We start from the raw sequence: 107,787 nt of genomic DNA on the forward strand, positions 1-107,787 counted from the left end.
CCCATTGTAAATCAATGGGGTCCCAAAAACAATAGAAACCTGTTTTTGCGGTGCACCGTGACTTCCGGTTTTGCGGATCACCGTTTTTTTCCCAATACTTTTGCTGTAGTATTTGGAAACCCGAAAAACGTCGATCAGCAAGTTTTTTGCAGTCCGTTATTGCGGCAGACCGTGAGAATTGCGGCGATATGACCGCAAAAAAACTGGTATGTGTAAAGGAAGCCTAATAACCCACTGCGATTACAAACTAACCCACGTGTCCCTGATCACATGACTATGACATCACCAAAGGTCCTATACGCCCCATGATGAACACATCGAGCACTGATGCATGTGACTGATCACATGACCGTGACATCACTGAAGGTCCTGTAGACATAAATGATCCAGCCGGTACAGATGTCAATGGTCGGAGAATACGTGAGTTCTAGTCATTGCTACACCGTGGGTGCACAGTGTATGAGGGGCCGTGCACCGTGCAGGCAATGTGCATCTGTGTAAGGAAGAGGCATGGCTGTCTCCTGATATAGGGACATGCAGATGTATAGCTATGTCTCCATCTCTTTTGTTTCCTGTCACTACTGTGTGTGAGAGAGAAGAGGAAAAAAGATGTTTATATGAAAGAGAGATCTGTATATAAGAGAGAGATCTGTATATAAGAGAGATATCTGTATATAAGAGAGAGAGATCTGTATATAAGAGAGAGAGATCTGTATATAAGAGAGAGAGATCTGTATATAAGAGAGATCTGTATATAAGAGAGAGATCTGTATATAAGAGAGAGATCTGTATATAAGAGAGAGATCTGTATATAAGAGAGATCTGTATATAAGAGATAGAGAGATCTGTATATAAAAGAGAGATCTGTATATAAGAGATAGAGAGATCTGTATATAAAAGAGAGATCTGTATATAAGAGAGATCTGTATATAAGAGAGAGATCTGTATATAAGAGAGATCTGTATATAAGAGAGAGAGATCTGTATATAAGAGAGATCTGTATATAAGAGATAGAGAGATCTGTATATAAAAGAGAGATCTGTATATAAGAGATAGAGAGATCTGTATATAAAAGAGAGATCTGTATATAAGAGAGATCTGTATATAAGAGAGAGATCTGTATATAAGAGAGATCTGTATATAAGAGAGATCTGTATATAAGAGAGATCTGTATATAAGAGAGAGAGATCTGTATATAAGAGAGAGAGATCTGTATATAAGAGAGATCTGTATATAAGGGAGAGAGATCTGTATATAAGAGAGAGAGATCTGTATATAAGAGAGAGAGATCTGTATATAAGAGAGAGATCTGTATATAAGAGAGAGATCTGTATATAAGAGTGATCTGTATATAAGGGAGAGAGATCTGTATATAAGAGAGAGAGATCTGTATATAAGAGAGAGAGATCTGTATATAAGAGAGAGATCTGTATATAAGAGAGAGATCTGTATATAAGAGTGAGATCTGTATATAAGAGAGAGAGATCTGTATATAAGAGAGAGAGATCTGTATATAAGAGAGATCTGTATATAAGAGAGAGAGATCTGTATATAAGAGAGAGAGATATGTATATAAGAGAGATCTGTATATAAGGGAGAGAGATCTGTATATAAGAGAGAGAGATCTGTATATAAGAGAGAGAGATCTGTATATAAGAGAGAGATCTGTATATAAGAGTGAGATCTGTATATAAGAGAGAGATCTGTATATAAGAGAGAGAGATCTGTATATAAGAGAGATCTGTATATAAGAGAGATCTGTATATAAGAGAGAGATCTGTATATAAGAGAGATCTGTATATAAGAGAGAGAGATCTGTATATAAGAGAGAGAGATCTCTATATAAGAGTGAGATTTGTATATAAGAGAGAGAGATCTGTATATAAGAGAGTGAGATCTGTATATAAGAGTGAGATCTGTATATAAGAGAGAGATCTGTATATAAGAGAGAGATCTGTATATAAGAGAGAGAGATCTGTATATAAGAGAGAGAGATCTGTATATAAGAGAGAGATCTGTATATAAGAGAGAGAGATCTGTATATAAGAGAGAGAGATCTGTATATAAGAGAGAGAGATCTGTATATAAGAGAGAGAGATCTGTATATAAGAGAGATCTGTATATAAGAGAGAGAGATCTGTATATAAGAGAGAGAGATCTGTATATAAGAGAGAGAGATCTGTATATAAGAGAGATCTGTATATAAGAGATAGAGAGATCTGTATATAAAAGAGAGATCTGTATATAAGAGAGATCTGTATATAAGAGAGATCTGTATATAAGAGAGAGAGATCTGTATATAAGAGAGAGAGATCTGTATATAAGAGAGATCTGCATATAAGAGAGATCTGTATATAAGAGAGAGAGATCTGTATATAAGAGAGAGAGATATGTATATAAGAGAGATCTGTATATAAGGGAGAGAGAGAGATCTGTATATAAGAGAGAGAGATCTGTATATAAGAGAGAGATCTGTATATCAGAGAGAGATCTGTATATAAGAGAGATCTGTATATAAGAGTGAGATCTGTATATAAGAGAGAGATCTGTATATAAGAGAGAGATCTGTATATAAGAGTGAGATCTGTATATAAGAGAGAGATCTGTATATAAGAGAGATCTGTATATAAGAGTGAGATCTGTATATAAGAGAGAGATCTGTATATAAGAGAGAGATCTGTATATAAGAGAGAGATCTGTATATAAGAGAGATCTGTATATAAGAGAGAGAGATCTGTATATAAGAGTGAGATCTGTATATAAGAGTGAGATCTGTATATAAGAGTGAGATCTGTATATAAGAGAGAGATCTGTATATAAGAGAGATCTGTATATAAGAGTGAGATCTGTATATAAGAGAGAGATCTGTATATAAGAGAGAGATCTGTATATAAGAGAGAGATCTGTATATAAGAGAGATCTGTATATAAGATAGAGAGATCTGTATATAAGAGAGAGAGATCTGTATATAAGAGTGAGATCTGTATATAAGAGAGAGATCTGTATATAAGAGAGATCTGTATATAAGAGAGATCTGTATATAAGAGAGAGATCTGTATATAAGAGAGAGATCTGTATATAAGAGAGATCTGTATATAAGAGAGAGATGTATATAAAAGAGAGAGATCTGTATATAAGAGAGAGATCTGTATATAAGAGAGATCTGTATATAAGAGTGAGATCTGTATATAAGAGAGAGATCTGTATATAAGAGAGATCTGTATATAAGAGAGAGATCTGTATATAAGAGAGAGATCTGTATATAAGAGAGATCTGTATATAAGAGTGAGATCTGTATATAAGAGAGAGATCTGTATATAAGAGAGAGATCTGTATATAAGAGTGAGATCTGTATATAAGAGAGAGATCTGTATATAAGAGAGAGATCTGTATATAAGAGAGATCTGTATATAAGAGAGAGATCTGTATATAAGAGTGAGATCTGTATATAAGAGAGAGAGAGATCTGTATATAAGAGAGATCTGTATATAAGAGAGAGAGATCTGTATATAAGAGAGAGAGATCTGTATATAAGAGTGAGATCTGTATATAAGAGAGAGATCTGTATATAAGAGAGAGAGATCTGTATATAAGAGTGAGATCTGTATATAAGAGAGAGATCTGTATATAAGAGAGAGATCTGTATATAAGAGAGATCTGTATATAAGAGTGAGATCTGTATATAAGAGAGAGATCTGTATATAAGAGAGAGATCTGTATATAAGAGAGATCTGTATATAAGAGTGAGATCTGTATATAAGAGAGAGATCTGTATATAAGAGAGATCTGTATATAAGAGAGAGATCTGTATATAAGAGAGAGATCTGTATATAAGAGAGATCTGTATATAAGAGAGAGAGATCTGTATATAAGAGTGAGATCTGTATATAAGAGAGAGAGATCTGTATATAAGAGAGATCTGTATATAAGAGAGAGAGATCTGTATATAAGAGAGAGAGATCTGTATATAAGAGTGAGATCTGTATATAAGAGAGAGATCTGTATATAAGAGAGAGATCTGTATATAAGAGAGATCTGTATATAAGAGAGAGATCTGTATATAAGAGAGAGATCTGTATATAAGAGAGATCTGTATATAAGAGAGAGATCTGTATATAAGAGAGAGATCTGTATATAAGAGAGATCTGTATATAAGAGAGATCTGTATATAAGAGAGATGTATATAAGAGAGAGAGATCTGTATATAAGAGAGAGAGATCTGTATATAAGAGAGAGAGATCTGTATATAAGAGAGATCTGTATATAAGAGTGAGATCTGTATATAAGAGAGAGATCTGTATATAAGAGAAAGATCTGTATATAAGAGAGAGAGATCTGTATATAAGAGAGAGAGATCTGTATATAAGAGAGAGATCTGTATATAAGAGAGAGATCTGTATATAAGAGAGAGAGATCTGTATATAAGAGAGAGAGATCTGTATATAAGAGTGAGATCTGTATATAAGAGAGAGATCTGTATATAAGAGTGAGATCTGTATATAAGAGAGTGAGATCTGTATATAAGAGAGAGATCTGTATATAAGAGCGAGATCTGTATATAAGAGAGAGATCTGTATATAAGAGAGAGAGATCTGTATATAAGAGTGAGATCTGTATATAAGAGAGTGAGATCTGTATATAAGAGAGAGATCTGTATATAAGAGAGAGATCTGTATATAAGAGAGAGAGAGATCTGTATATAAGAGAGATATCTGTATATAAGAGAGAGAGATCTGTATATAAGAGAGAGATCTGTATATAAGAGAGAGAGAAATCTGTATATAAGAGAGATCTGTATATAAGAGAGAGAGAGATCTGTATATAAGAGAGAGAGAGATCTGTATATAAGAGAGATCTGTATATAAGAGAGAGAGATCTGTATATAAGAGAGAGATCTGTATATAAGAGAGAGATCTGTATATAAGAGAGATCTGTATATAGAAGAGATCTGTATAGAAGAGAGAGATCTGTATATAAGAGAGATCTGTATATAAGAGAGAGATCTGTATATAAGAGAGAGATCTGTATATAAGAGAGATCTGTATATAAGAGAGATCTGTATATAAGAGAGAGAGATCTGTATATAAGAGAGAGAGAGATCTGTATATAAGAGAGAGAGATCTGTATATAAGAGAGAGATATGTGTATAAGAGAGAGAGATCTGTATATAAGAGTGAGATCTGTATATAAGAGAGAGAGATCTGTATATAAGAGAGAGAGATCTGTATATAAGAGTGAGATCTGTATATAAGAGAGAGATCTGTATATAAGAGAGAGAGATCTGTATATAAGAGAGATCTGTATATAAGAGAGAGAGATCTGTATATAAGAGAGAGATCTGTATATGAGAGAGAGAGATCTGTATATAAGAGAGATCTGTATATAAGAGAGAGAGATCTGTATATAAGAGAGAGAGAGATCTGTATATAAGAGAGAGATCTGTATATAAGAGAGATCTGTATATAAGAGAGATCTGTATATAAGAGAGAGATCTGTATATAAGAGAGAGATCTGTATATAAGAGAGATCTGTATATAAGAGAGAGATCTGTATATAACAGAGAGATCTGTATATAAGAGAGATCTGTATATAAGAGAGAGATCTGTATATAAGAGAGATGTATATAAGAGAGAGATCTGTATATAAGAGAGAGATCTGTATATAAGAGAGAGATCTGTATATAAGAGAGAGAGATCTGTATATAAGAGAGAGAGATCTGTATATAAGAGAGAGATCTGTATATAAGAGAGAGATCTGTATATAAGAGAGAGAGATCTGTATATAAGAGAGAGAGATCTGTATATAAGAGTGAGATCTGTATATAAGAGAGAGATTTGTATATAAGAGTGAGATCTGTATATAAGAGAGTGAGATCTGTATATAAGAGAGAGATCTGTATATAAGAGCGAGATCTGTATATAAGAGAGAGATCTGTATATAAGAGAGAGAGATCTGTATATAAGAGTGAGATCTGTATATAAGAGAGTGAGATCTGTATATAAGAGAGAGATCTGTATATAAGAGAGAGATCTGTATATAAGAGAGAGAGATCTGTATATAAGAGAGATATCTGTATATAAGAGAGAGAGATCTGTATATAAGAGAGAGATCTGTATATAAGAGAGAGAAATCTGTATATAAGAGAGATCTGTATATAAGAGAGAGAGAGATCTGTATATAAGAGAGAGAGAGATCTGTATATAAGAGAGATCTGTATATAAGAGAGAGAGATCTGTATATAAGAGAGAGATCTGTATATAAGAGAGAGATCTGTATATAAGAGAGATCTGTATATAGGAGAGATCTGTATAGAAGAGAGAGATCTGTATATAAGAGAGATCTGTATATAAGAGAGAGATCTGTATATAAGAGAGAGATCTGTATATAAGAGAGATCTGTATATAAGAGAGATCTGTATATAAGAGAGAGAGATCTGTATATAAGAGAGAGAGAGATCTGTATATAAGAGAGAGAGATCTGTATATAAGAGAGAGATATGTGTATAAGAGAGAGAGATCTGTATATAAGAGAGATCTGTATATAAGAGAGAGAGATCTGTATATAAGAGAGAGAGATCTGTATATAAGAGTGAGATCTGTATATAAGAGAGAGATCTGTATATAAGAGAGAGATCTGTATATAAGAGAGATCTGTATATAAGAGAGAGAGATCTGTATATAAGAGAGAGATCTGTATATGAGAGAGAGAGATCTGTATATAAGAGAGATCTGTATATAGGAGAGAGATCTGTATATAGGAGAGAGATCTGTATATAAGAGAGAGATCTGTATATAAGAGAGATCTGTATATAAGAGAGAGATCTGTATATAAGAGAGAGATCTGTATATAAGAGAGATCTGTATATAAGAGAGAGAGATCTGTATATAAGAGTGAGATCTGTATATAAGAGAGAGAGATCTGTATATAAGAGAGATCTGTATATAAGAGAGAGAGATCTGTATATAAGAGAGAGAGATCTGTATATAAGAGTGAGATCTGTATATAAGAGAGAGATCTGTATATAAGAGAGAGATCTGTATATAAGAGAGATCTGTATATAAGAGAGAGATCTGTATATAAGAGAGAGATCTGTATATAAGAGAGATCTGTATATAAGAGAGAGATCTGTATATAAGAGAGAGATCTGTATATAAGAGAGATCTGTATATAAGAGAGATCTGTATATAAGAGAGATGTATATAAGAGAGAGAGATCTGTATATAAGAGAGAGATCTGTATATAAGAGAGATCTGTATATAAGAGTGAGATCTGTATATAAGAGAGAGATCTGTATATAAGAGAAAGATCTGTATATAAGAGAGAGAGATCTGTATATAAGAGAGAGAGATCTGTATATAAGAGAGAGATCTGTATATAAGAGAGAGATCTGTATATAAGAGAGAGAGATCTGTATATAAGAGAGAGAGATCTGTATATAAGAGTGAGATCTGTATATAAGAGAGAGATCTGTATATAAGAGTGAGATCTGTATATAAGAGAGTGAGATCTGTATATAAGAGAGAGATCTGTATATAAGAGCGAGATCTGTATATAAGAGAGAGATCTGTATATAAGAGAGAGAGATCTGTATATAAGAGTGAGATCTGTATATAAGAGAGTGAGATCTGTATATAAGAGAGAGATCTGTATATAAGAGAGAGATCTGTATATAAGAGAGAGAGAGATCTGTATATAAGAGAGATATCTGTATATAAGAGAGAGAGATCTGTATATAAGAGAGAGATCTGTATATAAGAGAGAGAGAAATCTGTATATAAGAGAGATCTGTATATAAGAGAGAGAGAGATCTGTATATAAGAGAGAGAGAGATCTGTATATAAGAGAGATCTGTATATAAGAGAGAGAGATCTGTATATAAGAGAGAGATCTGTATATAAGAGAGAGATCTGTATATAAGAGAGATCTGTATATAGAAGAGATCTGTATAGAAGAGAGAGATCTGTATATAAGAGAGATCTGTATATAAGAGAGAGATCTGTATATAAGAGAGAGATCTGTATATAAGAGAGATCTGTATATAAGAGAGATCTGTATATAACAGAGAGAGATCTGTATATAAGAGAGAGAGAGATCTGTATATAAGAGAGAGAGATCTGTATATAAGAGAGAGATATGTGTATAAGAGAGAGAGATCTGTATATAAGAGTGAGATCTGTATATAAGAGAGAGAGATCTGTATATAAGAGAGAGAGATCTGTATATAAGAGTGAGATCTGTATATAAGAGAGAGATCTGTATATAAGAGAGAGAGATCTGTATATAAGAGAGATCTGTATATAAGAGAGAGAGATCTGTATATAAGAGAGAGATCTGTATATGAGAGAGAGAGATCTGTATATAAGAGAGATCTGTATATAAGAGAGAGAGATCTGTATATAAGAGAGAGAGAGATCTGTATATAAGAGAGAGATCTGTATATAAGAGAGATCTGTATATAAGAGAGATCTGTATATAAGAGAGAGATCTGTATATAAGAGAGAGATCTGTATATAAGAGAGATCTGTATATAAGAGAGAGATCTGTATATAACAGAGAGATCTGTATATAAGAGAGATCTGTATATAAGAGAGAGATCTGTATATAAGAGAGATGTATATAAGAGAGAGATCTGTATATAAGAGAGAGATCTGTATATAAGAGAGAGAGATCTGTATATAAGAGAGAGAGATCTGTATATAAGAGAGAGATCTGTATATAAGAGAGAGATCTGTATATAAGAGAGAGAGATCTGTATATAAGAGAGAGAGATCTGTATATAAGAGTGAGATCTGTATATAAGAGAGAGATTTGTATATAAGAGTGAGATCTGTATATAAGAGAGTGAGATCTGTATATAAGAGAGAGATCTGTATATAAGAGCGAGATCTGTATATAAGAGAGAGATCTGTATATAAGAGAGAGAGATCTGTATATAAGAGTGAGATCTGTATATAAGAGAGTGAGATCTGTATATAAGAGAGAGATCTGTATATAAGAGAGAGATCTGTATATAAGAGAGAGAGATCTGTATATAAGAGAGATATCTGTATATAAGAGAGAGAGATCTGTATATAAGAGAGAGATCTGTATATAAGAGAGAGAGAAATCTGTATATAAGAGAGATCTGTATATAAGAGAGAGAGAGATCTGTATATAAGAGAGAGAGAGATCTGTATATAAGAGAGATCTGTATATAAGAGAGAGAGATCTGTATATAAGAGAGAGATCTGTATATAAGAGAGAGATCTGTATATAAGAGAGATCTGTATATAGGAGAGATCTGTATAGAAGAGAGAGATCTGTATATAAGAGAGATCTGTATATAAGAGAGAGATCTGTATATAAGAGAGAGATCTGTATATAAGAGAGATCTGTATATAAGAGAGATCTGTATATAAGAGAGAGAGATCTGTATATAAGAGAGAGAGAGATCTGTATATAAGAGAGAGAGATCTGTATATAAGAGAGAGATATGTGTATAAGAGAGAGAGATCTGTATATAAGAGAGATCTGTATATAAGAGAGAGAGATCTGTATATAAGAGAGAGAGATCTGTATATAAGAGTGAGATCTGTATATAAGAGAGAGATCTGTATATAAGAGAGAGATCTGTATATAAGAGAGATCTGTATATAAGAGAGAGAGATCTGTATATAAGAGAGAGATCTGTATATGAGAGAGAGAGATCTGTATATAAGAGAGATCTGTATATAGGAGAGAGATCTGTATATAAGAGAGAGATCTGTATATAAGAGAGAGATCTGTATATAAGAGAGATCTGTATATAAGAGAGAGATCTGTATATAAGAGAGAGATCTGTATATAAGAGAGATCTGTATATAAGAGAGATCTGTATATAAGAGAGAGATCTGTATATAAGAGAGAGAGATCTGTATATAAGAGAGAGAGATCTGTATATAAGAGAGAGAGAGATCTGTATATAAGAGAGATCTGTATATAAGAGAGAGAGATCTGTATATAAGAGAGAGATCTGTATATAAGAGAGAGATCTGTATATAAGAGAGATCTGTATATAGGAGAGAGATCTGTATATAAGAGAGAGATCTGTATATAAGAGAGAGATCTGTATATAAGAGAGATCTGTATATAAGAGAGAGATCTGTATATAAGAGAGAGATCTGTATATAAGAGAGATCTGTATATAAGAGAGATCTGTATATAAGAGAGAGAGATCTGTATATAAGAGAGAGAGATCTGTATATAAGAGTGAGATCTGTATATAAGAGAGAGATCTGTATATAAGAGAGAGATCTGTATATAAGAGAGATCTGTATATAAGAGTGAGATCTGTATATAAGAGAGAGATCTGTATATAAGAGAGAGATCTGTATATAAGAGAGAGATCTGTATATAAGAGAGAGATCTGTATATAAGAGAGAGAGATCTGTATATAAGAGTGAGATCTGTATATAAGAGAGAGAGAGAGATCTGTATATAAGAGAGATCTGTATATAAGAGAGATCTGTATATAAGAGAGAGATATCTGTATATAAGAGAGAGAGATCTGTATATTAGAGAGAGAGATCTGTATATAAGAGTGAGATCTGTATATAAGAGTGAGATCTGTATATAAGAGAGAGATCTGTATATAAGAGAGAGATCTGTATATAAGAGAGATCTGTATATAAGAGTGAGATCTGTATATAAGAGAGAGATCTGTATATAAGAGAGAGATCTGTATATAAGAGAGAGATCTGTATATAAGAGAGAGATCTGTATATAAGAGAGAGATCTGTATATAAGAGAGATCTGTATATAAGAGAGAGATCTGTATATAAGAGAGATCTGTATATAAGAGAGAGAGAGATCTGTATATAAGAGAGAGAGATCTGTATATAAGAGTGAGATCTGTATATAAGAGAGAGATCTGTATATAAGAGAGATCTGTATATAAGAGTGAGATCTGTATATAAGAGAGAGATCTGTATATAAGAGAGGAGAGATCTGTATATAAGAGAGAGATCTGTATATAAGAGAGATCTGTATATAAGAGAGAGAGATCTGTATATAAGAGAGAGAGATCTGTATATAAGAGTGAGATCTGTATATAAGAGAGATCTGTATATAAGAGAGATCTGTATATAAGAGAGAGATCTGTATATAAGAGAGAGATCTGTATATAAGAGAGAGAGATCTGTATATAAGAGTGAGATCTGTATATAAGAGAGTGAGATCTGTATATAAGAGAGAGATCTGTATATAAGAGAGAGATCTGTATATGAGAGAGAGATCTGTATATGAGAGAGAGATCTGTATATGAGAGAGAGAGATCTGTATATAAGAGAGATCTGTATATAAGAGAGATCTGTATATAAGAGAGAGATCTGTATATAAGAGAGAGAGAGATCTGTATATAAGAGTGAGATCTGTATATAAGAGAGAGATCTGTATATAAGAGAGAGATCTGTATATAAGAGAGAGATCTGTATATAAGAGAGAGAGATCTGTATATAAGAGAGAGATCTGTATATAAGAGAGAGATCTGTATATAAGAGAGATCTGTATATAAGAGAGAGATCTGTATATAAGAGAGAGATATGTATATAAGAGAGAGAGATCTGTATATAAGAGAGAGATCTGTATATAAGAGAGATCTGTATATAAGAGTGAGATCTGTATATAAGAGAGAGATCTGCATATAAGAGAGAGATCTGTATATAAGAGAGAGATCTGTATATAAGAGAGAGAGATCTGTATATAAGAGAGAGAGATCTGTATATAAGAGAGAGAGATCTGTATATAAGAGAGAGAGATCTGTATATAAGAGTGAGATCTGTATATAAGAGAGAGATCTGTATATAAGAGAGATCTGTATATAAGAGAGAGATCTGTATATAAGAGAGAGATCTGTATATAAGAGAGATCTGTATATAAGAGAGATCTGTATATAAGAGAGAGAGATCTGTATATAAGAGAGAGAGAGATCTGTATATAAGAGAGAGATATGTGTATAAGAGAGAGAGATCTGTATATAAGAGTGAGATCTGTATATAAGAGAGAGAGATCTGTATATAAGAGAGAGAGATCTGTATATAAGAGTGAGATCTGTATATAAGAGAGAGATCTGTATATAAGAGAGAGAGATCTGTATATAAGAGAGATCTGTATATAAGAGAGAGAGATCTGTATATAAGAGAGAGATCTGTATATGAGAGAGAGAGATCTGTATATAAGAGAGATCTGTATATAAGAGAGAGAGATCTGTATATAAGAGAGAGAGATCTGTATATAAGAGTGAGATCTGTATATAAGAGAGAGATCTGTATATAAGAGAGATCTGTATATAAGAGAGATCTGTATATAAGAGAGAGATCTGTATATAAGAGAGAGATCTGTATATAAGAGAGATCTGTATATAAGAGAGAGATCTGTATATAAGAGAGAGATCTGTATATAAGAGAGATCTGTATATAAGAGAGAGATCTGTATATAAGAGAGATGTATATAAGAGAGAGAGATCTGTATATAAGAGAGAGATCTGTATATAAGAGAGATCTGTATATAAGAGTGAGATCTGTATATAAGAGAGAGATCTGTATATAAGAGAGAGATCTGTATATAAGAGAGAGATCTGTATATAAGAGAGAGAGATCTGTATATAAGAGAGAGATCTGTATATAAGAGAGAGATCTGTATATAAGAGAGAGTGATCTGTATATAAGAGAGAGAGATCTGTATATAAGAGTGAGATCTGTATATAAGAGAGAGATCTGTATATAAGAGTGAGATCTGTATATAAGAGAGTGAGATCTGTATATAAGAGAGAGATCTGTATATAAGAGCGAGATCTGTATATAAGAGAGAGATCTGTATATAAGAGAGAGAGATCTGTATATAAGAGTGAGATCTGTATATAAGAGAGTGAGATCTGTATATAAGAGAGAGATCTGTATATAAGAGAGAGATCTGTATATAAGAGAGAGAGATCTGTATATAAGAGAGATATCTGTATATAAGAGAGAGAGATCTGTATATAAGAGAGAGATCTGTATATAAGAGAGAGAGAAATCTGTATATAAGAGAGATCTGTATATAAGAGAGAGAGAGATCTGTATATAAGAGAGAGAGAGATCTGTATATAAGAGAGATCTGTATATAAGAGAGAGAGATCTGTATATAAGAGAGAGATCTGTATATAAGAGAGAGATCTGTATATAAGAGAGATCTGTATATAGGAGAGATCTGTATAGAAGAGAGAGATCTGTATATAAGAGAGATCTGTATATAAGAGAGAGATCTGTATATAAGAGAGAGATCTGTATATAAGAGAGATCTGTATATAAGAGAGATCTGTATATAAGAGAGAGAGATCTGTATATAAGAGAGAGAGAGATCTGTATATAAGAGAGAGAGATCTGTATATAAGAGAGAGATATGTGTATAAGAGAGAGAGATTTGTATATAAGAGTGAGATCTGTATATAAGAGAGAGAGATCTGTATATAAGAGAGAGAGATCTGTATATAAGAGTGAGATCTGTATATAAGAGAGAGATCTGTATATAAGAGAGAGAGATCTGTATATAAGAGAGATCTGTATATAAGAGAGAGAGATCTGTATATAAGAGAGAGATCTGTATATGAGAGAGAGAGATCTGTATATAAGAGAGATCTGTATATAGGAGAGAGATCTGTATATAAGAGAGAGATCTGTATATAAGAGAGAGATCTGTATATAAGAGAGATCTGTATATAAGAGAGAGATCTGTATATAAGAGAGAGATCTGTATATAAGAGAGATCTGTATATAAGAGAGATCTGTATATAAGAGAGAGATCTGTATATAAGAGAGAGAGATCTGTATATAAGAGAGAGAGATCTGTATATAAGAGAGAGAGAGAGATCTGTATATAAGAGAGATCTGTATATAAGAGAGAGAGATCTGTATATAAGAGAGAGATCTGTATATAAGAGAGAGATCTGTATATAAGAGAGATCTGTATATAGGAGAGAGATCTGTATATAAGAGAGAGATCTGTATATAAGAGAGAGATCTGTATATAAGAGAGATCTGTATATAAGAGAGAGATCTGTATATAAGAGAGAGATCTGTATATAAGAGAGATCTGTATATAAGAGAGATCTGTATATAAGAGAGAGAGATCTGTATATAAGAGAGAGAGATCTGTATATAAGAGTGAGATCTGTATATAAGAGAGAGATCTGTATATAAGAGAGAGATCTGTATATAAGAGAGATCTGTATATAAGAGTGAGATCTGTATATAAGAGAGAGATCTGTATATAAGAGAGAGATCTGTATATAAGAGAGAGATCTGTATATAAGAGAGAGATCTGTATATAAGAGAGAGAGATCTGTATATAAGAGTGAGATCTGTATATAAGAGAGAGAGAGATCTGTATATAAGAGAGATCTGTATATAAGAGAGATCTGTATATAAGAGAGAGATATCTGTATATAAGAGAGAGATATCTGTATATAAGAGAGAGAGATCTGTATATTAGAGAGAGAGATCTGTATATAAGAGTGAGATCTGTTTATAAGAGTGAGATCTGTATATAAGAGAGAGATCTGTATATAAGAGAGAGATCTGTATATAAGAGAGAGATCTGTATATAAGAGTGAGATCTGTATATAAGAGAGAGATCTGTATATAAGAGAGAGATCTGTATATAAGAGAGAGATCTGTATATAAGAGAGAGATCTGTATATAAGAGAGATCTGTATATAAGAGAGAGAGAGATCTGTATATAAGAGAGAGAGATCTGTATATAAGAGTGAGATCTGTATATAAGAGAGAGATCTGTATATAAGAGAGATCTGTATATAAGAGTGAGATCTGTATATAAGAGAGAGATCTGTATATAAGAGAGGAGAGATCTGTATATAAGAGAGAGATCTGTATATAAGAGAGATCTGTATATAAGAGAGAGAGATCTGTATATAAGAGAGAGAGATCTGTATATAAGAGTGAGATCTGTATATAAGAGAGAGATCTGTATATAAGAGAGATCTGTATATAAGAGAGATCTGTATATAAGAGAGAGATCTGTATATAAGAGAGAGATCTGTATATAAGAGAGAGAGATCTGTATATAAGAGTGAGATCTGTATATAAGAGAGTGAGATCTGTATATAAGAGAGAGATCTGTATATAAGAGAGAGATCTGTATATAAGAGAGAGAGATCTGTATATAAGAGAGAGATCTGTATATAAGAGAGAGAGAAATCTGTATATAAGAGAGATCTGTATATAAGAGAGATCTGTATATAAGAGAGAGATCTGTATATAAGAGAGAGATCTGTATATAAGAGAGAGAGATCTGTATATAAGAGTGAGATCTGTATATAAGAGAGAGATCTGTATATAAGAGAGAGATCTGTATATAAGAGATAGATCTGTATATAAGAGAGAGAGATCTGTATATAAGAGAGAGATCTGTATATAAGAGAGAGATCTGTATATAAGAGAGATCTGTATATAAGAGAGAGAGATCTGTATATAAGAGAGAGATATGTATATAAGAGAGAGAGATCTGTATATAAGAGAGAGTTCTGTATATAAGAGAGATCTGTATATAAGAGTGAGATCTGTATATAAGAGAGAGATCTGCATATAAGAGAGAGATCTGTATATAAGAGAGAGATCTGTATATAAGAGAGAGAGATCTGTATATAAGAGAGAGAGATCTGTATATAAGAGAGAGAGATCTGTATATAAGAGTGAGATCTGTATATAAGAGAGAGATCTGTATATAAGAGAGATCTGTATATAAGAGAGAGATCTGTATATAAGAGAGAGATCTGTATATAAGAGAGAGAGATCTGTATATAAGAGTGAGATCTGTATATAAGAGAGTGAGATCTGTATATAAGAGAGAGATCTGTATATAAGAGAGAGATCTGTATATAAGAGAGAGAGATCTGTATATAAGAGAGAGAGATCTGTATATAAGAGATAGATCTGTATATAAGAGAGATCTGTATATAAGAGAGATCTGTATATAAGAGAGAGATCTGTATATAAGAGAGAGATCTGTATATAAGAGAGAGAGATCTGTATATAAGAGAGAGAGAGAGATCTGTATATAAGAGTGAGATCTGTATATAAGAGAGAGATCTGTATATAAGAGAGAGATCTGTATATAAGAGAGAGATCTGTATATAAGAGAGAGATCTGTATATAAGAGAGAGAGATCTGTATATAAGAGAGAGATCTGTATATAAGAGAGATCTGTATATAAGAGAGAGATCTGTATATAAGAGAGAGATCTGTATATAAGAGAGAGAGATCTGTATATAAGAGAGAGAGATCTGTATATAAGAGTGAGATCTGTATATAAGAGAGAGATCTGTATATAAGAGAGAGAGATCTGTATATAAGAGAGAGAGATCTGTATATAAGAGAGAGAGATCTGTATATAAGAGAGAGATCTGTATATAAAAGAGATCTGTATATAAGAGAGAGATCTGTATATAAGAGAGAGAGATCTGTATATAAGAAAGAGATCTGTATATAAGAGAGAGATCTGTATATAAGAGAGAGAGATCTGTATATAAGAGAGAGATCTGTATATAAGAGAGAGATCTGTATATAAGAGAGAGAGATCTGTATATAAGAGAGAGATCTGTATATAAGAGAGAGATCTGTATATATGAGAGAGAGAGAAATCTGTATAACAGAGAGATCTGTATATAAGAGAGATCTGTATATAAGAGAGATATCTGTATATAAGAGAGATAGATCTGTATATAAGAGAGAGAGATCTGTATATAAGACAGAGATCTGTATATAAGAGAGATCTGTATATAAGAGAGATATCTGTATATAAGAGAGATCTGTATATAAGAGAGAGAGATCTGTATATAAGAGAGATATCTCTATATAAGAGAGATCTGTATATAAGAGAGATCTGTATATAAGAGAGATCTGTATATAAGAGAGATCTGTATAAGAGAGAGAGAGATCTGTATATAAGAGAGATATCTCTATATAAGAGAGATCTGTATATAAGAGAGATCTGTATATAAGAGAGAGATCTGTATATAAGAGAGATATCTGTATATAAGAGAGAGATCTGTATATAAGAGAGAGAGATCTGTATATTAGAGAGAGATCTGTATATAAGAGAGAGAGAGATCTGTATATAAGAGTAAGATATGTATATAAGAGAGATATCTGTATATAAGAGAGAGATCTGTATATAAGAGAGATCTGTATATAAGGGAGATCTGTATATAAGGGAGAGATCTGTATATAAGAGAGAGAGATCTGTATATAAGAGAGAGAGATCTGTATATAAGAGAGATCTGTATATAAGGGAGATCTGTATATAAGGGAGATCTGTATATAAGAGAGAGATCTGTATATAAGAGAGAGATCTGTATATAAGGGAGATCTGTATATAAGAGAGAGATCTGTATATAAGAGAGATCTGTATATAAGAGACAGATCTGTATATAAGAGAGAGAGATCTGTATATAAGAGAGATATCTGTATATAAGAGAGATCTGTATATAAGAGAGATCTGTATATAAGAGAGATCAGTATAAGAGAGAGAGATCTGTATATAAGAGAGATATCTCTATATAAGAGAGATCTGTATATAAGAGAGAGATCTGTATATAAGAGAGAGATCTGTATATAAGAGAGAGAGATCTGTATATAAGAGAGATCTGTATATAAGGGAGATCTGTATATAAGGGAGATCTGTATATAAGAGAGAGATCTGTATATAAGAGAGAGAGATCTGTATATAAGAGAGAGATCTGTATATAAGAGAGAGATCTGTATATAAGAGAGAGAAATCTGTATATAAGAGAGAGAGATCTGTATATAAGAGAGAGATCTGTATATAAGAGAGAGATCTGTATATAGGAGAGAGATCTGTATATAAGGGAGATCTGTATATAAGAGAGATCTGTATATAAGAGAGATCTGTATATAAGAGAGAGAGATCTGTATATAAGAGAGAGAGATCTGTATATAAGAGAGAGAGATCTGTATATAAGAGTGAGATATGTATATAAGAGAGATATCTGTATATAAGAGAGATCTGTATATAAGAGAGAGATCTGTATATAAAAGAGAGATCTGTATATAAGAGAGAGAGATCTGTATATAAGAGTAAGATATGTATATAAGAGAGATATCTGTATATAAGAGAGAGATCTGTATATAAGAGAGAGAGATCTGTATATAAGAGAGAGATCTGTATATAAGAGAGAGAGATCTGTATATAAGAGTAAGATATGTATATAAGAGAGAGATCTGTATATTAGAGAGAGAGATCTGTATATAAGAGAGAGATCTGTATATAAGAGAGAGAGATCTGTATATAAGAGAGAGAGATCTGTATATAAGAGTAAGATATGTATATAAGAGAGATATCTGTATATAAGAGAGAGATCTGTATATAAGAGAGAGAGATCTGTATATTAGAGAGAGATCTGTATATAAGAGAGAGAGATCTGTATATAAGAGTAAGATATGTATATAAGAGAGATATCTGTATATAAGAGAGAGATCTGTATATAACAGAGATCTGTATATAAGTGAGATCTGTATATAAGGGAGAGATCTGTATATAAGGGAGATCTGTATATAAGAGAGAGATCTGTATATAAGAGAGAGATCTGTATATAAGAGAGAGATCTGTATATAAGAGATATCTGTATATAAGAGAGATATCTGTATATAAGAGAGAGATCTGTATATAAGAGAGAGATCTGTATATAAGAGAGAGAGAACTGTATATAAGAGAGATCTGTATATAAGAGAGAGATCTGTATATAAGAGAGAGATCTGTATATAAGAGAGATCTGTATATAAGAGAGAGAGATCTGTATATAAGAGAGAGATCTGTATATAAGAGAGAGAGATCTGTATATAAGAGAGAGATCTGTATATAAGAGAGAGATCTGTATATAAGAGAGAGATATCTGTATATAAGAGAGATCTGTATATAAGAGAGATCTGTATATAAGAGAGAGAGATCTGTATATAAGAGTAAGATATGCATATAAGAGAGATATCTGTATATAAGAGAGAGATCTGTATATAAGAGAGAGAGATCTGTATATAAGAGAGAGATCTGTATATAAGAGAGAGAGATCTGTATATAAGAGTAAGATATGTATATAAGAGAGATATCTGTATATAAGAGAGAGATCTGTATATAAGAGAGATCTGTATATAAGGGAGATCTGTATATAAGAGAGAGAGATCTGTATATAAGAGAGAGATCTGTATATAAGAGAGAGATCTGTATATAAGAGATATCTGTATATAAGAGAGATATCTGTATATAAGAGAGAGATCTGTATATAAGAGAGAGATCTGTATATAAGAGAGAGAGATCTGTATATAAGGGAGATCTGTATATAAGGGAGATCTGTATATAAGAGAGAGATCTGTATATAAGAGATATCTGTATATAAGAGAGATATCTGTATATAAGAGAGAGATCTGTATATAACAGAGAGATCTGTATATAAGAGAGAGAGAACTGTATATAAGAGAGAGAGATCTGTATATAAGAGAGAAATCTGTATATAAGAGAGAAATCTGTATATAAGAGAGATCTGTATATAAGAGAGAGATCTGTATATAAGAGAGATCTGTATATAAGAGAGAGATCTGTATATAAGAGAGAGATCTGTATATAAGAGAGAGATCTGTATATAAGAGAGAGATCTGTATATAAGAGAGAGATCTGTATATAAGAGAGAGATCTGTATATAAGAGAGAGATCTGTATATAAGAGAGATCTGTATATAAGAGAGATATCTGTATATAAGAGAGAGATCTGTATATAAGAGAGAGATCTGTATATAAGGGAGATCTGTATATAAGAGAGATATCTGTATATAAGAGAGAGAGATCTGTATATAAGGGAGATCTGTATATAAGGGAGATCTGTATATAAGAGAGAGAGATCTGTATATAAGAGAGATCTGTATATAAGGGAGATCTGTATATAAGGGAGATCTGTATATAAGAGAGATCTGTATATAAGAGAGAGAGATCTGTATATAAGAGAGATCTGTATATAAGAGAGAGAGAGAGATCTGTATATAAGAGAGATCTGTATATAAGGGAGATCTGTATATAAGGGAGATCTGTATATAAGGGAGATCTGTATATAAGGGAGATCTGTATATAAGGGAGAACTGTATATAAGGGAGATCTGTATATAAGAGAGATATCTGTATATAAGAGAGAGAGATCTGTATATAAGGGAGATCTGTATATAAGGGAGATCTGTATATAAGAGAGAGAGATCTGTATATAAGAGAGATCTGTATATAAGAGAGAGAGATCTGTATATAAGAGAGATCTGTATATAAGAGAGAGAGATCTGTATATAAGAGAGATCTGTATATAAGGGAGATCTGTATATAAGAGAGATCTGTATATAAGAGAGAGAGAGATCTGTATATAAGAGAGATCTGTATATAAGAGAGAGAGATCTGTATATAAGGGAGATCTGTATATAAGGGAGATCTGTATATAAGGGAGATCTGTATATAAGGGAGATCTGTATATAAGAGAGAGATCTGTATATAAGATAGAAATCTGTATATAAGAGAGAAATCTGTATATAAGAGAGAAATCTGTATATAAGAGAGAGATCTGTATATAAGAGAGAGATCTGTATATAAGAGAGATCTGTATATAAGAGAGATATCTGTATATAAGAGAGAGATCTGTATATAAGAGAGAGATCTGTATATAAGAGAGAGATCTGTATATAAGAGAGATCTGTATATAAGAGAGATATCTGTATATAAGAGAGAGATCTGTATATAAGGGAGATCTGTATATAAGAGAGATATCTGTATATAAGAGAGAGAGATCTGTATATAAGGGAGATCTGTATATAAGGGAGATCTGTATATAAGAGAGAGAGATCTGTATATAAGAGAGATCTGTATATAAGAGAGAGAGATCTGTATATAAGAGAGATCTGTATATAAGGGAGATCTGTATATAAGGGAGATCTGTATATAAGAGAGATCTGTATATAAGAGAGAGAGATCTGTATATAAGAGAGAGAGAGATCTGTATATAAGAGAGAGAGATCTGTATATAAGGGAGATCTGTATATAAGGGAGATCTGTATATAAGGGAGATCTGTATATAAGGGAGATATGTATATAAGGGAGATCTGTATATAAGAGAGATATCTGTATATAAGAGAGAGAGATCTGTATATAAGGGAGATCTGTATATAAGAGAGAGAGATCTGTATATAACAGAGATCTGTATATAAGGGAGATCTGTATATAAGAGAGATCTGTATATAAGAGAGAGAGAGAGATCTGTATATAAGAGAGATCTGTATATAAGAGAGAGAGATCTGTATATAAGGGAGATCTGTATATAAGGGAGATCTGTATATAAGGGAGATCTGTATATAATGGAGATCTGTATATAAGAGAGAGAGATCTGTATATAAGGGATATCTGTATATAAGGGAGATCTGTATATAAGAGAGAGAGATCTGTATATAAGGGAGATCTGTATATAAGGGAGATCTGTATATAAGAGAGAGATCTGTATATAAGAGAGAGATCTGTATATAAGAGATATCTGTATATAAGAGAGATATCTGTATATAAGAGAGAGATCTGTATATAAGAGAGATCTGTATATAAGAGAGAGAGAGAACTGTATATAAGAGAGATCTGTATATAAGAGAGAGATCTGTATATAAGAGAGAGATCTGTATATAAGAGAGATCTGTATATAAGAGAGAGAGATCTGTATATAAGAGAGAGATCTGTATATAAGAGAGAGAGATCTGTATATAAGAGAGAGATCTGTATATAAGAGAGAGATCTGTATATAAGAGAGAGATATCTGTATATAAGAGAGATCTGTATATAAGAGAGATCTGTATATAAGAGAGAGAGATCTGTATATAAGAGTAAGATATGCATATAAGAGAGATATCTGTATATAAGAGAGAGATCTGTATATAAGAGAGAGAGATCTGTATATAAGAGAGAGATCTGTATATAAGAGAGAGAGATCTGTATATAAGAGTAAGATATGTATATAAGAGAGATATCTGTATATAAGAGAGAGATCTGTATATAAGAGAGATCTGTATATAAGGGAGATCTGTATATAAGAGAGAGAGATCTGTATATAAGAGAGAGATCTGTATATAAGAGAGAGATATCTGTATATAAGAGATATCTGTATTTTAGAGAGATATCTGTATATAAGAGAGATATCTGTATATAAGAGAGAGATCTGTATATAAGAGAGAGATCTGTATATAAGAGAGAGAGATCTGTATATAAGGGAGATCTGTATATAAGGGAGATCTGTATATAAGAGAGAGATCTGTATATAAGAGATATCTGTATATAAGAGAGATATCTGTATATAAGAGAGAGATCTGTATATAAGAGAGAGATCTGTATATAAGAGAGAGAGAACTGTATATAAGAGAGAGAGATCTGTATATAAGAGAGAAATCTGTATATAAGAGAGAAATCTGTATATAAGAGAGATCTGTATATAAGAGAGAGATCTGTATATAAGAGAGATCTGTATATAAGAGAGAGATCTGTATATAAGAGAGAGATCTGTATATAAGAGAGAGATCTGTATATAAGAGAGAGATCTGTATATAAGAGAGAGATCTGTATATAAGAGAGATCTGTATATAAGAGAGATATCTGTATATAAGAGAGATATCTGTATATAAGAGAGAGATCTGTATATAAGAGAGAGATCTGTATATAAGGGAGATCTGTATATAAGAGAGATATCTGTATATAAGAGAGAGAGATCTGTATATAAGGGAGATCTGTATATAAGAGAGAGAGAGAGATCTGTATATAAGAGAGATCTGTATATAAGAGAGAGAGATCTGTATATAAGAGAGATCTGTATATAAGGGAGATCTGTATATAAGGGAGATCTGTATATAAGAGAGATCTGTATATAAGAGAGAGAGATCTGTATATAAGAGAGATCTGTATATAAGAGAGAGATCTGTATATAAGAGAGATCTGTATATAAGGGAGATCTGTATATAAGGGAGATCTGTATATAAGGGAGATCTGTATATAAGGGAGATCTGTATATAAGGGAGAACTGTATATAAGGGAGATCTGTATATAAGAGAGATATCTGTATATAAGAGAGAGAGATCTGTATATAAGGGAGATCTGTATATAAGGGAGATCTGTATATAAGAGAGAGAGATCTGTATATAAGAGAGATCTGTATATAAGAGAGAGAGATCTGTATATAAGAGAGATCTGTATATAAGAGAGAGAGATCTGTATATAAGAGAGATCTGTATATAAGGGAGATCTGTATATAAGAGAGATCTGTATATAAGAGAGAGAGAGATCTGTATATAAGAGAGATCTGTATATAAGAGAGAGAGAGAGATCTGTATATAAGGGAGATCTGTATATAAGGGAGATCTGTATATAAGGGAGATCTGTATATAAGGGAGATCTGTATATAAGAGAGAGATCTGTATATAAGATAGAAATCTGTATATAAGAGAGAAATCTGTATATAAGAGAGAAATCTGTATATAAGAGAGATCTGTATATAAGAGAGAGATCTGTATATAAGAGAGATCTGTATATAAGAGAGATATCTGTATATAAGAGAGAGATCTGTATATAAGAGAGAGATCTGTATATAAGAGAGAGATCTGTATATAAGAGAGAGATCTGTATATAAGAGAGATCTGTATATAAGAGAGATATCTGTATATAAGAGAGAGATCTGTATATAAGGGAGATCTGTATATAAGAGAGATCTGTATATAAGAGAGAGAGATCTGTATATAAGGGAGATCTGTATATAAGGGAGATCTGTATATAAGAGAGAGAGAGATCTGTATATAAGAGAGATCTGTATATAAGAGAGAGAGATCTGTATATAAGAGAGATCTGTATATAAGGGAGATCTGTATATAAGGGAGATCTGTATATAAGAGAGATCTGTATATAAGAGAGAGAGATCTGTATATAAGAGAGAGAGATCTGTATATAAGAGAGAGAGATCTGTATATAAGGGAGATCTGTATATAAGGGAGATCTGTATATAAGGGAGATCTGTATATAAGGGAGATCTGTATATAAGAGAGATATCTGTATATAAGAGAGAGAGAGATCTGTATATAAGGGAGATCTGTATATAAGGGATATCTGTATATTAGAGAGAGAGATCTGTATATAAGAGAGATCTGTATATAAGAGAGAGAGATCTGTATATAACAGAGATCTGTATATAAGGGAGATCTGTATATAAGAGAGATCTGTATATAAGAGAGAGAGAGAGATCTGTATATAAGAGAGATCTGTATATAAGAGAGAGAGATCTGTATATAAGGGAGATCTGTATATAAGGGAGATCTGTATATAATGGAGATCTGTATATAAGAGAGAGAGATCTGTATATAAGGGATATCTGTATATAAGGGAGATCTGTATATAAGAGAGAGAGATCTGTATATAAGGGAGATCTGTATATAAGGGAGATCTGTATATAAGAGAGAAATCTGTATATAAGAGAGAGAGATCTGTATATAAGGGAGAGAGATCTGTATATAAGGGAGATCTGTATATAAGAGAGAGAGAGATCTGTATATAAGAGAGAGATCTGTATATAAGAGAAAGAGATCTGTATATAAGAGAGAGATCTGTATATAAGGGAGATCTGTATATAAGAGAGAGAGAGATCTGTATATAAGGGAGATCTGAATATAAGAGAGAGAGATCTGTATATAAGGGAGATCTGTATATAAGAGAGATCTGTATATAAGAGAGAGATCTGTATATAAGAGAGAGAGATCTGTATATAAGAGAGAGATCTGTATATAAGAGAGAGATCTGTATATAAGAGAGAGAGATCTGTATATAAGAGAGAGATCTGTATATAAGAGAGAGATCTGTATATAAGAGAGAGATAGAGATCTGTATATAAGAGAGAGATCTGTATATAAGAGAGAGATCTGTATATAAGAGAGATATCTGTATATAAGAGAGAGATCTGTATATAAGAGAGAGATCTGTATACAAGAGAGAGATCTGTATATAAGAGAGATCTGTATATAAGAGAGATATCTGTATATAAGAGAGAGATCTGTATATAAGAGAGAGATCTGTATATAAGAGAGAGATCTGTATATAAGAGAGAGATCTGTATATAAGAGAGAAATCTGTATATAAGAGAGAGATCTGTATATTAGAGAGAGAGATCTGTATATAAGAGTGAGATCTGTATATAAGAGTGAGAGATCTGTATATAAGAGTAAGATATGCATATAAGAGAGATATCTGTATATAAGAGAGAGATCTGTATATAAGAGAGAGAGATCTGTATATAAGAGAGAGATCTGTATATAAGAGAGAGAGATCTGTATATAAGAGTAAGATATGTATATAAGAGAGATATCTGTATATAAGAGAGAGATCTGTATATAAGAGAGATCTGTATATAAGGGAGATCTGTATATAAGAGAGAGAGATCTGTATATAAGAGAGAGATCTGTATATAAGAGAGAGATCTGTATATAAGAGATATCTGTATATAAGAGAGATATCTGTATATAAGAGAGATATCTGTATATAAGAGAGAGATCTGTATATAAGAGAGAGATCTGTATATAAGAGAGAGAGATCTGTATATAAGGGAGATCTGTATATAAGGGAGATCTGTATATAAGAGAGAGATCTGTATATAAGAGATATCTGTATATAAGAGAGATATCTGTATATAAGAGAGAGATCTGTATATAAGAGAGAGATCTGTATATAAGAGAGAGAGAACTGTATATAAGAGAGAGAGATCTGTATATAAGAGTAAGATATGTATATAAGAGAGATATCTGTATATAAGAGAGAGATCTGTATATAAGAGAGATCTGTATATAAGAGAGAGATCTGTATATAAGAGAGAGATCTGTATATAAGAGAGAGATCTGTATATAAGAGAGAGAGATCTGTATATAAGAGAGAGATCTGTATATAAGAGAGAGATCTGTATATAAGAGAGAGATAGAGATCTGTATATAAGAGAGAGATCTGTATATAAGAGAGAGATCTGTATATAAGAGAGATATCTGTATATAAGAGAGAGATCTGTATATAAGAGAGAGATCTGTATACAAGAGAGAGATCTGTATATAAGAGAGATCTGTATATAAGAGAGATATCTGTATATAAGAGAGAGATCTGTATATAAGAGAGAGATCTGTATATAAGAGAGAGATCTGTATATAAGAGAGAGATCTGTATATAAGAGAGAAATCTGTATATAAGAGAGAGATCTGTATATTAGAGAGAGAGATCTGTATATAAGAGTGAGATCTGTATATAAGAGTGAGAGATCTGTATATAAGAGTAAGATATGCATATAAGAGAGATATCTGTATATAAGAGAGAGATCTGTATATAAGAGAGAGAGATCTGTATATAAGAGAGAGATCTGTATATAAGAGAGAGAGATCTGTATATAAGAGTAAGATATGTATATAAGAGAGATATCTGTATATAAGAGAGAGATCTGTATATAAGAGAGATCTGTATATAAGGGAGATCTGTATATAAGAGAGAGAGATCTGTATATAAGAGAGAGATCTGTATATAAGAGAGAGATCTGTATATAAGAGATATCTGTATATAAGAGAGATATCTGTATATAAGAGAGATATCTGTATATAAGAGAGAGATCTGTATATAAGAGAGATATCTGTATATAAGAGAGAGAGATCTGTATATAAGGGAGATCTGTATATAAGGGAGATCTGTATATAAGAGAGAGATCTGTATATAAGAGATATCTGTATATAAGAGAGATATCTGTATATAAGAGAGAGATCTGTATATAAGAGAGAGATCTGTATATAAGAGAGAGAGAACTGTATATAAGAGAGAGAGATCTGTATATAAGAGTAAGATATGTATATAAGAGAGATATCTGTATATAAGAGAGAGATCTGTATATAAGAGAGATCTGTATATAAGGGAGATCTGTATATAAGAGAGAGAGATCTGTATATAAGAGAGAGATCTGTATATAAGAGAGAGATCTGTATATAAGAGATATCTGTATATAAGAGAGATATCTGTATATAAGAGAGATATCTGTATATAAGAGAGAGATCTGTATATAAGAGAGAGATCTGTATATAAGAGAGAGAGATCTGTATATAAGGGAGATCTGTATATAAGGGAGATCTGTATATAAGAGAGAGATCTGTATATAAGAGATATCTGTATATAAGAGAGATATCTGTATATAAGAGAGAGATCTGTATATAAGAGAGAGATCTGTATATAAGAGAGAGAGAACTGTATATAAGAGAGAGAGATCTGTATATAAGAGAGAAATCTGTATATAAGAGAGAAATCTGTATATAAGAGAGATCTGTATATAAGAGAGAGATCTGTATATAAGAGAGATCTGTATATAAGAGAGAGATCTGTATATAAGAGAGAGATCTGTATATAAGAGAGAGATCTGTATATAAGAGAGAGATCTGTATATAAGAGAGAGATCGGTATATAAGAGAGATCTGTATATAAGAGAGATATCTGTATATAAGAGAGAGATCTGTATATAAGAGAGAGATCTGTATATAAGGGAGATCTGTATATAAGAGAGATATCTGTATATAAGAGAGAGAGATCTGTATATAAGGGAGATCTGTATATAAGGGAGATCTGTATATAAGAGAGAGAGATCTGTATATAAGAGAGATCTGTATATAAGGGAGATCTGTATATAAGGGAGATCTGTATATAAGAGAGATCTGTATATAAGAGAGAGAGATCTGTATATAAGAGAGATCTGTATATAAGAGAGAGAGAGATCTGTATATAAGAGAGATCTGTATATAAGGGAGATCTGTATATAAGGGAGATCTGTATATAAGGGAGATCTGTATATAAGGGAGATCTGTATATAAGGGAGAACTGTATATAAGGGAGATCTGTATATAAGAGAGATATCTGTATATAAGAGAGAGAGATCTGTATATAAGGGAGATCTGTATATAAAGGAGATCTGTATATAAGAGAGAGAGATCTGTATATAAGAGAGATCTGTATATAAGAGAGAGATCTGTATATAAGAGAGATCTGTATATAAGAGAGAGAGATCTGTATATAAGAGAGATCTGTATATAAGGGAGATCTGTATATAAGAGAGATCTGTATATAAGAGAGAGAGAGATCTGTATATAAGAGAGATCTGTATATAAGAGAGAGAGAGATCTGTATATAAGGGAGATCTGTATATAAGGGAGATCTGTATATAAGGGAGATCTGTATATAAGGGAGATCTGTATATAAGGGAGTTCTGTATATAAGAGAGAGATCTGTATATAAGATAGAAATCTGTATATAAGAGAGAAATCTGTATATAAGAGAGAAATCTGTATATAAGAGAGATCTGTATATAAGAGAGAGATCTGTATATAAGAGAGATCTGTATATAAGAGAGATATCTGTATATAAGAGAGAGATCTGTATATAAGAGAGAGATCTGTATATAAGAGAGAGATCTGTATATAAGAGAGATCTGTATATAAGAGAGATATCTGTATATAAGAGAGAGATCTGTATATAAGGGAGATCTGTATATAAGAGAGATATCTGTATATAAGAGAGAGAGATCTGTATATAAGGGAGATCTGTATATAAGGGAGATCTGTATATAAGAGAGAGAGAGATCTGTATATAAGAGAGATCTGTATATAAGAGAGAGAGATCTGTATATAAGAGAGATCTGTATATAAGGGAGATCTGTATATAAGGGAGATCTGTATATAAGAGAGATCTGTATATAAGAGAGAGAGATCTGTATATAAGAGAGAGAGATCTGTATATAAGAGAGAGAGATCTGTATATAAGGGAGATCTGTATATAAGGGAGATCTGTATATAAGGGAGATATGTATATAAGGGAGATCTGTATATAAGAGAGATATCTGTATATAAGAGAGAGAGATCTGTATATAAGGGAGATCTGTATATAAGGGAGATCTGTATATTAGAGAGAGAGATCTGTATATAAGAGAGATCTGTATATAAGAGAGAGAGATCTGTATATAACAGAGATCTGTATATAAGGGAGATCTGTATATAAGAGAGATCTGTATATAAGAGAGAGAGAGAGATCTGTATATAAGAGAGATCTGTATATAAGAGAGAGAGATCTGTATATAAGGGAGATCTGTATATAAGGGAGATCTGTATATAAGGGAGATCTGTATATAATGGAGATCTGTATATAAGAGAGAGAGATCTGTATATAAGGGATATCTGTATATAAGGGAGATCTGTATATAAGAGAGAGAGATCTGTATATAAGGGAGATCTGTATATAAGGGAGATCTGTATATAAGAGAGAGATCTGTATATAAGAGATATCTGTATATAAGAGAGATATCTGTATATAAGAGAGAGATCTGTATATAAGAGAGAGATCTGTATATAAGAGAGAGAGAACTGTATATAAGAGAGATCTGTATATAAGAGAGAGATCTGTATATAAGAGAGAGATCTGTATATAAGAGAGATCTGTATATAAGAGAGAGAGATCTGTATATAAGAGAGAGATCTGTATATAAGAGAGAGAGATCTGTATATAAGAGAGAGATCTGTATATAAGAGAGAGATCTGTATATAAGAGAGAGATATCTGTATATAAGAGAGATCTGTATATAAGAGAGATCTGTATATAAGAGAGAGAGATCTGTATATAAGAGTAAGATATGCATATAAGAGAGATATCTGTATATAAGAGAGAGATCTGTATATAAGAGAGAGAGATCTGTATATAAGAGAGAGATCTGTATATAAGAGAGAGAGATCTGTATATAAGAGTAAGATATGTATATAAGAGAGATATCTGTATATAAGAGAGAGATCTGTATATAAGAGAGATCTGTATATAAGGGAGATCTGTATATAAGAGAGAGAGATCTGTATATAAGAGAGAGATCTGTATATAAGAGAGAGATCTGTATATAAGAGATATCTGTATTTTAGAGAGATATCTGTATATAAGAGAGATATCTGTATATAAGAGAGAGATCTGTATATAAGAGAGAGATCTGTATATAAGAGAGAGAGATCTGTATATAAGGGAGATCTGTATATAAGGGAGATCTGTATATAAGAGAGAGATCTGTATATAAGAGATATCTGTATATAAGAGAGATATCTGTATATAAGAGAGAGATCTGTATATAAGAGAGAGATCTGTATATAAGAGAGAGAGAACTGTATATAAGAGAGAGAGATCTGTATATAAGAGAGAAATCTGTATATAAGAGAGAAATCTGTATATAAGAGAGATCTGTATATAAGAGAGAGATCTGTATATAAGAGAGATCTGTATATAAGAGAGAGATCTGTATATAAGAGAGAGATCTGTATATAAGAGAGAGATCTGTATATAAGAGAGAGATCTGTATATAAGAGAGAGATCTGTATATAAGAGAGATCTGTATATAAGAGAGATATCTGTATATAAGAGAGATATCTGTATATAAGAGAGAGATCTGTATATAAGAGAGAGATCTGTATATAAGGGAGATCTGTATATAAGAGAGATATCTGTATATAAGAGAGAGAGATCTGTATATAAGGGAGATCTGTATATAAGGGAGATCTGTATATAAGAGAGAGAGAGATCTGTATATAAGAGAGATCTGTATATAAGAGAGAGAGATCTGTATATAAGAGAGATCTGTATATAAGGGAGATCTGTATATAAGGGAGATCTGTATATAAGAGAGATCTGTATATAAGAGAGAGAGATCTGTATATAAGAGAGATCTGTATATAAGAGAGAGAGAGATCTGTATATAAGAGAGATCTGTATATAAGGGAGATCTGTATATAAGGGAGATCTGTATATAAGGGAGATCTGTATATAAGGGAGAACTGTATATAAGGGAGATCTGTATATAAGAGAGATATCTGTATATAAGAGAGAGAGATCTGTATATAAGGGAGATCTGTATATAAGGGAGATCTGTATATAAGAGAGAGAGATCTGTATATAAGAGAGATCTGTATATAAGAGAGAGAGATCTGTATATAAGAGAGATCTGTATATAAGATAGAGAGATCTGTATATAAGAGAGATCTGTATATAAGGGAGATCTGTATATAAGAGAGATCTGTATATAAGAGAGAGAGAAATCTGTATATAAGAGAGATCTGTATATAAGAGAGAGATCTGTATATAAGGGAGATCTGTATATAAGGGAGATCTGTATATAAGGGAGATCTGTATATAAGGGAGATCTGTATATAAGAGAGAGATCTGTATATAAGATAGAAATCTGTATATAAGAGAGAAATCTGTATATAAGAGAGAAATCTGTATATAAGAGAGATCTGTATATAAGAGAGAGATCTGTATATAAGAGAGATCTGTATATAAGAGAGATATCTGTATATAAGAGAGAGATCTGTATATAAGAGAGAGATCTGTATATAAGAGAGAGATCTGTATATAAGAGAGAGATCTGTATATAAGAGAGATCTGTATATAAGAGAGATATCTGTATATAAGAGAGAGATCTTTATATAAGGGAGATCTGTATATAAGAGAGATATCTGTATATAAGAGAGAGAGATCTGTATATAAGGGAGATCTGTATATAAGGGAGATCTGTATATAAGAGAGAGAGAGATCTGTATATAAGAGAGATCTGTATATAAGAGAGAGAGATCTGTATATAAGAGAGATCTGTATATAAGGGAGATCTGTATATAAGGGAGATCTGTATATAAGAGAGATCTGTATATAAGAGAGAGAGATCTGTATATAAGAGAGAGAGATCTGTATATAAGAGAGAGAGATCTGTATATAAGGGAGATCTGTATATAAGGGAGATCTGTATATAAGGGAGATCTGTATATAAGGGAGATCTGTATATAAGAGAGATATCTGTATATAAGAGAGAGAGATCTGTATATAAGGGAGATCTGTATATAAGGGAGATCTGTATATTAGAGAGAGAGATCTGTATATAAGAGAGATCTGTATATAAGAGAGAGAGATCTGTATATAACAGAGATCTGTATATAAGGGAGATCTGTATATAAGAGAGATCTGTATATAAGAGAGAGAGAGAGAGATCTGTATATAAGAGAGATCTGTATATAAGAGAGAGAGATCTGTATATAAGGGAGATCTGTATATAAGGGAGATCTGTATATAATGGAGATCTGTATATAAGAGAGAGAGATCTGTATATAAGGGATATCTGTATATAAGGGAGATCTGTATATAAGAGAGAGAGATCTGTATATAAGGGAGATCTGTATATAAGGGAGATCTGTATATAAGAGAGAGATCTGTATATAAGAGAGAGAGATCTGTATATAAGGGAGAGAGATCTGTATATAAGGGAGATCTGTATATAAGAGAGAGAGAGATCTGTATATAAGAGAGAGATCTGTATATAAGAGAAAGAGATCTGTATATAAGAGAGAGATCTGTATATAAGGGAGATCTGTATATAAGAGAGAGAGAGATCTGTATATAAGGGAGATCTGAATATAAGAGAGAGAGAGATCTGTATATAAGGGAGATCTGTATATAAGAGAGATCTGTATATAAGAGAGAGATCTGTATATAAGAGAGAGAGATCTGTATATAAGAGAGAGATCTGTATATAAGAGAGAGATCTGTATATAAGAGAGAGAGATCTGTATATAAGAGAGAGATCTGTATATAAGAGAGAGATCTGTATATAAGAGAGAGATAGAGATCTGTATATAAGAGAGAGATCTGTATATAAGAGAGAGATCTGTATATAAGAGAGATATCTGTATATAAGAGAGAGATCTGTATATAAGAGAGAGATCTGTATATAAGAGAGAGATCTGTATATAAGAGAGAGATCTGTATATAAGAGAGATCTGTATATAAGAGAGATATCTGTATATAAGAGAGAGATCTGTATATAAGATAGAGATCTGTATATAAGATAGAGATCTGTATATAAGAGAGAAATCTGTATATAAGAGAGATCTGTATATAAGAGAGAGATCTGTATATAAGAGAGATCTGTATATAAGAGAGATATCTGTATATAAGAGAGAGATCTGTATATAAGAGAGAGATCTGTATATAAGAGAGAGATCTGTATGTAAGAGAGAGATCTGTATATAAGAGAGATATCTGTATATAAGAGAGAGATCTGTATATAAGATAGAGATCTGTATATAAGAGAGAAATCTGTATATAAGAGAGATCTGTATATAAGAGAGAGATCTGTATATAAGAGAGATCTGTATATAAGAGAGATATCTGTATATAAGAGAGAGATCTGTATATAAGAGAGAGATCTGTATATAAGAGAGAGATCTGTATGTAAGAGAGAGATCTGTATATAAGAGAGAGATCTGTATATAAGAGAGATATCTGTATATAAGAGAGAGAGATCTGTATATAAGAGAGATATCTGTATATAAGAGAGAGATCTGTATATAAGAGAGATATCTGTATATAAGGGAGATCTGTATATAAGAGAGATATCTGTATATAAGAGAGAGAGATCTGTATATAAGGGAGATCTGTATATAAGGGAGATCTGTATATAAGAGAGAGAGAGATCTGTATATAAGAGAGATCTGTATATAAGAGAGATCTGTATATAAGGGAGATCTGTATATAAGGGAGATCTGTATATAAGGGAGATCTGTATATAAGGGATATCTGTATATAAGGGAGAGATCTGTATATAAGAGAGAGAGATCTGTATATAAGAGAGAGATCTGTATATAAGAGAGATATCTGTATATAAGAGAGAGAGATCTGTATATAAGAGAGATATCTGTATATAAGAGAGAGATCTGTATATAAGAGAGATATCTGTATATAAGGGAGATCTGTATATAAGAGAGAGAGAGATCTGTATATAAGAGAGATCTGTATATAAGAGAGAGAGAGATCTGTATATAAGGGAGATCTGTATATAAGGGAGATCTGTATATAAGAGAGAGAGAGATCTGTATATAAGAGAGATCTGTATATAAGAGAGAGAGAGATCTGTATATAAGAGAGATCTGTATATAAGGGAGATCTGTATATAAGGGAGATCTGTATATAAGAGAGATCTGTATATAAGAGAGATCTGTATATAAGAGTGAGATCTGTATATAAGAGAGATCTGTATATAAGAGAGAGATCTGTATATAAGAGAGAGATCTGTATATAAGAGAGAGAGAGATCTGTATATAAGAGAGATCTGTATATAAGGGAGATCTGTATATAAGGGAGATCTGTATATAAGAGAGATCTGTATATAAGAGAGATCTGTATATAAGAGTGAGATCTGTATATAAGAGTGAGATCTGTATATAAGAGAGAGATCTGTATATAAGAGAGATCTGTATATAAGAGAGATCTGTATATAAGAGTGAGATCTGTATATAAGAGTGAGATCTGTATATAAGAGAGAGATCTGTATATAAGAGAGATCTGTATATAAGAGAGAGATCTGTATATAAGAGAGATCTGTATATAAGGGAGATCTGTATATAAGGGAGATCTGTATATAAGAGAGATCTGTATATAAGAGAGATCTGTATATAAGAGTGAGATCTGTATATAAGAGAGATCTGTATATAAGAGAGAGATCTGTATATAAGAGAGAGATCTGTATATAAGAGAGAGAGAGATCTGTATATAAGAGAGATCTGTATATAAGGGAGATCTGTATATAAGGGAGATCTGTATATAAGAGAGATCTGTATATAAGAGAGATCTGTATATAAGAGTGAGATCTGTATATAAGAGTGAGATCTGTATATAAGAGAGAGATCTGTATATAAGAGAGATCTGTATATAAGAGAGAGATCTGTATATAAGAGAGAGATCTGTATATAAGAGAGAGATCTGTATATAAGAGAGACAGATCTGTATATAAGAGAGAGATCTGTATATAAGAGAGAGATACCTGAATAGATCAAACAACTCACTGAAATAATCAGCTTGACCAAAGCTTTAAAATATAATCTCGATTCAATATGAAAATAGTAATGATAGTAATCTGCTGAATAGCAATGGACGTGTTGACATGGACTGGTCGCTAAACAAACATAAACAAAAAGGGGCCAAAGAAGCCAGAAATAGACGACCAAGATAGTTCATAAATATTGTAATATGAAAATTCTTTATTTAGACAATCAATAGGACAGAAAAAAGCACAGGCCCTTAAAAAATGGCGCACACGAAGTGCATCCACTGTAAAAAGGTACAACAAAACACACAAGTGCACGGACACAGGGAACCACCCATCACCTTGCTCCCCTTAGTAAATTGGTGACTCCCCGGCAGGAGATACAGTCCTATAAATTATAGCCATATCTGCCTGATGTCGCAGATTACAAGTAGTAAATAATCAGCAAGTGCACTTGTGTGTTTTGTTGTACCTTTTTACAGTGGATGCACTTCGTGTGCGCCATTTTTAAGGGCCTGTGCTTTTTTCTGTCCTATTGTCTCAATAAAGAATTTTCATATTACAATATTTATGAACTATCTTAGTCGTCTTTTTCTGGCTTCTTTGGCCCCTTTTTGTTTAAGAGAGAGATACCTGTATATAAGAGATATCTATATATATAATTGTCTAAGGTCCACTTCCGTCTTTCTGTCTGTCCTTCTATCTGTCCTTCTGTCACGGATATTCATTGGTCGCGGCCTCTATCTGTCATGGAAATCCAAGTCGCTGATTGGTCGTGGCAAAACAGCCACGACCAATCAGCGACGGGCACAGTCCGGAAGAAAATGGCCGCTCCATACTCCCCGCAGTCAGTGCCCGGCGCCCGCATACTCCCCTCCAGTCACCGCTCACACAGGGTTAATGCCGGCGGTAACGGACCGCGTTATACCGCGGGTTACGCACTCCGTAACCGCTGCTATTAACCCTGTGTATCCCCAACTTTTTACTATTGATGCTGCCTATGCGGCATCAATAGTTAAAAAATGTAATGTTAAAAATAATAAAAAAACAAAAAACCTGCTATTCTCACCCTCCGTAATCCGCCAAGCCGCACACGCCTGCCGCCATCTTCCGTTCCCAGCGATGCATTGCGAAATTACCCAGAAGACTTAGCGGACTCGCGAGACCGCTGAGTCATCTGGGTAATTTCGCAATGCATCCTGGAAACAGAAGATGGCGGCAGCCGCGCGCGTATCGCCGGAGCTTCGGTGGATCCCAGGGGTGAGCATATAACTATTTTTTATTTTAATTATTTTTTTAACAGGGATATGGTGCCCACACTGCTGTATACTACGTGGGCTGTTTTAGATACCACGTGGCTGCTATATACTACATAGTCAGTGTTATATACTATGTGGGCTGTGTGATATACTCCGTTGGCTGTGCTATATACTGCGTGGGCAGTGTTATATACTACGTGGCTGCTATATACTGCGTGGGCTGTGCTATATATTACATGGCCAGTGTTATATACTGCGTAGGCAGTGTTATATACTACGTGGCTGCTATATACTGCGTGGGCAGTGTTATATACTACGTGGCTGCTATATACTGCGTGGGCTGTGCTATATATTACGTGGCCAATGTTATATACTGCGTGGCCTGTGTTATATACTACGTCGCCTGTGTTATATACTGCATGGCTGCTATATACTCCGTGGGCTGTGTTATATACTGCGTGGCCACTGTTATATATTGCGTGGCCTGTATTAACGCATCGGGTATTCTACAATATGTATGCATATAGCAGCCACATAGTATATAGCACAGGCCATGTAGTATTTGTCTGCTATATACTACATGGCTCCTATATACTACGTGGCCTGTGCTATATACTATGTGGCTGTCATATACATACATAAATACATATTCTAGAATACCCGATGCGTTAGAATCGGGCCACCATCTAGTCTGTATATAAGAGAGAGAGATCTGTATATAAGGGAGAAATATATGTACGGTACAGACCAAAAGTTTGGACACACCTTCTCATTTAAAGATTTTTCTGTATTTTCATGACTATGAAAATTGTACATTCACACTGAAGGCTGTTATGTTTGCTAATGACAGGTGTTATGAAGGCAATCCAGAAACACAGTGAGCTTAGCGATCAGAGCGCACACAGTGATCTGACAAATACCCAAAAATACAAAAACGAGCTCTGAGACGTGGAAACTCTGTAGACTGCACACCTGATCCTATCCTAAACACAACTAAAAGCGGCTGTGGATTGCGCCTAACAACTACCTAGGCAACTCGGCACAGCCTAAGAAACTAGCTAGCCTGAAGATAGAAAAATAGGCCTGACTTGCCCCAGAGAAATTCCCCAAAGGAAAAGGCAGCCCCCCACATATAATGACTGTGAGTAAGATGAAAAGACAAAACGTAGGGATGAAATAGATTCAGCAAAGTGGGGCCCGATATTCTAGGACAGAGCGAGGACAGTAAAGCGAACTTTGCAGTCTACAAAAAACCCTAAAGCAAAACCACGCAAAGGGGGCAAAAAAAACCCACCGTGCCGAACTAACGGCACGGCGGTACACCCTTTGCGTCTCAGAGCTTCCAGCAAAACAAAAGACAAGCTGGACAGAAAAAAAGCAACAAAAAAGCAAAAAGCACTTAGCTATACAGAGCAGCAGGTCACAGGAACAATCAGGAGAAGCTCAGATCCAACACTGAAACATTGACAAGGAGCAAGGATAGCAGCATCAGGCGGAGTTAAGTAATGAAGCAGTTAACGAGCTCACCAGAACACCTGAGGGAGGAAGCTCAGAAGCTGCAGTACCACTTGTGACCACAGGAGTGAATTCAGCCACAGAATTCACAACAGTACCCCCCCCTTGAGGAGGGGTCACCGAACCCTCACCAGAGCCCCCAGGCCGACCAGGATGAGCCGCATGAAAGGCACGAACAAGATCGGAAGCATGAACATCAGAGGCAAAAACCCAGGAATTATCTTCCTGAGCATAACCCTTCCATTTAACCAGATACTGGAGTTTCCGTCTAGAAACACGAGAATCCAAAATCTTCTCCACAATATACTCCAATTCCCCCTCCACCAAAACCGGGGCAGGAGGCTCAACAGATGGAACCATAGGTGCCACGTATCTCCGCAACAACGACCTATGGAATACATTATGTATGGAAAAGGAGTCTGGGAGGGTCAAACGAAAAGACACAGGATTGAGAACCTCAGAAATCCTATACGGACCAATAAAACGAGGTTTAAATTTAGGAGAGGAAACCTTCATAGGAATATGACGAGAAGATAACCAAACCAGATCCCCAACACGAAGTCGGGGACCCACACGGCGTCTGCGATTAGCGAAAAGTTGAGCTTTCTCCTGGGACAAGATCAAATTGTCCACTACCTGAGTCCAGATCTGCTGCAACCTATCCACCACAGAATCCACACCAGGACAGTCCGAAGACTCAACCTGTCCTGAAGAGAAACAAGGATGGAACCCAGAATTGCAAAAAAATGGAGAAACCAAGGTAGCCGAGCTAGCCCGATTATTAAGGGCGAACTCAGCCAACGGCAAAAAGGACACCCAATCATCCTGGTCTGCAGAAACAAAACATCTCAGATATGTTTCCAAGGTCTGATTGGTTCGTTCGGTCTGGCCATTAGTCTGAGGATGGAAAGCCGAGGAAAAGGATAGGTCAATGCCCATCCTACCACAAAAGGCTCGCCAAAACCTTGAAACAAACTGGGAACCTCTGTCAGAAACAATATTCTCAGGAATGCCATGCAACTGAACCACATGCTGAAAGAACAAAGGTACCAAATCAGAGGAGGAAGGCAATTTAGCCAAGGGCACCAGATGGACCATTTTAGAAAAGCGATCACAGACCACCCAAATGACTGACATCTTTTGAGAAACGGGAAGGTCAGAAATGAAATCCATCGAAATATGTGTCCAAGGCCTCTTTGGGACCGGCAAGGGCAAAAGCAACCCACTGGCACGAGAACAGCAGGGCTTAGCCCTAGCACAAATCCCACAGGACTGCACAAAAGTACGTACATCCCGTGACAGAGATGGCCACCAGAAGGATCTAGCCACTAACTCTCTGGTACCAAAGATTCCAGGATGACCAGCCAACACCGAACAATGAAGTTCAGAGATAAGTTTATTAGTCCACCTATCAGGGACGAACAGTTTCTCTGCTGGACAACGATCAGGTTTATTCGCCTGAAATTTTTGCAGCACCCGCCGCAAATCAGGGGAGATGGCAGACACAATGACTCCTTCCTTGAGGATACCCGCTGGCTCAGATAAACCCGGAGAGTCGGGCACAAAACTCCTAGACAGAGCATCCGCCTTCACATTTTTAGAGCCCGGAAGGTACGAAATCACAAAGTCGAAGCGGGCAAAAAATAACGACCAACGGGCCTGTCTAGGATACAAGCGCTTGGCAGACTCGAGATAAGTCAAGTTCTTATGATCAGTCAATACCACCACGCGATGCTTAGCTCCTTCAAGCCAATGACGCCACTCCTCGAATGCCCACTTCATGGCCAGCAACTCTCGATTGCCCACATCATAATTACGCTCAGCGGGCGAAAACTTCCTGGAAAAGAAAGCACATGGTTTCATCACTGAGCAATCAGAACCTCTCTGTGACAAAACCGCCCCTGCTCCAATCTCAGAAGCATCAACCTCGACCTGGAACGGAAGAGAAACATCTGGCTGACACAACACAGGGGCACAACAAAAACGACGCTTCAACTCCTGAAAAGCTTCCACAGCAGCAGAAGACCAATTAACCAAATCAGCACCCTTCTTGGTCAAATCGGTCAATGGTTTGGCAATGCTAGAAAAATTACAGATGAAGCGACGATAAAAATTAGCAAAGCCCAGGAACTTTTGCAGACTTTTCAGAGATGTCGGCTGAATCCAATCCTGGATGGCTTGGACCTTAACTGGATCCATCTCGATAGTAGAAGGGGTAAAGATGAACCCCAAAAATGAAACTTTCTGCACACCGAAGAGACACTTTGATCCCTTCACAAACAAAGAGTTAGCACGCAGGACCTGAAAAACCATTCTGACCTGCTTCACATGAGACTCCCAATCATCTGAGAAGATCAAAATGTCATCCAAGTAAACAATCAGGAATTTATCCAGATACTCACGGAAGATGTCATGCATAAAAGACTGAAACACAGATGGAGCATTGGCAAGTCCGAACGGCATCACTAGATACTCAAAATGACCCTCGGGCGTATTGAATGCAGTTTTCCATTCATCTCCTTGCCTGATTCTCACCAGATTATACGCACCACGAAGATCTATCTTAGTGAACCAACTAGCCCCCTTAATCCGAGCAAACAAGTCAGATAACAATGGCAAGGGATACTGAAATTTAACAGTGATCTTATTAAGAAGGCGGTAATCAATACACGGTCTCAGCGAACCATCCTTCTTGGCTACAAAGAAGAACCCTGCTCCCAGTGGTGATGACGATGGGCGAATATGTCCCTTCTCCAGGGATTCCTTCACATAACTGCGCATAGCGGCGTGTTCGGGCACGGATAAATTAAATAATCGACCTTTAGGGAATTTACTACCAGGAATCAAATTGATAGCACAATCACAATCCCTATGCGGAGGTAGAGCATCGGACTTGGGCTCTTCAAATACATCCTGATAATCAGACAAGAACTCTGGGACCTCAGAAGGGGTGGATGACGAAATCGACAAAAATGGAACATCACCATGTACCCCCTGACAACCCCAGCTGGATACCGACATGGAATTCCAATCCAATACTGGATTATGGGTTTGTAGCCATGGCAACCCCAACACGACCACATCATGCAGATTATGCAACACCAGAAAGCGAATAACTTCCTGATGTGCAGGAGCCATGCACATGGTCAGCTGGGCCCAGTATTGAGGTTTATTCTTGGCCAAAGGTGTAGCATCAATTCCTCTCAATGGAATAGGACACCGCAAAGGCTCCAAGAAAAACCCACAACGTTTAGCATAATCCAAATCCATCAGATTCAGGGCAGCGCCCGAATCCACAAACGCCATGACAGAAAACGACGACACAGAGCATATCAAGGTAATGGACAGAAGGAATTTGGACTGTACAGTACCAATGACGGCAGACCTAGCGGACCGCTTAGTGCGCTTAGGACAATCAGAAATAGCATGAGTGGAATCACCACAGTAGAAACACAGACCATTCAGACGTCTGTATTCCTGCCGTTCAACTCTAGTCATAGTCCTATCGCACTGCATAGGCTCAGGTTTAACCTCAGGCAGTACCGCCAAATGGTGCACAGATTTACGCTCGCGCAAGCGTCGACCGATCTGAATGGCCAAAGACAAAGACTCATTCAAACCAGCAGGCATAGGAAATCCCACCATGACATCCTTAAGAGCCTCAGAGAGACCCTTTCTGAACAAAGCTGCCAGCGCAGATTCATTCCACTGAGTGAGTACTGACCATTTCCTAAATTTCTGACAATATACTTCTATATCATCCTGACCCTGGCACAAAGCCAGCAAATTTTTCTCAGCCTGATCCACTGAATTAGGCTCATCGTACAGCAATCCGAGCGCCAGGAAAAACGCATCGACACTACTCAATGCAGGGTCTCCTGGCGCAAGAGAAAATGCCCAGTCTTGAGGGTCGCCGCGCAAAAAAGAAATAATAATCAAAACCTGTTGAATAGGATTACCAGAAGAATGAGGTTTCAAGGCCAGAAATAGCTTACAATTATTTTTGAAACTTAGAAACTTAGTTCTATCTCCAAAAAACAAATCAGGAATAGGAATTCTTGGTTCTAACATAGATTTCTGATCAATAGTATCTTGAATTTTTTGTACATTTATAACGAGATTATCCATTGAAGAGCACAGACCCTGAATATCCATGTCCACACCTGTGTCCAGAATCACCCAAATGTCTAGGGGAAAAAAAAAAAAATGAACACAGAGCAGAAAAAAAAAAAAAAAATGATGTCAGAACTTTTTCTTTCCCTCTATTGAGAATCATTAGTTGGGCTCCTTGTACTGTTATGTTTGCTAATGACAGGTGTTATGAAGGCAATCCAGAAACACAGTGAGCTTAGCGATCAGAGCGCACACAGTGATCTGACAAATACCCAAAAATACAAGAACGAGCTCTGAGACGTGGAAACTCTGTAGACTGCACACCTGATCCTATCCTAAACACAACTAAAAGCGGCTGTGGATTGCGCCTAACAACTACCTAGGCAACTCGGCACAGCCTAAGAAACTAGCTAGCCTGAAGATAGAAAAATAGGCCTGACTTGCCCCAGAGAAATTCCCCAAAGGAAAAGGCAGCCCCCCACATATAATGACTGTGAGTAAGATGAAAAGACAAAACGTAGGGATGAAATAGATTCAGCAAAGTGGGGCCCGATATTCTAGGACAGAGCGAGGACAGTAAAGCAAACTTTGCAGTCTACAAAAAACCCTAAAGCAAAACCACGCAAAGGGGGCAAAAAAAACCCACCGTGCCGAACTAACGGCACGGCGGTACACCCTTTGCGTCTCAGAGCTTCCAGCAAAACAAAAGACAAGCTGGACAGAAAAAAAGCAACAAAAAAGCAAAAAGCACTTAGCTATACAGAGCAGCAGGTCACAGGAACAATCAGGAGAAGCTCAGATCCAACACTGAAACATTGACAAGGAGCAAGGATAGCAGCATCAGGCGGAGTTAAGTAATGAAGCAGTTAACGAGCTCACCAGAACACCTGAGGGAGGAAGCTCAGAAGCTGCAGTACCACTTGTGACCACAGGAGTGAATTCAGCCACAGAATTCACAACAGAAGGCATCAAAACTATGAATTAACACATGTGGAATTATATACTTAACAAAAAAGTGTGAAACAACTGAAATTATGTCTTATATTCTAGGTTCTTCAAAGTAGCCACCTTTTGCTTTGATGACTGCTTTGCACACTCTTGGCATTCTCTTGATGAGCTTCAAGACGTAGTCACTGGGAATGGTTTTCACTTCACAGGTGTGTCCTGTCAGGTTTAATAAGTTGGATTTCTTGCCTTATAAATGGTGTGGGGACCATCAGTTGTGTTGTGCAGAAGTCTGGTGGATACACAGCTGATAGTCCTACTGAATAGACTGTTAGAATTTGTATTATGGCAAGAAAAAGCAGCTAAGTAAAGAAAAATGAGTGGCCATCATTACTTTAAGAAATGATGGTCAGTCAGTCCGAAAAATTGGGAAAACTTTGAAAGTGTCCCCAAGTGCAGTGGCAAAAATCATCAAGTGCTACAACGAAACTGTCTCACATGAGGACCACCCCAGGAAAGGAAGACCAAGAGTCACCTCTGCTTCTGATAAGTTTATCCGAGTTACCAGCCTCAGAAATTGCAGGTTAACAGCAGCTCAGATTAGAGACCAGGTCAATGCCACACAGAGTTCTAGCAGCAGACACATCTCTACAACAACTGTTAAGAGGAGACTTTGTGCAGCAGGCCCTGATGGTAAAATAGCTGCTAGATAACCACTGCTAAGCACAGGCAACAAGCAGAAGAGACTTGTTTGGGCTAAAGAACACAAGGAATGGTCATTAGACCAGTGGAAATCTGTGCTTTGGACTGATGAGTCCAAATTTGAGATCTTTGGTTCCAACCACCGTGTCTTTGTGTGACGCAGAAAAGGTAAACGGATGGACTCTACATGCCTGGTTAGCACCGTGAAGCATGGAGGAGGAGGTGTGATGGTGTGGGGGTGCTGTGCTGGTGACACTATTGGGGATTTATTCAAAATTGAAGGCATACTGAACCAGCATGGCTACCACAGCATCTTACAGCGGCATGTACAGCGACAATGACCCCAAACACACCTCCAGGCTGTGTAAGGGCTATTTGACCAAAAAGGAGAGTGATGGGGTGCTACGCCAGATAACCTGGCCTCCACAGTCACCAGACCTGAACCCAATCAAGATGGTTTGGTGTGAACCGCAGAGTGAAGGCCAACAAGTGCTAAGCATCTGTGGGAACTCCTTCAAGATTGTTGGAAGATCATTCTGAATGGCTAACTCTTGAAGCTCAGCAAGAGAATGCCAAGAGTGTGCAAAGCAGTCATCAAAGCAAAAGGTGGCTACTTTGAAGAACCTAGAATATAAAACATAATTTCAGTTGTTTCACACTTTTTTGTTAAGTCCCGTATTTTCCGGCGTATAAGATGACTTTTTGACCCCTAAAAATTGTCCCAAAAGTCGGGGGTCGTCTTATACGCCGAGTACGGCGTGTGCAGGGAGCGATCCTGGATGTCGGCGTGTGGTTCCCAGGGTCTGGAGGAGAGGAGACTCTCCTTCAGGCCCTGGGATCCATAATCATGTAAAAAATAAAGAATAAAAATAAAAACATGGATATACTCACCCTCGGACGGCCCCTGGCTCACAGCGCTGCTAGCGTCTGCCTCCATTCCTAAGAATGGAGAGAGTGAAGGACCTTCGATGACGTCGCGGTCAGGTGACCGGTCACCTGACCGCTCATGTGACCGCGACTTCATCGAAGCTGTATAAGATGACTGGGCGTATAAGATGACCCCCATCTTATACGTACAGCGGGCATATCCCAAATTCCATATTTTATATGGAAAAGTTGGGGGTCGTCTTATACGCCCAGTCGTCTTATACACCAGAAAATACGGTATATAATTCCACATGTGTTAATTCATAGTTTTGCTGCCTTCAGTGTGAATGTACAATTTTCATAGTCATGAAAATACAGAAAAATCTTTAAATGAGAAGGTGAGTCCAAACTTTTGGTCTGTACTGTATATAAGAGAGATACACTGTGTGCAGAATTATTAGGCAAGTTGTATTTTAGAGGATTATTTTTATTATTGATCAACAACTATGTTCTCAATCAACCCAAAAGACTCATAAATATCAAAGCTTAATATTTTTGGAAGTTAGAGTGTTTTTTTTTTTTAGATTTGGCTATCTTAGGAGGATATCTGTTTGTGCAGGTAATTATTACTGTGCAGAATTATTAGGCAACTTCCTTTCCTTTGGCAAAATGGGTCAGAATAGAGATTTGACGGGCTCTGAAAAGTCCAAAATTGTGAGATGTCTAGCAGAGGGATGCAGCAGTCTTGAAATTGCCAAACTTTTGAAGCGTGATCACCGAACAATCAAGCGTTTCATGGCAAGTAGCCAACAGGGTTGCAAGAATCGTGTTGGGCAAAAAAAGCGCAAAATAACTGCCCATGAATTGAGGAAAATCAAGCGTGAAGCTGCCAAGATGCCATTTGCCACCAGTTTTGCCATATTTCAGAGCTGCAACCTTACTGGAGTAACAAAAAGCACAAGGTGTGCTGTTGTGAATTCTGTTGTCGGGCTCCCTCCTGTGGTCATGAATGGTACTTCGGCTGGTTCTGTCCATGGACTTCCTCTGGTGGGTGTTTCTGAGTTTCCTTTTACAGGTGACGAGGTTAATTCGTTAGCTGCTGCTCTATTTAACTCCACTTAGATCTTTGCTCCATGCCACCTGTCAATGTTCCAGTATTGGTCTAGTTCACTCCTGGATCGTTCTTGTGACCTGTTTTCCCATCAGAAGCTAAGTTCCAGCTTGTATTTCTTTGGTTTGCTATTTTTCTGTCCAGCTTGCTATTTAATTTGTTGTCTTGCTTGCTGGAAGCTCTGGGACGCAGAGGGAGCGCCTCCGCACCGTGAGTCGGTGCGGAGGGTCTTTTTGTGCCCTCTGCGTGGTCTTTTTGTAGGTTTTTGTGCTGACCGCAAAGTAACCTTTCCTATCCTCGGTCTGTTCAGTAAGTCGGGCCTCACTTTGCTTAATCTATTTCATCTCTGTGTTTGTATTTTCATCTTTACTCACAGTCATTATATGTGGGGGGCTGCCTTTTCCTTTGAGGAATTTCTCTGAGGCAAGGTAGGCTTTATTTTTCTGTCTTCAGGGCTAGCTAGTTTCTTAGGCTGTGCCGAGTTGCATAGGGAGCGTTAGGCGCAATCCACGGCTATTTCTAGTGTGGTTGATAGGTTTAGGGATTGCGGTCAGCAGAGTTCCCACGTCCCAGAGCTCGTCCTTTATTATCAGTGACTATCAGGTCATTCCGTGTGCTCTTAACCACCAGGTCCATTATTGTCCTGACCACCAGGTCATAACAGTACAGGTGGCCCAAAGTACTAATGCATCTCAATAGAGGGATAAGAGAAGTTCTGAGACCATTTTTTTTTCTTTGCAGTGTGTTTTGTCTCAATTTTCCCCTTTACCTCTGGGTGGTTCAGGACACTGGTGTACACATGGACATTCAAGGTCTGTCCTCTTGGATGGATAATCTCACTACAAGGATACAAAACATTAAAGATTTTGTGGTTCAGAATCCGATGTCAGAGCCTAGGATTCCTATTCCTGATTTGTTTTTTGGTGATAGATCTAAGTTCTTGAATTTCAAAAATAATTGTAAATTGTTTCTTGCCTTGAAACCTCGCTCCTCAGTTGACCCTGTTCAACAAGTAAAGATCGTTATTTCTTTGTTACGTGGTGACCCTCAAGACTGGGCATTTTCCCTTGCGCCAGGAGATCCGGCATTGCGTGATGTTGATGTGTTTTTCCTGGCGCTTGGATTGCTTTATGACGAACCTAATCCAGTGGATCAGGCAGAGAAAATCTTGCTGGCTCTGTGTCAGGGTCAGGATGAAGCAGAGATATATTGTCAGAAATTTAGAAAGTGGTCTGTGCTCACTCAGTGGAATGAATGTGCCCTGGCAGCAATCTTCAGAAAGGGTCTCTCTGAAGCCCTTAAGGATGTCATGGTGGGGTTTCCCATGCCTGCTGGTCTGAATGAGTCTATGTCCTTGGCCATTCAGATCGATCGACGCTTGCGTGAGCGTAAAGCTGTGCACCATTTGGCGGTACTATCTGAGCATGGGCCTGAGCCTATGCAATGTGATAGGACTTTGACCAGAGCTGAACGGCAAGAACACAGACGTCCGAATGGGCTGTGTTTTTACTGTGGTGAATCCACTCATGCTATCTCCGATTGTCATAAGCGCACTAAGCGGTTCGCTAGGTCTGCCACCATTGGTACGGTACAGTCTAAATTTCTATTGTCTGTTACTCTGATTTGCTGTTTGTCATCCTATTCTGTTATGGCATTTGTGGATTCAGGCGCTGCCCTGAATTTGATGGACTTGGAGTATGCTAGGCGCTGTGGTTTTTTCTTGGAGCCCTTGCAGCATCCTATTCCATTGAAAGGAATTGATGCTACGCCTTTGGCCAAGAATAAGCCTCAGTATTGGACCCAATTGACCATGTGCATGGCTCCTGCACATCAGGAGGATATCCGCTTTCTGGTGTTGCATAATCTGCATGATGTGGTCGTTTTGGGGTTGCCATGGCTACATGTTCATAATCCAGTATTGGACTGGAAATCTATGTCTGTGTCCAGCTGGGGTTGCCAGGGGGTACATGGTGATGTTCCATTTTTGTCTATTTCGTCTTCCACTCCTTCTGAAGTTCCAGAGTTTTTGTCGGATTATCAGGATGTATTTGATGAGCCCAAAGCCAGTGCCCTACCTCCTCATAGGGATTGCGATTGTGCAATTAATTTGATTCCTGGTAGTAAGTTTCCTAAGGGCCGATTGTTCAATTTATCTGTGCCAGAACACGCCGCTATGCGGAGTTATATAAAGGAATCCTTGGAGAAAGGCCATATTCGCCCGTCGTCATCACCGTTAGGAGCAGGGTTCTTTTTTGTGGCCAAGAAGGATGGTTCTTTGAGACCTTGTATTGATTACCGCCTTCTTAATAAAATTACAGTCAAATTTCAGTATCCTTTGCCGTTGCTGTCTGATTTGTTTGCTCGTATTAAAGGGGCTAGTTGGTTCACCAAGATAGATCTTCGAGGGGCGTATAATCTTGTGCGTATTAAACAAGGCGATGAATGGAAAACAGCATTTAATACGCCCGAGGGCCATTTTGAGTACCTGGTTATGCCATTCGGGCTTTCCAATGCTCCATCAGTATTTCAGTCCTTTATGCATGACATCTTCCGAGAGTACCTGGATAAATTCCTGATTGTGTATTTGGATGATATTTTGGTCTTTTCGGATGATTGGGAGTCTCATGTGAAGCAGGTCAGAATGGTGTTCCAGGTCCTTCGTGCGAATTCCTTGTTTGTGAAGGGGTCAAAGTGTCTCTTTGGAGTTCAGAAGGTTTCATTTTTGGGGTTCATTTTTTCCCCTTCTACTATCGAGATGGACCCTGTTAAAGTCCAGGCCATTTACGATTGGACTCAGCCGACATCTGTGAAGAGCCTGCAAAAGTTCCTGGGCTTTGCTAATTTTTATCGGCGCTTCATCGCTAATTTTTCTACTGTTGCTAAACCGTTGACTGATTTGATCAAGAAGGGTGCTGATGTGGTCAATTGGTCTTCTGCGGCTGTAGAGGCTTTTCAGGAGTTGAAGCGTCGTTTTTCTTCTGCCCCTGTGTTGTGCCAGCCAGATGTTTCGCTTCCGTTTCAGGTTGAGGTTGATGCTTCTGAGATTGGAGCAGGGGCTGTTTTGTCGCAAAGAAGTTCTGATGGCTCGGTGATGAAGCCATGTGCTTTCTTTTCTAGAAAGTTTTCGCCTGCTGAGCGTAACTATGATGTTGGTAATCGTGAATTGTTGGCCATGAAGTGGGCATTCGAGGAGTGGCGTCATTGGCTGGAAGGAGCCAAGCATCGCGTGGTGGTCTTGACAGATCACAAGAATTTGACTTATCTTGAGTCTGCCAAACGGTTGAATCCGAGACAGGCGCGATCGTCGTTATTTTTCTCCCGTTTTGATTTTGTGGTTTCGTACCTTCCGGGCTCTAAGAATGTGAAGGCTGATGCCCTGTCAAGGAGTTTTGTGCCCGACTCTCCTGAGCCGGCGGGTATTCTCAAAGAGGGGGTAATTTTGTCTGCCATCTCCCCTGATTTGCGGCGGGTGCTGCAAAAATTTCAGGCTGATAGACCTGACCGTTGCCCAGTGGAGAAACTGTTTGTCCCTGATAGATGGACTAGTAGAGTTATCTCTGAGATTCATTGTTCAGTGTTGGCTGGGCATCCTGGAATCTTTGGTACCAGAGATTTGGTGGCTAGATCCTTCTGGTGGCCGTCTTTGTCGCGGGATGTGCGTTCTTTTGTGCAGTCCTGTGGGACTTGTGCTCGGGCTAAGCCCTGCTGTTCTCGTGCCAGTGGGTTGCTTTTGCCCTTGCCGGTCCCGAGGAGGCCCTGGATGCATATTTCTATGGATTTTATTTCGGATCTCCCCGTCTCTCAAAAGATGTCGGTCATTTGGGTGGTTTGTGATCGCTTTTCTAAGATGGTCCATTTGGTACCTTTGTCTAAATTGCCTTCCTCCTCTGATTTGGTGCCATTATTTTTCCAGCATGTGGTTCGTTTACATGGTATCCCGGAGAACATCGTTTCTGACAGAGGTTCCCAGTTTGTTTCAAGGTTTTGGCGATCCTTTTGTGCTAGGATGGGCATTGATTTGTCTTTTTCCTCGGCTTTCCATCCTCAGACAAATGGCCAAACCGAACGAACTAATCAAACTTTGGAAACATATCTGAGATGCTTTGTTTCTGCTGATCAGGATGATTGGGTGTCCTTTTTGCCGTTGGCTGAGTTCGCCCTTAATAATCGGGCCAGCTCGGCTACTTTGGTTTCGCCGTTTTTCTGCAATTCTGGTTTCCATCCTCGTTTCTCTTCAGGGCAGGTTGAGTCTTCAGACTGTCCTGGTGTAGATACTGTGGTGGATAGGTTGCAGCAGATTTGGACTCATGTGGTGGACAATTTGACATTGTCCCAGGAGAAGGCTCACCGTTTCGCTAACCGCCGGCGCTGTGTGGGTCCCCGACTTCGTGTTGGGGATTTGGTTTGGTTGTCGTCTCGTTATGTTCCTATGAAGGTTTCCTCTCCTAAGTTTAAGCCTCGTTTCATTGGTCCGTATAAGATTTCTGAGGTTATCAATCCTGTGTCATTTCGTTTGGCCCTTCCTGCTTCTTTTGCCATCCATAATGTGTTCCATAGGTCGTTATTGCAGAGATACGTGGCGCCTGTGGTTCCATCCGTTGATCCTCCTGCCCCGGTGTTAGTTGAAGGGGAGTTGGAGTATGTGGTGGAGAAGATTTTGAATTCTCGTGTTTCGAGACGGAAACTCCAGTACCTGGTCAAGTGGAAGGGTTATGGTCAGGAAGATAATTCCTGGGTTTTTGCCTCTGATGTTCATGCTGCCGATCTGGTTCGTGCCTTTCATTTGGCTCATCCTGGTCGGCCTGGGGGCTCTGGTGAGGGTTCGGTGACCCCTCCTCAAGGGGGGGGGGGTACTGTTGTGATTTCTGTTGTCGGGCTCCCTCCTGTGGTCATGAATGGTACTTCGGCTGGTTCTGTCCATGGACTTCCTCTGGTGGGTGTTTCTGAGTTTCCTTTTACAGGTGACGAGGTTAATTCGTTAGCTGCTGCTCTATTTAACTCCACTTAGATCTTTGCTCCATGCCACCTGTCAATGTTCCAGTATTGGTCTAGTTCACTCCTGGATCGTTCTTGTGACCTGTCTTCCCATCAGAAGCTAAGTTCCAGCTTGTATTTCTTTGGTTTGCTATTTTTCTGTCCAGCTTGCTATTTAATTTGTTGTCTTGCTTGCTGGAAGCTCTGGGACGCAGAGGGAGTGCCTCCGCACCGTGAGTCGGTGCGGAGGGTCTTTTTGCGCCCTCTGCGTGGTCTTTTTGTAGGTTTTTGTGCTGACCGCAAAGTAACCTTTCCTATCCTCGGTCTGTTCAGTAAGTCGGGCCTCACTTTGCTTAATCTATTTCATCTCTGTGTTTGTATTTTCATCTTTACTCACAGTCATTATATGTGGGGGGCTGCCTTTTCCTTTGAGGAATTTCTCTGAGGCAAGGTAGGCTTTATTTTTCTGTCTTCAGGGCTAGCTAGTTTCTTAGGCTGTGCCGAGTTGCATAGGGAGCGTTAGGCGCAATCCACGGCTATTTCTAGTGTGGTTGATAGGTTTAGGGATTGCGGTCAGCAGAGTTCCCACGTCCCAGAGCTCGTCCTTTATTATCAGTGACTATCAGGTCATTCCGTGTGCTCTTAACCACCAGGTCCATTATTGTCCTGACCACCAGGTCATAACAGTGTGCGATACTCAGGGACATGGCCAAGGTAAGGAAGGCTGAAAAACGACCACCTTTGAACAAGAATCATAAGATAAAACGTCAAGACTGAGCCAAGAAATAGCTTAAGACTGACTTTTCAAAGGTTTTATGGACTGATGAAATGAGAGTGACTCTTGATGGCCCAGATGGATGGGCCAGAGGCTGGATCAGTAAAGGGCAGAGAGCTCCACTCCGACTCAGACGCCACCAAGGTGGAGATGGGGTACTGGTATGGGCTGGCATCATCAAAGATGAACTTGTAGGACCTTTTTGGGTTGAGGATGGAGTGAAGCTCAACTCCCAGACCTAATGCCAGTTTCTGGAACACATCTTCTTCAAGCAGTGGTACAGGAAAAAGTCAGTATCGTTCAAGAAAAACATGATTTTCATGCAGGACATTGCTCCATCACATGCCTCCAACTACTCCACAGCGTGGCTGGCCAGTAAAGGTCTCAAAGAAGAAAAAATAATGACATGGCGCCCTTGTTCACCTGATGTGAACCTCATAGAGAACCTGTGGTCCCTCATAAAATGTGAGATCTACAGGGAGGGAAAACAGTACACCTCTCGGAACAGTTGTCTGGGAGGCTGTGGTGGCTGCAGCACACAATGTTGATCGTAAACAGATCAAGCAACTGACAGAATCTATGGATGGAAGGCTGCTGAGTGTCATCATAAAGAAAGGTGGCTATATTGGTCACTAATTTTTTTGGGTTTTGTTTTTGCATGTCAGAGATATTTATTTCTAAATTTTGTGCAGTTATATTGGTTTACCTGATGAAAATAAACAAGTCAGATGGGAATATTTGGTTTTTATTACGTTGCCTAATAATTCTGCACAGTAATAGTTACCTGCACAAGCAGATATCCTCCTAAGATAGCCAAATCTAAAAAAAAAACACTCCAACTTCCTAAAATATTAAGCTTTGATATTTATGAGTCATTTGGGTTGATTGAGAACATGCAGTAGTTGTTGATCAATAATAATAAAAATAATCCTCTAAAATACAACTTGCCTAATAATTCTGCACACAGCGTATCTGTATATGAGAGATATCTGTATATAAGAGAGATCTGTATATAAGAAAGAGATCTGTATATAAGAGAGAGATCTGTATATAAGAGAGATCTGTATATAGGAGAGAGATCTGTATATAAGAGAGAGATCTGTATATAAGAGAGAGAGATCTGTATATAAGAGAGAGAGATCTGTATATAAGCGAGAGATATATAGTGGGTATGGAAAGTATTCAGACCCCTTTAAATTTTTCACTCTTTGTTTCATTGCAGCCATTTAATAAATTCTAAAAAGTTCATTTTTTTCTCATTAATGTACACTCTGCACCCCATCTTGACTGAAAAAAAAGCAAATGTAATTTCTGCATATTTATTAACCCCTTTACCCCCAAGGGTGGTTTGCACGTTAATGACCGGGCCAATTTTTACAATTCTGACCACTGTCCCTTTATGAGGTTATAACTCTGGAACGCTTAAACGGATCCTGGTGATTCTGACATTGTTTTCTTGTGACATATTGTACTTCATGACAGTGGTAACATTTCTTTGATATTACTTGCGTTTATTTGTGAAAAAAATGGAAATTTGGCGAAAATTTTGAAAATGTCGCAATTTTCCAACTTTAAATTTTTATGCAATTAAATCACAGAGATATGTCACACAAAATACTTAATAAGTAACATTTCTCACATGTCTACTTTACATCAGCACAATTTTTTTTGTTAAGGAGTTATAAGGGTTAAAAGTTGACCAGCAATTTCTCATTTTAACAACACCATTTTTTTTTAGGGACCACATCTCATTTGAAGTCATTTTGAGGGGTCTATATGATAGAAAATACCCAAGTGTGACACCATTCTAAAAACTGCACCCCTCAAGGTGCTCAAAACCACATTCAAGAAGTTTATTAACCCTTCAGGTGTTTCACAGGAATTTTTGAAATGTTTAAATAAAAGTGAACATTTTACTTTTTTTCACAAAAAATTTACTTCAGTTCCAATTTGTCTTATTTCACCAAGGGTAACAGGAGAAAATGGACCCCAAAAGTTGTTGTACAATTTGTCCTGAGTACGCCGATACTCCATATGTGGGGGTAAACCACTGTTTGGGCGCATGACAGAGCTCGGAAGCGAAGGAGCGCCATTTGACTTTTCAATGCAAAATTGACAGGAATTGAGATGGGACGCCATGTTGCGTTTGGAGAGCCACTGATGTGCCTAAACATTGAAACCCCCCACAAGTGACACCATTTTGTAAAGTAGACCCCCTAAGCAACTTATCTAGAGGTGTGGTGAGCACTTTGACCCACCAAGTGCTTCATAGAAGTTTATAATGCAGAACCGTAAAAATAAAAAATCATATTTTTTCACAAAAATTATCTTTTCGCCCCCAATTTTTTATTTTCCCAAGGGTAAGAGAAGAAATTGGACCCCAAAAGTTGTTGTACAATTTGTCCTGAGTATGCTGATACCCCATATGTGGGGGTAAACCACTGTTTGGGCGCATGGCAGAGCTCGGAAGGGAAGGAGCGCCGTTTGACTTTTCAATGCAAAATTGACAGGAATTGAGATGGGACGCCATGTTGCATTTGGAGAGCCACTGATGTGCCTAAACATTGAAAACCCCCACAACTGACACCATTTTGGAAACTAAACCCCCCAAGGAACTTATCTAGATGTGTTGTGAGAACTTTGAACCCCCAAGTGTTTCACTACAGTTTATAACGCAGAGCTGTGAAAATAAAAAAAATAATTTTCCCACTAAAATTATTTTTTAGCCCCAGTTTTGTATTTTCCCAAGGGTAACCGGAGAAATTGGACCCCAAAAGTTGTTGTCCAATTTGTCCTGAGTACGCTGATTGGGAAACCTCCCAATTATAACTGAAACCCTAATCCAAACACACCCCTAATCCTAATCCCAATGGTAACCCCAACCACACCTCTAACCCAGACACACCCCTAACCCTAACCCCAACCCTATTCCCAACCGTAAATGTAATCCAATCCCTAACCCTAACTTTAGCCCCAACCCTAACTGTAGCCCTAACCCTAGCCCTAACCCTAGCCCTAACCCTAATGGGAAAATGGAAATAAATACATTTTTTAAATTTTTCCCTAACTAAGTGGGTGATGAAGGGGGGTTTGATTTACTTTTATAGCGGGTTATTTAGCGGATTTTTATGATTGGCAGCCGTCACACACTGAAAGACGCTTTTTATTGCAAAAAATATTTTTTGTGTTACCACATTTTGAGAGCTATAATTTTTCCATATTTTGGTCCACAGAGTTATGTGAGGTCTTGTTTTTTGCGGGACGAGTTGTTGTTTTTATTGGTAACATTTTCGGGCATGTGACATTTTTTGATCACTTTTTATTCCGATTTTTGTGAGGCAGAATGACCAAAAACCAGCTATTCATGAATTTCTTTTGGGGGAGGCGTTTATACCGTTCCGCGTTTAGTAAAATGGATAAAGCAGGTTTATTCTTCGGGTCAGTACGATTACAGCGACACCTCATTTATATCATTTTTTTATGTTTTGGCGCTTTTATACGATAAAAACTATTTTATAGAAAAAATAATTATTTTGGCATCGCTTTATTCTCAGGACTATACCTTTTTTATTTTTTGCTGATGATGCTGTATCGTGGCTCGTTTTTTGCAGGACAAGATGACGTTTTCAGCGGTACCATGGTTATGTCTTTTTGATCGCGTGTTATTCCACTTTTTGTTCGGCGGTATGATAATAAAGCGTTTTTTGCCTTGTTTTTATTTTTTTTTCTTACGGTGGTTACTGAAGGGGTTAAATAGTGGGACAGTTTTATAGGTTGGATCGTTACGGATGCGGAGATACTAAATATGTGTACTTTTATTTTTTGTTTTTTTATTTAGATAAAGAAATGTATTTATGGGAATAATATATATATATATATATTTTTTTTTTTTTATTTAGGATTTTTTTTTTTTTTTTTTACACTTGTGGAAATTTTTTTTAAAACTTTTTTACTTTGACCCAGTGGGGGACATCACAGATCGCAGATCTGACAGTTTGCACAGCACTCTGTCAGATCAGCGATCTGACTTACAGCAGTGCAGGCTTACCAAGCATCTGCTCTGAGCAGGCACTTGGTAAGCCACCTCCCTCCCTGCAGGACCCGTATGCCGCGGCCATTTTGGATCTGGGCCTTGCTGCAGGGAGGAAGGTAAGTGACCCTCGCAGCAACGCGATAGGCAGCTGACACCCGGCCGCGATCGGCCGTGCTCCCCCCGTGAGCGCGGCTGATCGCGTATGACGTACTAACCCGTTGGTGGGCATACGGGCCCACCCCACCTCGACGGGATAGTACGTCATATGTCAGAAAGGGGTTAAAAAAAGAAAAACTGAAATATCACATGGTCCTAAGTATTCAGTCCCTTTGCTCAGTATTGAGTAGAAGCACCCTTTTGAGCTAGTACAGCCATGAGTCTTCTTGGGAATGATGCAACAAGATCCTCTCCAATTCCGTAAGGTTGGATGGTGAACTTTGGTGGACAGCCATTTTCAGGTCTCTCCAGAGATGCTCAATTGGGTTTAGGTCAGGCCTCTGGCTGGGCCAGTCAAGAATAATCACAGAGTTGTTCTGAACCCACTTCTTTGTTATTTTAGCTGTGTGCTTAGGGCCACTGTCTTGTTGGAAGGTGAACCTGAGGTACAGAGCACTCTGGAAGAGGTTTTCATCCAGGATATCTCTGTACTTGGCAGCATTCATATTTCCTTCAATGTCAACCAGTCGTCCTGTCCCTGCAGCTGAAAAACACCCCTATAGCATAATGCTTCCACTACCATGTGTCACTGTTGGGATTGTATTGGGCAGGTGATGAGCAGTGCCTGGTTTTCTCCACACATGCCACTTAGAATTATCACTAAAATGGTCTATCTTTGTCTCATCAGACCAGAGAATATTATTTCTCATAGTCTGGGAGTCCTTCATGTGGTTTTTAGCAAACTCTATGACTATGTGCACACGGTGCGGATATGGCTGCGGATCTGCAGCGGATTGGCCGCAGCGGATTCGCAGCAGTTTTCCATCATGTTTACAGTACCATGTAAACCTATGGAAAACCAAATCCAGAAACGCTGCGTTGTATTTTCTGCAGCATGTCAATTCTTTGTGCGGATTCTGCAGCGTTTTACACCTGTTCCTCAATGGGAATCAGCAGGAAAAAGCAGGAAATCCGCTGTAACTCTGTAGGGGAAAACGCAGTGCATTTTACCTCCGGATTTTTCAAAAACGGTGCGGAATAATCCGCAAACAAATCCGCAACGTGGGCACATAGCCTTAGGAACCTTGAATACTGCAGAAATTTTGTCGTAACCTTGGCCAGATCTGTACCTTGCCACAATTCTGTCTCTAAGCTCCTTGGCCAGTTCCTTTGACCTCATGATTCTCATTTGGTCTGACATGCACTGTGAGATGCGAGGTCTTATATAGACAGGTGTGTGCCTTTTCAAATCAAGTCCTATCAGTTTAATTAAACATAGGTGGACTCCAATGAAGGAGTAGAACCATCTCAAGGAGCATCCCCAGATCAACACCTGGTCATCTACTGGTTAGACGGAGGCCTGGAGAGGCGTACAAGCCACAGTGTCTTGCACCCACTGTGAAATTTGGTGGAGGATTGGTGATGATCTGGGAATGCTTCATCAAGCCTGGAATTGGGCAGGTTAGTCTTTGTGGAGGTTGACTCCTTCTGCTCAGGCAATGTTCCCCAACTCTGAGGACTGGTTTTTCCAGCAGGACAATGCGCCACACAGCTAGGTCAATCAAGGTGTGGATGAAGGACCACCACATCAAAACCCTGTCATGGCCAGCCCAATCTCCAGACTTGAACCCCATTGAAAACATCTGGAAAGTAATCAAGAGGAAGATGAATAGCCACAAGCCATCAAGCAAAGAGCAGCTTACATTTTTGTTCCAGGAGTAGCATAAGGTCACCCAAAAGCTGTGTGACAGACTGCTGGAAAGCGTGCCAAGACGCATGAAAGCTGTGATTATCTACCCATTATCTACCAATGTTCTTTTTTTGAGACGCCTAATCTTTAGCTTCTAGCAACTAAGATTTTATAATTTTTATAATTAGGTCCATTTTTTGTGTTGTGCTTGTAAAATGAATGTTTTCAAAATAGGAAATCATGTCATTGTCATTTTTAAATGAATATTGGGACGCCCTTTTATGAAAAATCCGTACTTGTAAAAGTATCATGGTTATTCCACAAAATATTGATTTCTGAACTCTTCCTGAGTTAGAACATTAGTATTGTTGTTTCTAAATGATTATGAACTTTTTTTTTTTTGCATTATTTGAGGTCTGCAAACAATGCATTTTTTTTGTTTTTTTGACCATTTCTCATTTTCAGAAAATAAATACAAAATTTATTGCTTGGAACTTCGGAGACATGTTGTCAGTAGTTTATAGAATAAAAGAACAATTTACATTTTACTCAAAAATATACCTATAAAGAAAAAAATGAGACAAACTGAACATTTTTCAGTGGTCTCTTAATTTTTTCCAGAGCTGTATATAAGAGAGATATATCTATATATAAGAGAGAGATGTCTACAGATGCTTCTCCCAAAATTAGAATATCATCAAAAAGTTAATTGATTTCAGTTCTTCAATACAAAAAGTGAAACTCATATAGAGAGTCATTACACACAGAGTGATCTATTTCAAGTATTTATTTCTGTTAATGTTGATGATTATAGCTTACAGCCAATGAAAACCCAAAAGTCATTATCTCAGTAAATTAGAATACTTTATAACACCAGCTTGAAAAATGATTTTAAAATCCAAAATGTTTTCCTACTGAAATGTATGTTCAGTAAATGCAGTCAATGTTTGGTCTGGGCTCCTTTTGCAACAATTACTGCATCAATGCGGCGTGGCATGGAGGCGATCAGCCTGTGGCACTGCTGATGTGTTATGGAAGCCCAGGTTGCTTTGATAGCAGCACTCAGCTCGTCTGCATTGTGTGATCTGGTGTCTCTCATCTTCCTATTGACAGTACCCCATAGGTCAGATGAGCTTGCTTGGCCAATCAATCACAGTGATACTGTTGTTTTTAAACCAGGTACTGATACTTTTGGCAGTGTCGACAGGTGCCAAGTCCTGCTGGAGAATGAAATTTCCATCCCTAAATTTTCCTGGTAGATGGCTACGCTGACTTTGGTATCTGATAAAACACAGTGGACCTATAACAGCAAATTACATGTCTCCCCAAACCATCACCAATTGTGGAAATTCCACACTAGACCTCAAGCAGCTTGGATTGTGGCCTCTCCACGTTTCTTCAAGACCTCTGGGATCTTGATTTGCAAATGAAATGCAAAATTTACGTTCATCTGAAAACACCTTGGACCACTGAGCAACAGTCCAGTTCTTTTTCTCCTTGTCCCAGATAAGACGCTTCTGGCATTGTCTATTGGTCATGAGTGGCTTGACACAAGGAATGTGACACTTGTAGCCCATGTCCTGGATACCTCTGTGTGTGGTGGCTCTTGAAGCAATGACTCCAGCAGCAGTCCACTCCTTGTGAATCTCCACAAAATTTTTGAATGGCCTTTTCTTAACAATCCTTCCAAGGCTGCGGTTATCCGATTGCTTGTGCACCTTTTTCTACCACACTGTTTCCTTCCACTAAACTTTCCATTAATATGCTGGAATACAGCACTCTGAACAGCCATCTTCTTTAGCAATGACTATTTGTGGCTTACCTCCTTGTTTAGTGTGTCAATGACTGCCGTCTGGACATCTGTCAAGTCAGTAGTCTTCCCCATGATTGTGGAGCCTACTGAAACAGACTAATAGACCTTTTTAAACACTTAGGAAGTTTTTGCAGGTGTTTTTTGTTAATTAATCTAATTTACTGAGATAATGACTTTTGGGTTTTCATTGGCTGTAAGCCATAATCATCAATATTAACAGAAATAAACACTTGAAATAGATCACTCTGTTAGTAATGACTCTATAGAAGAGTTTCACTTTTGTATTGAAGAACTGAAATAAATTAACTTTTTGATTATATTCTAATTTTGTGGAGCCACTTATTGAGATTTTCTGCTGTTTGGGTGCTTTATGGGCCCTGTAAATCCAACTTTGTATCCGCAATTTCAGCTAAATTTGTGTTCCAAAATTGAAAAGGTGCTCCTTCTCTTCTGAGCCTTGCCGTTTGTCCAAACAATGGTTTCTGGCCACATGTGGGGTATCAGCGCTCTCATAAGAAACTAGGTAACAAATTGTGGGGTCCATTTTTTTGTGCTAGTCCTAGTAAAAGTGGAAACATTAAAGCTACTGCAACATTTTAAAGTAAAAATAACTATTTTTTTTCATTTGTCTTTGCATTAATTCCTGTGCAGAACCTAATGGGTAAAAACAATTTCCTGACATCAGTTTTGAAGTATTTGAGGGGTGCGTTTTTTTAAATGTATCACTTTTGGGGAGTAATTGTAAATTTATATCGGTCCCTAAACAAACAGGTTTTGCAAATTTCTTTAAAAAATGTGAAATTTTTACTAAACTTTGAACCCCTCTAACATCCTAACAAAATAAAATAATGTTTGAAAATTGATGCAGACGTAGAGAAGACATATGGGAAATGTAATTTATTAATTATTTTGTTCAGCATGACGATCTGTTTTAAGGATGTAAAGATTGAAAGTTCAAAAATTGCAATTTTTTTCAAAATTTTCTCAAAAACTCCCATATTTTTACAAACGCAAAAAATATTTACCTAAATTTACCTCTAACATAAAGTACAATGGGTTACGAAAAACCAGTCTCAGAATCACTTGGATACGTTGAAACGTTCCAGAGTTATTACCACATGAAGTGACACTGGTCAGATTTAATAAAATTGGCCTGGTCATTAAGGTTAAAATGGGTTTGGTCACTAAGGGTTAATGACTCTAAGATTAACATAGATTCTGGTTTGTTTCACATTTTTTTTTATTCCATGCTTACATATGTGTTTCTTCATGTCTTTGCTGCTTTAAATCTGAATCTACAATGTGAACATTCCAATAAGAATAACGAAACAATTGTATGAACAGGCGTGTCCAAACTTTTGGCTGGTACTGTACAATATGAACCAGGGCTGTGGAGTCAGAGTTGACGTCCATTTTGGTGGAGTCGGTATAAAATGGACAGACTCAGAATATATATAAAATAAATTGGGTGCAGTAGTTCAGTGCAGGAGGTGCTGTAAATGTTTTCATAAGAATTTAGGAAAGTTATGAAATGTTGTATAAATTTCCGTTCTGTTCCGGACCTAAGGATCTCGGTTTTTAGTGGAGATGAGCTTGTGCTGCCCTTTATGCACATGCTCAGTAGTGACCTGTGCTGTGGAGTTGGAGTCAGAAGTCAAGGAAATTAAGGAGTCAAAGTCGGAGTCCGTGGTTTGGCTTACTGATTCCACAACCCTAAACTAATCCAAAGGTAATAGATGGCACCTGGACTAGTAGTTCATCGGGCAGGGGATTGGAATGACAACCCCACACACATCACAGATAGGTTGGCGACTTTCTCAAGGGTTAAGGCCCCTTCACATTAAGCGACGCTGCAGCGATACCGACAACGATCCGGATCGCTGCAGCGTCGCTGTTTGGTCGCTGGAGAGCTGTCACACAGACCGCTCTCCAGCGACCAACGATGCCGGTAACCAGGGTAAACATCGGGTAACTAAGCGCAGGGCCGCGCTTAGTAACCCGATGTTTACCCTGGTTACCATCCTAAAAGTAAAAAAAACAAACAGTACATACTTACCTAACGCTGTCTGTCCCCGGCGCTCTGCTTCTCTGCACTCCTCCTGTACTGGCTGTGAGCACAGCGGCCGGAAAGCTGCTTTTGCAGCCAGTGAATGACTGCATGTTCGTATGTCCATGTGTGACACGCCTGATAATTTAAACAAGACAAACTGGTGGAAAAAGGCACCTCCAACACAAATAAGGCACAGAATTCAAAAGGTAATTATTATTATTATTATTATTATTATTATTATTATTCATTTTTATAGTGCCATTTATTCCATGTCGCTTTACATGTGAAAAACGGGGCATACATAGGCAAGTATAATAAACATGATCAATACAAGACACACAAGTATAAAAGGAGAGAGGACCCTGCCTGCCAGGGCTCCCAGTCTACAATGACATTATAGTTTGTTCTTTTTAAGCACAATTTATGTCCCTCTTCTCATTCTGCAAACATCAGTTTCTGGGGGGGTTAGGCAAAGTACGGAATATTTTTCCACTGTAGTATCCAATTTTTCATCATCCGTTTTTAAGTGCTGGAAAAAGTTAAACTAAAATATTTAATTTCAATAGGGTGGGAAATGGATGGGTTTGTTTCCTTTTTTTTTTTAAACTAATTTTTATTGACGTTTATATCAGGTTAGATCGGGAGACCTTGGTGGCCATTCAACTGGCCCACGACGACTAATCCATTTTTCAGGAAACTGTTCATGTAGGAATGCTTGGACCTGACACCCATAATGTGGTGGTGCACCATCTTGGGTGTCAGGTCCGAGCATTCCTGCATGAACAGCTTCCTGGAAAGTGGATTGGTCGTCGTGGACCAGTTGAATGGTCACCAAGGTCTCTCGATCTGACCCCCTTAGACTTTTATCTTTGGGGTCATCTGAATGCAATTGTCTATGCTGTGAAGATATGAGATGTGCAGCATCTGAAACAACGGATACTGGAAGCCTCTGCGCTGTTGCTATCAGTGTCTCAAGAGTGTGAGAAGAGGGTTGAATTGACAATCCAACACATTGGGCAGCACTTTGAACACATTTTATAAGTGGTCATAAACTTGTAAATAACTCATGAAAGAATAAAGTTACCTTAAAACCAAGCAACCTTTGTTTTTCTCAATTCTCAATAAGTTTGATGTGTCACATGACCCTCTTCCCATTGGAAAAAAAAAGTTGGATCCAAAATAGCTAACTTCAAAATGGCCACCATGGTCACCACCACCCATCTTGAAAAGTTTTCCCCCTCCCATATACTAATGTGCCACAAACAGAAAGTTGATATCACCAACCATTCCCATTTTATTTAGGTGTATCCATATAAATGGTCCACCCTGTATATAGGGATGCATGTGAAACGTATCTAGAAATCCACAGAGCCCCACAGTGTAATTCCAAGCACACTGATATACAAAGCTGTAGTGGTCCTAAAGGGACTTACGGAGGTTACAATGAGAGATATGAAATACTTATCTGAAAGGGAATCAGTCACCACATTTGACCTATCTAAAGTATTACTATGGGCATACAGGTTATAGACTGCTGAACATCGTCCTACCTGTGTGTCTCATATCAGATGTTTCGTTGAGAAGTCATCTTTTATCATTTTATGTAAATTACATTTTCCAAGCTCCAGGGCAGATGGTGCCTGGAGATAACTCTGCCTCCAGAGCTTGTTTTAAATACAAAGGTGAGTTACCAGTGTGATGTGTAATGGTTACCAGTGTAATGTGTGATGGCCGCTCTCCGTTCTCCTGATCTTACTGCAGAGCTGTGTGTGATTATACCTGACACATCTGTAGCCTCCTCACAGCTTCCAGCTCACAGGCGGACAGGGTTATAATGCTTTAATACAGCAGAGCTGAGAGGGAAGCAAAAAATGTGTTTGCAAGAAGATAAATTGTATTTCTCCTGTTCTGTGTTAGTTACTTGTCTCACTGGTAACTCCCCATTCATGTAAAAATAAGCTCTGGGAGCAGAGTAATCTCCAGGCACCAACTGCCCCAAAACCTGGAAGAGGTCATTTCTATAAAGTGTTAAAAGATGATTTCTCAGCAACAAGACATCTGATATGAGACAAACAGGGAGGACTGTTTTCAGCAGTCTATAGCCTGTATTCCCATATTAATAATTTACATAGGTCAAATGTGATAACAGATTCCCTTTAACCCCTTTGCTACCTCCGCCGTGCTAGTTCTGTGCAGGTCGCTTCCCTCCCTTTGATGTGGGCTCCGGTGGTGAGCCCACATCTTTCCCAGTACATGTCAGCTGTTTTGAACAGCTAACATATGCCCGGAACAGCCGCGGATGGAATTGCGATCCACCTGCTGCTATTAACTCGATAAATGCCGCTGTCAAACTTCTGCTGTTTTACATTATAGGTACAGTGGGGAAAAAAAGTATTCAGTCAGCCACCAATTGTGCAAGTTCTCCCACTTAAAAAGATGAGAGAGGCCTGTAATTGACAAGTCAATGCGTTAGGACCTGCGGACTTACCAAGGAGGAGCTCCTTTAACCCCTTCATGACCTTCGGATTTTTCGTTTTTCCGTGTTCGTTTTTCACTCCCCTCCTTCCCAGAGCCATAACTTTTTTATTTTTCCGTCAATTTGGCCATGTGAGGGCTTATTTTTTCGGGACGAGTTGTACTTTTGAACGACATCATTGGTTTTAGCATGTCGTCTACTAGAAAACGGGAAAAAAATTCCAAGTGCGGTGAAATTGCAAAAAAAAGTGCAATCCCACACTTGTTTTTTGTTTGGCTTTTTTGCTAGGTTCACTAAATGCTAAAACTGACCGGACATTATGATTCTCCAGGTCAGTACGAGTTCATAGACACCTAACATGACTGTTAAGAGAGTTTACTGCTTCTGGGGGAAGAACTGGTAACTTGAGAATGGACAGATAATTATTAAGTAAGGAGCACTGACGACCTGGGAGCGACAGTAAGGAGTCCCAGAGATTATTTAGCTTTTTATAAAAGACTAGATGGCAGCCCGATTCTAAAGAATCGGGAGTCTAGAATCCATATATACTTGAAATTCGGCAGGAGCTTGAAGAGCAACGTCACTGGGCCCGCCTCCACGCAGTAGAAACTTGCTGTGAGGTAAAAATTCAAAAATCCCACCAAAATGGCGGGCGGAGTGTGTCACAGTACGGCACGTTTCTGATTGGTCGCTCGCAGCAGGCGGCAACCAATCAGACACTGGACACTGTTGACGTCACTTATCTCCGGACATTAGCTCTGGACATTAGCTCCGGACATTAGCTCCGGACATTAGCTCCGGACATTAGCTCCGGACAAAGCCACGGAAGTTGGCACAAATTGCAGGAAGTAGTATTCTAGGCAATTATATATAAGATAAGGAAAATATTTTAAATAGCAGATGGATTAAAGTGAGTTGCGCCATTAATGTCTTTGAGAAGCTGAGGCCACAGAGCTGTCTTTAAGTCTTAATGAATTTGGTGCATCCAGTACAAAATGTCAAAGCATGCAAAATATCTGTTTTAGTTTATCAGGGTCCATGTGTGCTATTCATTTAAAAAACTTCTGTATAAATGTGTCCATAAGAATCACTTTTTCTCCTTCCAGGTTCCTGTCGTCTAGGATCTTGGTAGTTGATGCATTCTTTACGAGACTGTTGCCTGACTGACCCATCTACATTGGATAAGGACAGATGCAAGATGGCGAACAGTATACTAAATCTTACCCTGGAGATCATATATCTGCTAACTGGAGAGGTGAGACCTTCAGTGCGTCACCTGTGACATGACTTGAAAGGTGTAATTCACTACAAAAAGCATCAAATCCAAAAAACATTACAGAATAAAACAGCAGCCTCACTTAGCAACACCAAGTCACGATGCTCATGCACTGCAGGATGCAGCAGTGCCCCATAATAGGGCGGAGGTAGCACAGGTGTAAAATACTGATGAAACAACCACTCAGACAGCTACCATTCATGGAGATGTGGTCACCTAGTATAATAAATGCAAACAGATAAGGCTTATACAGGGCGCCATTCACACAAATCCGTGTAGTATCTGGCTTACAGCCTATTAATGACTATTAGATCAGGTGAGCTGCCCAGCGCTATGTAAGTGCCCCTTCTAATGCTACATGACATGGAAGGTGGGACGTTGTGGGAAGACATGTACTGACATTTATAAGGGTCTCTCTTTCACACACAGGAGTACACAGTAGTCAAGTCCTCTAGTGGGTGTGTGGCCCCCAGCAATAATGACCAGGAGTTAGACGAAAGGGGGAAATATCAGAGTCCAGTAATGAAACTTCCACCTAATTCTCTGACATACGACAGTAACAACGCACAGAAGATCCTGGAGCTCACCGACAAGATCAAAGAGCTGCTGACTGCCGAGGTGAGAAGTACGGAGACAATACCAACTAATAATAAGGGAGAGGATGTCAAGGATGACTGTAGGATTGTGTGTGACAGGTGTCTATAAGAAGTCAGGATGTCGCCATCTATTGCTCCATGGAGGAGTGGGAGTACATAGAAGGACACAAAGATGTATACAAAGACATCATGATGGAGGACCACCAGCCTCTCATATCACCAGGTAAGAAGAGACTTTTATTGTTTGGCTTTCTGCTTACCTTATTAGAAAATGCTTGAGTTAATAGAGGTGGCTTCTGTCTGTCTGTCTGTTTCCGTACCCTAAGTCTTGGCCAGGTGGAGAGTGACTGTCCTGTCCAGCATCATAGAGATAGTCGATTGATTTCAGTGTTGAAATTGATACAGCTAGGCTTCCTTCCAAATATCAGCTGAAAATTGGGGCAATACATGTACTAAGGCAATGTGTATGTTTCCTATAGATGATTCCAGTAAGCAAAATGTACCAAAGCGATGTCCCAGTCCTCTAAAATATAAGGAATGTTCAAAGGAAAAGCAGACTAATCAGGTAAACTGAACATGTTTTTTTTTTTTACCAAATAACTGAAATGGCTTGTAAAGAAGACTTCTAGTTCTGCTTTAGATCCGGTTTTATATATGTTTCCTATTAAAAGGAGCTGTTCCCTTTTAATTAAAATTTTCTCTAGCTGCAGTTTGCCATAACCATAGCAAACTACACTGTACTCAACTTCCTTGGGGTAACCCCTTAACGATGAATGACGGGTATAGCATGTAATGAACAGTTCCCTTATCATGACATATTTAATCCCTTTGCAACTAATAACGGACATAGCACATCATGAGCGAATGTCGGTTCCCGAATCATGGCTTGCTATGTCCGTCATGGATTAGAACAGTCACTGTGTCGTGACATTTGGAAGTTTGTGAGAGGGAGGGGGCTCACCCCAGTGATTAAATCACTGGGAGACGATGGATGTCATGGCACCCGCATTACAATGACCTCCTGGTGTGCCATAAACAGTGGCCTGTTACACCCATCCACAAGCAGACTGTAACGAACGAGCTGCCTGTGTAATCACACAGGTCTCATGCATTGCGGTGGTGGTGGCATTCACATGTTGGGCATTACTGTAGTAGGGAGAGCCCAATTTACAGGCTCTATGTCCCCAGAAGCACAAGCTGGGCACAAGCTATAGGGGAGCTACAATATATGGGGGTTTTGCAATGTATGGGGCACAATGTATCTTTGGCATTACTGTAGTACAGAGAGCCTACTTAATTTACAGAGTGAAGATACAAAAGAGCACAGTGAGGTCAAAAATACTCTGTTGTAAATAAAAAAAATCACAGTAATAAGCAAGTGCTAGTCAAAAGATGGAAAAAACAGGGTATTTAGTTGAAAACTTTTTTGTGCAAAAAAATGTATACTAAGCTGCTCCACCAATCGTCAAGGTATACCCATATAGAGCAGTCCTACCTAATGTATATAATCCCTATCTGATGTATTTAAAAACTTGATCATCTGTATAGTACCTGTATAAGCAGGGTTCAGAGAGGCAATATCCATGTGGACATGCTGGATGGAACAGCATTGATGAAAATGACCCATAAGGAGTATACATTTTTTTGCAAAAAAAACAGTATCAACTAAATACCCTGTTTTTTTTACCTCACTGTGCTCTTTTGTGTCTTCAAGTTTCTTGGTGGTGTGTGAACAGGTTCCTACAGACTTGTTCAATGTGCAAGTAGCCCATGTGTTTCTGGTTCTTTAATTTACAGAGTGTCTCCAGAAGCACAAGCTGGGCACAGTATACTGGCATTGCCGTACTCGGGAGAAATTGCATAACAAATTTTGTGGTCCATTTTCTCCTATTAGCCCTTTAGAAAATTAAAACCTTGGGGCTAAAACAACATTTTAGTGGTTAAAATTTAACTTTTCATTTTCACAGCCCAATGTTATACAATTCTGTGAAGTACATGCTCGGTACATCCCTACAGGAATTCTTCGAGACGTGTAGTTTCCAAAATGGGGTGACTTGTTGGGTTTTCTGCTTTTTTGGCATGTCATGGGCACTGCCAATGTGACATAACGTTCGCAATCTAGTCTAGCAAAAATAGTGCTCCAAATGTCAAATGGTGCTCCAAGCACCAAAAGTTTGCCCAAATGAATTAAAGGGAATCTGTCACCCCAAAATTCGCCTATAAGCTGTTGCCACCGCCATCAGGGGCTTATCTACAGCATTCTGTAATGCTGTAGATAAGCCCCCGATGTAACTTGAAAGATAAGAAAAACAAGTTATATTATACTCACTCAGGGACGGTCCCGGTGCTGTCCGGTCCGATGGGCGTCACAGGTCCGGGTCCGATAACGTCCTCTTCTTTGCTTCCTGCCGTGGCTCCTGCGCAGGCGTATTTTATCTGCCCTGTTGAGGGCAGAGCAAAGTACTGCAGTGCGCAGGTGGCGGGAAAGGTCAGAGAGCAGTAGTCCTCCATGTTAAGATTCCAGCGGCCTTGATATCTCTTCTCCATTGTAGAAATATTTTTATGGAACCTCACTCCATGTTCGTCATTTACATGTCCCAAATTGAGTGGAAAAATGTCAAGGTGGGAATGTAAGAAATGCATTTGCACTGCCATTCGAAAGCTAAGTTGTACATATACTTTAATCATGTTGTCTTAGCAAAGTTTTCAGCTCGCCTTTTCCAAAGAAAGTTCAGCACTACTAGCAGCAATGCAACCATTGTACAACAAGATAGCTTTCAAAGTTGTTTTGCTAGTCTATGAATACCCTCCATTCATCAGGAACATGTGTACCATCTAACTCCATCATAAGACCATTTACCTCAGTACAGAAACAGACATTGCTTCCATTGCCTAGTATGTAGCTAACTTAGTGTGTCGATGACGAAAGTGTGGCGTTGTAGTACCTCCTTGTAGCAAATTCCATTCCCGAAGTCTAGAAGCAAGCAATTTTTACTTTTCTTTAGATAATGACCGATCTCTTACCAGATCATCTAAATCTGATTGGCTCAGCAAGTGTAGCTGACCCTTCAGTTTTACTGGATCAGGAAATACATCTTCTTCCTCATCAGGATCAGAACCGTCAGTTTCAATTGTCGTTCCTGCTGCGGGAGGGACAGGCACTGGATTCTCTACCTCGTGTGGTACTTGTTTTAGAGGAGACTCACAGTCCTGACACACAATTTGTGACTTGTTTCTCTTTGAATATCTGGTGATTTTAATCATTCAAAAATAAGTCTGAGTGGTGATTTTTTTTTTTACTTCTTAAGGTACCGTCACACTAAACGATATCGCTAGCGATCCGTGATGTTGCAGCGTCCTGGCAAGCGATATCGTTCAGTTTGACACGCAGCAGCGATCAGAATCCTGCTGTGATGTCGTTGGTCGCTGCAGAAAGTCCAGCACTTTATTTCGTCGCTGGACTTCCTGCTGACATCGCTGAATCGGTGTGTGTGACGCTGATTCAGCGATGTCTTCACTGGTAACCAGGGTAAACATCAGGTTACTAAGCGCAGGGCCGCGCTTAGTAACCCGATGTTTAACCTGGTTACCAGCGTAAAAGTAAAAAAAAAAAAAACACTACATACTTACCTTCCGCTGTCTGTCCCTCGGCGCTCTGCTTCTCTGCTCTGTGTAAGCACAGCGGCCGGAAAGCAGAGCGGTGACGTCACCGCGGTGCTTTCTGGCCGCTGTGCTTACACAGGGCAGAGAAGCAGAGCGCAGAGGGACAGACAGCGGAAGGTAAGTATGTAGTGTTTTTTTTTTTTTTACTTTTACGCTGGTAACCAGGGTAAACATCGGGTTACTAAGCGCGGCCCTGCGCTTAGTAACCCGATGTTTACCCTGGTTACCGGCATAGTTGGTCGCTGGAGAGCTGTCTGTGTGACAGCTCTCCAGCGACCAAACAGCGATGCTGCAGCGATCCGGATCGTTGTCGGTATCGATGCAACATCGCTTAGTGTGACGGTACCTTTACCCAAACTATCGGCACTGCAAACTCCATTCCTTACCTTTTACCATTCAACAACTGCGCTAGCCCAAAGTAACACACAGTACAACAAACATGAGGGGTCCAGCTTTTCTCTTGATCTCCAATTTGACCGTCAAAGTAATACTTGTAAGCAAGACGCACTCACTCTGTCAGATTCTTGAGGTGATCAGAAGTAGTGTATTTTCCACATTTGTAGCAGAAATTGTCCGGATTGTTAACACATTTGCGTCTATCCATCTTAAGTTTCACAACTGTTAGCACTAGAATAGATCTTTTTATTGAACTCTGCCCAGCTTGCCTTATATACTTACTGCTGACATCAGCCGATAGACCTGTCTGAGTGCGTCTGAACATATCCGGCATGGCCGTTAAAATATTTCAAATATATAATGCATGAATATAAGTGAATAGGCTTTGTCAGGTAAATTTGGAGTTCATATTTGGAATTGGCGCATTCAATTTAGTATAAATCATGTGCTTTTCTCTCTGTAGAAAAATCATTGTTGTGCTGTGAAATCAATTAGCGCTACTTCCCTTCAGAGCCATGCTGTGCCCAAACCTTAGTTTCTACCCTCCTATGGGGCATAAGTGTACTGAGGAAAAATTGCATAATAAATTGTGGGGTAAATTTTCTCCTACCCTTGTCAAGCTGAAAATTTGGGGCTAAAGCAACATTTTCATGAAAAAAAACCTGCAACATTTGATTTCCATGGCTCCATGTTTTAAAATTCTGAAAATCACCCGTCAGTTTAAAATGCTCATTACACACCTAGATAAATTCCACTAGGTGTGCAGCTCCAAAATGTGGTCAATTATGGGGTTTTCGGCTGTTTTGGCACTTTATGGGCTCTATAAATGCAACATAGCATCCACAATCTGTTCCAGCAAAAGTCAAATGGTTCTCCTTAATTTTCAGGCCCTGCCATGCACCCAAACAGTAGTTTTCATCCACATGTGAGGTATCTGTGTACTCAGGAGAAAATCGACCCACCAATCATTTGTGCAATCTCTCTTGCTACCCTTGTGAAAAATTGAATTTTTGGGGCTAAAGCAACATTTTTGTGGAAAAAGTCATTTAATTTTCATGACACAAGATCGTAAAAGTCTGTGAAGCACCTGTATGTTCAAGATGACCATCACAACCTTCTATTTGCATGAGGAATGTAGCTTCAAAATTGGGGTCACATGTGGGGGTTTCTGTTGTTTTGGTGCCTCAGGTGCTCTGCAAATAGCAGTCAAATTTATTCTCCAAAAATCATGCAGCTCTACTTCCCTTCTGAGCTCTGCCTTGTGCCCTTACAGTAGTTTTCAACCACTTATAGGATATCAGTGTGAGGAAATTGCACATCAAGCTGTTGTGTCCATTTTTCAACTTTTACCATTGTAAATATGAAAAATGTCAGACTAAAGCAACAGTTAAATAAAAAATAAAAATAATAATTTTCCATGCATTTTTTCCAGGTTGAATCAATTCTTGTGAAGCACCTAAAGGGTTAACAAACTTTGAGTGCAGTTTTGAATACTTTGAGGGATGCAGATTTTAAAATGGGGTCTTGTTTGCCAGTTTTCTGACTTCTAGGCCCCTCAAAGTTATTTCAAAAGGGAAATGGTCCCTAAAAATATTGCTTTTGTAAATTTAATTGAAACGTAAAAATGATGTAAAAATCGTACAATGAGATTTTCTGGCCTTTATTTTAAGATTCTGTCTTTCGCAGTTGAAGTGTAACTACTTTAAAAATTACAGACCTCTCCATTCTTTGTAGGTGGGAAAACTTACACTGCCCATTTTGCATCAAATGCTTATTTTTCTCGCTGTATATATTTTTATGTATAGAATATCTGTTTTCTACTAAATTTGACATTAATTGTTTTAACTGTTAAAATAGGGTAAAGATCCGATTGATATTAAAGATGAAATTATCAAAGGAGATGAGGAGACATATGTTCCAGGTGATCAACAATGCAAGGAGGAGGAAAGTCCTACAGATATTAGACTAGGTGAGTAATACTCTGAAAAATTAAGAGTAAACCTAATATACATATAGTGTGTGTGAGTGTGTGTGTGAGAGAGAGAAGAGAGAGGTGGTGCCAGAAATCCAGTATACCTTACCCCAAGCCCTTGCCTGTGAGAATATACATCTAAAGGTACCGTTACACTAAACGACTTACCAACGATCACGACCAGCGATACGACCTGGCCGTGATCGTTGGTAAGTCGTTGTGTGGTCGCTGGGGAGCTGTCACACAGACAGCCCCCCCACGGCCAACGATCAGGGGAAAGACTTCGGCATCGTTGAAACTGTCTTCAACGATGCCGAAGTCCCCGGGTAACCAGGGTAAATATTGGGTTACTAAGCGCAGGGCCGCGCTTAGTAACCCGATATTTACCCTGGTTACCATTGTAAAAGTTAAAAAACAAACAGTACATACTCACATTCCGATGTCTGTCTGTTACTAAGCCCTGCGCTTAGTAACCCGATATTTACCCTGGTTACCAGTGAACACATCGCTGGATCGGTGTCACACACGCCGATCCAGCGATGACCGCGGGTGATCAGTGACCAAAAAAAGGTCCTGATCATTCCCCAGCGACCAACGATCTCCCAGCAGGGGCCTGATCATTGGTCGCTGTCACACATAACGAGATTGTTAGCGGGATCGTTGCTACGTCACAAAAATCGTGACGTTGCAACGATATCGTTAACGAAATCGTTATGTGTGAAGGTACCTTTACTACGTGTCAGCCTATTATACCTGTGCTCTCCTCACGTTACTGATGGAGCATGGTGACATCTTCCCAGCTATTGAGAGATTGCATGGAGCATAGGAGGTCTATGAAGATGGGGTGTTTTCTATAGGAGCCAACCAAAGATTGACAAGTTATTACACCAAAATGGTGAAAACAGTATAGGCACTTCAACCGATCTCTACTGGCACAACTATATGGCAGGCCACAGTGAGGTGCATGAGATGTAAGACACGACATATAGAAATTCACAACACGCTAAGAGAAAAATCATATCAGCCATGAAGGCCCATGATTCAGGTGCCCCAGATGCCCCACATGTTTCGCTGCAATCACTGCAGCTTCATCAGAGAAGGTGTATAGGTGCATGGAGCAAGCACAGAGTATATGTACACCATACTAATTAAGGTGTTCATACCCAGTGGCTGTGAATCTAATGAAGGGGAGGCAAGTACCAAGCTGTGGACTAATCGGGTGTCTCTAGTAGATACTACGTATCATGCTGGACACTGTACAAACAACTGGAAATATCACAACTGAAGGAGCGTCTGTCATCAGGGACGCGATGGTAACACCCAGCTACATCTCAGCAACATCAGCGCTTCTCTCCGAATAGAAGAGGCGATTAGGCAAAATCCTGGCTCCATACACCTGTCATGTTTTATGCCTATAAAAATGATGGCACCACTAATTCCAGGCGGTTTGTGAGTAAGAAGATAACCTGTACAGAGGAGAGTCATTTTTCAAGACAATGGACCTGATACCTCTCAATGACAAGATGAAAAAACACTCGCTGGCTGATTAATCCAAGAGGCATGCTGTGCCTCCCAATCCATATTAAAACAGCCACAAAATTTTTATATATATATGTATACACATACACACACATATACAGTGGGTACGGAAAGTATTCAGACCCCTTTAAATTTTTCACTCTGTTTTATTGCAGTCATTTGGTAAATTCAAAACAGTTCATTTTTTCTCATTAATGTACATGCTGCACCCCATCTTGACTGAGAAAAACAGAAATGTAAAAATTTTTGCAAATTTATTAAAAAAGAAAAACTGAACTATCAAATGGTCATAAGTATTCAGACCCCTTGCTCAGACACATGCTATCCATTTCCTTGTGATCCTCCTTCACTCAACTGAGACAACGCTGACCAAAATTACTAACGACCTACTTACAGCCATGGCTAAGGGACAATACTCTAGACCTGTCCTCTGCTTTGGACACAGTTGACCACTGCCTCCTACTACAGATCCTCTCTTCCTTTGGCATCAAAAACCTCGCCCTATCCTGGATCTCCTCATACCTTTCCAACCGCACATTTAGCGTCTCCCACTCCCACACTACCTCCTCATCCCACCCTCTCTCTGTTCTAGAACTCCTACTCTTCTCAATCTATACACTCGGCCTGGGACTACTCATAAAGTCCCATGGATTCCAGTACTATCTATATGCTGATGACACTCAGATTTACCTCTCTGGCCCAGACGTCACCGCTCTGCTGTCCAGAATCCCGGAGTGTCTATCAGCCATATCCTCCTTCTTCTCCTCTCGCTTCCTCAGACTCAATGTGGAAAAATCTGAACGCATTCTCTTTCCTCCATCTCATAGATCTTCCTTACCTGACCTATCTATCGCAATTAACGATATCACGCTTTCCCCCGTACTGGAAGTCTTCTGCCTTGGAGTAACCCTTGACTCTGCCCTGTCCTTCAAACCGCACATCCAAGCTCTTTCCACCTCCTGTCGCCTCCAGCTCAAAAATATCTCCAGAATCTGTCCTTTCCTCAACCTTCCATCTACTAAAATGCTTGTGCATGCCCTCATCATCTCCCACCCCGACTACTGCAACATCCTTTTCTGTGATCTCCCTGCTAACACCCTTGCACCTCTCCAGTCTATCCTTAACTCTGCTGCCCGACTAATTCATCTCTCTCCTCGCTACTCCTCCACTTCCCCCCTCTGCAAATCTCTTCACTGGCTCCCATTCCCTCAGCGTATCCAGTTCAAATTACTAATAATGACCTGCAAATCCATCCATAGCCTGTCTCCTCCATATATCTCTGAACTAATCCCCCGATATCTTCCCTCACGTAATCTCCAGTCCTCCCAAGACCTCCTTCTCTCCTCCACACTTATTCGCTCCTCACCCAACCACCTCCAAGACTTCTCCCGAATATCCACCAGGGGTTACTTCCCCATATGATGTTTTATTCTTGACATGAAAATAAAATATTGAAGATTTTAATGAAGAGACGCCTGGTGCTGGAACGTTTTTACTTCCTTTGCTGTTGTTTATTAACTATTTTATGTGGTATGACTAATTGTTTTAAGGGCATAAAAATTCACAGTTTAAAAATTGCTTGCGTTTCAAAAAATTCAGCAAAATGTTAATATTTTCATAAATAAACACAAAACATTGATCTAAATTTACCACTAGCATAAAGTAAAAAGTGGAAAGAAAAAAAAAACAGTCTCAGAATGACTGAGATCAAAAGAAGCAATCCAGAGTTATTGACAATGTAAATGACACGTCAGATTTGAAAATTTTGGTCTGGTCAGGATCACCAAAACTGGCTGCATCTTGAAGGGATTAAAATTGAAAATCCTTTCTTTTTGTGGTCCTCTATTGTCAAAGTCTCCTTCTCTCACTGATGGTTATAACCAACAATTTATCCCTACAGTACAGAACTATTATGCAATATGCTTTATAAATATAATAAGGCTTGCACCATTATCTACACAGAATGTTGCAGTTTAATAAAGTAGAGGTCTATTACCATGCACTGACCTGCTGCACTAAATCACCACCGGTTGGTAAACTTTGACCGATCAGCAGTCATTTAACCTCTTCACCCCAAGCTTGTTTTCACCTTCATGACCAGGGTGAATTTTACAGTTCTGACCAAATAAACTTTATTTGGTAATAACTCTTGAATGCTTCAACGGATTCCAGTGATTCTGAGTTTGTTGTTTTTGTGACATATTGTACTTCATGAAAATATTGGACATTTGGCGAAAAGTTTGAAACTTTCTTATGCCCTTAAACCGGAGAGTTGTATCAAACAAAATAATTAACATTTACCACATGCCTATTTTACATCTGCATCATTTTTGAAACATTACTTTTTGTCTTAGGAAGTTGGAAGGGTTCAATGTTGATCAGCAATTTCTCACTTTTCCAACAAAATTTACAACATTTTTTAGGGACCACATCACATTTGAAGTGACTTTAGGGGGCCTGTATGACAGAAAATACTCAAATGTGACACCAGTCTAAAAACTGCACCCATCAAAGTCCTCAAAACTACATTCAAGAAGTTTATTAACCCTTCAGGTGCTTCACGGGAAATAAAGAAATAAAGCAATGTGGATGGAAAAATGAACATTTTACCTTTTTTCACAAAACTGTTAATTAGCCCCAATTTTTTTATTTTGACAATAGTAACAGGAGAAAATAGACCCCAAAGTTTGTTGTGCAATCTCTCCTTAGTACGCCGATACCCCATGTGTGGAGGAAAACTACTGTTTGTGCGCATGGCAGGACTGGGAAGAGTGAGCAGAGTTAAACTTTTTCAGCGCAAAATTGGCTGGGATCGAGAACGGCGCCTTGTAGCATTTGGAGAGCATATGATGTGCTTAAACAGTGGTAACCCCTCATAGGTGAATACACTTTCGAAATTATACCCCTCAAGGAATTTATCTAGACTTGTAGTGAGCTCCTTGAACCCACAGGTAAAGAATTTTACAACCTTGAACTGTGAAAATGAAAAAAAAAAAAATATTTTTCTGGCAATAATGTTTGAGTCCCCAATTTTTCATTTTCACAAGGATAGCAAGAGAAATGGACCTCAAAATTTGTTGTGCAATTTCTCCTGAGTACACCAATATCTTTTATGTGGTCGACAACACCTTTCGGAGCACAGTGCAAAGTTCAGAAGTGAAGTGCCATATTGGAGTTCAGATTTTACTGGAATGGTTTGAGGGTGCCATGTGGTTTGAGTGTGCCATGTCACATTGGCCAAGCCCCTGAGGTGCCAGAGCAGCAGAAACCCCCACAAGTGACCTTATTTTACAATTTATGCCCCCAAATGAATTCATCTAAGGATGCAGTGAGCATATTGACACAACATGTGCCTAACAGAATTTTATACCAATTGGCAGTAAAGAAAAAATAATTACATTTTTACCACTAAAATGTTCTATCAGAAACATAAAGATAAAGATCTATCAGTTTGTTGTACAATTTCTCCTGAGTGCGCCAATATTCTACATGAACATTCTCGGGAACTATTTTTCAGGCGGAGTGCAAAGCTCAGAAGGAAAAGGATCGCCATAATTTAGGGCAGATTTTAGTATTATGGTTTGCAGGTGCAATAACCCACTGCAAGAGCCCCTGAAGTGCCTGAACAACAGCACCCCCCATAAGTTGCCTCATTTTACAAAGTACATCTCTCAATGAATTCATCTAAGGGTGCAAACACAAGTTTTTATCACAAGCTCACCAGACTGTCATTGATGAGAGTGAATTTTCGTATTACAGCAAGGACAGAATGGTAATACATTACAGATTACTAAACCAACTGTCACGACACAGCTGTCGGGTGACCTGGGACCAGGGGCTCCTTTCCTGTCCCTAACACTAGGGGGGCCTAGCTCGCCCTACTCCGTGGAAAACTTCAGATGGCAAAGATGCTGGGGCCTCCGCCCTTGCCTTATCTCCAAAGTTAGCCCTTTGTCTCTTCTCTCCCACCCAGGGAAGAGGGGCCGCGACTGTGCACTGCAGTACACCAACCCGACAAACAGGGAAACACAGAAAAGGGTTAACAGAAAACTCCCGACATACAAAATAGTCACTTGCGTATAACAGAGGAATCCACCGAGGTGTGCGAGAAAGGGGAAAAAACAAAATAGAGAAGGATAAGGAATTGCCACACGTACAAACCAAGCAACAGTCGCTAATAATTCCTCCAACTCCATCTCATACCAAGTCCTTTCCCTCCGTTAGCCATGCAGCAATAAAGCTAGCTCTGACAAGGATTAGTAACAGAACCCAGATTATAAAGGGAAAAGGAATGGCTAACCAAGCAAAGGGACTTCCAACATGGACGTTTAACCCCTGTTCTGAGAGAAGAAATAAACACATTTAGGCTGTGTGCACACGTTGCGTTTTTTTTCGCGGTTTTTCCCGATAAAAACGCTATAAAACCGCAAAAAAAACGCTTACAATAAGCATCCCATCATTTAGAATGAATTCTGCATGTTTTGTGCACATGATGCATTTTTTCCGCGAAAAAAACGCATCGCGGTAAAAATCGCAGCATGTTCATTAATTTTCTGTTTTTTTTGCGGATTTCCCACTCCAAAATACATTGGGAAGTGTCCGGAAAAAACCGCGGCAAAAACGCATGCGGTTTTCTTGCGGATTTCTTGCAGAAAATGTCCAGAATTGTCAGGAATTTTCTGCGAGAAATCCTGAACGTGTGCACATAGCCTAAATATGACGGAGAAGTGCTTCTTCTCAGTGCTGGAGTAGGAGCAATCAGACCCTGAGGTCTTCTGGCTCCACACTGTCGTGGTAACCCCGTTACACCAACAGTGAGTAAACAATGATTTTTCAGTTAATTGTTAATGCTTTTTTTTTTTTATAAATGTCTCCATCTTTTTACAAGAGTCAATGTAAGAATGTCATAAAACATGGTTTTTGTTGTGTTTTGGAAAAGAATACAAAATCTGTTTCCTTTTCCAGTAGATGACTGCAAGAAAGACTCAGATGGACAACTTCTTACAATTCCAGATCATACAGCAACGTTTCATGATATCCAAGATAATTCCGGAAAACACGAAATTAGATCAAAACTGCTCCCAGTCCGTCGCACCAGAGATTTGTCATCTGATTCCGAGCAACCTTCTGTTGCTGATTCACAGACTGCTAAGAAACTTAAAGGGGATCAAAGATGTGAGGGAAATATTGAAAATAAGGAGACAAAAGACAGCCATACAGAAGACAGACTGTTTTCATGTTCAGAATGTAGTAAATGTTTTAAGCAGAAATCTCGCTTAGTTCAACATCAGAAAATTCACACAGGAGAGAAGCCATACTCATGTCTGGAATGTAGTAAATGTTTTAAACAGAAATCTTATCTAGCTCAACATCAAAGAATTCACACAGGAGAGAATCTGTTTTCATGTGACGAATGTGGGAAGCGTTTTACCCAGAGATTAGGTCTAGTTGAACATCAGAGAATTCACACAGGGGAGAAGCCATTTTCCTGTTTGGAATGTGGAAAAACTTTTACAACTAAATCAAATCTTCTTAAGCATCAGAGAAACCATCAAAGAGAGAAGCCTTTTTCATGTAATACATGCGGAATATGTTTTACCTTCAAATCAGAGCTTGTTAAACATCAAAAAATTCATGGTGAGGAAAAGCCCTTTTCATGTTCAGGATGTGATAAATCTTTTACAAAGAAAGAACAACTTGTTGAGCACCAGAAACATTACAAAGGGCACAGGCCAATACAATAATTATTTGGTACATATGCCCTGAATGTCCCGGATACAGCAGGCATTGTCACTCCTGAACATTTTTGTGATGTCAAAACTTTGGTAATTTAAGCTTTTGCAGACCGAGAGGTGGTAAATAAATATGTAAATAAGAGTGTGCACTGGAATCTCGTTTCTGAATTCAACGCATTAAAGGGAATTTGTCACCAGGATTTTACCACCTAATCTGAGAGCAGCATATTGTAGAGACAGAGACCCTGATTCCAGCGATGTGTCACTTACTTGGCTGCTTGCTGTCATTTTGTTAAAATCACTGTTTTATCAGAAGATTATCAGTAGATGACTAGTAAATCTGCTGCCAGATAGTCCTCCATATCCATGCTCAGTGTACATAGAAAGCAGGCCAATCAGTGATGTGGGTGGGGTTATACAGGGCTCCGCATTCAGAGAACTGATAGATCTGCAGCAGATAAAACAGGGATTTTGCTGAACTGCAGCAATCAGTTCAGTAAGTGGTGCATTGCTGGAATCAGAGAGAGTGCCCCTACAGCAGGCTGCTTTTCTATAACTTCGCTAACATCTGCTGACAGATTCTCTTCAACTGAATCCACTGAAGGTTAGTAAGAGGCAGGTACAGAAGTGTTAACATAGAAAAGTAATTGGCAACACCAGATCCACAAATCTATTGACTGATATCGGTTACTTTGCATACCTAATTAGCACTGCCTTTAAACAAGTGTCCACACATCTTCTGGGTCTCCTCAGTGAGAGCCAAAACCAGCACATGACCCCTAAACCCTAAAACAATAGAAGCAATTTTTGCTATAAAACTGTTGCAACACCAAGATAATTTTTAGACACACAATTGGAGTCCTAAAAGTTTCATAAGGAAGCAGATCCCAATTAATCAGTAAACTACAGTGTGGTAAACTCTCAAGATTGATTAATCTAAACACAAATCTTAAGATTTCTCATGCTTCATATTATCCATTGTGTTTCATTGTGAATTTACAGATGCTGACAGTAGCTCGGCAATCAACCTGTTTGCACTGTCCACATTTCAAGTTAGCCCTTACAAAGGTATCAACTACACAGTAATTAAACTAACGGATACAAATAGAAACCAAAGTTACTGTCGTGATAATGAAGCCTTTTTTCGAAAAGGATTATGTTGTAGGCATTATTTGTGTATCTCATGGTTGGCCTGATCCAATAAAGTTTGTTTTATTTTTTACATGTGCATCTGTGCCTTGACTTATCTCTTTTTTATCAGTACATACCCGTAGTGTAAGGAGAATCGACTAAAAAATACACACCGCAAAAAATGTAAGTTACTTACCGGTAACGGGATTTTACAGAGCCCATGACAGCACCACCTGAGAGAGGGTATCCGCCTACCAGGACAGGAAACCTACTGAATAAAAAGGTGGTACCTCTCCTTCGCATCAGTTTGATTTCTGGGCACGAGAGGACCTCCAGACAGTTAGCACAACCTTCACCATATACATTTTTCTTAACACCCTTAATAGTGCACAACATAAGTGACAAAGCGGGAGAGGGAATATAAGAGTGCTGTCATGGGCTCTGTAAAATCCCGTTAACGGTAAGTAACTTAGATTTTTCCCCCTCTCCCATGACAGCACCACTTGAGAGATTTATATAGATTAAATCACACTAGGGAGGGATCACCGCTTGTAGTACCTTTCTCCCAAAGGAAAGGTCAGCAGAGGAGGATAGATTGAGACGATAGTACCTATAGAAGCTAGTAGGGGAAGACCATGTGGCTGCCTTACATATTTCTTCGATGGACACCACCACTCTCTCGGCCCAGGAGGTTGTCACAGCCCTGCTGGAATGAACTCAGGTTTCTAGGAATTGGTCTTTCACTATAGGTGAAGGCTAAGCTAATGGTGTCCCTTATCCATCCAGCTAAAGTCCCCCTTGTAACACTACATCCTTTCCCTGGAAAGATACAAATAAGGCATTGTCCCTTCTACACTGTCTAGTCCTGTCTTAAGTAGTGGATCAGGGCTCTCCTGACATCTAACGTGTGAAGTCTCTGTTCTTCTTCAGATTTTGATTCACTGAAGAAGGAGGGAAGGATTACCTCCTGGCTTCTGTGGACTAAGTTCAAATCCCATGGGGGCATCTTTGGAGCTGGCACTGGTCTAGACCTCTAGCAGGCTTTGATGAACCTAACCGGGTACCTATCTCCTGCCAGATTATAGTTGTAAAGGGCCCCTAAAGCAGATACCTGCAGGTGCAGGTTAAGGTTAAGGGTGCTAGTGGCCAGTCCCATTTTCATACCCCTCTGAAGGAATTCCAGGATTTGTCTAATCGGGATTGAACCCCCAACCGGCTGCCCTGAGAAAGATAAACATTTTGCCCATACTCTGCCATAAATTTTAGTTGTTATGGGCTTTCTGCTTTGCATCAGAGTAGCTACCAGGGCCAGAGAAAATCCCCTTTGCATCAGCAATGCCCTCTCAAAATCCAGGCCATCACATGAAGAGCCGATTTCTAAGGATGTAACACTGGGCCCTGCCTGAGGACACTTGGAATATCCGGTGGAACCCAGGAGTCTGTCAAGGACATTCTCCTCAGCCATGAGAACCATGGTCTCTTCGGCCAGAAGGGAGCAATGAGGAGGACATCTGCCTTCTCCACCAGAATTATTATTATTTATTGTTGTAGCGCCATTTATTCCATGGCGCTTTACATGTAAGGAGGGGTATACAAAATAAAAACAAGTACAATAATCTTAATCAATACAAGTCATAACTGGTACAGGAGGAGAGAGGACCCTGCCCGCGAAGGCTCACAATCTATAAGGGATGGGTGAGGATACAGTAGGCGAGGGTAGAGCTGGTCATGCAGCGGTTTGGTCGATCAGTGGTTACTGCAGGTTATAGGCTTGTCGGAAGGGGTGGGTCTTCAGGCTCTTTTTGAAGGTTTCGATGGTAGGCGAGAGTCTGATGTGTTGTGGTAGAGGGTTCCAGAGTAGGGGTGATACGCAAGAGAAATCTTGTATACGATTGTGGGAAGAGGAGATAAGAGGGAAGTAGCGAAGGAGGTCTTGTGAGGATCGGAGGTTGCGTGTAGGTAAGTACCGGGAGACGAGGTCACAGATGTATGGAGGAGACAGGTTGTGGATGGCTTTGTACGTCATAGTTAGGGTTTTGTACTGGAGTCTCTGGGCAATGGGGAGCCAGTGAAGGGATGACAGAGGGGAGAAGCTGGGGAATAGCGGGGGGACAGGTGGATTAGTCGGGCAGCAGAGTTTAGAATAGATTGAAGGGGTGCGAGAGTGTTCGAGGGGAGGCCAGAGCAGGAGGTTGCAGTAGTCAAGGCGAGAGATCATGAGGGCATGGACTAGGGTTTTTGCAGATTCTTGGTTGAGGAATGAACGGATTCGAGAAATATGTTTGAGTTGGTCGGCAGGAAGTGGAAAGGGCTTGGATATGTGGTTTGAAGGAGAGATCAGCGTCAAGGATTACCCCGAGGCAGCAAGCTTGTGGGACTGGGGAAAGTGGGCAGCCATTTACTGTAATGGATAGGTTCGTTGGGGGGGGGGGGTCACGTGAGATGGGGAAAAGATGATGAATTCTGTTTTGTCCATGTTAAGTTTCAGAAATCTGGCGGAGAAGAAGGATGAAATAGTGGACAGACATTGAGGGATTCTGGTTAGTAGGAAGGTGATATCTGGTCCAGAGATGTAGATCTGTGTGTCATCAGCATAGAGATGATACTGAAAGCCATGAGATTCTATGAGCTGTCTTAGGCCAAAGGTGTAAATGGAGAAGAGCAGGGGCCCTAGGACTGAACCTTGTGGGACTCCGACAGATAGGGGGCGAGGTGAGGAGGTGGTGTGTGAGTGGAAGATGCTGAATGTCCGGTCTGTTAGGTATGATGAGATCCAGGATAGGGCTAAGTCTGTGATGCCAAGGGATGAGAGGGTCTGTAGTAATAGGGAATGGTCCAGTGTGTCAAAGGCAGAGGACAGGTCCAGGAGGAGGAGGACAGAGTAGTGTTGCTTGCTCTTGGCGGTTAAGAGGTCATTGGTGACCTTAGTTAGGGCAGTTTCAGTGGAGTGGTGTGACCGGAATCCAGATTGTAAGCGGTCGAAGAGGGAGCAAGAAGAGAGATGGGAGGACAGTTCAAGGTAGACGTGTTGTTCCAGTAGCTTGGAGGCATAGGGGAGAAGTGATATAGGGCGATAGCTAGATACAGAGGATGGGTCAAGAGAGGGCTTTTTGAGGATAGGTGTGATGGAGACATGTTTAAAGCTTGAGGGGAAATGTTGTGAATTCTGTGGCAGAGTTCACTCCTGTGGTCACAAGTGGTACTTCGGCTGATTCTCTCTGGGATCTCCCGTTTGTGGAGGAAAGTGGTACTGCAGCTTCTGAGTTTTCTCCCTCAGGTGATCTGGTGAGCTCGTTAGCTTCTTCTCTACTTAACTCCACCTGATGCTTTGATCCATGCTTCCTGTCAATGTTCCAGTGTTGGACTGGTTTTTTCCCTGGATCATTCCTGTGGCCTGCTGCTCTGCAAAGCTAAGTTTTGCTTTTGTTATTTTGTTGCTATTTTTCAGTCCAGCTTGCTTTATTGGTTTCTTCTCGCCTGCTGGAAGCTCTGAGACGCAGGGGGACGACCTCCGTACCGTTAGTCGGTGCGGAGGGTCTTTTTGTCCCCTCTGCGTGGTTATTTATAGGTTTTTGTGCTGACCGCAAAGTTATCTTCCCTATCCTCGTTCTATTCAGCTAGTCGGGCCTCACTTTGCTAAATCTGTTTCATCTCTATGTTTGTGTTTTCATCTTACTCACAGTCATTATATGTGGGGGGCTGCCTTTTCCTTTGTGGAATTTCTCTGAGGCAAGGTAGGCTTATTTTTCTATCTTCAGGAATAGCTAGTTTCTCAGGCTGTGACGAGGCGCCTAGGTTCTGGTCAGGAGCGCTCCACGGCTGCCTTTAGTGTGGTTTGATAGGATCAGGGATTGCGGTCTGCAGAGTTCCCACGTCTCAGAGTTCGTTCTTAATTTTGGGTGTTTATCAGATCACTGTATGTGTTCTGACCGCTATGTCCATTGTGTTACTGAATTGGTTAACATAACAGGGAAAACACCAGTTGTTAGTGATAGGTTGAAGAGATGGGTTAGGGTTGGGATAAAGACTGGTGAGGTTTGGGATGAAGTGGGATGGGATCGGGTCAATTGCACAGGTGGTGAGATGTGATCTTGAGAGTAGAGTGGAGAGTCGATCTTCTGTAATGGTGAAGAAGTTGGTTTTGGAGGTGGAGGGCTGGGAAGTCGGGAGGAAGGGCTCTGGGGGTTATTGACCAAAACTGTCTCTGATGTTATCAATCTTCTGCTTGAAAAATGAGGCAAAGTCTTCAGCTGAGATGAGTGGGGAGGGAGGAGGTGCTGGGGGACGGAGGAGAGAATTGAAAGTGTTGAATAACTGTTTAGGGTTGTGAGACAGGGAGGATATGAGAGATGAGAAGTAGGTTTGTTTAGCTGTGGCGAGTGTGGTCTTGAAAGTAGTGAGGGTCTGTTTGAATGCGATGAAGTGCTCGTTGGAGTGGGATCTTTTCCATCTGTGCTCAGCAGCCCTGGAAGCTCGCCTCAGGTCTTTGGTCAGGCTGGTGTGCCAGGGCTGTCTGTTGATTTTGCGAGCTTTGGTATGTGTAAGTGGGGCAGCAGATTCCAAAGCTACAGCTATATAGCTATATAGCTATACATATATATATATAAAGCTATATATGTTATATAGAGCAGCAGCGTCATCCGCCTTGTGTAAGGAACTTATATCTGTGAGAGGGAGGAGGGATTCAGAGATTGAGCGAAGGTCAAGGTGTTTAAGATTTCTTTGAGGGTGTAAAAGTTTGTGGGGTGGGGATTGTAGACATGGAGTGGAGAGGGAAGAGAATGTGAGAAGGTTGTGGTCAGATAGAGGAAGAGGTGAGTTAGATAGGGAGCAGAGGCGGGTGAAGATGAGGTCCAGTGTGTGGCCATCTTTGTGGGTGGCTGCAGAAGACCATTGAGTAAAGCCAAAGGAGGAAGTGAGAGATAGAAGTTTAGTGGCAGCTGAGAGGGAAGAGTCAATGGGGATGTTGAAGTTGCCCATGATGATAGTAGGGATGTCCGTGGAAAGGAAATGAAGTAGCCAGGTGGTGAAGTGGTCAAAGAAGGTGGTGGCTGGCCCTGGGGGGCGGTAGATGACAGCCAGTTGGAGGTTGGAGGGGGAATAGATGCACACGGAGTGCACCTCAAAGGAAGGGAGGGTAACAGAGGGTGGCAGTGGGATTGGGGTGAAGGAGCAGGTATATGACAGGAGAAAACTTCTCCGCCATGTTTGCTGCTGGGGCGGGGGGTGTGAGAAAGGTGGAGGCCACCATACAAAAGTGCAGCAGGAGAGGCTGTGTCAGAAGGGGTGAGCCAGGTTTCGGTGATGGCGAGGAAGAAAAGTTTGGTAGTAACAAAAAGATCATGGACATAGGAAAGCTTGTTGCAGACAGAGCGAGTGTTCCACAGAGCTCCTGTTAGTGGGACTGGGGAAGCGGGGGCTGGGTGAATGGGTATAAGGTTAGAGAGGTTACAGAAGGTTGTGATAGAGCGTGGATGGGAGGTAGAAATGACTGTGGGAATGTGGTGAGGAGGACCAGGATTTAGAGAGATATCACCAGCAGTGAGGAGCAGAGAAAGTGTTAGCAGGTGGGAGCAGGAGAGGGCATGATGGGGCTGTCTGTGTTTGGAGACAGAGGATTGCATGTTAAGGAACAGTTTTGAGGAGGAGGTGGGCTGGATTGGAAGGATTGAAGAAGAGATGAACAGTTCCTTACTTGATGTGGGGATTAGGGGAGTTTAAGCAAGTGAAGAAAGTGAAAGTGAAAACAAACAGAAACATTGTTTACAGTGACTGGCCAGTTACCTTCAGTTCCCTTCTGGTTCAATTCTGGTTTTAATTCTACATAATCTTCACACTTCTAGGACACACTTATAGGAATCACACTGCAGACTGGTCTATGCAGGCTTGAGCTATGCAATATACAGTTAGGTCCATATATATTTGGACAGAGACAACATTTTTCTAATTTTGGTTATAGACATTACCACAATGAATTTTAGACAAAACAATTCAGATGCAGTTGAAGTTCAGACTTTCAGCTTTCATTTGAGGGTATCCACATTAAAATTGGATGAAGGGTTTAGGAGTTTCAGCTCCTTAACATGTGCCACCCTGTTTTTAAAGGGACCAAAAGTAATTGGACAGATTCAATAATTTTAAATAAAATGTTCATTTTTAGTACTTGGTTAAAAACCCTTTGTTGGCAATGACTGCCTGAAGTCTTGAACTCATGGACATCACCAGATGCTGTGTTTCCTCCTTTTTGATGATCTGCCAGGCCTTCACTACAGTGGTTTTCAGTTGCTTTTTGTTTGTGGGCCTTTCTGTCTGAAGTTTAGTCTTTAACAAGTGAAATGCATGCTCAATTGGGTTGAGATCAGGTGACTGATTTGGCCATTCAAGAATATTCCACTTCTTTGCTTTAATAAACTCCTGGGTTGCTTTGGCTTTATGTTTTGGGTCATTGTCAATCTGTAGTATGAAACGACAACAAATCAGTTTTGCTGCATTTGGCTGGATCTGAGCACACAGTATGGCTCTGAATACCTCAGAATTCATTCGGCTCCTTCTGTCCTGTGTCACATCATCAATAAACACTAGTGACCCAGTGCCACTGGCAGCCATGCATGCCCAAGCCATCACACTGCCTCCGCCGTGTTTTACAGATGATATGGTATGCTTTGGCTCATGAGCTGTACCACGCCTTCGCCACACTTTTCTCTTTCCATCATTCTGGTAGAGGTTGATCTTGGTTTCATCTGTCCAAAGAATGTTCTTCCAGAACTGTGCTGGCTTTTTTAGATGTTTTTTAGCAAAGTCCAGTCTAGCCGTTTTATTCTTGATGCTTATGAGTGGTTTGCACCGTGCAGTGAACCCTCTGTATTTACTTTCATGCAGTCTTCTCTTTATGGTAGATTTGGATATTGATACGCCTACCTCCTGGAGAGTGTTGTTCACTTGGTTGGCTGTTGTGAAGGAGTTTCTCTTCACCATGGAGATTATTTTGTGATCATCCATCACTGTTGTCTTCCGTGGGCGCCCAGGTCTTTTTGCATTAATGAGTTCACCAGTGCTTTCTTGCTTTCTCAGAATGTACCAAACAGCCAAAATGTAGATTTTGCCACTCCTAATATTGTAGCAATTTCTCGGATGGGTTTTTTCTGTTTTCGAAGCTTAAGGATGGCTTGTTTCACCTGCATGGAGAGCTCCTTTGACCGCATGTTTACTTCACAGCAAAACCTTCCAAATGCAAGCATCACACCTCAAATCAACTCCAGGCCTTTTATCTGCTTAATTGAGAATGACATAATGAAGGAATTGACCACACCTGTCCATGAAATAGCCTTGGAGTCAATTGTCCAATTACTTTTGGTCCCTTTAAAAACAGGGTGGCACATGTTAAGGAGCTGAAACTCCTAAAGCCTTCATCCAATTTTAATGTGGATACCCTCAAATGAAAGCTGAAAGTCTGAGCTTCAACTGCATCTGAATTGTTTTGTTTAAAATTCATTGTGGTAATCTCTATAACCAAAATTAGAAAAATGTTGTCTTTGTCCAAATATATATGGACCTAACTGTATGTACAACTAAGTGCATTCAGGTGTGAAGCAGAGAGGAGTGGTCTCTGTTCATCTTGGTCAGAGAATTAAGAGTGGACCAGATGCATACAATCAAGCCAGAGTAAACAACGTCATAAATAACACTAGGGTAGAGCTGGGGTTAGTTAAAAGACATACCATGTGAATGCTAGGTGCAGAGGCAGGTCTATGTGCAAAGCTGGGTGATGTACTATGTGTACTTCATAGACAGACAGCAGGAGAGCTGGGTGGATGAACATACCTGTAGGAAGAATAGACATGCTTGTTAGAGTGCGATGGTGGCAGGTAGCAGGGCACAGTCTGTATACATCTATCTGGTTTTAATTCTACATAATCTTCACACTTCTAGGACACACTTATAGGAATCACACTGCAGACTGCAGAATCTTCCAGGATTAACATTAACGGAGGAAATGCATATGTTAGCTGAAAGTTCCAAGGGATTTGTATCGCATCTACTGAATACGGCCTTTCTCTTGGGTCTAGGGAACAGAAGCTGTCTGTTTTTCCTGCTCGAAAATAGAACTATCTCTGGCTGCCCCCAAAGATTCACAATCTGCTGGAAAACTGATGGATCTAGCTCACATTCACCCTGTCTCAAAGCAATTCAGCTGAGGAAATCTGCTTCCTCGTTCTCCTTCCCCTTTATATGCAATGCCGATATCTGCAGTTGGTGCTCCTCCATCACCTGAAGAATTTCTTGAGCTAGCAGCATTAACGGTCTGGACCTTGTGCCTGCCTGATGATTGATATATGCTGCGGAGGTTCGATTGTCCGAAAAGATACAGACATGGCTGCCCTCTAACCAGGGAAGGAATTTTATCACTGCTTTCTTTATGGCAAGTAGTTCTGTAGGAGTAGGAGCTGCTTGACTGTGCTTTGGGCCAGAGCTCCTGTAGTAAATTGTCTCTGAGATGTGCTCCCCATCCCTCCGATCTTGCGTCTGTCACTATATCACGTCTGATATTGGGAAGGACCATGGGACGCCGAGAAACAGATTCTCTGGACTCAACCGCCAGACTATGGAACTTAAGAGTCTCTTGAGAAAGTACGATCTTTCCCTCTAGGCTACCAGTCTCTTTTCCCCCCTTAGGACATCCTGCTATAATGCCCTGGAATGGCACTGCGCCCACGGTACTGCTGGAATGAATGAGGTCATAGAACCTAGAAGAGACATGGCCTTCCTCGGGGATATAGTCGGGTTGGACAGGACTGCTGACATCAGGGCTATCATTTTGTCTTTCTTCTCATCTGGAAGGAGACAGAGCTGCTTTTCTGAGTCTATGATAAGCCCTAAGATAGACTGAACTTTCCGGGGCTGCAGCCTTGATTTTTCTACATATATCATCCAGCCTAGACTGGACATGATGCTCTGGATGAAACCAAAATGAGCATTGCATTCTTGCTCCGTCCTGCCGATCACTAAAAAGTCATCCAAGTAAGGCACCAGTAGTATGTCTTTTTCCCGTAAGTGTGCCGTTACCTCCAAAATTATTTTGGTAAAGATTCTTGGGGCCATGGACAGACCGAAGGGCAGCGCTCTATACTGAAAATGTCTTAGTTGAACTCTCACATGCACTACTACTCTTAGAAATTGTTGGTGTTCCTGATGGATGGGGACATGATAATATGAGTCTTTGAGGTCTAAGACGCTCATATAACAGCCCAGGAATAGGATTTTGATTGCTGTCCTTATAGACTCCATTTTGAATGGTCTGTAGACCAAGAATCTGTTTAGGCCTCTCAAATTGATTATTGTCATGTACAATAGGTCTGGTTTCTTTATCAGAAACAGGGGAGAATAGAATCCTCTCCCCTGCTGCTGAACAGGTAGCTCCACCAGCACCTTCTTTTGAAGCTAGAATAGTACTTCTGCTTCTAGGACCTGCTGTTCCTTCCAGGATCTGGGAGACGAGATCCTGAAACTGTGCCTGGGGATGGACGAAAACTCTAACTTCAGTCCTGTTTTTATGATGTTGAGCACCCATGTAGTGGCCCAGATCTTCTCCCAGGCAGTTCGGAAGTGGGACAGCCTTCCTCCCACCTGGGGCGACTGGTAACTTAGAGGATTTTCTGATTTTCAAGGAGGAACCTCCAAACATGAAGCCCTTGCTGTTTGGTCTTTTATCCCTCCAGTCATCTGGATTTTTGGGTGGTCTGCTTCTACTGTAACGTCTCTTCCGAAATGAACTTCTGAACTGCGGCCGTGATATGGTAGGAAACCCTTTTTTCTTAGCCGCTGCCTTATCCAAGATATCATCCAAGGCTTGCCCAAAGAGGAATTTGCCTTCACACGGGATGGAGCATAATCTGGCTTTGGACTGTGCATCCCCTGGCCAGCTCTTAAGCCAGAGAGCTCTACGGGCTGCGTTAGAAAGGTTTGCCGATCTTGCTGCTAACCTTACTGAGTCTACCCAGGCAGCGGCTAAAAAGGAAGCTGCTCCTTGTAATATAGGTAGATCCGTCAGAATCTCCTCTCTTGGGGTATTGTCTTTTAGGCAGTCACTCAGCTGCTTTAACCACATCATCAAAGATCTTGTTGTGCAGGTGGCTGCAATTGCCGGTTTTAATGAACCTGCTGAAGATTCCCATGCCTGTTTCAGGAAGGTGTTGGCTTTTCTGTCTAAAGGATCTTTGAGAGTCCCCAGATCATTGAAGGGCAATGTAGATTTTTTAACTGCCTTGGCTACCGCAACATCAATCTTTAGGGTCTTTTCCCATATGCCAACCTCTTCTTCCTCAAAAGGGTATCTCCTCTTTGAAGAAGATGGTAGCGGCCCTTTCCTTTCTGTTTTTTTTTCCATTCCAGGTTGATGAGCATCTTGATATTCTCATTAACCAGAGGGAATGTCTTTTTCTCTGACCCAGGCCTCCGAACATAATGTCCTGGACAGATTTAGTAGACTTGGGATCTGAGATGCCCATGGTGGATCATATAGCCCTAATCAGTCTGTCCGTATCCTCTATAGGAAAGCAGGGCCTACCCCCCATCAGAAGAGGATGATGAACTCGAACCCAAGCTTATCTCATGCTGTACTGATCCCTCAGATTCGGAGTACAGCGACTCAGGCAATGTCCTTTTCTTTCTTTGCCATCAGCTCCTTTAATGAACCCTGGACCTCCGACCTGATAATCGACTTAAGGTCCATGGCAAACCATGGTGTTTCCTCCGCTATGGTCTGCTGTATACATTGCTGGCAAAGTCTTTCCTGACTAGAGCTAGGCAGATCTCCCTAACATAGGGCACACTCCCTATTATTCTGTTTAAAAGTGTGCTTCAGGGGTCTTCCCTATTAAGGAAACACAGAAAAAAGGGGACGCCTGGTTTAATATAATGCACATTCACGTAGATCACTCACCACCTGTAGATCAATCTAGAGTACTGGAGACGAAGGCAGAGTTGGTTCTGAAAAACGTTTTTCTCTGGCAGAGGATTCATGGCTTGCCTAACTACTCAGGCTGGTCCAATTGCCTGCATGACTGCTATTGCGCCCTCTATGCTGCTGAGGGGGCTCCTGTGATACTGGCAGTGATGGCGGATGCTGGTGCTGTGTGGCAGAGGCTGCTGCTGCTGTGGTTCCATTGCCAGAGCTTGCAGAAAAGTGCTGCCATCTTCTTGGGGCCACCCCTTTAAGTATTGGGTGGCTCCGCCCCTCTGTCTCCATTTTATTTTATTTTTTTATATATCCGGCACACTATGCGCAGAGGAATCCCAGGCCCTGTGCACGCATAGCCCAGATGGCCGCCGACGTCACCGGCTCGTGGCGTCAGCGGGACGCCCCAGAAATCCATGGTGTCCCGCACATGCGCAGCCCTGCGCGCTTGGCTGAGACCCCGGATCCACCAGTGTCACCATGCAAAGCCCCGGGGCACACACCGCTGGGCCATACCACAGCGCACGCAGCCCAGGGGACATTTTGCAAAGAGGTCTCCTGCAGCACGCTGCGCCAACCCGATGGTCGGCTCTCCTTCACCGACGGATGGCATCCCGACTCCTGGACACCTTCCTGGATAAGTGTATCGCTAGTCTTCTTGTAGGCTTCCATGAGGACAGGAAACCGAACTGATGCAGAGGAGAGGTACCGCCTTTTTATTCAGTAGGTTTCCTGTCTTGGTGGGCGGATACACTCTCTCAGGTGGTGCTGTCATGGGAGAGGTGGAAATATAAGGCTAAGGCATTATATTTCAGCCAAATAAAGTTATTGAAGCTTTAAATAGTAAATGTCATTTTGGTTATTTCCAATCACAGTAGTCCTTCAGAAGTACGGTACTTTATCTTAGCAGTGGTCCAAGACCTCAAACCCTCAATGATTGCTCAAAACGCTATACAAGTGCTTTCTATTGAGCCTGTATTCAGCTGCGCTCCATGGACCCAGACCCCCTCTCATTTAGGACCTCTGTGATTTGAAATAATAAAAAAAGACTGCATCTTATTTTGAAACAGAAAACAGAGGTGCTCTATGTGTGAATCAGCTTGTAGGTGCAGAACCCCCAGCGAGATGGAATTGTTCACCTGGGATAGTTGTGTTAATGGTGCACAACACTGGATAACATTTGGACTAGGAACACCAAAAGCTGCTTCACCTGAGTGTTATTGTCGTGTATTTTCTATACATTTATCCATTTTTCCCATGTACATAAAAATAATCATGGCAGTTTGAGATTACTGATATTAGAACAGACTTCTAAGAAATGCTATGATAGGTTACAAGGACTGACAAAGAATCATTTGAGGTTTTTAAACTGTCCACATCATTCCCCCCCCCCCCAATTGTTTGAATAAATGTATAGAAAATACGCGACAAGAACACTATATATTCCTAACAATTGATGTACAATATTTTTAAATATGTATTAAGGGTATACCAAAAGCAAAACTAGATCCATAAAATTTAACTTTTAATTGTGGTCATAATAATATAATAATAATAATTTTTATTTATATAGCGCCAACATATTCCGCAGCACTTTACAATTAAGTGGGGACATGTTCAAACAATAAATTCGGTACGAGTTAAGACAATTTAAACAGTGACATTAGGAGTGAGGTCCCTGCTCGCAAGCTTACAATCTACAAGGAAATGGGGGGACACAATAAGTGAAAAGTGCTTGGTATTTCAGGTCTGGCAATTATAATAAATAGGGATTTTCATACAAAGCTGCATGATCAGGTCATCAGGAGGGAACAGGGCAAAGTTAGTTTACTGAGTAGTTGATGTGGTAGGCTTGTTCGAAGAGATGGGTTTTCAAAGCGAGCTTGAATAGGTCGGGGCTAGGTATCAGTCTGATCGTCTGGGGAAGTGCATTCCAGAGAGCTGGCGCAGCTCGAGAGAAGTCTCGGAGACGGAGGTGTGCGGTTCGGATTACAGGGGATGTTAGTCTTAGGTGATTTGTAGAACGGAGGGCACGTGTAGGGCGATAGACAGAGATGAGAGAGGAGATATAAGGTGGTGCAGAACTGTGGAGAGCTTTGTGGGTGAGAGAGATGAATTTATACTGGATCCTGTAGCGAATGGGTAGCCAGTGTAATGACTGGCACAAGATGGAGGCATCGGTGAAGCAGCTGGACAGAAATATGACCCTGGCTGCCGCATTCAAGATGTATTGGAGTGGAGAAAGTTTGGTAAGAGGAAGACCGATCAGAAGAGAGTTGCAGTAGTCCAGACGAGAATGAATAAGAGCGACAGTAAGAGTCTTAGCAGTTTCAAAGGTGAGAAAAGGTCGGATTCTGGAGATGTTTTTAAGATGCAGGTGACAAGAGCGAGTGAGTGATCGGATATAGGGAGTAAAGGAAAGTTCGGTGTCGAATATGACCCCAAGACAGCGGGCATGCTGCTTGGGAGTTATGGTTGAACCCTCCAGGGTAATTACGATGTTGGGTAGAGTGAGGTTAGTAGAAGGGAAAAACACAAGAAGTTCCGTTTTGGAGAGATTAAGTTTCAGGTAGAGGGAGGACATGATGTTAGAGACAGCAGACAGACAATCCTTGGTATTTTGAATTAGGGTAGGGGTGATGTCAGGGGAAGAAGTGTATAATTGGGTGTCATCAGCATAGAGATGATACTGGAACCCAAGTCTGCTGATTGTTTGTCCAATAGGGGCCGTGTAAAGAGAGAAGAGGAGGGGGCCTAGGACTCAGCCTTGCGGAACCCTGATAGTAAGGGGACGAGGGGAGGAAGAGGAGCCGGCAAAAGATACAGTGAATGAGCGGTCAGAGAGGTAGGAGGAGAACCAGGAGAGGGCTGTGTCCTTGAGGCCTATAGAGCGGAGCATAGTGAGGAGCTGGTGATCCACAGTGTCAAATGCGGCAGAGAGATCCAGGAGAATCAGCAGAGAGCAATGACCTTTGGATTTAGCTGTTATTAGGTCATTAGAGACTTTAGTGATGGCAGTTTCAGTGGAGTGTAAAGAGCGGAAACCAGATTGTAAGGGGTCAAGAAGAGAGTTATCCGAGAGATAGCGGATTAGACGGGAGTGGACCAAGCATTCCAGGAGTTTAGAGATGAAGGAAAGGTTAGAGACAGGTCTGTAGTTAGCAGTGCAGTTCTGGTCCAGGGATGGCTTTTTAAGTAAAGGGGTTATGATGGCATGTTTAAATGAGGAGGGAAAGATACCTGAAGAAAGAGAAAGGTTAAATATTTTAGTCAGGTGAGTGGTGATCACTGGTGAGAGAGACTGCAGGATATGTGAAAGAATGGGGTCACTGTTGCAGGTTGTAGGCCGAGCAGAAGCGAGGAGCTTGGAAACGTCTTCTTCTGAAACAGGCTCAAAGATGTCTAGTGAGCTTGAGGTGCGGCAGGGAAGGGGATCCAGGCACTGAGGAGATTGCGCTGAGATATTCTAATGGATGTGGTTGATTTTTTCTGAGAAATAAGTGGCCAAATCCTCACCGCTGAGGTTGGAGATGGGGGCCTGTACTTTAGGTTTCAGGAGGGAGTTTAAGGTTTCAAAAAGTCATTTTGGGTTGTTGGATAGTGAGGTGATGAGGGTGGTGAAGTAGGATTGTTTGGCCAGAAAAAGGGCAGAGTTATAGGTTTTGAGCATGAACTTATAGTGGATGAAGTCTTCTGCTAAGAGAGATTTTCTCCACTACCGCTCTGCACACCTTGAGCAACGCTGAAGAAAGCGTGTTTGCATAGTGTGCCAGGGCTGCCATTTTCTGTGTCGGGTTTTTCTGCATGTAGAAGGTGCTGCTTCATCTACGGCATTCTTCAGTGTATTATTGAAGTGTGACAATGCTAAGTCTGGACAGGAGAGGGAGGAGATGGGGGCTAGAGATGTGTGGAGATTGTTTACAAGCTGCTGGGTATTAATGGTACATGTATTCCGATAAGTGTGGTAAGTGGGGGTGTCCCGGGTGAGGAGACAATTCTTGACAGAAAAGGAAAGAAGGTTGTGGTTCGAGAGCAGGAGAGGGGAGTTAGTAAAGTTATGCAGTGAGCCAGGACGGGAGAAAACCAGGTCCAGGGTATTCCCGTCCTCATGCGTAGGAGAATTAGTAAACTGTGAGAGGCCGAATGAAGAAGTTAGAGAAAGATGAGAGGCAGAATGGGAGAGGGGATCATTGATGGGGATGTTAAAGTCTCCCATGATGAGGGCGGGGATATCACAGGATAGAAAGTGAGTAAGCCAGGTGGCACAGTGGTCTAGAAACTGGCAGGAGGAGCCCAGAGGGCGATAAACAACAGCCAATCCCAAGGAGAAGGGCTTATAGAGTCTGACGGCGTGGACTTCAAAGGAAGGAAATGTGAGTGAGGGAACCGGGGGGATGACCTGGAAAGCACATTGTGATGAAAAGAGCAAACCAACACCTCCACCCTGTCTGTTCTCAGGTCTGGTGGTATGTGAAAACTTCAGCCCACCAAATGAGAGTGCGGCAGCGGCGGTGGTGTCTGAATGCTCGATCCAGGTTTCTGTAATAGCCAGAAGGTTAAGGGAATTAGAGAGGAAAAAATCGTGAATGTAAGTCAGTTTGTGACACACAGACCGTGCATTCCAGAGAGCACATTGGAAAGCGATATGAGAAGGCATGCACTGGATGTTAATAAGATTAGCAGTATTTCTATATGTAGCTGGAGGAGAGTAATGTATGCTGGTGGAGGGAGGTCCAGGGTTTGGGGAGATGTCACCTGCAACTAGTAGAAGGAGAAAAAACAGAAAGAGCAGGTGGTGGGATGATTTGTATGAACGTTTTGAGTGCTGCATGGCGGTAGTGGCTGGTTTGGAGTGGGTAAGAAATGTCAGTAGAGCCTCAGAGTTATACATGGGAGATGGGAGAAGGGAGGGGTGGATATAGAGAGAGTGCCCAGAATGTGATAAAGGGCGGGCGAGTTGTGAGAGAGCAGAAGTAAAAACAAATAATAAGCAGATTGATATGATCAATGCATAATGTATTATGACTGACCAAGAAGCATGATTGTTTGGAAAACTTATGCACCTTACCTGTCTCCTGCCCTGTCCAACTGCCATTGTCTAACTGCCAAGCACTTTAAACTGTTGCACTAAAAATCTGTTGCAAACGCAAACCCGCATGCGTCCTATCCCAGCCAGACTAAAGGTACCGTCACACTCAGCAACTTTCCAACGATCACGACCAGCGATACGACCTGGCCGTGATCGTTGTAAAGTCCTTGTGTGGTCGCTGGAGAGCTGTCACACAGACAGCTCTCCAGCGACCAACAATGCCGAAGTCCCCGGGTAACCAGGGTAAACATCGGGTTACTAAGCGCAGGGCCGCGCTTAGTAACCCGATGTTTACCCTGGTTACCATTGTAAATGTAAAAAAAAACAAAACACTACATACTTACATTCCGGTGCCTGTCACGTCCCCGGCGTCCGCTTCCCTGCACTCCTCCTGCATCCTGTGTAACACCGATCTAGCGATGCCAGCGGGAGATCCAGCGACGAAAGAAAGTTCTAAACGATCTGCTACGACGTACGATTCTCAGCAGGATCCCTGATCGCTGCTGCGTGTCAGACACAGCGATATCGTAACGATATCGCTGGAACGTCACGAATCGTACCGTCGTAGCGATCGAAATGGCAGTGTGTGACGGTACCCTTACAATGGAGGGTAAACAACCAATGTTGAACAAGGCCATAAAACAGTGGGACAAAAGAAAAAAAGCTTTGGAAACTTTAAATCAGAAACCAAAAACAGGAAAAAAAGAAAAACACAGGAGTGTTGAACAAGGCCATAAATCAGTGGGACAAAAGGAAAAAAAATAGCTTTGGAAACTTTAAATCAGAAACCAAAACAGGAAAAAAAGAAAAACACAGGAGTGATGAATAAAATACCATGTGCTAAGCTTGCGAAATATGGTTCAGTTCACACGCAGTCAGCACACAAATGGATGGATGGATAAAATACCATGTGCTAAGCTTGCGAAATATGGTTCAGTTCACATGCAGTCAGCACACAAATGGATGGATAAAATACCATGTGCTAAGCTTGTGAAAACAGGATTTTTGGTTGCTTACCGTAAAATCTGTTTCTTGGAGCCTCCATTGGGGGACACAGGAACCATGGGGTGTATGCTGCTGCCACTAGGAGGCTGACACTATGCAAATAAAAAAGTTAGCTCCTCCTCTGCAGTGTACACCCCACTGACTAGCATTATACTCTTCAGTTAGTGAGAAAGCAGTAGGAGATAAATAACAAGGTTGAAACCATAACCATAAACTTGAGAACTGTAAACGTGAGAACAGTCAGAGAACATAGAACAACAGAAACTGAGAAATATTTGGAGGGAGCTGTGTCCCCCAATGGAGGCTCAAAGAAACAGATTTTACGGTAAGCAACCAAAAATCCTGTTTTCTTTATCGCCTCTCATTGGGGGACACAGGAACCATGGGACATCCCAAAGCAGTCCCTAGGGCGGGAAAAACAGACTTCCATCAGGTCAGAGGACTCACCACTGCCGCCTGCAAGATCCTTCTGCCTAGGCTGGCGTCCACCGAAGCATAGGTATGGACCTTGTAAAATTTGGCAAACGTGTGGATGGAAGACCAAGTTGCCGCTTTGCATAGCTGTAGGGTGGAAGCCCTGTGGTGCACCGCCCAGGAGGCGCCGACTGCCTGGGTAGAGTGAGCCTTGGTCCCAGGAGGGGGCACTCTGTTCTTGACCTGGTAAGCCTCCAGAATTGCCGTTCTGATCCAGCGAGCAATAGTCGCCTTAGAAGCCGGTTAGCCTCTGCGCGGGCCATCAGGAATGACGAAAAGAGAATCCGTTTTCCGGAAAGTGGACGTTCTATCCAGGTAGATCCTCACTGCCCTGACTAGGTCCAGCTTGTCCAATGATCGCTCCAGGGAATGAGTCGGAGCTGGGCAAAAGGAAGGTAGAATGATGTCCTCGTTGAGGTGGAAGGTGGAAACCACCTTAGGAAGAAAGGAAGGCGGAGGCCTGAGGACCACCTTGTCCTTGTGGATGACCAAGAACGGAGGACGGCAAGACAGGGCCGCCAATTCGGAAACGTGGCGGATAGAAGTGATGGCCACAAGAAAGGCCACCTTCCAAGATAGGACTGACAGGGGAATCTCCCTGAGGGGCTCAAAGGGGGAAACCCTCAGAACGTCCAGTACCAGGTTTAAATCCCATGAATCCACAGGGGCCCTGTACGGGGGACAGCGTGGGCCACTCCTTGAAGGAAGGTCTTAACCTGTGGTCGGGAAGCTAAAGTCTTCTGAAAAAGGACGGAAAGGGCAGAGACCTGGCTCTTCAGGGAACTAAGAGCTAGGCCCGAATCCAGTCCTGCCTGAAGGAAGGCCAAAATGGAAGGCAGGGAAAAGGACATAGATGAAACACGGTTGGACTCGCACCAACGGAAGTAAGCTTTCCAGGTACGATAGTAGATCCTGGAAGATGAAGGCTTCCGAGCATGAATCATGGTGTGAATCACCCGGTCCGAAAGGCCGGACGCTCCTAGAACTGCGGTCTCAACAGCCACGCCGTTAAACTGAGCGACCGAGAATTTGGGTGGCAGATCGGACCCTGAGACAGCAGATCGGGCCTGTCTGGAAGGCTGTTATGATCAGGTGGCCTTGGAGCAGCATGAAAACTTTCTCTGGAGTAGGTGGTAACTATACGGACCGCAAACCCTGATCTTAACACCGCAACTAGAAGTAGCCGTGGGGTGTGCCTATCAAAACCTAGACACCTCGACACAGCCGGAGAACTAAATACCCGTAAAGATGGAAATCGGAATACTATCTTGCCTCAGAGAAAATCCCGAAAGGATAGACAGCCCCCCACAAATATTGGCGGTGAGTCGGAGAGGAAAAAACATACACAGGCAGAAAAAAACAGGATTTAGCACAGGAGGCCACTCTAGCTAGATAGGACAGAGTTCTGTGCGGTCAGTATTAAAACCCTTCAAAAAATCCACAGCAGAATATACAAAAAACTTCCTACATCTAACTAAAGATGTAGGAGTGTATATCTGCAACTCCAGTGAATCCTACAAACAGAGCAGGAATAAAACTGAAACAAGCACACAGCAGTGTGCCACAGACACAAAAAACCAAACACTTATCTTTGCTGAATTTGGCAGCCAGCAGGAGAAGCCAGAAAGTGATCCAATACTTCACAAGTAACATTGACAACTGGAAAGGGCTAAAGGATCCTAATAGGAAAACTATCTTGCCTTAGAGTAGACCCCCACAAATAATGACTGTGAGTTGGAGAGGAAAATACACACGCAGGCAGAAAACAGGCTTAGCAAAGGAGGCCACTTCTAGCTAAATAGAAAAGGACAGGATACTAAGCGGTCAGCATAAAAATACTACAAAAATATCCACAGCAGAAAATACAAAACTCCACCACCTAACTAAAGATGTGGAGAGTATAACTGCAACTCCAGAGAATCCAACCAGACTGAGAAAAGCAACTGACACAGTCAAAGCTGGAGCAAATAGAAACAAAAGTTCAGCACTGAAAATAAGCACACAGCAAGTGTGCTTCAGAAAAAGAAATAAACACTTATCTTTGCTGAACTGGCAGCTAAGCAGGTGAGGCCAGGCAGAGATCCAATACTTCCAAAGAAACATTGACAACTGGCCAGGGCTAATGAATCCTGCACACTTAAATATCCCAGTCAGAACAGCAATTAGCAGATACACCTGGCCAGGACTGTGACTCGGAGACAACTGCATTCCCAGCTACAACCACTGGAGGGAACCCAAGAGCAGAATTCACAAAAGAAGGCGCCAGGGAGCGTCCGCGAGAAGATTGACGAGCTCCGCGAACCATGCTATCCTGGGCCAATCCGGGGCGATCAGAATGACTGGCACCCCTTCCGCTTTGATCTTCTTCAACAGTTTGGGAAGTAATGGAAGGGGTGGGAACAGGTAGGGCAGCACAAACTGTGACCAAGGAATGGCCAGAGCTTCGATGCCCACTGCAAAAGGATCGCGAGACCTGGAGATGAACTGCGGGACCTTCCTGTTCATTCGAGACGCCGCGAGATCCACATCCGGAGTCCCCCATCGAAGGCAAATCTGATGGAAGACCTCCGGAAGTAAAGACCATTCCCCTGCCACGAGACCCTCGCGGCTGAGGAAGTCGGCGGCCCAATTGTCCACGCTGGGGATATGCACCGCGGGTATCACCAGAACGTTGCCTCTGCCCAGAGGAGGATCTTCGATACCTCGGCCAAGGCCAAGGAGCTCCGAGTCCCCACTTGATGGATGACATATGCCACCGCTGTGGCATTGTCCATCTGGATTCGGATTGGAAGGTCCCTGAGAATCCTTTCCCAGTGGCGAAGGGACAGAAAAATGGCCCGGATCTCAAGGACATTGATCGGCAAAGTTGGCTTCTGCGCCGACCAGCAGCCCTGTACAGTCAGGTGGCGAAACACCGCACCCCAGCCGAGCAGGCTGGCATCCGTCGTCACCACTTGCCAGTGAACTGGAAAGAAGGACCTGCCCTGGGAGACGAGAGGTGACGTGAGCCACCAGTTGAGAGACCATTTGGCCCAGGGAGAGAGTCTGATTGGGCGGTCCAGGGAGAAGACAGACCTGTTCCACTGAGACAGGATGGCTTGCTGAAGAGGTCGCGAGTGAAATTGCATGAAGGGAATTGCTTCCAATGTTGCTACCATCCTCCCCAAAACCTTCATGGCCGATCGGAAGGAGGGAGACCGAGGACCCAGGAGTACGCATATGTCCCAACGAAGGATGGCACTCTTGTCTTCGGGAAGAAAGACCTTGGTCTGACGAGTGTCGAAGAGCATGCCCAGAAAGATAATGTGCTAAGAGGGAATAAGGCAGGACTTCTTCCGGTTGACCAGCCACCCGAAACGGGCAAGGGTGTTAAGAAAGATGGACAGACTTTCGTGAGCCTGAGAAAAGGACGGAGCCTTGATGAGGATGTCGTTGAGGTATGGAAACAGAACCAGGCCTCTGACCCTCAAGATGGCCATCAGCGCTGCCATGATCTTCGTGAAGTCTCTTGGAGCGATTGCAAGACCGAAAGGCAGGGCGACGAACTGAAAATGTTCCTGAAGCACTGCAAAGCGCAGGTATCGGTGATGTCCCGGGAATATCGGAACATGGAGGTAGGTGTCCTGAATATCTATGGAACACAGAAATTCCTGAGCCTCCATGGAAGCAATTACTGAACGAAGGGATTCCATCCTGAAGTGCTTCAGACGAACTCTCCTGTTCAGCAGTTTGAGATCCAGAATGGGACGCACCCTGCCGTCTTTTTTCGGTACCACAAAAAGGTTTGAATAGAAACCTGTGAACCATTCTTTTTCTGGGACGGGAACAATTACCCCGGCTTTGAAGAGAGAAGTAATGGCTGCGAAGAAACCCGGAACTAGATCGGGATCTCTTGGAGGTCGGGATTAGAACAAATGATCCCGGGGTCGTGAAACGAACTCTATCTTGTATCCCAAGTGTTCTGTCCTCACTAGCTGAGGCAGGCTCATACGTAGCTATACAGTCAGCTAAACCGCTATACCGGGGTCCAATAAGGAGACTGTGGTTGAGTCTGTGCTTTATTAAACGTAGTGGTATATTGATGCGGTGAAACTGTGAACAATGATATACATAGAATCAGTGCATGGCATAGAACAGATACATAATACACATGATATACATTATGCATAACATTTAGAAAGCTAGTGACTAAACTGGGAGTACAACTGGTTAAACTAAGCTAATATAGAGCAGGAATATCTATAGGAAGCATAAAGACATACCGGCAATGCAATCGCAAGGGGGATGAAGTGAAGCGTCTTTCCTTGAAGGCAAACTGAAGAAAGTGAAAGGAAAAATGGAGGGAAATGGAGGCTGAGCTACCATAATGCATTGCAAAGGAGGAGGAGAATCAGACATGGATAATACAAAAACAAGATTGAACTGCCAACATAACTCTGACCGCTAGAGGGAGCCAAAGCATCACAGATGAATAAAGGCATGAATATATCAATACTGTATACTGAGGAAACTGCAATTATGCAAGCAAATAATCAGGGTAACAATATTAGATGGCGGAGACAGAACACCGAGGATACAACTTCCCTGAACCATGCGTCCTCTACTGAGGAGATCCAGACGTCCCTGAAGAAGAGGAGACGGCCGCCCAGCCGGGGAGGTGGGTTGTCGACTAGCCGAGAGTCAAGCCGAGGTGGATATTTTTTATGTTTATATATAAAAATATCAAAAATGTTACAATAAATGTTAAAAATTTACCAATTTTCAAACTTTTAATTTCTATGCCCATAAATCAGATAGTTATACCACACAAAATAGATATGATATAACAATTAACCCATGTCTACTACACATAAGCATCATTTAAAAAAATAATTTGTTAGGAAGTTAGAAGGTTTAACCCCTTTCTGCCATCCGACGTACTATTCTGTCTGTGACCTGGGCCCGTCTGACAATAGACGGAATAGTACGTCACAAGCAATCAGCCGCGCTCACGGGGATCGTGGCCGGGTGTCGGCTGATTATCACAGCTGACACCCGGTACTAAGTGCCAGGAGTGGTCACGGACCGCTCCCAGCACTTTAACCCCCGGAACACTAGGATCAAATAAGATCACAGCGTTCCGGTGGCATAGAGAAGCATCGCGCAGGGAAGGGGCTTATTGCGTGCTTCCCTGAGACCCTCAGAACAACGCGATGTGATCGTGTTGTTCCGAGGGTCTCCTCCCTGCAGGCCCCCAGATCCAAGATGGCGGCGGGGTCCTTCCGGGTCCTGCAGGGAGGTGGCTTCTCAGTGCCTGCTGAGAAGCCTCCTACACTGCCTGTTAGAACGCTGACCTGACACAGTGCTGTGCAAAGTGTCAGATCAGCGATCTGACTTTATACAGTGATGTCCCACCCCGGGAAAATGTAAAAAAAGTAAAGAAAAAAAAACTGTAAAATTATTATTTTTTTAAATTCCTAAATAAAGAAAAAAAAATAAGTATTGTTCCAATAAATACATTTCTTTATGTAAAAAAAACACAATAAAAGTGCACATACTAAGTATCGCCGTGTACATAACAACCTGACTTAAAAAACTGTCCCACTAGTTAACTCCTTCAGTGAACACTGTAAAAAAAAAAAGTGAGGCAAAAAACAATGCTTTATTATCACACTGACGAAAAAAAAGTGGAATAACACGTGATCAAAAAGACAGATATAAATAAACATGGTACTGCTGAAAACGACATCTTGTCCCGCAAAAAATGAGCCGCCAGCGTCATTGGCAAAAAAATAAAAAAGTTATAGCTCTCAGAATAACGTGATGCAAAAACAATTATTTTTTATATAAAATTGTTTTTATTGTATAAAATCGCCACAACATAAAAAATGATATAAATGAGGTATCGCTGCAATCGTACTGACCTGAAGAATAAAGCTGCCTTATCAATTTTACCACATGCGGAACGGTATAAACGCCCCACCCAAAAGAAAAAAAGAAATTCATAAATTGCTGTTTTTTGTTCATTCTGCCTCCAAAAAATCATAATAAAAAGCGATCAAAAAATTTCATGTGCCCAAAAATGGTACCAATAAAAAGTAAACTCGTCCCACAAAAAGCAAAACCTCGCATATGGAAAAATTATAGCTCTCAAAATGTGGGGTGATGCAAAAACAGAGTTAGGTTTGTGGTTAGGGTTATGGTTAGGGGTGAGTTGGGGTTGTGGTTGGAGTTAGAATTGGGGGTCTTCCACTGTTTAGGCTCATTAGGGGCTCTCCAAACGCGACATGGCGTCCGATCTCAATTCCAGCCAATTTTGCGTTGAAAAAGTCAAACGGTGCTCCATCCCTTCCGAGCTCTGCTGTGTGCCCAAACAGTGATTTACCCCCTCATATAGGGTATCGGTACTCGGGACAAATTGGACAACTTTTGGGGTCTAATTTCTCCTGTTATCATTGTGAAAATAAAAAATTAGGGGCAAAAAATAATTTTTGTGAAAAAAATGATTTTTTATTTTTACTGCTCTACATTATAAACTTCTGTGAAGCACTTGGAAGTTTAAAGTGCCCACCACACATCTAGATAAGTTGCCTAGGGGGTCTAGTTTCCAAAATGGGGTCACTTGTGGGGGGTTTCCACTGTTTGGACACATCAGGGACTCGCCAAACGCAACATGGCGTCCGATCTCAATTCCAGCCAATTTTAGATTGAAAAAGTCAAACAGCAATGCTTCCCTTCCGAGCTCTGCCATGTGCCCAAACAGTGGTTCCCCCCCACATATCGGGTATCAGCGTACTCAGGACAAATTGGACAACAACATTTGGGGTCCAATTTCTCTTGTTACCCTTGGGAAAATAAAAATATTGGATCTGAAGTACATTTTTTGTGAAAAAAAAGTTAAATGTTCATTTTTTTAAAAAACATTCCAAAAATTCCTGTGAAGCACCTGAAGGGTTAATAAACTTCTTGAATGTGGTTTTGAGCACCTTGAGGGGTGCTATTTTTTGGAATGGTGTCACTTTTGGGTATTTTCTATTACATAGACCCCTCAAAGTGACTTCAAATGTGATGTGGTCGCTAAAAACCAAGCGTAGTAAAATATGGTCCGTTTTTTACGTGCGCAATACGTAGAAATCTTCCCAAAGCAGTGTTCCGTATGCAATCCGTTGCTAAGGTGGGGCTGCGTATTTTGCGCAACTAAACCAGCGTATGTAATCCGTATGACATCCGAAATGTGTTTTTTTACGCAACCTTACAAAATGGATATTTAACGGTTTTCTGGCCTGCAATTGATTTAAATAATCATCAGTGACCCCATTTAAGGCCTCTACAACAGGTGTAACCTTCCATCTGGCCATTTTGCTGCTGTGCTTCTATTGTAGTGTTGGTGGTACTTTGGCAACATGTGTAACCTCCTGCATTTCACACCAACTGAAAGGGTGTTATTTAACTGGGTGTTAATTAAATAGATAAACGTGTGCACAGCTTGTGGAGTGTGGTGCCCAGGTAGGTTCCAACACCTTAGTAATATGAAATGAAACCTGGCACTCAACTTGTACGTGAAAGCGGTTTTACCAGCAACATAAAAACGTTTCGGTCGTTAATCTGACCTTCATCAGTTACTGTGAGTATAAATAAAGAAAAAGCAAATTGTACAAAGAAACCAAAGTACATATAAAAAGTAAAGTATTTACAAAAAATATATAGAGCTTTCAACATCAAGATGGCATGGTTACATATAGAGATTAGTATATAAATGGTATAATGTAAGGTACAAAAAAATCGTACAGGTGAAATAGAACGAAATAGAACACTGTATAGAAACAACCAATCCTGGCACAATATAAGGAATGTGGATAGTAGGAAGGTAAATAACATACCGTATAGATAGTGTTGTTTATAGTGAGTGTACGCTCCTGTGAGCGAAGGGCTATGTTTTCTGTAATGGAAGGGTTAACCTAGTTAACTGGGTGTTGTCACGTCTGTTTGGCCAGCCATACCCCGTGATAGTAGATCCGCGAAGGAGGAGAAGATTGTGGGTGCATCCACTTTTGCAGCAACGCCTGACTAAAGGCCATTTCCACAGGCTCTATACATCACTGCGGACACATCCCTCCAAATTCTACCATTACTGTCGCATGACCATACCCACCTTTGACATGTTATTGGAGACAGTATGACCAGGCATTACCTGCTGCCGAGAGCTTCCCTGTACTGACTGTGTCAGCGCCGGCAGTAACAGCGGTGACGTCACCGCTGTGCTCTGCTTTACGGCCGGCGCTGACACAGTCAGTGAAGGGAAGCTCTCGGCCGGAACGCGTGCATTAGCAGCGCTCCTGCCGAAAGCAGTTTTAACCCTGTGGACGCCGGGGGACGTGACAGACATCAGAATGTGAGTATGTACTGTTTTTTTTTTTTAACTTTTACAATGGTAACCAGGGTAAATATCGGGTTACTAAGTGCGGCCCTGCGCTTATAGTAACCCGATATTTACCCTGGTTACAAGTGAACACATCGATGGATCGGCGTCACACACGCCGATCCAGCGATGACAGCGGGTGATCAGCGACCAAAAAATGGTCCTGATCATTCCCCAACGACCAACTATCTCCCAGCAGAGGCCTGATCGTTGGTCGCTGTCACACATAACGAGATCGTTAGCGGGATCGTTGCTACGTCACCAAAAGCGTGACGTTGCAACGATATAGTTAACGATATCGTTATGTGTGACTCCAGCTTTATGCCGGACTCCATCTGGAGTTTCTTATTGGGAGGTCCACTATTTCCGGCATAGTGCGGGCTACGTGTATGGAAATTTGGTCCAGACTACAACAACTTGTGATGCCAGAGCCCAAAATGGAGAATTGGCTTAAAATATCCTGTGGATTTAAGGACAATTGCGATTTCTTTATCGCCTCTCATTGGGGGACACAGGAACCATGGGTGTATGCTGCTGCCACTAGGAGGCTGACACTATGCAAATAAAAAAGTTAGCTCCTCCACTGCAGTGTACACCCCACCAACTGGCAATATACTCTTCAGTTTAGCTTAGTGTCAGTAGGAGGTGGACACGGGTCTTTCATTAGACCCTTATCTACCTCTACTTCTTTCTCTTCTGCCTTAGTCAAGTACTTTGCATGTTCGTCCTGTAACAGCAAACTTCCCTCAGGTCAGTCGTCTCCGCTCTGTCAGGCCTGCAGCAACCCGATTGTTCCCACCGCCCAGGATCCCCCGGCCGATCCGCCCGAGAGTGATAACCCCCTCCCAGGCTGGGCTTCCTGTCTGTCACAATCGGTGACCGATCTAACTCGGGTATCTCAAACTTTGGTGTCCGTGCTGGACAGTAGCCAGCGGGTCACAGGAAGCTCCGCCCGAGCCCTCCATTGCAAGCCGCAAAAGATCCAGACAGCAACGCCGCGGTCTGAGTCCTCTTCTTGCTCCATCTCGCCACTCGGTCCTCCTCTGCGGTCGGCGTCCTCCCGATCCTCCTACCCTGAGTCAGGCGAGGCGTTCTCTAATGCTTTTGGAGCTGGATTCGAACCAAATCGCTACCATGAGGGATATGGTTCAGAATCTCATTGGAGCCATAAATCTAACCTGTGGCATCAAGGAGTCCCTCTATGGAACCCACAGATCAGGCGGTTTTGTTTAGACGGGCTAAACCACCTTCCAAATTTTTCGATCCTCACCCGGAATTCAAGGAGATTATGACCAGAGAGAGAACCCGACCAGACACTTTCAGAGAGGAAAGCGACTTGGCGTTTTATATCCCTTTTCTCTGAAGCTCACCGCTAATTGGACTGCTTCTCCTTCGGTGGATCCTCCAGTTTCCAGACTGTCCACCAACACGGTCCTCCCACTGTCCGGCGGAGCATCTCTGAAGGATTCTAACGATAGAGTCATAGAATCTTTCGCGAAGTCAGCCTTTGAAGCAGCCTCAGCTAGTCTTTGCCCGGCCTTTGCTTTCACTTGGGTTTCAAAATCCATATCCAAATGGGCCAAACAGCTCCGTCAGGGCATTCTGGACAGGGTTCCTTCCGGACAGCTGGCGAAATTGCCAACCAGATTTCTCATGCCGGTGAATATCTGGTCTCCGCCTCCGTGGATGCCGCGTCTTGTGTGGCTCAGGCGTTTAGCAACGCGGTTGCCATCCTCCGGACCATTTGGCTCAAGGCCTGGCAGGCAGATTTGTCCTCTAAAAAGTCCCTTACCAGCCTGCCTTTTCAGGGGTCTCGTCTTTTTGATTCTAAGCTAGAACAAATCATTAAGGATGCTACAGGGGGCACAAGCTCCCTTCTTCCCCAGGCCAAGCCTCATCGCCCTCCTCCTAGACATCAATTTCGGTCTTTTCGTCGCTTTGCGGCATCAAACTCCTTCTCCCAGCAGCAACAGAGGCCACAGGCATGTCAAGAGAAGACTGTATCCTTTAGGCCCACTCCTTCCTGCCATCCTCGCTACTCCCAAGGTAGATCCTCAAGGTCCAGGACTGGAAGAACCACCAAAAATTTACCACTAAAATATGTCATGAAATCTCAACAATC

General features: G+C 40.1%; 1 protein-coding gene across 3 annotated transcripts; it reads left to right on the top strand.

The window, feature by feature from the left end:
• The first annotated feature begins 355 nt into the window (after positions 1-355).
• LOC138667093 (oocyte zinc finger protein XlCOF8.4-like) lies at positions 356-79,836 on the top strand. 3 transcript variants are annotated; one of them, XM_069755396.1, is made up of 8 exons: positions 362-420; positions 61,055-61,167; positions 64,544-64,692; positions 65,143-65,331; positions 65,409-65,532; positions 65,789-65,874; positions 71,226-71,337; positions 77,845-79,836. In XM_069755396.1, exons 3-8 carry the CDS (start codon positions 64,573-64,575, stop codon positions 78,621-78,623), a joined length of 1,410 nt encoding a protein of 469 aa, XP_069611497.1. In that variant the 5' UTR covers positions 362-420; positions 61,055-61,167; positions 64,544-64,572; the 3' UTR covers positions 78,624-79,836. The 3 variants fall into 3 exon arrangements, with proteins under 3 accessions (XP_069611496.1, XP_069611498.1, XP_069611497.1); XM_069755395.1 differs by lacking the exon at positions 61,055-61,167 and having other exon boundaries at positions 356-420; XM_069755397.1 differs by lacking the exon at positions 61,055-61,167 and having other exon boundaries at positions 356-420; positions 77,848-79,836.
• Positions 79,837-107,787: the final 27,951 nt, after the last annotated feature.

The sequence above is a fragment of the Ranitomeya imitator genome, chromosome 2, assembly GCF_032444005.1.
Source record: "Ranitomeya imitator isolate aRanImi1 chromosome 2, aRanImi1.pri, whole genome shotgun sequence".
NCBI lineage: Eukaryota > Metazoa > Chordata > Amphibia > Anura > Dendrobatidae > Ranitomeya > Ranitomeya imitator.

Coding starts and splice junctions, on each gene's coding strand:
- LOC138667093 (XM_069755395.1), top strand. CDS start 64,573: ATGCATTCTTTACGAGACTGTTGCCTGACTGACCCATCTACATTGGAT. Junction 64,693..65,142: donor TATATCTGCTAACTGGAGAG/GTGAGACCTTCA, acceptor TTTCACACACAG/GAGTACACAGTAGTCAAGTC. Junction 65,533..65,788: donor CCAGCCTCTCATATCACCAG/GTAAGAAGAGAC, acceptor TGTTTCCTATAG/ATGATTCCAGTAAGCAAAAT.